This window comes from Perca fluviatilis, chromosome 7, assembly GCF_010015445.1.
Source record: "Perca fluviatilis chromosome 7, GENO_Pfluv_1.0, whole genome shotgun sequence".
In the NCBI taxonomy this organism is placed as follows: Eukaryota; Metazoa; Chordata; class Actinopteri; order Perciformes; family Percidae; genus Perca; species Perca fluviatilis.
In genome coordinates this window covers 16731528-16875706 of record NC_053118.1, presented here as the reverse complement: position 1 = coordinate 16875706, position 144179 = coordinate 16731528, and the positions used below count along the sequence as shown (strand labels likewise).

At 39.6% G+C, this 144179-nt stretch overlaps 5 protein-coding genes across 10 annotated transcripts in view; 1 reads left to right on the top strand and 4 right to left on the bottom strand.

The window, feature by feature from the left end:
* Positions 1-17684, bottom strand: part of sntb1 (syntrophin, basic 1) — a 39943-nt gene extending 22259 nt beyond the window's left edge. Inside the window, exons 1-2 of the mRNA XM_039805708.1 lie at positions 16869-17684; positions 5141-5378 (exon numbers count right to left, since the gene is read on the bottom strand). Coding sequence (XP_039661642.1) covers positions 5141-5378; positions 16869-17415 — 785 coding nt within the window. The 5' untranslated portion in view covers positions 17416-17684. The remainder of the gene's footprint in view (positions 1-5140; positions 5379-16868) is intronic.
* A 4157-nt stretch (positions 17685-21841) lies between these two features.
* On the top strand, positions 21842-23622 carry LOC120562164 (zinc-binding protein A33-like). Its single transcript, XM_039805706.1, has 2 exons — positions 21842-21924; positions 22095-23622. The coding sequence occupies exon 2, from the start codon at positions 22097-22099 to the stop codon at positions 23381-23383; it is 1287 nt and encodes a 428-aa protein (XP_039661640.1). The 5' UTR covers positions 21842-21924; positions 22095-22096; the 3' UTR covers positions 23384-23622.
* Positions 23623-25474: 1852 nt separating this feature from the next.
* On the bottom strand, positions 25475-29754 carry LOC120562165 (CCN family member 3-like). The gene is made up of 5 exons (XM_039805707.1): positions 29536-29754; positions 28753-28981; positions 28354-28608; positions 27701-27930; positions 25475-27036 (listed from the first exon to the last, which is right to left on the bottom strand). The coding sequence occupies exons 1-5, from the start codon at positions 29581-29583 to the stop codon at positions 26743-26745; spliced, it is 1056 nt and encodes a 351-aa protein (XP_039661641.1). The 5' UTR covers positions 29584-29754; the 3' UTR covers positions 25475-26742.
* A 14789-nt stretch (positions 29755-44543) lies between these two features.
* Positions 44544-59265, bottom strand: LOC120563118 (secretagogin-like). The gene is made up of 11 exons (XM_039807231.1): positions 59090-59265; positions 58766-58836; positions 56286-56378; positions 53191-53280; positions 49634-49690; positions 49270-49347; positions 48403-48458; positions 47946-47991; positions 47740-47799; positions 46461-46529; positions 44544-45241 (listed from the first exon to the last, which is right to left on the bottom strand). Exons 1-11 carry the CDS (start codon positions 59157-59159, stop codon positions 45110-45112), a joined length of 822 nt encoding a protein of 273 aa, XP_039663165.1. The 5' UTR covers positions 59160-59265; the 3' UTR covers positions 44544-45109.
* A 184-nt stretch (positions 59266-59449) lies between these two features.
* On the bottom strand, positions 59450-143075 carry LOC120562315 (F-actin-uncapping protein LRRC16A-like). 6 transcript variants are annotated; one of them, XM_039805984.1, is made up of 40 exons: positions 142566-143075; positions 137520-137617; positions 114857-114907; positions 108588-108647; positions 107180-107301; positions 105404-105501; positions 104973-105043; positions 104482-104555; positions 104170-104245; positions 96614-96702; positions 96105-96199; positions 95490-95576; positions 93865-93968; positions 92928-93005; positions 90608-90684; positions 89301-89405; positions 87759-87828; positions 86642-86653; positions 85773-85854; positions 85573-85672; positions 84715-84769; positions 79892-80064; positions 79487-79555; positions 74454-74547; positions 74190-74288; positions 73104-73232; positions 72829-72960; positions 72190-72365; positions 71319-71406; positions 70897-71037; positions 69948-69965; positions 69067-69133; positions 68626-68846; positions 68317-68426; positions 67947-68204; positions 67626-67839; positions 65006-65042; positions 64552-64740; positions 64254-64403; positions 59450-63126 (listed from the first exon to the last, which is right to left on the bottom strand). In XM_039805984.1, the coding sequence occupies exons 1-40, from the start codon at positions 142603-142605 to the stop codon at positions 62954-62956; spliced, it is 4182 nt and encodes a 1393-aa protein (XP_039661918.1). In that variant the 5' UTR covers positions 142606-143075; the 3' UTR covers positions 59450-62953. The 6 variants fall into 6 exon arrangements, with proteins under 6 accessions (XP_039661918.1, XP_039661912.1, XP_039661913.1 ...); XM_039805978.1 differs by having other exon boundaries at positions 64552-64818; positions 142566-143074; XM_039805979.1 differs by having other exon boundaries at positions 64552-64815; positions 142566-143074.
* Positions 143076-144179: the final 1104 nt, after the last annotated feature.

Below are 144179 nucleotides of genomic sequence, written 5' to 3'. Positions count from 1 at the left end.
AAGTCATAGTATAGTAAGTCGAAAAAAGTGATAAATAAATCATAGTATAGTATGTCAAAAAGTCATAGTATAGCATGTAAAAAAAAATTGATTAAAAGGTCATAGTATACCATTTCGAAAACAGTAATAAATAAGTCATTGTATAGCATGTAGAAAAAAGTGATAAAAAAGTCAAAGTATAGCATGTGGAAAATAGTCAAAGTATAGCATGTCAAAACAAATTATGAAAAAGTCATAGTATGTCCAAAAAAGTTATCAAAAAAGTCATAGTATAGCACTTCGAAAAAGTCATAGTATAGTATGTCGAAGAAAGTCATAAGAAAGTCATAGTATAGTATGGCGAAAAAGGTGATATAAAAAGTCATAGTATAGTATGTCAAGAAAGGTGATAAAAAAGTCATAATATAGCATGTCGGAAAAATTCATAGTATAGTATGTCGAAAAAAGTGCTAAAAAGTCATAGTATAGTACGTCGAAAAAAGTGATAGAAAGTCAAAGTATAGCATGTTCGAAAATAGTCATAGTATAGTATGTTGAAAAAAGTGATAAAAAAGTCATAGTATAGTATGTTGAAAAAAGTGATAAAAAGTCATAGTATAGTATGTTGAAAAAAGTGGTAAAAAAGTCATAGTATAGCATGTAACGTGTTTGGTTGTTCATTATCAAAATCGGTGTTGCCCGTTCACAAACTTGTCCTTTTTCATGAATATTTACCACCTCCATCAATTCCAAGTATTGCTTTTGGCTTGAAATTTTACATTTGCATTTGCATGAACTGGGGTAGACGCTCCATATTCATGCGCCATCTTGAAATACATTAGCCGGTAAGGGACATACAGGACATACTGCTCCGCCTTTCGCGTTTTCGCTGTCACATGATAAACTCACAGGTGCTGCTAATGGGTAACGTAGCTTCCTGGCCTTGGCAAGTTTGAAGAAGGAAACATGAAGGACGTATTCAAAATCCAAATTTTAGGAACAGGAGTCTTCTTCTTTGCCCAGAAAAAGAAAAAGAATATTGAAAAGAGCAAGAGACTGGCTTTTTGAAGCGTGAAGGCTACCGTAGCTGTAATATGTACTTTGAACTGCGTGGCGCGAGAGAGTTGAATGTGATAAATGATCTCAACGCTAGATGGGAGAAATTCCCACACATTGGACCTTTAAGAGATTAGTACTAGGATACCAAATTAAGAGTTTGTATCATTCAAGTTAAAAGGCCAATTTCCCTGCACTAGTATTGAGGTTATCTAACATAGTATGCAGGCATGCACTTGATCTAGGTGAGAATTGGAGAGAGAGTGTAAGTGCTAATCCTTTCAAAAAGCTTTCAACGTTAATCATGCTGTGAGGAACCGTGCTGGTTCTGTCAGGAGTCATCTCCTTCTTTTACACAGCCATACATGTTTTCTGTGGGTAACCAAGTCTCACACATTCACACGGCAGGTTTCCCAGTAATGACACAGATTGATAGTGAAAGAAAACAGAGATATATTTCATCCATTTAGAAGTTAAAGGTCCCATGGCATGAAAATTTCACTTTATGAGGTTTTTTAACATTAATATGCGTTCCCCCAGCCTGCCTATGGTCCCCAATTGACTTGAAATGGTGATTGGTGTAAACCGAGCCCTGGGTATCCTGCTCTGCCTTTGAGAAAATGAAAGCTCAGATGAGCCGTTCTGGAATCTTGCTTGTTATGAGATCATAACAAGCAAGGTTACCTTCCCTTTCTCTGCTTTGCCCGCCCAGAGAATTTGGCCAACCCATGGGAGAGAGACATCATGGCTTTCAAATGAGAAAAGTGGCAGTTGGTCAAGGACACACCCCCACCCTCCACCTTGCCCAGTCCTCTCTCCTCAATAGCTAGAGACACAAAAATGGCACATCCTAAGGAAAGCTCATTGTGGGACTGGCTCTAGTGGCTGTAATTCTGCACCAAGGCTGAATTTCGGGAAAGAGACTTCAGATATAGTATTAGGGGACCACTAAGGTCTATATAAAAGCATCCAAAGAGCACCATGTCATGGGACCTTTAATACCTTTTTTCCTCTTGTCTCTTTGCATCTCTCTCTTCTCCTTTGCTCATCTCATCCTTTTCTGTTTTTCTCAATTTTCTCCTCCATCCTTCCTCACTTCCTCTTATCCCGTCTCTCCACACCTTCTCATAACATTTTTATCCATGCTGTAAATGATAAGAGTGTAATAATATGATGTATGCAATCTTTCACCAAAGTCACAGGAAGTTATACTGTATACACTTGTCCTACAGTGTGTATGTTAGAGTAAGGTGGGGAAAATGCCTTCAGAGCGTTACAAAGTTTAGTTTTAAAATAAGGCAAATCAAGTCTTCTCTTCTCCGTACTCTACTCCTTCACCTCTACTTTCCTTGTCTTTTATGATCGTGCTCCGCCTTTCCTCATATCCTTCTCTCCTGTCTGTCCTCAAAAGCTTACACACAGTTTAAACAACATCTGCTGAAATGAAAAGAGAAACCCTCTGAGGGGATGCAACATTGAGTCTTGTATAAAAAGATAAGCCAGACTCGCCTGTCACTTAACATAAAGCCTCTTAAACCATTCCAGCTCCGAACCAAAAATAAGAAAAACAGGGAGTAGGTTTAATTTTGCCCTGTAATCTTTATCTGATTACATTATCTATGAACACGATGATACTGAGAAGCATCCAATTTTATGTGAGTTTCATGGCATAACAGGCTACATTTCAACTTGGGTGTCCTCTCCTCCCATTCAAACATTTACTAAACATTTACTGGTGAGTCAAAGGGGAATTTGCCCTGGCTGAGGATAAGGAAGGACATTCAAAAAAAAAAACATGCTGGTCAAGGTACATTTTGCCAGATCAAACCACAAAACACTGTTTATCTGTGGAAAGCAAAAACTCACCTTGCCACCAAAAACGTTATTGACCCCAATTCCTTTAAATGGCTGACCAATTAAGTCAAAGTTATGGCCATCAAAATGAATGTTCAACTACACTGTGCTCTTAAAAAAGGTTTAATACTTAAACCAAGATTTGTGCAAGTGCAACTGAAATTTTCTCCAAACAGTCTCTGAGCATTTTGAAATGTGGGATTTAATATCATTTTATATTTTTAAGGGGAACTCTGTTTATTCCCATTTTCCATTATCTATCCAAGAACAACTGGCTAACTACAGCATGAACTCCAACTACGTCCTCACTGATGTCTGCAAAAGCTTTGTATCTACGAAAAATTCTGTTGCACATTTTCTGTCAGATCAGTTTTGACAAGCTATTTCCACCAGGAAGCTTTCTGTTATTTTTCAAGTCAACAGAGTCATTTCCTAAAACACTACACTAAAGGGAGACTGATGTTGAAGATTGGGGGAGGAGCCAATAACCCCTTAAGGTGGGTCCTACTCTACCAGATCTTGACAGCCTGTTGAAATGTAGCTTTAAAGTAGTAGTTCAACATTTTAAGAAACCCATTCATTTTCCCTCTTTTAGAAAGTTAAATAAGAACAATACCACTCTCATGTCAAGTGTGGAGAGCTGAGAGGCAATTAGCATAGCTTAGCATAATAATTAGAAGAAAGGGGAACAGCTGACTCTGGACATATCCAGCAAGGAAAAGTGACAACTGCATTTCCATCTGTCAAAAATAATGTACTTTTTGTGAATCTTTGTATTTCATATTTTAAAGGAAATAAAAGTTTTATCACACAAGAGAGCCAGTCAACAGAGAATATCTGCTCCGCCGTGGATGGTGTTCTTATTTGTCATTTTGTTTGCAAGTATTTTTTCATTGATTGTTTGTGTGTGTGTGTGTGTGTTAGGATTTACATTTTACAGTTGCAGCGTTGAGCCGTCTAACAACGTCTATACAGACGGAGGGACTTTGAAGTGACTGCTCACTGTTAGGACTTGACTTTGATGGTGACTCCATCGTCTAAAGCTTTGAAGTTTAGTGAGATTCAACTATCTCACACTTCTAAAATCATACATTATGCAGAGAGGAACACACATGGATGGAGGGACGGAACGATAGAGAGACACTGAGAACTGTATAGAGAGAAAAAATAAATAAATTTAAGAGAGCCACAATAATGGGTAGAGGATGGAGATAGAAGAAGAGAATTGAGCTGAGATAGCTGGGCGAGAGAGCCAATGAATAAAAAGGGAGAGGACAGCGAGAAGACAAGAGAGGCAGAAATAAGTAAGAAAAAGACAAGCAGGAAGGGAAACAACATAGTTAGAAAGAAACTGAAATGTTCAAACAGTAAATCTCTCCTTGCCATCATGCTATTTGATTGGGCCATTGTCATAATACCAACCAATTCATTTGACGGCACCTCCTAACAGACCACCCCCCGCTGACTAAGAATTATCAAAGTGCCACTTCAAACGTCTGTCTTTAAGAAAAACGAAAAAAAAAAAGACTGAGACAACAGTATTGGGTTATGCCTTCAGGATTGCAGAAAAAGGCTACATACACCGGAATACTTTTCTATTTGCTCTCTGTCATACTGTTGGGTAAAGGAGCAGAGAAGAATTGATTAACCTTTGGGTCATTAAGGCTAATCTTTGGTTGTTTTAAAGTTGAACTTTGGAGCCTTTGCAAGTGTAATTTTTTTAGCTAAGCCTCTGAGCTAGTTTAGGCACTCAACTCGGGTTCGCCACTACCCTCACAAAACACACTACTCTCAATGCAACGTACAGCCAATGCACCCTTTTTCATAATGGCAGTGTACTTGAAGTCAAAGTGTAATACATACTGATTTCTTAGCAAAAATTATTTTTAATTTTAGTTTGCGAAGAGTTTTTAAAGAATAGGACCGGCAATATTCTGTAATAAAACCAACAACCTGTTACTCCGTTGTCAATACTTTTCATCCTGTATGTGGCTTTCAGCCTTTCCTACTGGAGATTCAATCTTTAAAAACAATTACACATGATTGAACAATGTGAGATGTGATAATAGAGACAGCAGCATTTCCAGAGAACTGTCTTCAGCTCAAGAATGAGGATACAGGCATTTGTATGTGTGTGTGTCTGTGTGTGTGTGTGTGTGTGTGTGTGTGTGTGTGTGTGTGTGTGTGTGTGTGTGTGTGTGTGTGTGTGTGTGTGTGTGTGTGTGTGTGTGTGTGTGTGTGTTTCACCTGCCTGTTCTCAGGGTCTGGTGTGGTCATGGCTCGGGTTACACAACACATCTTGAGGGGTATGCACCTCCTGTCGCCCTGCAGAGACAGGGAGGGCTGGGCAGGAGAGCTCGGAGGTTCAGATGAGGAGGTGATGGGAGGGCTGCCGAGACGGGGAGAATCAGGAGGAGGGGTTTCCCAGCCGATCTCAGACACAGGGGAGCCCTTTTTCACGTACGGTGTGGCCTCGCGCATGTACTTCACTGGGCAGAAAAGGAAGACAGAAATTTCCAGTATATAGTAAGACATGGTAAACACGGTCAAACTGGGACATGGCAGTAGCACATTTAGAGATTTAAATGTCCTGGAGATACCTTTGGTCAAGGTGGGGGGTTAATTTGAACGCATTAAAGGTCCCATGGCATGGATATTTCACTTTATGAGGTTTTTTAACATTAATGTGAGTTCCCCCAGCCTGCCTATGGTCCCCCAGTGGCTAGAAATGGCGATAGGTATAAATGAGCCCTGGGTATCCTGCTCTGCCTTTGAGAAAATTAAAGCTCAGATGGGCCGATCTGGAATCTTGCTCCTTATGAGGTCATAAGGAGCAAGGTTACCTCCCCTTTCTCTGCTTTGCCCGCCCAGAGAATTTGGCCCACCCATGAGAGAGAGACATCATGGCTTTCAAACTAGCAAAGTGGCAGTCCCACAGAGGTCATTTCAAATCTGAGTAGAATCTACTGTTCGATCTTGAATCATATTTTAATGTGGACCCCAATTATAATATCAGAGGCAACAAAAAACTGTTTAAAAAGGCTCAATTTATTGTAGGTAGTATGTCTCCGTTACAGGGCAGAGGAAGGATGTGATGATACCACAGATGATACACAGCAGAAACTGTTTAATTATTGTACCTTTGAGGCATTGGTAAGTATTACAGATCCTGTCATGTGGCAGCAGATAGAAAGATAACTCTCTGTAATATATCTGTGCATAAATGGTGCTTGAACTGAAGATGTGTGGGTAGTCTGGAAACTTGTCAATGTTACATTTCTTTGACTATGAGACTGCTCAGTTGCTGGTTCAGGTTTGCAAAGGGGGATTTTCTTTATAGTAGACCTTAGTCCATAAGTTACACATTAAAATAAATGTGTGTACAAATTGTGATTCTATAATTGAAGAGTATGCAAATAAAGCAGTGCATGCTTGTTGCACAGAGAGCAGGAAGCTCTGTTGATCAAATGATAACCTCCCAATGAGCTGGTACAGTAAGCCCTCTCTGCTGTCAATTTGAACTAACAGTCAAAATGCTGATAGTGAAAGTAGACTTGGGTTTACCTCTCAGTAAATTTCCTAAAATGTATGCTGTAATGTATTCATGCTGTTAATTGCACTGATGATTCACACATTGTCTCTGCTGCTATGGGCAGGCAGCATGAAAAGAGTTATGGTCTCGAAAACACTGATGCTACCCCCATAACCTCCAATATTTCCTTATAGGGCAGTCACAACTGACTCGAAGTAGAGGTGTCACGATTCTCCAAATTCACGATTTGATTTAACTTTCGATTTTAAGGTCAAAATCCAATTCAAACATTGTTTCAACAGGGACGGCACTTCCACAATAAGATACACTAGATGGCAGAAGGGTATTTTATAACAGTTTGAGTTTCTTAGAGTTTTACGAGGCGTAATTTAGTGCACGATTAGCTTGACAAGGTCCACATGAATGCACCATGGAGTCCCGTTGGAGCCCACATTCTTTACCTTGTTGGTTTACATAACTCACTCACAGGGAAGGGAACACAAAATTTTGTTACACCAGTGGCTTCAGAAAAGCAGGAGGATTTTCCAGTTCTGTTCTTTCTAGGTCATTTCTGACTCTGGCAGTGGCCATGGTGTCTGAAAAAGTCAAGCTGCAGGCTACCAGTAAGCTAACGTTACACTGTGTCTTTAGCTGCATGCCACCAGCCGGTAAGCTACGCTGTGTCTTTTGTATTTATTTTCATCGGGCGTGCGATTTTAAATTTAAAACTGAAATCGTAACAACCCTACTCAGAAGCCCCCGTTTTTAACCAGTAAAACAAAAAGCTTTACTTGTAAATGTCAAACTCAATTTTCTGACAGGACACATGTTTCAGTAAAGGACAAAAATAGAGAGGCAGAGATAAAGTGGATGCTCAGTACGCTTTCTATATCCTGAATGTTCTGAAACCTTGGTATGCCTTGGATGTTTAATTGGCATATCCCACTGTACTAGGCCGCGTATAATTGGCATATGGCTGTTGGCATTTGTAATCCAGCAAGTGAACTATTCTAGGAAGAAGCACTATGGACCCTTATGGGACTGCATAACAAGCCTAACCACCAACCTGTAGAGAAGAGATGACAGGCTGACACATAACACAGAGGAGGAGACGGGGGTGAGAGTGTCCTCAATGGACCGACAGTGACGACGTGATCCAATTGCACATTAGAATAACCCACAGTCTAATCAGATTAAAAGACTGACAAATCCATTTGTTAAAATGCATCATAAGAAGGTACAATACAAGTGAATTCAATGGACTGAAAAGATCAAATCTGGTGCAGTTGGATGATGACAGCCTAGTCTGGTTATGTTTGTTTAGAGCCGTGCATCTATGAGACCAAAGTGACACAAAGGCACATGTAGGATTTAAATTTAGAAAGGAAAAGGCAACAATGTTTTCAAATTTGAGATAGTCTTGTGACATACATAGATGCACACACTAACACACACTGTTGCCTCATCTTTTGTGATGCAAAGCATGATGAAGCTGCAAAGGAACACAAGCAAATACCTAAGATCCCCAAAAAGTGTGTGTGTGTGTGTGTGTGTTTGTGTGTCTGTGATATTCCGACATTGCTGCTGTTATTATTCTGTTATTAAACGCACTATTTAAGTTCATGACAGTGGCCAAGAGTAGCTAAATCACAAGAAATGAAACAATTTAAACAAAGTTGCTGTTAGGAATATAATTAATGCATGATACAACCTCATAAGTACAATACATCCATCTAGTGTTGTGGGGGTGGGGTGGGGGATTATAAATAAAAACCCTCCTATTAACCTCTTGCATCAACAATAAATCAGGCTCTAGACTTCACAGGGCTTCACTTAACACTTATTTAGAAGTGTGACATAGATAAACAGAATGGCAAGCAACAATGAAAACATTAGTGTCACACTTTTATTGATAACACTTTCTCTAACTAGTTGTTTAGGTCATTTATTTAAGCATAAATGCCACTCTCTACTTTATATCATTGTATATTGAATATCTGTAAACAGGCAGTTTGAAACGTCACCTCTGGCCCTGGATTATGTGATGGAAGCTTTTTTATATTTCAAATGATTAATCAATGAATTAACATCGGAATGATCGTTACTTGCATCCCTAGTGAGGACAAAGATAAGGGGACATTTTACTGAATTTTAATTAATTTGAAATGATACTAAAACTATGTAGCCAAACAGCTCAATCTTGGGTTTTTTACAGTCCACTTTCTGAACTTAAAAACAAATCATATGCAGCTATTACACAAACATAATGTTTAGTGGGTGATTTGTTTTCAGTTAACATTTACAATGACAGTAGGGTGGGAGGAAATGTAAACTCATAAACCCAGGTCTCTGTGCCCAGAAATAGAGCTGTAACTGTTTCCAGCAGAGGGGAAAATAAATGGGGTGGAGTCCATGTGATCATTACAGTAGAAGTGTGTAAATGTGTTCCCTTGGGTCGTGTTTCAATTCCATTACAACAGCAACACGGCCAACTCTGCACAATAACCTCAATAGCACGATAAGAACTTGGAGAGAATATAGCGCTGGTACTGCTTGGGCCGTTACATAAGTCAAACCAAACGATCCAAATGAGGGGCTGCCCTCCCCCATCTGTCTGATTTTAATTCCCAATTTTTCTGGCTCGGGCTTGAAACAAAGTGAGAGCATGCACATACAGACACAACTAAATATTTAGAAACAGTGGGTTGCTGTTTTAGTAGTCGTAATGTAGATGTCTGAATGGCAATGTATCACCACAGACAGCTGTTCAACTTGCCATAAAAAATGCCACTTCCATTGATGATATTTAAAAACCATGCACTTGTTTGAAAACTGTACTCAGTCCCATTTACAGTACACAGTACATTGTCCAAATAATGCAAGTGTTCAGTTGTGTTTACAACACAAATTCACAATGAAAACACACTTGTTCATTCGCATTCCTCAACGTGTGTTTGCGCAGCACCAACACACACACACACACACACACACACACACACACACACACACACACACACACACACACACACACACACACACACACACACACAAACACCACTCTATACTACAAGGTGTAATTACTATATCAGCGTCATTGTGTCTTTTTCACTCAATAGTCCTTAACAGTATTTAATGAGGTCTGAAGTCATTGGACTTTCTACCATATGCTTTAAATGGGGATTTGTATTTGGTGAGAAAATGTACCAAAGGGAACAAAAATACCTCCTCTAATTAAGCCTGTGGGAGATAAAGTAGACAGCTTAACATTAGTAGAAAGTGGAAAGAGAACAGAGCAGGGCAAAGAGGTAGAAAAGGAGAAAAAGGGTCCTCTGATAGCAGAATGAAGGCTTTTACTCCGTGTCGGCATTGAGCAGGTACCTGGATACTACTGCAGCACAAAGGGCCTTTATAAATCCACCCTCAAGGAATTTTTTGTAAGATTTGGACAAATTTTTCAAAGAGTTCAAATGAATAGTAACTAAGGTGAAGGACTTTTTATAAAAGGAATTTGACGAAGCAATTGCGTAGGCAGAATTACTCACTGACAACGAACTCTGAACATGATGTCAAACAGTTACTAACTCTCTGCAGGCTCCTAACTTCAGGTACTGTAAGTAGAGAAGAAGAAATGTGTTTACACAAAAAGGAGACATGGATCTAAAGAGATAGCAAAAGTGAGCTGAACCTGTAGATCAGAGAAAATGAATAGCCATAGGTTTTCTGTATGAAAACATCCTTATAAATTGTTTGACTGTAAATAGGGCTATAAGTATGTGAATGTTGAAATTTTAGTCACTTTGGTAGGTGAGTATACAAGTACAAAGAAACTGAACAGAAAGCTGAGCTCAAGAGCTTATTTGCAAAAAGTCAAATAAGAAGATGCAAATACTTGATGCCTACAACCACACAGTGTTCAGAAGGACACATTTTATGCGACATCTCCATTACACTAAACAATAACCTGATTATTAATGGCCCAAAATCTGCCTAATATGTTAAACTGCAGTCAGAAATACAACTAACATCCCACATATTCTCACATACTGCTGAGGCTGAGCTTTTTTTGTTTGTGTGATATTTTTAGGGCCGTAAATTACCTTATACTACATCAAACTTATTTAGCAGATGCTTTTGTCCGAATTGACTTACAATTGACTATCTGTGGTGAAAAAATTGGCTTGTTTACTATATTACGTGAATGCTGCCGTTACCATGAACATCCATCCCATTAAAACATGCTTTGCTTGATACTCTATATGAAAAAAGGAAAAAATAAGACAGAAAGCTTGACGGTAACTAAAGGTAAGTGCATCATCCTCATAACCAACATGTTACATATATTCTAATGTCCTGCTTATCCATATTTAAGCTTTACACAAATCTATCACAGCAATTCCTCAATGTTTGCTCACAAAAACCAAAATACCAAATTCCTAATGCCAAAAGGATAGCATACAATATCTTACTTGGCTTAAAAAAAGTGGAAAAAGTGAAAGGCAGGATACATTATTTTGTATCATCACCAATCTTTAAAACTAGTAAGCTGTGCGTTACATGTTCAATTATTTCCCAAAGCAACAGTAGTCAGTGTTTTATGTTTGCTGCAAAGACAAACTAAATCACCTGATTATTCATTTAAATTTTCTACGTAGATGCACTCCTCTACAAAATCATCCCAGTAGTCGAGAATGATTTATTATTTTTTATTACTCGTGTTTTTTCATATCGCAATATATATCGCAGGGGAAAAAAATATCGCAATGTAAGTTTGTAAGTATTGTGCAGGCCTACTTTAGGCTAAACATTTGAAATAATATAAACAACATGATATTCAAACTTTTGACTGCTTTCTTTAATAAATACATAACACAATACTTGTACTTTTACTTTCAGTACTTGAGTAGTACATTTTAAAATAAACTACTTGCAATACTTAAGTACAAAGAATTTTGAATACTTTAGTACTTCCACTTAAGTGAGGTGCTTAAAGAGCACTTCAACTTCTACTCAAGTCACTTTTTTGATAGAGCACTTGTACTTTTACTCAAGTCTGGGTCTCTAGTACTTTATACATGTCTGTAAATGACAACATAAACCACCATGATTGCTCAAAACCACAACCACAGAAAGAATGAACAGATGGTAGTTTTTACAGTAGGTTGTTGACTTGTCTAGAGTGACACGGAGTCAAAAGAAGTCAGTGAAGACAGCAAATAACAGACTAGTTATTTTGTGTCATTTTTGGTCATCCTGTTAAAATCTTTTTCAAATTTCCAATTTAAGCCCTAACGTGAAGTATTTAGCCACCGTAAAGTTCAGTTTTCTGACGACGATGGGCGAAAACTAGAATAAAAACAAACCCAATGCTTACACCTCGAGGGGGAAGGCGTTTTGTCTTTTTCAAACAAAGACAACAGGAAAAACAGATGAGCTTTAATGCTCAGCTTTTGTTTTGGCTGTTAAAACTTTCACAGAGGAATGAATGATTCAATCTATTGTCTTCACCACAACAATCACTACTGCAACGCTACAGTTATTATCATCATCCTCTCCCGCTCTGAGTCAGACTCCACAAAGCGGAGGAGATGATAGTTTCTCTAATGACATACACAAGCAGCTGGTAGACACATCGACTCTCTCTCTTTTTCTTAATCTCTCTCTCTCTCTCTCTCGTTCTCTCTCTCTCACACACACACACTTAGCACACTCAACCACATACAGCATACCATTGACTGTAGCATTGGTCTAGACTACACTGCTGACTTAACTTGATTGCACAGATATACACAAGCTCCTAGACACACATTCTGTATCACACTGCTGACAGCAGCACATATACACAGTATACCCATCCAGTCAGATGATGACAGGTATGGCTTGTTAGGGGATCGACAGAGGAGCTTACAAGACACTGACTCATTTCCTGTCTGCTGAAGTATGGCAGATGTTCTTTATTGTATTCTGGCTTTCAGTTCTTCATTTCTTCTTCCTTCATATTTAGGCTTTTTGGACTTGTTTTGATGCACGTCTACCTCTGTCCAATATTAAGAATGCATTGTTTAAAAAATGACAAAGATTTTTGATGGTAAATCCACCACTGTTTACACTGCAAATTGCATGTGTGCCGTGCAAGAGTGGAAAGCTTGACAGGCAACAACAACGCCAGGCAGAGCTTGTATTAACGTGTCAATTTCATTATCTCAAGGGTTGTGTTTGGCCAGTGGCAAAACATGAGAGGTTACTTTACATAAACTAGTAAAAACTATGAGGCTTAGATTCTCAAATACCATATTACTGTAGATACTTACACTTTTTGTTAAGCTTTAATGCATTCCTTGAGTATGCTAATACTGACATACCAAAAACATATTTACTACTCTACCCAGCAGGCTTTTGTCTGGCAACTTCCCACAAAGGGAGAAAGTTACACAACCTACATAAAATAGCTATCTACAGCATTACATGCTACTGAGACAACCTGGACTACTCTGAGGTCAGTGAAAATCAATTTAGCCTCTTGGGAAGGCTTTGTTCAGCCCACACGTGACTCGATGAATGATCACCTAGGTGCAATCAGCATAATACAAAAATGTTCTAAATAAATAATCTGACCTCTCCTTGTGTCCATCATCTATATCTTCTTCTGGCTCTAAAACACTCCATAATCTAAATTTTGAAATATTTTTTACATGTGAGACTATCCAGTTTTAATTATAAACACAAATAAATTGAGCTAAACAATTCTCCAAAGGTTTTGTTCTCCTCTCTTTTTAACTTTAACCAAATAGCTATTCGCACTGAGGGAAAAATAAACTTAACACCCCCATGATTGGACTGAATTTTCAATCATCATTGCATAAAACAGCAATACAAAGGGAAAACAAAACAGTGCAACGAGGACAGACCGGGGACAGCTGTGAACATTAAAAACGGTTATCCTTGCGTGACCGCCTCTTGCAGCCACAACTGACACCTGTAAAGTTCTCTTAGTCCTGCACCAGGGACTTATGAAGTTGTTTACCACAGGCAGGTAAAGGGGTCTCTCCTGCTAATGTTGCTATCCAGGGCATCTCACAGGTTCTCTATGGGGCACTGATATCGGGAGAGAAGGCAGGATCTGCTGACTAAGGTCACTATGTCTTTTGTGTCTTTTTGAGAGAGATGTTCAAATACTGCATACTTTCTCTCCACACACATATGGCTATTGGGCCTTTTTTTCACTAAAGACATTTTGACATGTCACAGTAGGAAAAGCACAGGCTGAATTCCACTCATTTGCTTCAGTTTCAGGGTTCTGTCGTGACTACTGGGACACTTGAATAGAACAGAGGCATCACTAATGTTTTAGTAACACCTTTTGTTTTTCCTACTATGACTATTCACTATGAGTGAAAGAGGCCAATTGCTGCTTGAAGATTGTCTGTTTCTAAGTAAGTGTATTGATGTATGTTTTTGTATTGTGTGGGTTGTTGTATGACAATTTCATTAATTTTTTGTGATAATATGATATTTTAAGCATTATGCTTCTGCCTGCTCCTTCTCGAACTCATCCTTTTTGTGTTCCTTGAGGGAATCGGATTGATTTGTATATGATTGTGTTTTATATTTGTGTTTTATTTTATTTTTTCTCTTTTAAAGTAGGTTGATTGTTTAATAACATAAAAGTTACTGTGACTCTCAAGTTGCAGTGCACTGTACAAGCTGTACACTATAGGGTTGAAAATTCTGTACAAGTACAAACTGGTAACTGTATTATGTATCGTTTAATTGAATTGAAGGCATTATTTGTGCATAACCAACTCTTCACTGGACTTCCATAATGGCACTGGCTGCAGTTGCTAGGAGCTTTGTGGCACAGCAGCAGAACCCTGATTTATCCCCAAAGGGAAATTCACTTTTGACTTGTCAGGCCACATGCTGAGCCACAGAAGGGCCAGCAAAGAGCCAGCGTCTTGCTCAGGGGACACGTTAACAAAGCGGATCCTCTCTGACATGGGGGCTTGAACCGTTGTCCCTCTTAGTTTTTGACCACTGGGTCAATCTGCTGCCCTTTTACGACTGCATCAGGCAGGAGTGAGTGGTCGCTGCCTATTTTAGCTGAATTTGTTCTCCATCTTCTTAATGAGTTTCCAAGATGGCTTGTCAGTGCTACAGTAAAATAAACAGATTACTAAGTGCCTGTACAAGCTCTGTTGCATACACACACACAAATGCAGTGCATCTCTACAGACATATACAGTATGTAAAGTCACACACACACACACACGCATGCACACACACAAACGCACACACCTCCCATGAGACATGTACTATCTCTCCAAACAATTGAATCCGATGATTCCTCCTGATCTCATGTAACACAGTCTTTTTCTCTCACATCTTATAAATGGCTTACACTCAGGAAAACTAAAGGGACTTAATCACCCATTTTAGGCATCTTTTAATCTAAAATTAAAGTTAACATGCACGGTTACACATTGAGCAACCCAAACCTCCATGAAATCGCTTGAAAATTCACTTGGTCACTTTGTACTATTCCTCTATGTTACACTGCTTTGCCAAATGCAAATGATATCTGTTAAATTGCAGTTATGGTGAGCTTCTGTCTCTCTGTTACCCTTAAGTTAACCCTCGCTGTCGTCGTTCTATCAGCCTCTTAGCCTCCCTCGTTAGCTTTCCTTCTGTTCAGTCTCTTTCTATCTCTCTCCCTCTTAGCACTTTCCCCATTAAATTCACATTTCAGCCCCCCCCCCCCTCTCCCCCATCTATTCCCCCCCTTCCTCCTTGCCTGCTCCCTTCCCTTTCTCCTTGTTTCTTATCTTGGTAAGTTTTCAGCTGGGATTTGCTTTTTCCTCTGCAGTAATAGCCCCTGTGTCCCTCTGGGAAGGTTCATGCTTGCATGTGTATACGAGTGAGAGAGACAATGTGCATGTGCGAAAGTGAGGTAGGAAGAGCGGGAGACACTTTGTTCTTACTATCTCAGGTCCAAGAGTCCTCACAGGAACAGAAAAGAAATAAAAAAATAAAAAGTGGGCACTTGTGTGCAACATTTTCCAGTGTGCGTGTGTATTTGAGCTTGCATACTTGTGTGTGTGTCTGTGTGTACATGTGAGTGTGTTAAGGGGGTAAAATTATGTTCTTGCTCCATAGTGGAATCTGGCTGCCATCAGGCTGAGGTGAAAGCAAAGTGTGTGTGTGTGTGTGTGTGTGTGTGTGTGTGTGTGTGTGTGTGTGTGTGTGTGTGTGTGCGTGCGTGCGTGCGTGCGTATGTGCATGCGTGCATGTGTGACTTTACATACTGTATATGTCTGTGTGTGTGAGACGCTTGAGAAAATGTAGAGCTGTATTTGTTGAGCGTGAGGGGGGAAAGAGGCATATGAGTTTGACCTTGCATGATTCTCCCTTGGCATCTCTGGTTGCATAATAATTGTTTCCTTAGGAATCTAAACTGTTCTTTTGTACAAAAGGATCGCCTGTTTCACAAAATAAATCTACTGTAGGGTGTCCTGCAAAGTTGCACTATGTACATGATTATGTAAATTGTCTTCCTCTCTTCTGCAGTAAATTAAATACATTTGCAGAGAATACTTTTTTTTCTTCAGCTTTTGTACCCTGGGAGACTGCTTGGTGACAAATTGTAAATTAACAGAAAAACAGATTTGATCAAATGAGATATGAATCATATAGGCAGGTGCAATACAAATATCATCCTTTCTTTCTCCGCACTTGTCATTAATCAGTGCCTCCTTTCTTGGAAAGTAAATCACATCTACAGCAGAGGCTTCAACAGTTAGAGCCCTGCAGCTTTTCATTCTCCTCTAATCAAGGAGTGATTTGCACCTGGGATGCTTAGTGAATACAATCAACTGGCAGGTAGAATAGAAAACTTGCAGTAATTTTCAGAACTTCGTGTCCTGAGGACCACCGACCTGATGGATGATGTGCATAAAACAGCCCAACGCCAGTCTAGGAAAAAGGAAGCTATGGGATAAGAAACGCTCAGACTTACATGGCATTTCTCCCTCCCTAAAGGATGAGGTCCCCATGCTATGCATGTTAAGGTTCAGAGTTCCCTCCGGGATCTTTGAGTATGGTTATATTGCGTCTCCATAAAAAATGAGGCTGAAAACAGAAGGACTTTGGCTAAACTGAGATCTAACACTTAAGTCCCCAGGTACAATCCCCTGTACAATCATTCACTAAAATATATAACTACACACACATAACGGTCACGTGGACTTCCTAAAATATAACCTTATTATTTGGGAGTTTATGAAATAAATTGGGGCATGCATGAAGTAGACTATAGTCTATTTCCAATTTATATAGGCTAAAAAAAAGTTTAGTTCCCTAACCCCCGGCCGCAACTCTCCTTCATTATTTGGGTCCCACATTGTTTCTGTCATCCTATCTCACACAGTATCTCAGTATCTCACAGCATGCCTACCTTCCAGTGTCACCTCCTTCCCGGCCCGTTTTAGCGCCTGCACAGCCTCGTCGTGGGTCGCGTCCCGCAAGTTCACGCCATTCACGGACAGGATGGCGTCCCCGACATACAGAGCCTGGGTCTGGTCCGCTGCGAGCCCCTGGAATATTTTACTGATGAGGATAGGCATTTTATTCTCCTTCCCACCTTTGATGCTGATCCCAAGTCCCCCGATCTCCTGCTTGGTCACCTTAACGCACCGCTTTCTGTTGGCGATCGCCTCGGGCACTCGCTCCGGGAGGTCCGTGAACGCGGTGCGCACAGTTTGGGGGCCGTTGTTGGAGTTGGTGTTGTTGTTGTCAAGGTAAGATCCGTTGGTAACGCCGTTGGAGTTGACATTGTCGTTCACGTTGTCGTTAACGCAGCTTTCCTCGCAACTTAACGTGAGCGCTTCCTCGTTCAAGCTGACCAAAACTTTGTGCCAACGCTCCCGCACCAAAACCTCCACAAATCCACTTTTTTGCACTCCGGAGGCACCTGAAACTCCACTCGCTATTACCACCGCCATCTTTGGAGCATTTCTTTAAAATTACATGTGGTTATGTCCCCAGCACGCTCTCACACATCAACTTCCACTCTGTCTCCCTCACACTCAGGCTGGACTTTGCCCCTCTCAAGTTTTCTGCGGGACTTGTCAAGCGTCCCGACCAACCAGCCCGAGCCCTTTCGGAGCAAGCAGCTCCCCGCTCCGCCTGCCAGGGATCCTGTCAGCTGGGTGGAGTTTGCTCAACCCGCCGTCAGCCGATCCCATCTCCAGACCCTACATACACTTAATGTGTTCATCATTTCCCCTGAACGTTGAGACGTGACAAGTGATGCATAGTTAAATCACAATCAACAAATTCACAATCTACAATAATACATTTATAATCTATAAATGTATTAATTGTACTCGTAGGTTAATAATATTACAATGATGCAAAAACCCTATTGTGATGTTAAAATATATAGACATTTAAAAGCAATTAACGTCTATTTCGTGAATAAAACCAGAATTGGGTTTTGTGAGTCATTAGGCCGCGTGGTGCTGAAGAAGTGACAAAAAACTGGACATTTTCATTACGGTAGCTGTTTTTAACATGCTTTTAAACAGGCGCATCTTCAATGTGACTAGAACCGAGTTTATAGTCTTCCAATTCCCAGTGAGACCCATGCAGTCTGCTGAACACGTTCACGTTGCAGACGTGAGACCGGTTACGCGCGTACAGGAATGCGCCTATGCCTGTTTTGATGTCTCAAAGAGATAGCGAGGGTTTTGTTACGAAGCTCTGACATGGGGAGCCCTCCTCTGAGCTTTTGCTTTCCGACTCTATCATTATTATTCTTCACATGCCCTGTCAATCCTGCAGGTTCGTGAGAGTTCAGATGAGTGAACTCAGGGTGCAACTCGTGTCAGGTTATCTCTACAATCAATGCTCTTGTTCTCATGTTGCTCATGTTTGACGAAGAGCAGGGTCCGAGCCCTGTCAGTGACTGGCAGGGATGCAGAAGAGGAGATGGAGACAAAAGCCATGATGCAGCTTCAGACATGATTACATCAGGGGGAAACAACCAAGGAGCTGCTGGGACTTCATTGAGAACTTTAAGTGCAGTTACAGCTTTTTGGATGTAACAACACTTGATTCTATAAATATGCATTTTCTATAAAACAGCCGTCACTAGCTATTAGTAATGCAGCCACTGACACCTACTGGTGGCATTTTAAATTTATGTCTGTAAGGTTAAACGTGTCAGTGAAACCACTTGGAACCCTCCAGCCCATTAAACAAAAAGATACACAAGGGTCATTTTTACCAATTACAATCAAAATAATAAACAGACTGCATTAAAATATCTTCATGCTGGGAGATTTTAATTTAGTTCTAGGCTATCAACCTTTGCACTCATATTTATGTATTGATGATGATTTGTTTCTTTTTTATTACTGTGTTATTTGACCCATTTTGCTGTGGGTGTTATTTTTGATACACAGACAGATGTCCTGCCTTGGTGCAATACAGATTATTCTATCATATTCTAGAAATGCAGCAGTAAGCTATCTTGTATCTTGAAAATTGAAAGTTATAGGCTATTAACACAAACAGACCATCTTAGCTTAATTCCCCCAAACATTTAGTTATTTATTTAAATGCACAATAATAAAGTCTTTTTTTATGAAGATGCTCAGGTTAAAGTATTAAATCGAACATTCAAACTTCACAAGTTTGAATTAAATGAATATGTTAAAATGAAATACATATATATATATATATATATATATACACACACATGTATGGTGATTATTAAAAAAAAGAAACTGAATTTCTATTTTTGGGAGTCCAAAATATATTATGAAGGAGGCATGAGAAACCAAGATGTGTATGAAGATGTATGTGCACATATGAGAAATAAGGGCATGATCTAATGATTTAATATTACATATTTCTGTGTCTATTATATTATATATATATATATATATATATATATATATATATATATATATATATATATATATATATATATTATAATTATTCAAATTGTGTAGTCACTGGAATGTGAGGCTGTATAATAAAGGAGCCAAGCTTCCTTACTTGCTTGCCTTCTGAGCTACATATATCATCACTACTGAACTGCACCAAAGAGGGGTTTATTTTGAGAAAGAGACTAAAACAGAAATACTAAGAATAATTTGGCTTAATGAGGTGTATGAGCAACACTTGATTTTTACTTTTATATGGAAATGAGCTATCAGAGGAAATGTACATTCTTTGTTGTGGCAAAGACCTTCAAAACAAACAAACAAACAAACAAACAAACAGATAACTCAATCTTATTAAAGGTGATGGGATTTAAAGGTTGTTAATTAATCTTTTTTTTAATCCTCGGTCAGCCTGAGCAGCATGTTAACTTGTTTTTTTCAATGTAACAGAGCAGCTGCAGAGAGAGTTATGCTTACACACAAGCACACAATCACACATGGGATTTATATTGTCGGTCTATGAACTGGCTAGTAATTAGGAGAGTGCCATGTTGAAGAGCACTGCAACCAATTTAGGAGATGCAAGTTTTTAGAGATAAAGCTGGAGAAATATTCCTATGACATGTTCTGCACCACTATATTATTTGTTCAATCAGGATTTATAGGTGCCCTGTAGAGTTTTAATAAACAAAAAAAAAACATTCAATGTTTCTCACCAAAATGCATTGCGTGTGTATCGCTGAGGTCTAATAAGCGTATTGAGTGCATTTCCATTCTCATAAGGATAAATTGCAAAGCTGATTATTTCTGCATGGTTTGCCCTCATGTTGATTTGCTTGCAGTCTTCACTTGCACTTTCACGTTCTGCTTTGTTGGCACAATGAAAACGCTTTTTGTGCCTTACTGCCACCAACTGTCAATCAGCAGAATAAATCTTTTTAAAACAACTCCAGCAACCTCCAGAGGCCAAGATCTGTATTGATACAAAATGTTTGTAAAGCACATACAGTTGATATCAACTGAGACAATACTGGAGGGGATAACACTGAATCGGGTTGATTATGAAAGATGTGTTGCAATGTATGTATACCATGTATGCAGCGCTGCTTTGTGCCTTACATACTAGAGTCGTGAAAGAATCATGTTAATATGATGCAGAAGAACTTTGAAAATCAAATCAAAATGTGTCCTCAAAAGGCAAAGACTAGACAGATGTTTTCTCAGAGCAACTGGGGAGCTGATGAGGGGACTGGGAGAAGGTGTGCACATACAGTAGGTGTGGAGGTCAGGTGGAGTGGAATGGTGGGCAACATGGTGGGGACTACATCAGGACAGAGAGGGAACAATAGGGAAAGCAAAGGGTGTGTTATTGGCAGACTGACAACAGGAAATGAATTATGCAAAGATGCATGGAATTTACAAGAGATACTACAATAGTTTCTTCCTCCTACACAAAAGAATGATTAACAATACTTGCACCATGTATTAGATTAGATTTTCACAGTAAAAGACAAATACCAGGACTTTAGGATTGGTTTGGCAGAGTGGTAACTGCTGTCCCAACAGCTGGTTACACAGGCCTTACAGACAGCATGCACATGAAAGAAAGGCCTTGGTGAAAACATCAGGGCACAGGAAGTGCTTTTTAGATAGAAGACTGCTGGCTGAGGGCAGGAGAGAAGATCCTTTTTTTTATTTTGCATACTTAGTTTAACATCTTTTGCAGGCCTTACACTTTTCAATATAATGTTAAATCACATTGTTACTAAAATACTGATGTGATTTATTACTGATACAGTAAAACAAATATAATCCACTTACTTTTTATGAATGCTGATTACAAGAACAAGCAATCAAAAAACAAACTTTACACAAGTAACTATAGGTGGTTAAATGTTATAGAAGTCAAATAAGAAGTGAATGAAATACAATGCATAGCATCAGCTTTATAATCCATATTAGGCAAATGCATGGCCAAAAGTAATCAGATTACATTATTGATTCATCAAGTAAAATTTGGAGTTAAATTTGCAGACACATACTTGCTTCTTTGCACTCTATCTTAAAGTGAAACCACCTAAATAAACAGCAGTTTTACAGAATAGAATATTTGTGGAGTGATTCATTTCATTTTCACTCCTTTCATGTTAACTCTTTAAGAGCAGAGACTAATAATTTCACACAAAATGACTTGATTCAGAGACAGATCTCCTTTTAGTGTTTGAGTTGGGCGCAGATGCTCGTTGTGGTTTGAGTTGGTGTTACTTTGGTTGAGTGGATCTGTTATTACACTGACACCAAAAACTTACAGTGACACCAAAAGTAGTAATAAAGCGTTCTTTATTGGCTTCATTAGCAGAAATGATGCTCAAAATCATATTCCATTTCATGTCATAAGGGGTTAATGTCATGCAGGAAGAGCAGATGGGTGGAGTATGAGCCAGGGCAGGAGGAGCACTATTGCATCATTTATAGAGAAATGAAACTTAACTGGTAAACAGATAAGTTCGCCCATTCGCATACAAAGACAGACAACAGCAGAGCAGAGCATCCAAGAAGGTGACGTTCAACTTCCCTGTTAAATACTTGATAATATTCTGATATTGTAGAGTATTTTTAGCTACGTGCAATGAATTTTGCACCTTTTGTTGACAAAATGGCTCACACCAGTAGCACTTAAGAGTAAAAAAGGGATGGTTCTTAGCTTTCAAACCTCTCCTCTCCTCTAGATATGGCCACGGCCTGCAGTTTCCTGTCTGAAGATCAGTTCCAGTGCTCCATCTGTCTGGATGTTTTCACCGAGCCTGTTTCAATTCCATGTGGACACAACTTCTGCAAGGCCTGTCTCACCAGGCACTGGGAGGGCAAAGAGCAGTGTCAGTGTCCACTGTGCAACGCGAAGTTCAACAAAGGGCTCAAACTTTGTGTCAACACTGTATTCAGGGAGGTGGTGGAGAATTTCAAGGAACACAATATGATAGCTAACATTTATTCCCCAGTCAAACCAGGACAGGTGCCATGTGACTGCTGCCTTGGCAACAAGTTCAAAGCCTCTAAAACCTGTTTGGTTTGCTTGGCCTCTTACTGTGAAATGCACCTAGAGCCTCATCTGAGAGTTCCAGCTTTAAAGAGACACAAACTGACTAATCCTGTGCATAACCTGGAGGACCAAATATGCAAGAAACACAACAGGATGTTGGAGCTCTTCTGCAGGAATGACCAGGCATGTGTTTGTGTCCTGTGTACAGAACATAGCTCTCATGATATGGTCCCTTTAGAGGAAGCATATGTCGACAAGAGGGTTCACATGGGGAAGCAAAAAACAGAAGTGCAGGAAATGAAACATAAGCGTGGAAAGAGGGCTCAGAAGACAAAAGTGACAGTGCAGACCAAGAGAAAAGGCAAATATGAAGTGATGGCAAACAATGTAGGCACGAATCAAATGCAAGCGTCTCTCATTTGGTGGATTCCACACCAATTCAACAGACATGGCTATTATCCAGGAAACAGGGTGTTTCCTGAAGGAAGATTCTACCGTGAGGTTCAGGCCGAAGGGAATACCGGCTTGGATATAGAAGAGTCGATGCATGGGATGAGGACATTTATACCTAACCCCAGGAATGAAAACTGGGTCATAAGGTTAGGAACTGCCACCAACTGCAATGCTCTACATGAGGTCCCAGTCCACCTCTTCTTGATTAGGAAACCTGAGAGAGTCGTTGTGTTTGTAGACTATGACGCTGGATTGGTGTCCTTTGTTGATGCAGACACTGCGACCCTGGTCTACTTTTTTACTGGCTGCAAATTCAACGAGAGAATGTACCTATTCTACAGCCACAGTCCTACAAAGAAAAACAGCTGGGCTAAGAGGCTACAAATGGGAGTTCAGAAGATAAAAGAATGGTCACAACTTCCAGATACCAAATTCTGCTTGCTTTGTATTGTCTTTGTCTTTGTATTAGTTGTTTGTATTAGTATTGCATTATCAGAACATGTTTTAAATCATGAAAAGAAATAGAAACATGTTCTTGCTACTGTGGTGAATGCACTTGCAGAGGCAGGGAGAGTTAAAACAACCATCTTCTTTCTCTCACTTATCCATGTGTAACAAAATGATTAAGGTTCACATACAGTGAGTCTGTAAATCACAATGAAGTTGTAAATAGGACTTTGTATGCTTGTTTTGTTATTTGGTGTTGAATTATCAGTATTTAATATAAAAAATAATTTACATAAAGTTTACATCTCTGTGAAACATGATGGTAGCATAATTTCTATAATGAATCAACCACTCTAAATATTTAGTGTATGCACAGTACCTCAGTATCAGTATGTGTACTCCACACAAAGTGTTGAATGGAGTGTGATTTCACATTCATGATCAGTGAAGATGGTGACATAGACTTTATTCAAATACACCACTAGAGGGAGCAATCTACCTACCGTTCATACAAACAGCAGCGCTTACTTCTTATTCAATTCCTACAGAGATTAATCTTGTTTATTGTTTCTGACTAAATACCTGCAAATTAACAACATGGTAAACATTAAACATCAATATGTTGGCATTGTGTAGTCAGGTAGCTTACAGCCTCACAGAAGTGTTCCATATCAGCATCTTAAAGCAACATTTTCAGACAGACAGATAGACAGACAGACAAGATAAAAAAAATACACTGTCGTCAAACCAAGCCACTCTGTATAGTCTGTTGTTCTTTGACAACCATACTGTTTGAGCAGTACTGAATCAAGACTTAAAAGGGGAAGGTCCAACACTCATTGATACACCTTCATGAAGTTTAACCAACAAAAAAATTTTGAATGACAAATGTCAGTGCATGTATTGTTTCATTTTGTATTAGTATATTATATTATTATAACATTTCCCTCAAAACCACAAATGTGGACCTCATGGTGGCACTAGAGGGAAAATCAGAGGATCACCAAAGCCATTAGGATTCATCAAATGAGGATCATCAATATCTACTGTATCCAAAATTATATGGCAATAACATCTAATAGTTGTTTAGATATAACCGTACAAACAAACAAACAAACAAACAAACAAACAAACAAACAAACAAACAAACAAACAGACAGACAGACAGACAGACAGACAGACAGACCCCCAGAGCCATGTCACTAGAATGGTTAATGAAAACAGACTAACAACAAATAACTCTTTTTGGTCCGTCTTTTCATGTTTTTAGTGTTTAGCTTGCTCTCACTGTGTAAAAGGAGAACACAACACCATAGCTACAACCAGATGTGTAGAACACAGTGTCAGTCCCCCACTGATCCAAGCTACTGATGAACCAAAGTTTCCACGTGTAGCTATTTTAGGAAGCAGTAGCAATCCCACAGGAGATAACAGGGTTTTCCACTGTGACCTTCCATTTGGGGTTCAGAGAGAGAGAGTTCAAAGGGGTCAGTGGCGCTCGGGGAGTTTGGTAACTTCTGGGTCCCATATGATAACATGAACATCCTGGACTGTTAAAGGGGAACCCACAGGAAGAGGTTTACACCAAATGCAAAAAGATGTGCATTCATTTCTAGGAAAAGAGAATATGGTACCATAGCTATGTAGGCTATGTGAGAAGAGAAATCAGTATTTAACTCTCATGTGGTTAAATCTATTTGGTAATCTTTTATATTATTTTACTTTTAAAATAGGTGTTAAGTCTCCAGTAGTGATACATGTAGAGCAGCCATATTGTTTGCATTAGGTAACACTTGACCTACATAACACATCCAAGATACAATTTTTAACATTACTGTGTGATGTAGGGCACTGACCTGCCACACATCAAACAACACGAGAAGCCAGTTGTAGGAGAAATGTTTTAGGCAACGCTTATTTAACATTTAGTCCTGACGACTACTTCCTCATTTATGCCTATCCATTCATAATGTATATTTCCCTGCTTCCCTCTATTATCCTCAGTTTAAAACCTTAGGGGCAATTCCTTCTTGATTGACTTAATCCAACCAAGTCAGCCCAAAGCTACCTCTCATTTAAACACATAACATAATCTCCTTTATCAGCACAATTAATTGCATTCGAGAAAAGAGTTTTGTGTTGAATATAATAAAGAGATTCAAACTTTGATACAAAAAAATACACATTTATGTTGAGTTTTGCATTATTATTTAGACAGCTACAACAAGCAGTGTGAAGTATAATTCAAGTAGTAAGCAAAACAATACCACATATCAACATATACAATTCATGTTTACATCGTTACCAATTAAAGCTGTGTATTTGATACACACTCAGTCAAACAAGCTATACAGCAAGTATTTACAAAACTTTTGTCATTATAAAAATAGCTGTTATGTGCACTACCTTCAACAAATAAAATCCCTTCTATACCTAAAAAAACAACAACATACATTTGCATTTATTGACGAGAACATAGACATTACACATTTTACAACGGGAGTTAGATTTCAGGCGGATGTTAGAAATGACACTAAGTCACTACAGTGACCTCTCTTTCATAGGTTGAGCCCTTGGTTTGGACCAGGTCAAAGCACACAGTCCAGTTATTTAAAAAATGTGTCCCATAGTTGAAACATGTCCATGGCAGTGCCACTAAAAGGTAACAGCTCACCCTATAATCCTTTCTTTCCCTCATGCTTCTCTTTCTTCTTTTTTTTTTATCAATGTGAAAGTAATGGGATTGCAGTATTCTTATTATAGTTTTTTTTCTAGATTAAGGTGTCAAAGTGTCAGAGTACAGTAGGTGTTTTAATTCATTCTGAAAGAGGACCTACTTGCTCCTTTACATTGCTGAAGCTTTTAAAAAACCCAACTGTGGTTTCTTGCTCTTTGTCTTGTTTCCTGATTGGCCGACCTGACTGTCAATCAAACAGTCCGGTTGGAAGGCTTCAAGCAACCATGACTATCCTGTATATCTGCACTACCCTGTAACTGTACACCTTCATACTATTTGACCTCTTGAAAAGAGGCTGTTTTATGTTGACCTTCACAATGTAAGAGCACCTACAGACAACTGTCCAACCGTCTGTTGTGAATGGTTGGATGGAGAGAATCAATATATCACAAGGTTTAAGTGCTTTGATTCTACTTAACATAGTGAAGATGACACTTATTTGTCCACAGGATGTTACAAAACTAAATCGCTCTCCAGGAGAGAGAGATAGAGAGCTATTTAGTTCTCTACGATCTCAACAAGAAAAGAGGATTCTCATTTTACGAATACAAGTATGATTCTGAACCATAATAAGCAGACATTATTTTCACTGTGGATATGTCGCAGACAGTCTTGTTTTAATCTAAAATTTTGAGTCAATGCAACTCATGTTTTTATGTTTTTTAAGTAAAGAGAATGCTCTTGGACCTCAAGAGTGACTTTATGACCTATAACCACTGTATCCCAGCTCTGATGGCTGCCACACAGCATTGTCTCGGGGGCAATGGCTGTGGCAGGCACAAGTCAGGATGGCCATGACTGGTTTCCTGGTGGTTTTACCGTTGGCACACTGGAACTCCACCACAGCAGTCTTGGTTCTGTGGGGGGTACAGCAGCGGCCGTCTGTGCAGGAGCCACAGTAGCGAGGCTTGTAGGCCTGGACGCTGGTGCAGTTCTTATAGGAGAGGTGGACGGTTGTGTCGCTCCTCACCATCCTCTGACACTTACTGCCTCGCTGCAGGGAGAAAAGAGACGTTCAAATGAATGAATGTCAACTAGCTCTCTTGAGAAAAGAATGTCATTCACTGGGATTTTTATGAGGGAAATTCCAGCTGGTTCTAAGCAAAATATGCAGTATGCAGTATTCTCATGCTGCTGGCATCTAATTAAGCTAAAGCAAATGTAGATCTCATAGATAACATGAAAAGAACATGACATTTGATTTCAGGGGGGATGCAGGGGATATTTAGAAGAGGTAAGATTTGTCCCCCTCAAAAAATATGAAAGACAGCTACTCCCCAAAAGAGGTCAAATTAACCATTCAGGGGTTTTAAAACATGTACGGAAAACAAGAACTGTGTCTACTTGTGCTACAGTGGAGGGTTAAAGAACACAACAGCAGCGTGACAAATAAAGATAGAATTATGTTGATTTAAAGTTTGGAGCTTCTGGCTTTAACAAGGCCTAATTCTCTAACAGATTTGTTGTTAAGATGTACATGATTCCTAAAAAACATCCCGAAACATGTGTGATGGTTTGAATACGCAAAATGCAGCAAATTAGGTGTTTGACGCTCAATATTTTATGGGGGAGGACCCCAAGACCCCACGGTTATAATGTGTCCCCCACTAATGTTGAAACCAAACCTACACGCTTGGAATATGGCATCCAAAAAGTACCTTCGGTGCAAGCTGTGTGAGCTGCGTCTGGTCCTGCTGGTCGTCACAGGGTCTGATCATACACAGTCGGCTCTGCTTCATCATCTCACACCGGCGATTCTTATTAGTGACCCTGGTGGACACCCCCATGCCGCAGGTTTGAGAGCAGGCGCCCCACTCTGTGGTCTGCTCAATGCAGTTCAGGCTAGGGTCCCAGTTGTCAAATCTCACTGTTTCCTCCTGACGATAGGCTGAGGGAACACACAGGTGGACAGTGGATTAGAGAAAGAAATCGACACATCATCTGGTACAAAAAAGTTCAAAAAGTAGACAAAGGTGTTTAGCTGAAAACTTGAAAGCGACCAATGAAAAAAATCATATAAACTATAGAAAACCTGCATCACATTTCTGTTTCACATTCCAGATTGAAGTGACAACACTGTCTCTTTCCTCTGTGTTTCCTCTTTCTTTCTTAGCCCTCACTCTATTTTCCTCTTTCCTTCCTTCCTTGGTTACTGCTCCCTTAGCCTGATCAGGTCAGATAAATGTACATAACCTTTAAACTTTGTGTCTCACACTGCAGTGATACTAACGTCAAAGGGTGATGGGTGATTGTATGCGTCTATCTGTAGCATATATTTCATCCCATCTCACTCTACTTCCAGACTACTCACCCGCCATGGCAAAGCCGCCCAGTGCACTGGCCTCGCCCTGGGGCTCACACACCCACTTCTCGCAGCACTCTCCAGGCACCAGGACCCTGCGTGGCATGGGGCAGTCCGGCCCGGGCAGCATCACATCCACGGTGCAGCGCGGCACACAGGCGATCTGCCCATCACGGCACATACACTGGTACTTACAGCTGGGAAAGAAGGTCTGGCCGTTCTGATAGACAGAACCGTCCAAAACACACACATCTCCTTCATGAGCTGGAGGAAAGAGACAAAACAGGAAAAAAGGCTTTAAGAGTGGTTTTATTTCTTCTTCTTTTTTAATTAAAACATCTCTCATTCAAAAGAAGTATAACTGATGTCATACTGGACATCCTGCATACAATGTCATTGCCCACTCACCGGCACAGATACCAGTCCTCTTGTGGACGTCAGCGGTGTATTCACATTGCAGCCCTTTGCGTGTGTCACAGGGATTCGCTTCAGAGCAGACCTGCCCTTTCTGACGGGCACACACCAGGCAGCAGGCGCAGTCATCCAGGATCAAAGGCACCCCAGGGAGACACATGGGGGGCTCCTTAGGGCACTGGCATCTCCGAGGACACACCTGTGACCAGACTTGAGTAAACACCTGGGAGAGAAAAAAGAATTGGTGTTTTACCTGTTGATGAAAGTCTTTTTCTCTCTAATCCAACCAAAGTGACAAGTTCTTGACAAATGGAATTTATTTATATACACTTTTAGACATTTTTGGCAAAAGTAAAAAACAAATCATCATACTAATTTTTACAAGGTACAAAAGCAAATTTTGTAGGGTAGTTTAAATTTACATATCTTGTGAAAAAGGAGGCATTTGCAGCGTATCAAACAATGACTTCAGTAAACTTTCACAACAGTTACTTGCTCACTTGGTGAAACTCATTTGTACTGTTGGTAAAAACTTTCATCAATTTAAACAAATTAAGATGCCATGTAATGCTTTGTAATTGCACTTAAATTGATCTGTGAAAATTACAGAAGTAGCAGTATCTTCTAATTATGAAATTATTGTCTGAAAAATAATCCAAGAACTTCCTAAGTGAAAAGATTTGTTTTTATAAAATAAAATATTGTCTTTAACTTAAACCTCTTCAGAGTATCTGGCGTCAAAATATAAAACACTATCTAAATGAAAACAGTGCCTACCTGTGCTGTAAAGAAGACAAAAAGAGCTCTCTGTGACAGATTGGTCATCTTCCTGTTAAGTAGAGCAGAATCAAAAATATCTGCAGTCTAAAAAGTGTTTAGTTGTCGTTATTGGAGCTGATTTGAGTCCTTTGGTTTGGGGTTGAATCGTCCCTCCTCTCTGGCTGTGGTGTAGCAGAAGGTTGTGATCTCTTTGTCGTTCTGGCTCAAGACTCGGGAGAGGAGGACCTTATATAGTGGAGCTGTCCTGCTGGCACCATGACAACAAACAGGAAGGAATGTCGGAGAGACCCAGAGTGCTGGAGGAAGATAGGAGTCACATTTTATTGTGAGATCCTGTCAAAGAGGATACCACAAACATACAGAGAGGTTCATTTAACATCCTGCAAAAAATACTTAAATATCATGGCATGGAGGTTCCCTTACTTTGGTCCTACTGACAGTGGGCGGTGACCCTTTGACCTCTCTCGACGAACCCTAATTAAGAGGTCACAGTGGAAAACCCTCTTATTCCCTGTAGGATTGCTACTGCTTCCTAAAATAGCTACACAGTGGAAACTTTGGTTCATGAGTAGCTTGGATCAGTTGGGGGGGACTGACACTGTGGTCGACACATCTGGTCAGAGATGTGATCCCTGAGCAGATGGTGGTGTGTGTGTGTGTGTGTGTGGGGGGGGGGGTGATACTGAGATGATCACTATTGTTATTATTATTATAATTTATATAGTTCAAGAAGTTATATTATCAGAATGATCATAAAAATACATGCAACAGCCTTAACCATTACATGTCTTTCTACTACATGGCTAAGCACTTACTGTATATAGATATTTAAGGTTATTTTGTTAGATTTTTTAAGGTGCATTTTTAGGTATTATAGGTACAAACATTGTTGATGTCCCTTCCTACCAGCTGATCAGGTTGAAGTTGGAAATTCCCACACAGTCTTAAGAAAAGGTTCAATTAGCCAAAATACACAAAGACACCTGTGTGGCTTTAGCAAGGATGTGCATGGCTCTTAAGAAAATATTACTGTACTGTAAGTTAGAAATCCAGAGCACTCTTTTGAATTTGAACAGAAACTCTGAAAGGTGTGTGTAAATCTAAAGTATTAAAAAATAGGATTACATAGAAATTCTTTTAGAGAGTAGGTAGGTATAAACTAATGTGTTGCTGCGGTTCAGTGTTAAACATGTTCTATTATTTATTATTCTTGACATGCACTATTTGGTTACACCCTCTACTACCATTTTATTTATTGCAGTATTTGTTGTCTGTTGCCATAGCAATGCCTTGCTCTCGGCAAAGTCAAAAATCTAAAATATGTGACCTAGAACAACCACATCTAGCCAGCTGTTTTGAATAACATTTGGTTCCTCCTAACATTCTTCCTTCATCAATGAAATATATCCCCTCCAAACACTCAAAGATGTCTCGGTCTGGACTTTGCTGTCCATCCACAGTCTTATCTATTGACTCCATCACCCAGTTAGTAAAAAAAAAAGAGAATGAAATTGAGGTTAATTTCTTTTTTTCTGAATGACTTGTAATTCCAGCAAACAGTGGATAGCTCTGTGCAAATTTCAATTCAGTGCTGTTCGAATGGTTTGCCAGAAGAAGTTAAAGAATGTCAAATTTCACAGGATGGTTGTGTTTGCTGACTCTGTGTGTATTTCTGCTCCTTTACTGCTTCTGCTTTGGTCTTTTTAAAGCAAATTCTAATCATGTTGTGCTGCTGAGGTGTGAGACAGAACAGGACATGGTGCTGTACCAAAGATGTTTTTAGCTGCTGCACCCACAATAAACTAAGGAAGGATCACATGATTGGTCAATTCAGTCTTTCCCTCACAAATGTTTTGTATTCGGAAATATGTTCGGTTCGTTTGATTGTAATCTCTCCAAAGAATGCTTTTCTTCTGTTTCTCTTAAGCCTTCTTCTACTTATTTAACTCTTCGGCATCCAAGGCTCTTTCTCTCAGTAAGGCCTGCATGGCCACTCACTGGCATCAGTCTCACCTCAAATTGCTCTTTTCATTGTTTTGCCATTCTTTATGCTTCCATACTTCTCACAGACACAGACACATACTGGAAGTTAGTGATGATTAAATTGGGAACATTTGCGAACAGCCTGAAATGCAAATACACATCTTGGAAAACGTAACACTGCAGGCTTATTTTCTTTGTGACCGCTTGGCACAGTATGGCAAAGTATGATATCTCCCAGGAATGAGGTGGGAAGTCTGCATACGCACATTTATGGTATCTGTGAAATATTTGCACTGTAGAGAGCGACATATGGAGAAGACAGACAGGGGGACAGATATGGAGGAATGAGAGGAAATCAGGCTGCTGGCCTGAAACAGAGAGAGATGGGGGAGGCAGAGAAGGAAGGATGGACAAAGTGACATGCAGTAGACACTGTAGCCTGTGCTGTATTTATTTCCTTGTCTGTTTCCTTTGTCCAGAGGGGGTCTGCGGTAGGACCAGTGGCTTTTGAGAATTTACACCTTATGTTATTATCACGTCTCATCTTTTGTTTACCCCCTAAATATCCTTCATTCTCCAGTGGGTCGGTACCACTTTAAATGGAGGTTTCACACAGTCTTTTCTATACAAAGACACAGTAAAAGCCTTCTACTAACAGTTGACTTGTTAGACTGCTAGCTGGTGTTGGACACTGCTGTAGGGCATCAAAACCTTTGGCCAAGTGGTCAGGCCACCACTGAGAGCTCACCATGATTCACTGAGAGTTTACACTGACAGTCCAACATCATTAATGTTTTTGTAACAGATGATACAGTAACATATGTGGTCAACAGTCTGTGTGGCGCAGTAGGTGGAGGATCTTCTCTGTCCCTTTCCTCATGACATCTTCTGTTCAGAGCGAGGAAATGAATGAGAGAAAATATATGAAACAAAAACATTACAGAGTGAAAGTTTTATTATATTCTGTTTACATTAAAGGTGTCTTTATGTTTTTAGTTTATGGTCAGAATTCTGCTTTCTTGATTAATAGTTTGGGATGCCCAAATCATTTTTGATGCACTGCAGGAGCATTAATATTCACTTTGGGGATTTTGGTAGGAAATATTGTTCCTGCCAGTCATTTTCTGTTGATTCCAGCATCTGGAGTCATATATTCATTCATGAATCTATGCTTGCAGACACAGTATTACTTCAGGAACAGATGAACTCAGAGGAAGCAAAACTATTCAGATTAAAGATATACAAAATCATATTACTGATTATTAAGTTATCCATTTATGATTAAAAAGGCCTGCCACAACAAAAATGTCAAGGAACATACTTACTTATGTGTCAGCAGGTGTAATGGGAAATGGACTATTAACATCACATCAGTCTGGTTGGTACAGCTGAAAAAGCTTAAGTTGAAATATTTTGACTTGGAATTCTTTCTTGGCTGAGAAGTCTTTGGCAGATTTTTGGTAATGTTCAGTGTAAGATGTGTTTTTTTAGTTCAATAAGTTATTCAATTATTATTGTTTTCTATTTACCCTAATCTTCTTCCTCAAAGGTTTGTAATTGTAATGTCTTACTCTAACTCTTTGGTTTGATAACTGTCTGTACAAACAAAAAGCATTCGGCACCTGAGAACCATCTGGGACGAGTCATATTTGGAACCAAACATTTATGAAGTGTAGTGCAAATATGGCAAGATGGCTGGATTCCCTGTAGGAGAATGATGTAATTAGAGGCACAGATTGCGGTTTGTAATAATTGTGTCAGACCATAACATACATGACATAACAGAAAAGCTGCTCATTTCCTGCATGACATCATATATTCTTTTGGTTTCATATAGAGTTCAGTTTGGGCAAACAATCTCTGTTGTATGTTTTTATGCAATGGTCTATTTAATTATTTGACATGTTTCTGTGATGTGTTTTTAAGTGCTTCTTCATCCTCTGCATTGTCTACGCTGCAGAACTAATGTGTCAAGTAAATCAAAGAGTTTAATCACCAGGGGTCGGAGTGTATTTGATCAGTGCTCTTCCAAAGGAAACCCAGACAAATAGCTTGAATAATTCCACATGGCTAAAATAGCATTTCCTTTGGTCCAAATATTATTATTTTTCAGATCATTAAACACTGGCTTCCAGTCTTTGGGCATGTAACTCCACAGCACACCATTTCTGTCTTACAGCGCATTTGATATCTACTGAAAGGAATTTTAATCACTGTTGGTCCTTCCGTGTTGTTAGACACAAAATGGAAATGTCAGCTTAATGGGATACACTATAACCAGTGAGTTAAAGCATTGCAGATGTTGCTCTAGGGAATAGTTTGGAGACAGTTTGTATTTGACAGGGAGTTCAGGCTGTGGTTCACAAAGAGTTGAAAAGTTCTGAAAAAAGTGGCTGGTATTCTCCCTGTAACCCATCTCCTTACCTTACCTTCTCCTGCGCACATCATCAGTTTACATTACTTCCTCCAAAGATTCACGGATGAAATTGAGTGCTCCTCATATTTTCAATTTGCTGTCAGGCAGCAAGTTTAACGGCTTGGGAGGCGCCCGCAAATCTCTCACCCAGGGTTTATTTGCTGCACGCCACTATACATGAGCTGAAACACCGGAATGGAGGCAGATGTGTCTTATGGTGGGTGGCTGTGGATGGATGCAATATGGAGCTTCCACTAATAAAACACGCACCATGGAAAAAACTCATTTCATGCGGATGTCAATGGCTTTATGTTCTGTCAGAGCAGACAGATCTGATGGAAACCTTGTGTTTAGAAGAGCAGGCAGTGAGTAGCTACTACCAAAGAATGACCAGAATTCCCTTCGTATGTCTTGTTTTGTTGTTATTTAGCAGGATATCTTCAGACACACTTGTTTGTGTAGATTTGGATCTACGTAGGTGTAATGCCAGAAATATCTAAAAGGATTTCGACAATACATTTTTCAACATTTCCTATATCTGCTCATGAACTACTTAATTAACTTAATGAATGAAGAAAACAATCAGCTATTATTATATCAGGTGATATTAGCTTACTGTAGATATATGGGTATATTCATGTCAGTGAAAGGTGGTGTCCTGAATGTGAGTGAGTGAGGTTGACAGTACTTTTCTTCAAAACCACCAGTGTGTGAAAGTTGGCCAGCTCTGCGCATTGTTGCTATTGAGATTGGTCTCCAAGCAAAATCATTATTAAAGTGTTCATATTATGCTCATTTTCAGGTTCATAATTGTATTAAGAGGTTGTACCAGAATAGGTTTATGTGGTTTAATTTTCAGAAAACACCATATATTTGTTGTACTGCACATTGCTGCAGCTCCTCTTTTCACCCTGTGTGTTGAGCTCTCCGTTTTAGCAATAGAGTGAGGCATCTCACTTCTGTACCATCTTTGTTGGGAGTCGCACATGCACAGTAAGGCGAGCATTATAACGTGTTACAAAGTGACGCACGTTTGTCACAGAAGTAAAGGCTGGACTACAACAGAGCTGTTTGGAGCAGTTTGTGAACAGTGTTTTCTGTTGGAGATGGTAAGTCCCTTTGGGGTGGATTTTGGGCTTTTTCACTTTGTAAACCTATAACGTGCACAAAAAGATACATAACACAATAAAGCAAAGGGGAAAAGCCAAAAAGCATAATATGAGCACTTTAAAGCTTTATTTCTCAATTGTCCAGTTTACTCATGACATTGTGCTGTATTATCTATGGAAACAGTTAACCAAGTCAGTAACACTTTAAAACAACTACACACTATGAAGCATAGCTACGCATCAGTAAATACTTAATTCATCATTTATAAAGCATTTTTCCTACATTATTAAACATTAGTATGTAATTCATAAACACAGTTATACATGTTTTATTCTTGATTTAAAAACCTCATCTATAATGTGTTTTATTAATGAACTTTCATACTTTATAAATGACGGATTTACCATTTCTAAATTGAGTATTACATCAATTACAAACCAGTTATTAAGGAGTTGTTACTGGTTCACAAGATAATTTAGAAAGTGCTTTTTAATCTCATTTATAAATTATTTGTGAGGCATAGTTCTCACTTTAGATGAGTTCACACAAATACTTAACTAACAATGAGTAACTACCTGAATTAATCATGAATTGCTGTATTAATAAGTGTTTATAAAACATATATTAACACACTAACTGACCACTAGTGCATGTCTAAATCATTATATGTGTAAATACATGCATACATGTACATCTAAATAGTATGGTAATCATTTACTTACACTTTCTTAATGATCTTGTGAAATGTAAATATCTGGTTTGTACTTTATGTTAAACCTAATTTAGAAATGGTGAAACCATCATTCATAAAGCATGAAAATACAATCATTAAACACATTATAGATATTAATCAAGAATAAAACATGTATAACTGGGTTTATGAATACCATATTAATGTGTAATAATGTTGAAACAATGATTTATAAATGATGAATTAACCCTGTTGAGTATTTTTGTCATTGTGTGCAGCCATGGACGGACAGTGATGTTTGTTTGAACTTCTTCTTGGTTGAAGAACCGAACACATGGCTGCCACTTGGGGGAGATCTTGTACAAAAACAAAAATATTCAAATTTATGGCCACATTTTTACAGGTATTATTTTTAGCAGTGCACAGAGAGCACAGGAAACAGAACAAACCCAGGGAGGTCTGACTGGAACGATGAAACAAATGTTTCATCCTGGAAGGAGGATCAGATCTCAGCTTGAACTTTTGGCCATTTGGCCATTAATCTAATGTTTATATCTAGATTAACGATGATCCCTGAGTTTGACTTGGCCTGTTAATTTAGTCATATAAGGCATTCACAGCTTTCATATAAATGTCATATTTGAGATGTGTTGCTATTTGCTTGTTTCAAATAAACTGAAGGCTTATTTGAAATTCTTGCCCAGCTTTCATAGCCAATATAAAAACTTGTAGCATAAAAAACATTTTCATCTGCCAGATGGTTTGAGTAATTGGCTTTGTGTCACATTCCACGTCTGCTTCCTGGTTTGTTTGGGGCAATGGTTGTAAATCGACAGTGTTTGTCAACCACATGAAAACGTCCAATTTGTATAGAGAGTGACGTAGTTAACAGACTTCAGAGGGTCACACTAAAAACAACATGACCACACATTTTGCATTATTTACCCAACACCATTCTATATACAGGTCCCTTTTACTCAGTTTACATGCTGTAAGTGTCAAAGTGCTGCGTGACGTACATGCACAGAAATACTGTTCAAAAGGAATTGTTAGCACACTTAGCCCTCACTCTCGCTCGCTTTCTTGGAGCAGAGTTTAACATTTTTCCTGCAAGATTTGGCTTTTCATCTATAAAAATAGTTCAAATTAAAAATATTGTACATTTTTAATTTCAGTTATTGTTTGCTGCTACAAAACATTTTAAACATACAAAATATGTCTGCAATCTCATGCTGTATCCTAATTTGTCAAACCTTTATCCACTAACAGCTGCCTCACTTCAGATCTATTATAATCCACAGCAAGAAAAGTGAATTTGGGGCATAAAAAAATGAAATATTGAAAGATCTCGTGAATTTTCATTTAATGTACTAAGTGTGTTGTTGAAAGAACATTGGTTGTAGAGTAAGCACTCAAAACCTTTCATTTATGTTATTTAACTTGAAATTTCTAGCACAAATTTCAATGAGTTAGTGTGCCTGACTGACCTTCTGTTAAAAAGGTTGTTGAGGTGCTCGGCTGAAACCATGACAACCATTGACCTGGCAGATCCATACATTGTGCGTGTTGGTAAAGGCAATGTTGGGGTTTCACCTAGGAGAGGGGCAGAAACGCAACCTTACATAAGGGCAGAGGGAGACTTTTAAGGGTTACAATTTACAACAGCTTTCTTATTTGTTGTTTACTTAGTGAGAATGCTCTGGAGCCAGAGAAGAAAAGAAGAAGAAAAAGAAAAGACATAGACAAGGAACAGGGGTCAGTGGTCTGTCCGTCTGAGGAGCCTGGTGCCTTGGCCTTTTATAAATGTAACTACTTATTGTTCTTAGTAAAGCACAGATGAGCACATACCAGCTTCATGCAGCAAAACAGCTATTCTTACACAATGGCTGGAAGTTTAAGTAATGGCTGTTTTGGGTCAGTACCAATGAGATGTGGTAGAAAAGAGTAGAAAAGTACGGTGGCCGACAGGGGCAAATGCCCTGCAACTTCAGGAAACACATGCAAATAGACAAAACACAAGCAAATTAAGAAAACAACTACATTAATTTGACAACACATGCTGTAGTACAATAAAAAAACACAACAATCATATAAAAAGCAGCTGATTTAAAAACGATGAAAAAAAAAACAAACCCGAAAAGAAGCGATGTAAAAAAAAAACAACTTCATTAATTTGACAACACATGCGCAGCATTCCCTCCACCCAACCAAACAAAAACGCGATGGAATAAAAAAAACGATGCAAAGAAAACAGCAAACCCGAAAACAAATGCAAAAGAAAAACGCTGCATCCAGATTTCACAACGGAAGTTCTCCAGACCTCTAGAGGGAACAGCTGATCAGCTGGATTTTCGACCCCTTTTCTGCCTTTTTATTAGAGTCGGGTATGGCTGCATAGTAAAAAGAGAACTCCTGTCTCATGTCCTTATTAATAACATAATATAATATTAGTAATATACAGTCTCTGCTCCCGTCTCAGCAGGGACGCTGGTGCCGTGCTCGAGCTTTCAAAATAAAAGCTCGCGTTTGGTCGGCTCGTCTTCCTTTGGTGTTTTGGATGTTTTTGAACTAAACAGTACGGCAATCATGCTAATGAATACAATAACTTTTTCAGGGATGTATTACTTACAACACAATGGAGCAAGCAAAGCAATTTTGTCTTTATGTGCAGGCGGGATTTAGGCTATTCAGTTTGATAAATCCCACGGTAAATTGGCTGGTTTACTAAACAGGGGGGGACTATTTTAAATAGTCTATTTTTTGTATTTCAAGAGCGTATTGCTCCACAATATGAATACAGATTGGTCACTTATTTTGTTGTATAATCACAATATTACACTAGCAGTGGAACAGCTGATTTTTTTGGGGGGGCTGGGGAAGAGCATACTTAGTCTATGAGAGAGAGAGAGAGAGAAGAGAGAGAGAGAGAGAGAGAGAGAGAGAGAGAGAGAGAGAGAGAGAGAGAGAGAGACGTTCAATCTCAGAACGGTGTGCAACGGTGAGATCATAGACTGTAAATATTTAGTCTATGTTTGAGATATGTTTTCTCTCGGTTGGTGGGTGTGTCTCGGCTCGGGTCACAGCTGATAGGCCTACTCAATTAGCAGAGTCTGTAAACGTGTCCGTAAACTCGTGGTAATAAAACATTTAAAACTGTTACAGTGTTTAACGTTGATGTTTGTTTAAGCCACATATGAAGAGGGTTTAATTTCCAGGTCCGAAAGCGCATCACTGAAGTGTAGACCTCCTCAAGTGTAATATTGTGATTATACAACAAAATAAGTGACCAATCTGTATTCATATTGTGGAGCAATACGCTCTTGAAATACAAAAAATAGACTATTTAAAATAGTCCCCCCCTGTTTAGTAAACCAGCCAATTTACCGTGGGATTTATCAAACTGAATAGCCTAAATCCCGCCTGCAAATAAAGACAAAATTGCTTTGCTTGCTCCATTGTGTTGTAAGTAATACATCCCTGAAAAAGTTATTGTATTCATTAGCATGATTGCCGTACTGTTTAGTTCAAAAACATCCAAAACACCAAAGGAAGACGAGCCGACCAAACGCGAGCTTTTATTTTGAAAGGTCGAAGCTCGAGCACGGCACCAGCGTCCCTGCTGAGACGGGAGCAGAGACTGTATATTACTAATATTATATTATGTTATTAATAAGGACATGAGACAGGAGTTCTCTTTTTACTATGCAGCCATACCCGACTCTAATAAAAAGGCAGAAAAGGGGTCGAAAATCCAGCTGATCAGCTGTTCCCTCTAGAGGTCTGGAGAACTTCCGTTGTGAAATCTGGATGCAGCGTTTTTCTTTTGCATTTGTTTTCCGGGTTTGTGTGCTTTTCTTTGCCATCGTTTTTATTCGCATCGCGTTTATGTATTTGGTTGTGTTGTGTATTTGCATCGCGTTTGCTGAATGCTGCGCATGTGTTGTCAAATTAATGAAGTTGTTTTTCTTTTTGCATCACTTCTTTTTTCGGGGTTTGCTTTTCTTTTTGCATCGTTTTTTAAATGCAGCGCGTTTTATATTTGGTTGTGTTGTGTGTATTTGCAGCGCGTTTGCTGAATGCTGCGCATGTGTTGTCAAATTAATGTAGTTGTTTTCTTAATTTGCTTGTGTTTTGTCTATTTGCATGTGTTTCCTGAAGTTGCAGGGCATTTGCCCCTGTCGGCCACCGTACAAAAACATCCAAAACACCAAAGGAAGACGAGCCGACCAAACGCGAGCTTTTATTTTGAAAGCTCGAGCACGGCACCAGCGTCCCTGCTGAGACGGGAGCAGAGACTGTATATTACTAATATTATATTATGTTATTAATAAGGACATGAGACAGGAGTTCTCTTTTTACTATGCAGCCATACCCGACTCTAATAAAAAGGCAGAAAAGGGGTCGAAAATCCAGCTGATCAGCTGTTCCCTCTAGAGGTCTGGAGAACTTCCGTTGTGAAATCTGGATGCAGCGTTTTTCTTTTGCATTTGTTTTCGGGGTTTGTGTGCTTTTCTTTTTGCATCGTTTTTTATTCGCATCGCGTTTATGTATTTGCATCGCGTTTGCTGAATGCTGCGCATGTGTTGTCAAATTAATGAAGTTGTTTTTCTTTTCGCATCGCTTCTTTTTTCGGGGTTTGCTTTTCTTTTTGCATCGTTTTTTAAATGCAGCGCGTTTTATATTTGGTTGTGTTGTGTGTATTTGCAGCGCGTCTGCTGAATGCTGCGCATGTGTTGTCAAATTAATGTAGTTGTTTTCTTAATTTGCTTGTGTTTTGTCTATTTGCATGTGTTTCCTGAAGTTGCAGGGCGTTTGCCCCTGTCGGCCACCGTAGAGAAAAGTGATTGTTAATACAAAATCATTTCAGAAACATGGAGCATTTTCTGGCGGGCTATCAACCATTCTGTCTAGTCAGCACTAATGGACAGGCAACGTATTGTTATAAGGAGTGGTTGTATCTTCTGGGGATAAAAGTGAACCTGTCCACTCTTAGTGAACAGGTAAAGGCAGCTATATTTTAATTACAGGTATGAGCACAACAAGTTAACACTCTGTTCAACTTCCTGTTAATTCCTGTAATTAGTAATGCTTTTTGGAGCAGCACGTGCAAAAAAAACATTCTTTAAATTCTTCTGCAGAGCCTTTTCAATATTACACAGTAGGGAAATACTTTACTACACATGAATGTTTTGATTGCTGACTCTTATTGTACATGCCATATTATTCATTTTAATCAAAATCAAGGGCCACAATTCCTCAGCATGACCACTAGAGGGCAGCATTAAGTAATGATGCTTTGTATGGAAGGGATGTTTTTTGCTCTCTCTCTCTCTCTCTCTCTCTCTCTCTCTCTCTCTCTCTCTCTCTCTCTCTCTCTCTCTCTCTCTCTCTCTCTCTCTCTCTCTCTCTCTCTCTCTCTCTCTCTCTGCCATTTATCAGCATTACATGTAGCACAATAATATAAGTAGCATATTGATTGCAAAACAAACCCTAAAAACACATAAGACACATACAGTACAGACTAGGGGTCAACAAATACTGTTTTTTTTTCAAGGCTGAACCTGATATTAGGATTAGTAGTTAATGAAACTGATAACCGATATTTGGAACCGATATGCATTTACAGTGAAAATCTTCTGTTACAAACTCCAACACAAAACTTTGTTTAAATGCTTTAAGCTAATTGCTTGCTTGATAATGTTTAAACATTATTCCACATAATACACAGTAAAAGAGAGTCAGATAGTGTTGTGGTCCGGACATTAAGCTGTACTCTCAGTAGTGTGTGAAACTGAAGCAGAGAGAAGTAGCGGAGCAAAAGTAGCGCACTTTTTAATTAATTAACTTTAGGTTGCCTAAATGTAGGCTAGGCTAAACATGAGCATATGCCCACAGATACACATGTGAAAATAAAATGAAAGCAATCCTACATATAGTACATACATACAGTAATCATTACTCTAAATATTTTATTCCTTCCGCCATCAGGTTACAGTATCAATAATTGTTGATTTAAGTCATACATTGTATACATCATTTGGAAGAATAAATTATCTTTATTTGAGAAACGCTCAAACTTGTGTAGTCAAATTTCACTATGACCTTAAAATTCTGGTTCTTGGGTTATACTGTATGCAAGCTGAACTACACAGCAAAATGACACTGATTGAACCAATCTACAGTGCAGTTACAGTATTAGTGTAATTAAATAGCATTCTTTGGACAACTTATCTTATAGAGAGAGGAATTAGAAATAGTATGCTATTACTTTATCACACATTTACATGAGCAGACAGATAGCATTTAAGTCATTGCTTACAGAATAACTCACCAGGAGCAAAGTCTGGCCTAAGTAAATTCCCCCATGCAGCTTTGATGTGTCTAAAAGCTAAGATTACAGTAACTTTTGTTGAACAGAGTAGAAATGGAAGAAGATATGTCTGTCACTTTTTACTTGTTAACATCTTGGTCTCTTAACTGGTTGTTGACATAAGTGTAGCTTTAATACAGTAACAAAGATGTGAGTGCAAAGATTTTGCAAACACAAGTTACAAATATCCTGGGGGCTAAGCACCCCCTGTCTTTAAATCCTAGTGAAGTCCCTGTTATCAGTTATCAGGCAAATAAAATGCTGATACAGATAATCTGCAAACGATAATCAGTCTATCCCTAGTACAGTCACAGAAAATGTAAGTAAATAATAGCCAAAACGTTTGCCTATATATAAATGACATGAGGACTAGGCCACATCACTACTGAATTGATGGAAACAATGATGTAGACTGGACATTACTTTACCAAGAAAAAACACAGATGGGTAAAACATTTTTTTGTGGGAAATTCCAGTAACATATTCCAGATTCAGTCTGAAGCACTGTCCAAAATGGAGCTTAATTCAAAAATAAATATAAAAGAACATAATACAATCAGAGAAAGCAACTCATCTCATCTTGCTTCCACTTTTTCCAACATAAATAAGTATTATTTTGCAACTGAAAGAAAATATATTATCTATTATGCCTTCATTAGAGTGCTTCAACTTTGCCTCAAATCTACTTTGATGATGAGAATGATCAGATATTATTTCGTTAAAATTCCCTGCTTCTGCACCACAATATCCGTTAAACTTCCAGTGTTAATGCAGCCTGTTATAAGGTGGGGAGTAAAGCTTTCAGCCTAAATGGGAAAGAGTTTGTTTTGCAGCAGCTGTGTAGCAGTCGCTCTGCCCACACAAAAACACACAATCACAAGCCCTTTACTGTTAACATCAATACACACACGCAGACACACTTACACACACAAATGTGTCTATTTACTTCAAACACACAAGTCTCTTCTTGTTTGTAGATGTGCCACACACACACACACACACACACACACACACACACACACACGCAGCTTTGTGGGGATTTGAAGGGCAATCAGGCGGTCTGAAGCTGAGCAAAGCTTTTAGGTCGGCACCATTAGCTCCCTTTTAGTGGCCGGAGGGGTTTCCATCTACTTAACCACACTGGTCAAACAAAGTCTTGTTGTTATAGTTATAGTTTTAAATATATATATATAGTGTTATGCTACTGCTAGCTTTCGCACCTGAAACGGAGCAGGTTTTAAAATTGCTTTTAGCCTCTTAACATGTTTGAGATGTGAACAAGTGCCTTGCCATGTGAACTGACTCCTTCTGAGTGAACACAGTGAATATGGCTGCAGTAGATGTGAAAGAAACGCATAAAAGTTGTGCTAATTCATACCTCTGTTTAGTTCTGGTGAGACGGCAAGAGTGCTTAGGGACTGTCTACAAACTACAACACCGAAAAGCGATACAAAATAATAATTAATTAAGCTAAGTTTGGATACACTACTTATTTAATTATTAAATTAATTAATATTTCTGTTGTATCTCTTTTCGGTGTTGTAGTTTGTAGACGGTCCCTAAGCACTCGTCTTACTGCCCAACACTGGAACTAAACAGAGGTATGTGCACTGGCTGAATTAGTACAACGTTTATGCATTTCTTTCACATCTACTGCAGCCATATTCACTGTGTTCACTCGGAAGGAATCAGTTCACATGGCAAGGCACTTGTAATGACATCTCTAACATGTTAAGAGGCTAAAAGCATGTTTAAAACCTGCCTCGTTTCAGCTGCCTTGGAGCAAAAGGTAGCAGTAGCATAACTCGGTGTAGGCAACACCGATTATTTTCGCTTTTCTTGCTACTGACAGCACTGCGTGACACCAAACAACATAGCTACGTGTTGAAATCGATCGGAATTCTCCTTTAAGGCCTTCGTTAACCTCTACGTCTCTAAAGCTAGATTGGTTTACAGAATATCTAACTTACATAATATGTAGAATATAGTAATAGTGTAGGCAAGTAATATAGTAATACTATATTAATAGTCATTGCATAAGGAATCTGAAATATGAGGAGTTATTCTATTATAGTTAATTCCTTGGACAGTGCAGTAGGTTGAAAATCAGTGAATGAAAGCTTTTTGAAAAAGCATTCAAAAGTCAATGGCTACGCAGCTTTTAATTTTGAATCACTAAAATAATTCTTCCAAATTTGGATAGCATTTCTGCCTTACAATAATGTAACAGCTTGTCAACACGTGTACACATAACCAAGGTTTATTGTAAAGAATGTTTTTGACACGTTTATAAATGAAGATTTTAAGAATAAAACTATTACTAACGTATGCATATAAGCTTAAATTGTACTGATAAGTTTAAGAGTTTAAATTGTATATATTTAAAAAGAGTTGTTACATTACAATAGCAAAAAAAGAACAGACAAATCCACATGCTCATTACTTCATCATTGCTTTATTCAACATACTGTACTACAGCCTTCTTTGGCAGAGAAACATGCAAATAGCCAAACGTCAGTAGTAGTCAGAAGTAGAATTGAATAGAAAGATATTCTCATTCAAATCAACGTAGCAGAATGGTCAGAGCGGCGGCCATTTTTATGTGTACTGCTCCACTGCAAAATAACTAGCAGGCTACTTTCTGCATAAACTTCTGTTTTATTCAATAGCCAACAAACTCCAGCACCAAACTAAAAGAAGAATATTACAATGAAAAACATTGTTTTCAAAAGCAAACAGAATGATTAATGTACCACAAATTCTACAACAAGCACAAGAAACACATTTCATGTCATTTCAAATCATAGATGATATAGTCATTTAATTATTTTTTTTATTACGCAGTATCAAATAGTGTTTCTATCATTTTCAGGATCAAATAACTTTATGAATACTGACCTCAAATAACCGAGTAATTAGACTGATCTGGATACATCACAACATTCTACCATTGATGACCATACAACGAATACAGGGTCAGTGTTTCAGAATACTATAATCTCTAATTAAGTTTATGTCTGACTCCCAGACACAGAGCCAGCTCATTTTTCTGGATCTTTCCGTCCTTGTTGACGTCACAGTGACGCAGCAGAATGCCTCGCAGCTTGTCCAGCTCAGGAATTGTGAGATTGGGCTGGAGAGGACAGAAGAGAGCGGAAGGGAGAGGCACAGTGGAAAAGCATTATAGCTAGAAATCAATACTATGCCAGGGTTCATAGATGGATGACCATCAAACTCAAATAACATCTGTTCCAAAGTATATCATCTCTTTGAGTTGACAGTTAGCTCAACACTATTTCCTCTTTAAAATACATTTTAATTATATCAAGAATTTTCAGTAACATGAATTCAGTTAAATTTTCAATTGTGGTGTGGCGCCACACAGATCTTCAAGCATTTATAATTCTCAATTTTTCAGTCACATATTTGGAGTTGATGTAGTTTTATAGTAGCCTGGCTCCGCCCTCCTACGTACTTCCGCTCTATTTTCATTTCCCTTCAGTACTCCGTCTGGGTTCGCGGTATATTCATGGGTTTTTCCGGCCAAATATTTGGCGGTCCAATCAGCGAACAGAGGGAGTGGCTGAGAACGACGACGTTGAGGACGTGTGTTAGAAAGATGCGAGCGAAGCCATTCGGTCCGTTGTGGCAATGCTGCCGAATATCCAGAAGTTAAAGCCTGAGCAAGAACAATCTTTGCTGAGTTTTGTTGGTGGCCATGATGTCGTGGTCCTCCTCCCCACAGGGTTAAGGAAAAGTTAGATTTTCCAGCGCACTCAGTTAGTGGTGAAGGAGTTGGCTAAGGCTAACGCTAGCGATGCTAATGCTAAATATAAGCAGATAGTTGTCCGTGGCTCTGGGCAGATCCAATAGTTTTAAACTTCAACAGAGTACCCGCCTTCAAGGAAGAACACTTGTCAATGGAGAGTGTCAGACTGTCTGTACAAATGAAATGTACGAGAGTCTGGTAGGACCAGGCTAGTTGTATAGTGTAGGGCTGCTACTATCAATTTGTTTAATTGTTGATTATTTTAATTGTTTGTGTATAAAATAAATGTCCATAATGATTTTCCAAAACCCAGAGTAGTGTCTTCAAAATTGTTTCACATGGGCATCAATCCAAAATTCCTTTTACTATGATAAATATCACAGAAAAGCAGTGAATCCTCACATTTGATAAGCTGATATTAAAGAGTGTGCGTATTAAATGATTAATTGTCTATCATTTCTACTGTTGAAGATGTGGTAGGCTCCATATATAGATCTACAACAAGTGTACATTTTTGGTAAACAACACTAATATCTGAATGTCAGACAGCATGTTTGCAACAACCAGCAGCATTGTGTCCTACCCTGACCAGCTCCATCATGTCTTTGACAAAGCCGTCCACCTCAGGACCCTCCAGCGCTCCTGTCTTACTCTGAACAGGGAAGAAAGAGACAGAAAAAGAGAGAATGAAAAGAATAAAAGACAGAAAGGAGGAGTGCAGATTACTTAATCTAATTCACCCACTCGCATTATTCAGTCATTCATTAGTCTTCCTTTTCTGGGCGTATTGCTTTGGTGGGCCTGGCATCCTGGAGTGTTTGCATGTTAATCATATAGCTGCTTACATTAAATTAATTTGAAATATAGACAAACTGCAGGGAGAATATGATGCATCTGACCGTCCTCACTGCAGTTATGCAAATGCTTTTGCTTGATAGCAGTTTCAAATGAGATAGCTCAAATATTCAACTTTGTGCCAGTTTTTCACTCTCCTACTCAGGATCAAGAGATGTTCTGTGAAACCCTGCTGCTATCATAAAACAGCTTTCACAAAACTTGAAAATGGTGCCAGTCGCTGTGCTGTTAATTTTAGAGCTAGAAAAAAGCAATCGAGGTGTGAAACATGAGTGACACTTCTAACAGAGGTTCTATGAACTCTAAAGGAGTGCAGACAGAATAAAAATGTTCCAACTGAGCCATTTGTTCATGTTCTACTTGTTAATAAAGACAAGCTCATACACATGATTTTACAGAATAAGGGAAGCTTATCAGTGAGTCATGATAGGAATAATTGACTCCTGTCTGGAGCTGTACTGTGAATGAGTCTGACAGAGTTAACTCATCATCCCAGAGAGTGACTTGACATTATAATGGGTGCTTTATTTTATTAGGTTTCATTACAGAGAAGGGAGCTAATTGGGTTCACTGTTGCTGTACCAAGTCCTATTCTGCACACAGACACACACATTATGCACATTTGAGTATTAGTGTTAACTGAGGATAGAAAAGGTTTAGTGCAGGAGATGTCTGCCTTGACTGGACAGCTGCCATCACAAGAATCAAGATTTACTTGTGCTATGGAGGAGTCCTTTGATAAGACAGTAATACCTGTAATACACCCCGCTATTGGGCAGCTTTAGTGGCACAGAGGGGGCTGCTGTGCCCATGGGTGCCTCTAAAGGAAGATGTTAAGGGCGATTTTTCGCTGCCCTCCTCCTCAACATAGAATTTCCTACAGGCTAGCTGACAATTCAAACCAGTAAATGTCATATTCTACCATAGTTTCCTGCAGGACAGGCCAGTATAAAATTATAAAATAGCAGTCATCCTCTGTGTCCCACCCACTGAGTTATTATACTTACAACATCATAATGGTTAAAGATCTTCTCAAAGTCTCTCTTTCTCTCCTCTTTACTGCAGGCCTGGGGAAATGAAGTGGTTTTTCAAAATAAAAAAATATGGGAGGAAAGAAATTAGATAAAATAACAGAACATAACTTCTCAAACTGTTGCAAAACGATTAACTCATGTTGTCATCTGCCATATATTAAAGAACGAGATACACTTACATCCATCTCGAACTTGAGCAGAAAATTCTCCTCTAAAGCCAAGATCCTGTTGAGGAAGGAATACATATTTTACAAGCGTTTTAGTTATTAAAGAGAAGTACAGTACGTTCCTCGTGGTGGAATTATCACCATTTATTTATCTCATTTTTTTTTTAAATAATCAACTGTCAAGAGTTTAGTAAATCCCTTTTCAGTGAATGTCAGCTCTCTCAGCTAGCTATCCCGAGGCATGCTGCTAGGTCTCTCCACCTCCACAAACCCTCATACATGCAAACTGGCTAACCAAAGCAGTAATTTTTTAGATGTTAATATTTGGCAAAATATGATCTAATCTCTCTTTTATGGCTATCCGACCATCTAGTGTGTGATGCAGCAGAAATACAATCACAGGTGACAGAGATCTTAACATTGCAGGGACTTTTAAGAACAAATCTTCTTCCTGCTCTTTGAAAAGTACCTGGCCATGTCGTTCAAATCCAAACAGCCATCCTTGTTTTTGTCAAAGATTTTCATCTGCAAGAAAAGGGAGTGTACTCAGAACCACGAAAAGAGCTTCAGAGACTATGAATCTCTCTATGTGTGCTGTTTCTGGTTATTTCCTCACACCACCTGTGACTCTAGAGCCGACTCATTCCATCTGACATTGAGTGTGAACCAATCTCCTACTAATTCAAATCTATCAAGTAGTAAGAATAAGCTATCTGAACTCTGGGTTTCAACAGAAGTAACACAAACTGCCTAGTGTGACACTCTCTTTTGACATCTGCAGCACACAAGATCCTCTGAAAACATTTCAGTTAGGCAGAATAGCGGATTGCAGCGGCCACTTAAATCTTTTCAGTCTCATGCTGTTTTTATTTGTAAAAATAAACATGTCAATTCATGTACAGTAACCTACACTTCCAAGCTACCTGGAAATAGCAGGATTTGTCTGTTTTAACCAGCTCCACACAACAACAGCAGAGTGATCAATGAATCCAGCTGCACACTAATGGCGCTTTTCCATTACATGGTACCTGCTCGACTCGCCTCGCCTTTTTTGGTTTTCCATTACGAAAAAAAGTACCTGGTACCTGCTAACAGATACTTTTTTTAGTACCACCTCAGTTGAGGTTCCAAGTGACCTGAGGCGAGCCAAAAAGGTGACGTGAAAACATGGAAAAGCGCCATAAGTAAAGAAAGGAAAAGGTTTAGCATTAACATATCTGTCTAACATGGACTGATTGCAAGTCAGCTCGCCACGATACCGGACTAAGAAACACCGATTCAAAAGGCTGCCTTTAACTGTTTTAGAGCTAGACAAAGTGGAGACTTGTATTACTACCATTGTGTCTGTATACTCCTCCAGCTTATCAGATGGCATTTCCTTTTGATGCTGTTGGAACAGATCTTTCAGGAAAGCCTAAGAGACAAAAGTTTGTTAATAATCTAACAACAAAACAATCAAATCCAGTGGGTGATACACAATTACACACAGTTCTCTAACACACGAAACAAAGGATACTTTGTTAGTGCACATTACATTATGTAGTGAGGAACAGGATTGACATTTCAGTGTACAGTATGAACAGGAAACTGAGGGCTGAGGGTTTCAGTCATTCTCTGCCAATGCCACTGTTGAAAGATGTTACTCTACAGAAAAGAGATGTGTCATTGCTTCTGCTGTGCGTTTGTGCAGACAACTTTACCTTGAGCTCCCGAGCTGATATGTAGCCGCTGCAGTCAACATCGTACTTCCTCCATATCTGCAGTGGGGAGGAAATGGCAATCAACAAATGCTTACATGCAATGTGGTTATGGCTGAATCTGAACTAGAAACATGAAACCATAAAAACTGTCAACTGCTGTGTTTTCATGTGTTGCTACCACTCCAATCATCTACTCGGTTGGCCTGTTACTGGTCGGTTTGGTTTTATCTGTATCTCTCTTTATTTAGGACAATGATAATGTGTTGCATCTTGCACCCGCTACAATCATTTTATTAGAATTGATCCATTGATCCATTTCCCGGTTGGTGTTACAGGCTCAGAATCAAAGAACTGCTAAAAATAAAGCTGAAGTTCTAAAGCGTTATTTAGCTTGAAAAATCAACAATTTGATACTCTGGTTCTCGGCATATTTTTAAGTTCTAATCATACAGTATATGGTTTAAGTCTATGCAGGGGCGGCAGGTGATGTAGGGTTTGGGCTTAAGCCTACCCAAATGCTCCATCCTGCAAATATGGACATGCAGCTATCCTTGGCACTGTATTGTGACAATCTGCAAGTTAATTCCCACACTACTCAAAGACATTAAATACACCCTCACTGCACAGAAGCAATCCCCACCCAAGTCTCGGTCATGGTTACACCAATACATGTAGATAAATCTGAACACTAAATCAAACCCACAACACTTAAACCCAGGTAACATACATGCACACCCAAAACATTAACAGAACATCATTAAAACATACTTCAACGAAGACAGGAACCGTTCAGAACCTTTGCAGTGCTTCAGCGCAGAGCACAACGGCGTCCTGTCGGCAGTTACAGTATTGTGCACACAACTACACTAAAGTTAAAGCGCACAAACCCCTGTGTATTCCCTGTATTACCCTACTGCTTTTGTCACTATGACCACCTTCTCCACCTTTAGCGTTTATTTACGTATTTTGAATGCGCCTCTGAAGCGCTTTGGCCGCTCTGCCTGTTCGTCCGTTTGGTTGTCATGGTAATCAAAGGCAGTGTCGGGAACTGGTCGGGAACATACACTGTTACAGCAAAGAACTTCTAATATATCAAGAAGTTCCACTCCCTTGTTACTTCCAGCTTCTGAACTGGTTGCAGTTCCACCAGAGTTTCATATAGGGGGCGCTCACAGGCCAGTGCTGAATGAATGGGACTCTATGGAGCTATACCCCTCAAAATCCACTTTTTTGTCTAGTAATTTGAATGTTCCATTCGAAAGGGGAGGCTAAGAAAATACACACTGCTGGGTGTTAGATTTTTTTAAAGTCGCTTTTTTGTTCTAAAAAGCCTTTTAAAATGTTAATGACGTCATACACATATACGGCCGGAGATACTGCTTTACGGCAAGCTCTGAGTCGCTTCGTTTTTTCTCTCGAGGCATCGACAACACAGCTAACAGCTGAGGCTCTCCCTGTTAATACACGTGCTAGAAAGAGGTTTGCTAATGTTTTAAAGACTACGCCGAAATATTTACTCTGACATTCAGGCTCTGCTTCGGATGCCGTCAAGCGGGATCTCCGATCGTAATCAGACCTTCACTGACCAATCAGCATTCATTAGCAGAATGCTAGCGTGTTATGGGCAACAACGACTCCCCCTGTAAGAAATCAAAAGGACAGAAGTACTCGTTCATTCAACTTTCGACCTATAACCCATGTTGAACTTGCAAAAACTACAATCAAATCTGAGGTTTCTCAACGACAATCGGGTGAAAGAGACACATTTAGCCGTCTAGCTCCATAGAGTCCCATTCATTTTGTACTAGACCGCAATCACCCCAGTGGAACTATGGTGGAACTGCAACCAAATTCGGTACAATGGGGCTGAATAGGGAGTGGAACGGCTTTCCGTAGACCGGCTTTGGTTACAGTCTATGCTCGGGAAGAGATATTTTTTTCCCCCACTATGGCCACGCCAAGACCCGCCCTTCAATAGCATTCGCACACTACTATTGGCCAGGCGTCCATGCTTCCATGTACAAGTCCTATTCCCTGACCAATCCCCTAACCTTAACCACTCAAGGTGAAATGCCTAACCCCAACCAATCGAGCTGCTTCGTAGGGCGGGTCTTGGCGTGGCCATAGTGGGTGTCAGTACCCGATCCGTTCCACCTGCACAATCCGTTCTGCGCATGTGCAAGATCACACGTATGCCATGACGTAGGCGCAGATGATAATGCTGCGTTCAAGCCACCTCGAAATAACAGGCACCGCCCCACTGGTTACGTTGTTTCTGCAGCTAGATTCAGTCTAAAATAACGTTAAGTTAAACTTAATGGGAAAAGCAAGCTACAGCTAAATTAAGACATTACAGTAATAACAATAAAGACAAGTATTGAGTGATTGTATTTTAAATGAGCACAAGTAAAGTAGAACTGACGTAACAGCTGTTATATATGTTAACGTTTATTTTCAAGTTTTATTTTGAGGGTCTTTTAAAGTTTACATGCTGTCTCAGCTAGCGGTTAGCCGAATTAGCTGTTAGCTAAACTAACGTTAGCTTAACTGTGGAGGCTAACGGCAGACCGCTGCAATCAGCTAGCGGTTAGCCAAATTAACCGTTAGCTAAACTAGTTAACGTTAGCTTCCCGGGGGAGGCTAACGGCAGACCGCTATAATCACCTAGCGGTCCGCCGAATTAGCTATTAGCTAACTAACGTTAGCTGGAGGCTAGCGTGCGCAACATCTTGCGCATGCGCAGAACGGATCGTGCAGGTGGAAGCGGTGCCGTTATTCCAAGGTGGTGGTGGAATGAACGCAGCATTATCATCTGCGCCTACGTCATGGCATACGTGTGATCTTGCACATGCGCAGAACGGATTGTGCAGGTGGAACGGATCGGGTACTGACAGTGGGATTCGTAATTTTGCTGTCGGGAAAGGGGAATGGGGGATTTGGTAGTGGACTAAAAAAAAAAAAAAAAAAAAAAAATCAGGCTACATAAAATATATTAATGACAATGTCGTAAATTATATTTGTCAACACTGAGCCTGCTACGCATGGAGATTAACCTCACAGAAAAAGTAAAAGCAGAAGAAATAATTGATGCTTACGATGCCAAAAAGAAGCAGTGCGGATCATATCCTAGTTAGCGGCAACAAGCGCGTCCTCAGAGCGGTTTTACCCAAGGATCATGTATATGCGGCTTAGGATATCCGAATCTACCTCCCTACCACATTGGCCTACCCAAACCTCCACCTCACCCGCCCCCTATGAGTCTACAGTATGTACACCAGGGGATAAGCAGTCCTGTAAAATAAATGTAGTGATGACATGCAACAATGGTCTCCAGTAAAACAATGAATGTTGCAGTCACTCCATGTATGTCTTGGACCACTGGCACATCAGGACACCTCTGTAATTTTTGTGGTTTTATTGCTACTGTATCATTTTTACTGGTCTAATAACCTTTTATTGACACATTGTAGCTGACATATTTCTAGTTGAAATTATTAGTAGATGTGGCTCGCCTCATGTCGTCTTGTCGCGTCCCTTGGTATAGTCACTGACCTTACCTTAATGAATTCAACACTGTTGTCCAGAGGAGCTTCTCTGCGGAAAACTAAGAGGAAGTTCTCATCTTCAGGGAGGATCATATTGGCCAACTGGAAAACAGGTCAGAGCAGAGAATAGTGATTGGATAATAATGTTATGAGGCTTTTCCAAGTAGTATTTTATTCTTGGAGAGAGTAACAATTACAACAACAATAAATAACTGTACTGTGATGGCCTAAGCCACACAGGTTAAACAGCCAGCAATGGTAATATGGTACACCATTTCACCCTATGCTTTGTAGTACACATTAATTCATTCAGTCACACTTTAAACAATTTCAACATTAAAACAAACCCATTACACTGTTTGGTTAATTAATAATCCACATTTATTTCCTGTAGCTTTATATGGTTTAAATGGAATACACTTTTCTACATTGAAAGGTTTTGTTATATTAATCATTTTGTTGTCTTTGTTACCATGCTGGTGGAGAGGTCCTTCCTGATGCAGAAAAGGCGTGGCCAAGGGTGAAGGACTGTTATATACTATGGCCTGCCAATTGGGCCGTACCATCAGATGCCATGCTGGAGGGGGATTTAGGTTTAGGTTGGGGTTTATTTGTATTAGTTTCAATTATGTCTATTTTAGTTTTTTAGTTTGGCTCAGTTAGTATATATGTTCCCTGTTGTCTCATTCTGAGAGGGAAGTTTTTGTTGTGCACAGGTATTTTTTTTTATAGTTATTTTTGGTTTAAGTTATATTGAGTTGACCTATTTTAGAGGTTTATATATTAAGTTCTTGGTCTTATATTGTTTTGTGCACTTTTTGGGTAAATAAAAACCCACTTTTTCCTAAACAAACTCCTGTTATCCTAATTGTCTTACTGCTTGGCCCCTGACATGTACATTCAAACTCAAGAACAATTTAATCCAATCTGGTCTGGTCTTGTAATTTTGATCAGATCAGGTGACAGTTTTTATTAGATCAATTTTCTACAGAAGAAAGGGATCCAATAAAACTTTTTACAGTGAGGTCCGTGGATTATCTTGATAAAATGGGACACTCTATGGAAAGAAGATTTTTATTTTGTGTTAAGGTGGCAGCAGAAGTTTCAGCCGCAGATATCTCACAACCTCTGCAAACTGGACCTATCTTCATGGCTAGATACGTAGTAGGAGGGACACATGAGAATTTATGTTGTATTGCCATTTGGATGACCGCCCCTACACCTGGCTCCTCTCCAGTTCATGTTGCTTCTCATTTTGTCTGTCCTTTTATAGTATCAGCCCCCCATTAGCAGATTAAACTGGCCCCCTTCATCGGTCTAATTATAATACAAGATGATACTGTGAACTTTTGCTTCACAAAGCTGAAGACCTGCTCACAGTCAGAACAAGCGCAATGCACCAACAGATGGATGCCAACTCCAAAAGAGCTGTTCAGAAAATAAATGGAATCAACAAACTTAAAAAAAAAAAAGTCTTGCCAATGCCGGATGTTTTCAGTCGTTTCAGATAATTGGATAACCCTTGTGTATACACAAAGTAGCATATACACAGTACCTACTGCAGTGTCAATACAATACTGTGAGACGGCATACACCAGCAGAGTGTAACTGTTCAGACTGTATAGAATTCTATGGATGGCAGTTAAAAGATGGATGACAGGTTGAAACCATAATTTCATCAAGTATCCAAACACTGAAGTGTCTTTGAGTAAAACAGAGCCGCTGCCAGATCCATGACTGTTGTGTTGTACAAAGTTTCAGGAGGGAAGGTTTCTAAATTTGGGATAATTACTATTAAAAATTCAAAAAAGTGCAATACATTCATGGTATCTTGCACAGTTGCTTACCCTGCAGTAATAGTAGTTTCTTTAATGTCATTTAGAATCATAGTGTTTCTATTATTTATTAAATCATATAACAACATACGTAAATGTCCCAATGACTTCCAAACAGTGAGGTATACAGAAATAACATTTGGAAAAAAGAGAGCACGGGTATCAAATCGGGAAAGAAAAAGTGGGATGGGTGCGTCCCTAGTCGGCAGGGCGTGTAGCTACTGTACAAAGAGGTTTGACCACACTGTTCCTGCATCAGCCACTGTAAATAATGTAATTGGCAAACACGTATTGATTTTTTTTACCCATCTTATGAGTAGAAGCCAAAGCCTTTGGCGTCTGTGGGTGCAATACATTAAGAGATTGGCCTAATGAGTGGGTTCACGTTTCTTTTTCATAATAAAAGAAAATGCACTTCATTCCTCTGATGAAGCACTGCTGCTGTGCCAAGAGCCCCATGCCTGCATCAATTACTCCGTGAGGAGACTAAGAAAGCAATCTCGAAAAATTATGGCTTTAAAGTTCTGGGAAAAAGCCGCAGCTTGTTAAATTGTCAGTCAAGTTTGATTTCATTTAATAAACTGACTCAATCAAAAAGTCATTTAAGAATAAAGCTTAATTCATTACAAGCAAGAGTCCTACTTGAAGACCAAAAGGATCATTAGATTATTTCCCATTTAGAAGAATCATTTTACCTGTTCAGATTAGATTTGTGATACCTTTATATAGTGTATATATACAGTATATATACACAGTAGATTGTTAGGTAATTAATTTAGGTAAATGGTTTAAGTGCTGCTCTCTTCTGGCTGTCTCTTCAGGATGGTCTCAGCATTCCCAGAAATTAGTTTGCTTTCTTCTTTATTATGGTACAAGCTGCATCATGCATTGATATCTTATAAAATAAGATAAGATGAAGAGGAGATGCAGTGGAAGATGAGGTAGGGGTAGTGGAGAAAGACAAAGGGCTGAGTGGATTAGATGAGTCAGACAGAAGGGACAGAGAAGAGGAAGAAGATTTAGAATAAAGAGGAAGTTAGAGTGAGATGGTTTTATTGTGCAGATAGTCACAGAGAGAAAGAGAGAGAGGTGGTGTTTGGGAGTTGGGTATATGTCGTTGAACTGCCTAATTTCATATGGCAGTCACTCTATGCACCATAAATATGAAGGAGAATGTCATAAATCAGTGATTACTCACTATTAAGTACCCTACATTTAGTATGAAGGAAATGAACAAGGCATTTTAGACACAGAAATTGTGTACTGTAGTACCTCTTCAATCTGTAGTTTCCCATCAGCAGTGACATCATAGGCGGACATAAACCTTTGCTTCAGTCTCTGGACTCTCTCTTCAGTCACTTTCTCCTGTAGAGACACAATAATGCAACATTGATTTTCTTGACCCAAAGCCACCATTTAACTGGACAGAGATATATGATGATCCAGTATTTGATGGTGCAAAATGAAATGCCATTTACAGTAAATTGTAATGAAAAAAACATTTTCTATTTTAAAGTTATTCTTTTAAATCACATTTGAGAAAAGAATATTAAAGGACAAACACTTAACTGGCTGTTAGTCAAAGTTATTTTAAGCAATGTCACCATGGATACTGCTTTGATAGCATACCATTTTTTTTCCTCTTAAGTTTTGCTTTCTTAAGGTCACTTACTCTACATGTCCTCTTTGGTCTACCTGGTCTTTCTAATACACAGAATAAAGAATGTGGGCATTATACCACAAACAGGACATCATCCAAGACAAGATGAGATATTTCTAATAATTTGCGATGCATTTGCAGTGTGTTAGTCCATTGACTTGACTACCTTTGGCTGCAGCAAGGATTTTACTGTGATACCTCCGTTAAATAAAATATATGAAACCTATCTAAACTTTCTCATCCATCTACACCACTGTGCTATAGATAATGAAGAGTCAGAAAGTACATTCACTCATGAAACGTGATGTACTTCAGGATATGGAGTATGAACGTCTTCTAGATAGATTATAACGAAGGATAAATTAAGAAAAAAAGACCGCTTGTTGCATGCTTATCTGAGTTAAGAATCACATTTATGTTTCCTGTGCAGACCAGTCTCTTTATCAGCCAGAGTTCAGACAAAAGCTTGAAGCAACTGAAGGTGAGAATATTTGAAGTTATTTTAATACATATTTAGCAGCTAGCAGTCCAGCATCTCTTTGAGAACACCCCGATCACTGTACTGTAACTATAGAAACCTGTTGATCAATGTTGCTGAAGTCTGAATCAACGTTTCATGCAGTGCAGAGCACAGTCTGCAGACTAGCAGGTGCTAAGTCCTGGCTCATTACAGGAAGACAACCAGTTATCTTCACCATCAGTTTTCTATCAGACACTGACTCATGTTTGGCACCAGTAATCTCCTGTTGCTAAGCAGAAGTTTTAAAAGCACATATTGATATTTGACTTGATGTACACTATTGACATTGTGTACACTGCATAACAAACTCATTTATTCAGGGATTATTGATATATTAAACAGTGTGTCACTTGCAAATTCATTAGGTTGCATATGAGCATTCATTGAAAATGTGTTAATTCATGTAGGAGAAATCTACCGAATATGTTGCACTAGAGGAAATGAAAATACAGATATACAAGATAGAAAGGCACCATGTAGTTAATGGCACCCAATGGCTGAATATAATATACTAATAGAATGACTGTGCCATTAGACATACACAACAGTACTTATCCTGGGGGCATTTATGATGGAAAGCAAACATGAGAGAGACAAAGTGCCGGTGGTCTGTTTGTTTTCGTACAACCCCATTAGTATGCGAGTACAATCACACACACGCAAACACACACATGTACTCATAGTTGTGTGCCCATTTGGTTTTCCATTATAACTGGTCAGGAACTTTTCCTTTGACAGTAACCAGAGCTCTTTTTACATCGTTACAGTCACCCCACCCATCCAGATAACTTTCCCAGAAGCTAATTCAAGATATAATGTTGACAAATGGTGTTTTACATTAAATAACCACAAAATGAATTACCATTGTATGCAGAACATTGAATTCAATGGCCAATTTCAAAATAAATTGTTACCTGTACTTGTAGAACATGTGCAATACAATACATAAGATAAACTAAGAAATAAAGCAACTATGCCTTAATTCCTGAGATCAACAGTAGGGCTGGGTGAAATGGCCAAAATCTTTTTTTCCTGAAATAGGTCAATATATATTTCGATCACAATAAAGCATGTTTTAATTCAATAAATAAATTGTCAATAAAATAGCCACATGATAAGACCTATTTTTTGTATACCACTGTGTGAAATAAATACTTAACAAATGTAAAGTATGGAGTATTTTCTTATTTTATTGTTAAGTGCAAAATTAACATAACCAGCAAGGATCAAAATGTACAGAACCGTCCAAATGACAGAAATATTGCCGTAATGCAGTTCAGCCGCTGGTTTTTCGACATAGCAATAGAAACAATATATAGAAACATTTATACAATAGACATTTTTATAGTATATCGCTTTGACGATATATATCTTCATATCGCCCAGCCCTAATGTACATTATTTACACTAAGTTATTCTATCATTATCATTGATGTGGCATATACGTAGATGACACAGTATAATACGCATTTGTCAATATCAGTTGGAATTGATGTTGCAGTATGTGCCTCTGTGTTTAAGCTGCTGTCATCACAAGTTATGGATAAATTCATCCAAACAAAGTTGACTTACCTGATGACCCAGTTTCTTCATCATGTGAACAAAAAAGTCATCAAGCTCTTTGCCCTCAATGTAGCCATTATCTGTCAAAGAAAAGTAATTTAGGGTATAAAGCCAGTGAATTATCCTTAAAATTCAAATATGACTAAGAACTTTCAATGCAGTCACTAGTAACTCTATCACTGCCAAATTATTTTCATATTTTGAGTTTTGACCCGTGTAAAGTCTGGCTGTGCACCTCTGGTCAACCCCTTACAGACCAATACTTATAATTAAATTATAACGTGCTGTAATTTTGTTTAGGTATATTTATGATGAAAAAAAAACTGTCCTCACCATCTGCATCGAAGTGTTGCCAGATTTCCAGGAAACCAGCTGCATCCAGGTTTTTAAAAGCAGTGTCCATTTTAAGAAAGACAGAGTCAACTTTAACACGTAAAAACAACAAGGACTGAGGTGACAAACTGTGTTGCACTGTTCAGTCTGCTTGGTTGACATATGCTCTTTCTGACTTAGTAAAAACCACACCTCCTCTGCAAGAGAGAGAGAGAGAGAGAGAGAGAGAGAGAGAGAGAGAGAGAGAGAGAGAGAGAGCATAATCTAGCATAGTATTTGCCATCTGGTGGCTGTAATGTTACATTGCAAAGTAGAACTAACAAAAGTAAAAAAAAAAAAAAAAAAGACAATGCAGAAATGTTGAAGCCTGCAAAATTGTTTTTAATCAATGTTAATATTTGCATGAAGAAATCCAACACCAGCAGAATGACTGGGGGACCATTTTGATCTATGACAAAATTGCACAAATAATGTATCAAGACAAAAACAAAACATGTCATTTGTATATGCATTTTTCTTCCAGTTGAAGAAAAACATTGTTTTGCATTATTTCTTTTTTTGAATCATGATGAAAATAACATTAAATTGATTACATGTAATAACAAATGAATACATACAAAGAATTAATTTCTACATTTATGAACACAATGTACATGTGAGAGGAAAAACAACAAAGGATCAAGACATCACCGGCCACTGTTTTTCATTCCAAATAAGTTACAAACAAACCCCTAGTATAGTAGTGTACTTAGTACCAAAACAATATAGGATTTGCTGTGTTCACATAGGCGTGTGAATGTTTCACAGTGTGTATAATACATGTGCGTATATTACACATACATATATATACACACACGCACACTCCTAGATGTAAGAAAGCACATATATACATACAGTACAACTCACAGCCACATCATGCAGTCACACACACACACATACACACACACACACAGAGTCTAGACTCAATGCTACTGGTTATTTTCACTTTCTTCACTCCGTGCACCAACAGAAATAAAGATGGATTCTCATTTTTCAGGGTTGAACAGATCAGCTGTTTCAGAAATCCCAACCAGAAAGCAAAAACAGAGAGAAGAAGGTATCCATAGGATTTCCTTGCATCATAAAAATGGCTAGAAATGTCAACGGAATACAGCACACAGCCACATGTGTTCGCTTTAAAGTAATGTTTTTTCTTTTTTTAGTGTCCTGGAACACCTTTCAAACAAAAGTGATGTTTGAGTTTTGGGGCTGAGACTGTAAATCGAAGCAGTTGTTCACATCAGAGACTATATTAACTATATACAGCAGGAACAGTGTTATTTGGGAACCATGATTAGTTACAAAGATGCAAAATCTTATCAGAATCCCACAAAAAGACATCGATAGACACCATAGGAAACGGTGCACCAGTAAGACCTTTGGCCCAGACTTGACTTGAGGTCTGGTGCATGTTTAAAATAAACACTGGAGCACACAACTAGATAGTCTAAAGTTAAAGTAATTCCACAGTGGTTAATTCTGATATAATGAAACATCAGTTGGATCTCACATATAGTTGTGCTGGGGGTACACTGCTGCGTTTCACATCATATAGGATGATGGCAGAGATAGGACAGATTCCCATGTTAATGCAATGAAAGCATTTTTGTCATCAGTTTGTATGACTGTTAAAAATACTGGCACAATATTAATTATAATTGGGTTTATTTTCCTTGAATGATGGTTGACGTGAGGCATTCATGTTTGTTTGCTTTTTTAGGGACACTTAAAAAAAATATCAAAGTTTCCCAGTCATAATTACAACTTGAATGTTGATAAACGTTAACTGGTAATTACTGTACAGTAACTCCAATATAACATGAGTGCAGCACAATCTAATGCAAAGGCTAAATGTCTGTCCCAACCTATATGATATCCAAAATTAGTAAAACTGCATGATTTTAAATCAAAGAAAACAATCCAGCGCTAAGGGGACACATTTTAGACAGAGATACAAGTTGTCCTTTTTTTTTTATTTATTATTATTTTTTTTTACTTAGGTTCATCTTGGGTACCTGTTTGATGACTGTGTAGCAGTGTAAAAAAGGCATTTCTTGCTCTTAAATGACAAGGATAAGAGGAATTGGCCTGAGACCTATGATGTTATTGTTTTTATGTAGCATTCAGATCCTGAAAATGCTACAAACAGAATAGCCAAGAGGTCTATGTGGTCAACATACAGCTCCCCCCAGTCGAGTGCACATTCACCTCAGACACTACATTATCAATTATTCTTTAAACAAATGCCAACTCTTAATAGGTTGTATTTCAAATAATTATCTTTGAAGAGAATGAAGTGAAAGTGAACTGAATTTAAAAGCCCTGAAGGTCAAGTCTGAAGTGTTTAAAGGCTGGAGTTCCCTCAGTGTCCCACTTTCACACAAAGATCAGACTGAAGAGGTTATCGTCAAAAATTGATCAAAAAAGCTACTGAAATGGGAAGCGACCGTCAGTGGCTTCCATGTTGCCTTCAAGCTGATTATGTATGAAAACCCTCTTTTTGAGTAAGTTCTTTGCTTTCACTGGACCATCAGCACACCGGGGCAATATTAATGCATATCAGTGTCTTATCGGAAGTGTGGAATCCATCTGTCTTTAAAAGCAATTCAGAGTGTGTATTGACTGTGACAAACACTGGCACACCACACAGTTTAGACAATATGTTTGACCAAAAGACATGTTTATGATGGCACTCTGTATTGCACTTTAATGACAGACACATACTGCCTTTCCTCATGAACTATGGAAAAAGGCGCAGTTTAAAGGTATCATAAAATAAATGTTTTTTTTTTTCCCACAGTGTCTAAACACAGAGAACAGTGTTAGTTAACAGTGCTGAAGCCTTATTGATTGGTTTTCAACAGTGAAGTTAAAGTGTACCACAGTCCTCTCAAAGCAACACTTCATATGGTCACTCCAACTCTCCCACACAAGACAAACAAGAGTTCAGTTGGGATGTTAGATAAGGTCTTTAACTAGTTCAGTTTCCTCTGAGTGACCAAGCTACATCAGATGTGTATTTGTGATTCATGGTGTGCTGAGAGTCTCAGCTGAACCTGTATTTACCTGAAAAAAAAAGATGAATTGCATAATGGATTCAGTCACCTCTGAAGTCCAAAGAAAGGTAACTTGCACATACTGAAAATAGCATATAGAAAAATCTATACAAATATATTGAAGGAACAAAATGCCATTGGGTCCTGGTCTGGTCGTATGTACAGTACAGTGATCCTGGTATTACTGTTACATGTGTTTGGTCCCTGGGAGACGAGCTACTGCAACAAATAGCAACAAGACTTTAGATTAGTAGTACACTCAGTTTCACAGTCTCTCTCTGTCTTTTGCACATAAAATCGGCTGGTTCCTGAAATCATCTCTTTTTTTTTTTAAGTGGTTTACAAACTCCATTCAGGTTTCTGTATTAATTGGCAGAATACGCTTGTTCACCCCAGGAACCATTTCCTCAATTCCATGAGATTTTTACCTGACAGCAGAGAGTAGGAATGAAAGGAGAAAAGGCTGTTTGTGAGAGAGAAGGAAGCTCTTAGGAGACTTTGCACAGTTTGGTTTACTAGGTGAAATGCGGCTGAAAAACTGAGGATTTATTCCCCCAAGTGTTAGTATCAATATTTTTCATCACAGATAACCAAACTAACTTGAACTTGAAACTCTGTATTACCTGATACAGCAGGTCCTCTTTGCGGTCAGACAGAACGTACAGGTACAACCTCTAATATAAATGAAAACATAGTGATTTTATTCCCCCTTAGTTGTTAACTAAAGTCAAGGTGTGAGCAACAGTTATTTGCTGTGAATTCTTCCTACTTAAATTAAAATAAAGTCCTTGTCTGCCTCCTCCACAGAGTCTGAGGACTTCTTGCGCACAGCCTTGTCAGGGTTTGGAGCTTGGCCCTTGGTCTTAAAGGAGCCATGGTCCTCAGAGTTGGTGCGGAGACGGCTGGGTCTCTGAACAGAGTCTGGCACAGACCCCGTCCTCACTGAAAACGAGAGAGAAGATAAAAATAACAGTAAGTGTTCACAATGCTTAGAGCAAAGGGAAGACAGGGAGAGAAAGAAGAAGAGGTGAGCAGGAAAGGGAAACTGAGGAAATGAGCAAACAAAACAAAACCAGGAAGTGATGTAAAGCACCTTAATCCCACCTTATATTTATATTACATTTCAGTTTATATTACACCTTATATTGATATTACCCAAGGCTGAATAACTACTCTGTATACCAGCAGTGTGTGTACATATCTCTTTTATACAAAACAGCCTGCTGACAAAAACGGCTCATTATTAAAACTGTAGCAGCAAAACAAATGTATAGAAACAAAGGATACTTCAAATATACAGCACCAACTTAAAAAAGAAATAATAATATAGAGCTAGGATGAATTCCTGAATTCCTAAATTACACAAAGCTGTGAATTTTGTGAATATGCAGATTGTTATCCCTGTGATTTACTCGTGGTCTGTGCAGAATATTTTCCTACTCTCTGCCCAATGCATGATGGGATAGATGAGAGTGAATACTTAAAAGGGATCCTGCTATGCATATAAAAAACAACACAGATTTAATTAAACTTCTATTGAGAAACAACAAAACAAAGAAACACACCAAGTAGCCAACGGTTTCAAAAGAAATTCTCATTTGTCCGTGAGCAGAAATTATGCTCATGAACATGAATCAGGTATGTGTACCTCTGACAGGCCCCAGAGGGTGTCACTGATAACATACAGTAAAAGAAAATATATATAAAAGGTAGGGGAGGGTTACCAAGGGAGACCAAAGGAGAGGATATCATATATAAAAACATCAGAGGGAAGGGAGTAAAGACAAACAGACAAAAATCACAAAGAAGCCAGGCTGTCTGTTACATAATAGATAACCGCTGTCAGATCTTGACAGTGACATCAAACATGTACCAGTCTATCTAGGGGAAATCTACTCTGGCCAAAGGACAGGATTCTGGTGAAGGAGAGAAAAAGGCAACTGCCAAAGTGTTTGTAAGAAGATTACTTTTTCCCTGCAGTTAAAAATCTATTCATGTATTAGCATTAATGCCATGGATAAGCTACATAAAGATTTAAAAAATGTTGATAGACAGGTTTTATGACCCACCATCCTGAGTGGTTTTGTTGGCAGAGCCTCCTGACTGCAGACCAGTCTGGCCCTCTTTGTCTTTCTCTGACACCGTCCTCTTCAGCGTGGGAGGAAGAACTGTGACCTTAGGGGACACACTGCCACTGCTGGGGGAATCTGAGCTCTCATCTGGCGGTAAAATTATCAGAAAACAAATACTATCAATTCAAACAAATATTGTCTTATCTGTCATACAATCTCACCGGAAGATAAAAACTGAATCAATGTAGCAACAATCTCCTCCACGTGGCAATCTTATCCAGTGCTCGGACTGTACCTATGCTCCTGCTGGTACTGCTGGTCCTTGGCTTCAGTGGGATAGTGGGTCGGGCGGCCAGAGCAGGCTTCGCTCCCTGTGGCACCGGTGGTTTGGGACTCACGGGTCCCCCAGGGGAACTTGAGGAGGATGTAGCCCTTAGACGAGGGGCTGGGTCAGGCTTAGTCTCGCCACGAGGAGGGGTCTTCTCTGGAGAACCAGATGAAGGGTCGGATTTATGAATTGAGCCACTAGGAGACCTACTTTCTGGAATGGTGGGCTTAGCTGCTGGCAGATGCAAAAATAAATAATTTTTTAAATCATGCACACAATGATTTTTAGGTACTGTATGGGTTTGAAACCAGACCCCAAAACAGGAACATGAAAATAATCCACTAAAACCAGCTGCAAATCTAAATTAATCATTAATAGTTAGCTTTTATCCATGTTTACCTCAACACATAAAACCACTTACCGGTTGCATTGCTGTCAGGCTTGTCAGGGCTGGAAGACTGGAGGAGAAACAAGGACAAAATATTGGATCACTACAGGAGTTCAGAACGGTAACATATTTTAATTTATATTTTATTTTAACTGATTACTCTAACCTAGAAATCTAGAGGCACCCTAGCGGCAGCAAATGTAATTTGCAGCCAGGGGGTCTAGCAACTCTCGGTTGGCTTGCGAGCTGGAAAAACCAAACTCTGGCCGGGCCAATCACATGGTGTATAGAGTCGGTGGGCGGGTTATGGCTGCTGCTGCTGGGAACTGCGGTCTTTCGAATCGGCTTTGGCCGCGACTCTGGAAGACTTGGAGTTAAGCTTTTCTTTGAGAAAAGAACAAAGAACGGCACTGAAGTCATTCTTAAAAAAGGAAGATGTGTTCGGAGTTTTGCTGACCAGATAAGGCTAAAGTTTAATCTATCAACTAGCTTCACTACCTTCTTCGTTGCTCTGGTTGGTTGTAGCGCTATCCTATTACGTGCAGAGGGAATTTGAAAAACAGTTTATCCTGTCCCTCAGATTGAGCCCTGTCAATGGTGAGTTCCCAGACCCAACATCTTGATCTGGGTCTGGCTTGTCAGGCTATGATTACTCAGTTTTATGACATAAAACCATAACATGAAATCTAGTATGTACCAATACTGTACAAAATGTTAATAAAACATTTTCTTCATATAACGCTTTAAAAAAAAGGTACTCAAAGGTTAAGACCACCTTTTTGAGTTTGGTATATTTACTACATTGCACTCAATTTAATATACAGTATATTTTTAGTTTGGAGAAGTGGAGTAGTGGAGAAGTGCAGTGCTGTGAAAGTGAATGTACATAGACCATTTAAACAGAAGGGGGCGCCTTTGTGTTAGAAAATGCTCAGGATACAGCTGACACACCCAAGCTTTGTATTACAGTAGGTAATCTCCTGAATAGCTCGCTCCATTTTACCTGCATACACACAAAGACACACATGCACAAAAGTACATGCGCATATGCACACACACCTGGAAGCCAGCCAGAACAAGCAGATGGCAGGAGAAGCTTTAGTGCCACTGATACAAGGTCAGAAAAACCACTAATGCTGCAAACACCATAAACCTCTTTCCACACACACACACACACACACACACACACACACACACACACACACACACACACACACACACACACACACACACACACACACACACACACACACACACACACACACACACACACACACACACACACACACACACACACACACACACACACACACAAGTTAGGGACAAATTATACATCTAGTGAACACACTTAAGGTGCCAACACCATCTCATATTTCAAAGAGACAATAGTATACAAAACATACAGTTATTGTCCTTATTAAACTCTTGGGTTATCTCACTAGTTCAGCTCCCACTGAAGAAGTGACTGTAGAAAATAGAGCACTTATACTTTAAGGCATCTTAGTGCATGTGGGAATTAAATAGGAATTAAATAGGTGAAATATTCCCACAACATTTATGTCCTGCTGTGAGTCATGACAGAGAATTTGCATATCCGCCTTCTTTCTTGTCTTCATTCTGTCCATTTGCTGTTCATTCCTCCATCTCTTCCACTCTGCACTTCCCTCCTCCTCCATTCCTTTCACCTTGTCATCTGGCAGTTTTTTGTGTGTTTTTATGTTAACATGTTGACAGGTGCAATGACTATGTTTGTTTGTGTTTGTGTGTGTGTGTGTGTGTGTGTGTGTGTGTGTGTGTGTGTGTGTGTGTGTGTAAATGCTTCTTATTTTGTGTTGTCCTAGCTGGAACCTGCAGTTAGTGAATGTTGAATAAAACAGCCTTGACAAGTGGAGACTGAACACCTTCAGGGCTTTGTCCCCAAAACAAAATCTAATGTTATACCATTATCATAAAACCTTCAAATCAATAAATGGCTTAAATGCAGCTTTAAAAAAATTTAGTTTTTATCTACTGTTTTACTAAAACACTGTTTTTACAGTCTCAGATCTGCAGATGGAAGTCTAGACTTGAGTCCAAAGGTAATCACTAAACCTTTGAATCTCTTTCAAGAAATGCAATGACTGAGCTTGAAATATTTTATTATCTTAACTTTTTTTTATTTTTTTATTTTACAGTCGGATTTTTCCATTTTATTGTGGTTTATTATTGTCACTTTGTTTTTGCTGGTCTTCTTGTTTGCTGTATTTGTTTCTGCATTTGTTCTTATTTCAAGATCCCCTTCTTCTGGAGCTTTCAACCAAATCACATGGATCAGCAGACTGAGTTTGCTTAGTTGCTATGATTCTGACCTAAAAGTTGATGTAAAGGACCACGTGATATGGTAAAAAGCTCCAATAGAAGCAAACAAGTCAACATTGAGTTGAATTTATTTTGTCAACTCCTCTCCGCAATGCTAAGCATGAACTATCAAGCTTACTTTGTAAAAAGTAAATTACGACCAAACACAAATATTACTGGTGCAGGATACACAGTTTTTAATGTGGGGAGTTAGCATCATCTTGTCCTTTGTGGTTCAAGTCCGGTACATCTGTCCCTTGCTTTTCCTTCTTTCTTTATAACTGCGGTGCTTACTTTTTAAATCACACCACCTCACCTTGTGTGCTCTCCTTTCCTGCTTTGCCTTCATCTCTGCCAGAAGGCCACTGCCCCCCATCATCTGCAACCCCGGGTACCGCCTGCCTCCCTGAGGACTTCCTCGGCCGTCTGAACTCTCCCAGGGCTCGTCTATAGAGTCTGGCGTCCTCAGCTCCTCTGAGCGGTCTGAGCTGCTGCTGTAGTCTGTGGGCTGCGAGCGGCTGGAGGCGTCTCTGCAGTGAAGACAGAAATTATTAGAAAATCAGGAATCGGGACCGGTACATTGAGACTGATGTAGTGGGTAATCGGTTGTTTTATAACAGAAAATATTCATCTATACCTGGACTTTGGCTCAGGCGCTGGGCTCTTTACTGCCACCTTTGGTGAGGAGGGCTCCTCAGGGATGGAAGCCGTCGTCGAGCCTACAGAGGCTGAGGATGGACCTGAAGCTGGAGGGGTTGCCTGGTTTTTCTCGGATTTATCTGATTTGTCAGATTTATCTGCTTTGTCGGATTTGGCAGAACGTTTGATGAGGTTAAGGAATCCTCCTTTACTCTTCTTCTTCTCTCCATCCTGAGATTCTGAACTCTTGGAACGTCTGATAAGAGAAAGAACAAGAGACAAAAATACTTAAGAAACTTAAGAGTACAATCTACTGCAAAAAAAGTGCAGGACAGTCATTTATGAGGAAAAATATAAATAAAGCATACTTGGAATCCATCTTGGTGACCTTTGTAGAGAAAAACTCGTCCACACCCTCATCCACCCTTCCCATCAGGCCATTCTGCTCCCCATCCTGAGATGGAGTACTGTTGATTTGCTGAAAGAGGAAGTTCAAGAATCTGATACCATGTCCGGAACATCTGACAAACAGTAGATCTACTGTCTCCGTGTATGGGAGTATTTGGTATATATCTTTTGTGTTAAATGTTATCTCGCAAGTAAATGAAAGTAAGCCTCTCCTGGAGTTACTAATGTCTTGAACATAACTTAAAAAATCCATGCAAAGCTTTACTCACAGGTATTTTGCTGGAATGTGTTTTCTTGTTCCGGCGGGGTCGCAGTTTGGTGAAGTGTTGCAGCTTTTTTTCCTCCTCAGATGGCAGCTCCACCATCACTCCTGGCGCTCGGTGCTCCAGTTTGGGCAGGACCTGAGATGGAGTAGCTGGAGTTTGAGATGAAGGGTCTTCCACATGGACAGGGACGTCTTCCAGGGCCTTGTCCAGGTCAAACTCCATCTCTGTAGATTGGACGGCCATTAGGTTTGTGATTAGATAAACATTAAATCAACATCAATATTAAGGATTTATTTAAAAGACCAAATATTGAATCATTAAAACTAGCCAGCCTAATCCATTAGCTTTTTATAGTATGAAGCAGAAAGATAATGTACTATTTGATTCTAATACAACTCAATGTCATATAAAATATATACAAAAAATATGTAATTAACTGCTTACCAAAGGCACGAGACACCGGCCGAAGCATTCTGCTGTGGATGCTCTTCCTCTTGGATTTAGGAGTCACCTGAAAAAGGATAATAATCAGACAAAATTTGTGGTAATTGTTAACAAAGATAAGCCATGTTCTTATCCTGGGAAACAATTAAACAAGCAATATTGTCAAAAATCATACAGTTTAGCTGACTCAGGCTGTTGGATCCTTGGTTTCCTATTCAGGATTCTGTTCACAGTTTATTTGTAACTACACTAGATTTGACAGTCTGCCAGCTTGCACTAAGACCAAACACCATCCTAATTAATCATAACAGTTAACAAACTGTAGAGGTTCTGCATTGGATATATCACACACGTCTTGTAATATTTTTTTCTTTGGGTTAAAATGTGTGCCATGATGACAGTGTAAGCTAGAATAAGACAAACATCTTGATCTACATATAGACAGGGCCTTCTTATGTTTAATCAAGGCACACTGGTGAATGAAATAGTTGTTTATTATGTATCCTAAAATGTAAAGTGAGAGAGGGAGAGTTAGGTCAACTATTGAGGTTATGAAAAACATACAACTTATTTCACTGTCTTCATACATTGGTAGAAAGTAAACAGTAACATGTGTTGCATATTATATTACATTTAGGTTATGATGATGACTGTGCATTGAGTGCAGAGGAGCAGTGCATTGTGGCTGGATGCATCCATACTGTAGTTTTTCTACACTCTTTATAATAAATCGCAGGGATCAAATATCTAAATACAGGAGACTCAATGTGCTGTAGTTGAAGCTACAGCACAGAGGACTGTGTAAAAGATTATTATAGCAGGCAAGCATAGTAAAAAAAAAAAAAAAAAAAAAAAAATTTTTAAAAAATTTAATTTATTATACTGGTGCAGCACAAAATCTCCATGGAGCAAAGGTGTAAAGAGAAGGAAGAACAGAGGAAAGGAGATTGAAGAGGAAGAAAGACAACACACAGTAAAGCCTAGTGAAGACAAAAATGAAAGAAATAGCTGGTTTCATGTAAAACAGGAGAAAGTAGAAGTAAATAGGATAGAGAGGGATATAAGATGAAAAGAGGGGTAAGACACCAGAGAAACAGACAGGACATGAACATGCAGCTTCCTGTTGACTGCAACCTGCATTTACTCTACATCACAACTAACATACATCGTCACAGCGATTGTTTCTACAACAAATCTAAAATGAAACGTTTTAAAAAGCAACCATTCCTCATCTCAACAACCATGGGATTTTCACAGAGGTTGAATAAACTTGAACAGTGGTGGATGGCAAGTAAACATTCATTTATTTCAAATGTTTCACTCTCCGTCAATGTCCTTCTCTCTTTCCATGTTCCTAGTCCTGGAGAGTATACTTCACTCATACACATATAAAGATTTATGACAAATGGTTTCCTATTGTCATTCTTCTATCACAGAATCAAATCTGACCCAATTCTTTTTTGGAAACGTGAAACTCTTGTCTTGCTAGACTCCAGCAAGTCTCCACACACATATCTGCCCTGATACAGAATATATAAGCCAACATGAATGGTCACTTATAAAAGCAGTAAGCATACTTTTTTGTTGTTGCAAAAAGGTCACTAATACCAAAATCAATTCTCAACTGTCTAAAGTAAATGCAGAGATGCCAATGTCAATCTTCCCAGTAAAAGGTAATATTAAGTCAGATGTAATTGCTTGTATTTGTGTCAACAACTAAATGTAACAGGTTGCATTTAATTATTTCAGTTTACTGAAAATCCAGTCACATGAAAAACACAAGAGAGCTAGATCATAATTCATGAAAAATCATGGACCACCCAAACCTACCATGCATGTCTCCAAATCCTCCAGCCTCTCAGCCTCAAGGAGCTCGGTCGATGCCCGTTTAGGAATCTTCTCCTCTGGGACGTCCAGATCCACCGACTCCTGCTGCACCAAGGGGCGACCTCGCCTCACCAGATGGTCTGCCTGGGAGGACGAGAGGAGAGGAAACCGGGAGCACAGGTGTTGTAGGAAGAAGATATGGGTGCAAGGAGGAGAAGAAAGAGGGAGAAGAGAAGATGTGGACAGGCAAGTGGAAAGAAAAGGTGAACAGAGAGAAAAGGTGGAATTCACAAAGAAAGGAGGATGAAAAGGGGTTTCAGAGATATTTACATATGTCACAACCAAAAAAAATTTGATTTTCAAATTAACAGCCAAAATGAATGTGTCAGTGAGCCAGTTGAGAGCTCTTATGACTTTAATCTTACCAGAGTGTGTTGCGAAGTGGAAAGAGCCTCCAAAATCTCATCAACAATGCGATCGGACAGAAAGGACGCTAGACTCAGCTTCACCTCACTGACAGAGGGAGAAAGAGAGTTGGTCAGGTAGCAAAGCAAGACAACCGAAACAAACATAACTACAGAAAGATCTCAGGGATTTGTCTGTGAAACACACACCACGCACACTAGGGATGTCACGAGAACCGGTACTTTGTTACCAACTCAGTACCAAAATTCTGAAAACGTGCCGGTACTCAGTAGGCTACCGTAGGTACCGGGGGATGCAATCCTTCCGGACCTGACGGGGGCAGTATATACGCCTAACGTTAAAAATGTTAGGCATCCTGACCAGCACGGAAAAACAGCGAATAGCCCCTCATCTCCCTGTACGGCTTGACCGCATTCAGCTTCTTGCTTTACCGTACATCTACAGCGGTGGCTTTCACGACTTCACCTGGAACTCCCAAACCGCAAGTGAGTCTATTTCTCTCTGCCGTTGTATCACAACCTAACTTGTGCTTTGATAGCGCTTGTTTTAACGGACCTCTGTAACATCAGTTAACTTTAACCAGCCTGGTTCTTTGTGAAAAACAACAACGGCAGAGAGAAACAGACTAACTGAACATGCTTGCTGTCTGGGAGTTCGAGGTGTACTCATGAAAGACGATTCTGTACGCTGGCTGTGTGGTGATGCCAGGCTTCAAAGCAACAAGCTGTGGGGTCCAGAAGACTGATGTTTTCGTTTTTGTAAATCACGCTCTCCTTGCCCCCACGCCATAACAGAAAGTTGAAACTAAAAGAAAACACTGAAAGAAGAGTGACATGACGCTGCCCCCCCACCCCCCACACCCACACCCACCTGATCTTGTTGATAATATCCACCCCAGACTGCTCCAGGAGGGTTTTGGTGACGAAGCTTTTGGGTACGACCATCTTGGCTGAACTGGCCTTCATTAGCTCTGGACGAAGACTACTCCTCTTCATCACATGGGGACACAGAGACTCTGCTGCATCCACCATCGATTCCAACAGAGTCTGAAAGGAAGGTAAGATAAGAGATGGATGGATATGAGCGAGTGTGTATATAGAGAGGGCTTTGATTAAAACAACTCCTGGCTGACAAAGTGAGTATACATCTTGATTTGATAACCCACCAGCAAATAACTTCAAACTTTTTTTTTATCTGAAATTGGTTGGTATGAAAAGCGCTCTATAAATAAAGATTATTATTATAATAAATCAAATAAAGTGTGTTGAAGTCTTTTCCTTAGATTCAGTGTTTTCTGTTCACTGCCTGTAGGTGGTGCCTATTTTCTAGTTTTCAGTCTATAAATTACAATTACAAACAGACGCTGTAAACCAAAAATACTGTGAAAATGATTTACTTTGACCGCTTGGAAGTATTATATTTGTTTTATTAAAGTATTCTTTTTTTGGTGGCTACAATTCATAGTTTACCTTACCATTTTTCTATCATCTCTGGAGTATAGGGCCCTACCTGTAGTTGTTGGTCCATGACAGTAGTCACCTCCCCAGCCATAGACTCCAGTTTCTCCTGGATGGGTCCCGCTGACGAGCTGTTCACCTCCTCTCTGGCAGCTGATCCTAGGTGGTAGAGGTTAGGGAGCAGCTGGGGAGACACAGAGAGAAGGACAAAGGATGGACTTAGGAATCAAAGAAAGGCTGTAGGAAACTGATCTTCAAATGATCTTCTACAGAAAACATTTCCATTCACATGCACCAGCGAGGCCGGTGTAATGTGTCTTTCCTCACCGTTTTAGAGTTCCTGGCATCTTTGATCAGGTTCTCTGCTGACCTGACGTCCTCCAAGATGGCGTCCGTCTCAGAGTTCCTCAGAGAGTTCAGGTGGTCCTGCACCTTCACACAAATCCTGTCAATCATCTGGAAGACATGAAACGTCCAATGCTTAATACATGTATTCGTTTTTCTGACTTAAATAAATAAAACCGATAAAAACTCTAGGGTTAAATGCTATATGAGTTCAATACCCAATATAAATATATAATCATTATTTTGTTTTGATCTGTGTGATGCTGATTTACCTAAACAGAAATAACTACAGTGGCTAGACACACTAGCCTGACAAGCCAGACCCACATCAAGATGTTGGGTCTGGGAACTCACCATTGACAGGGATCAATCCGAGGGATGGGATAAACGGTTGTCTTTCAAATTCCCTCTGCACGCAATAGAATAGGCTACAACCAGGCAGAGCAACGAAGAAGGTAGTGAAGCTAGTTGATAGATTAAACCTTTGCCGTATCTGGTCGGCAAAACTCTGAACACATCTTCCTTTTTTAAGAATGATTTCTGTGCCGTTATTTGTTCTTTTCTCAAAGAAAAGCTTAACTCCAAGTCTTCCAGAAGACCGCTGTTCCCAGCAGCAGCAGCCAAAAGCCCGCCCAACGACTCTATACACGATGCGATTGGCCTGACCAAAATTTGGTTTTTCCAGCTCGCAAGTCAATGGAGAGTGCCTAGACCCCCCTGGCTGCAAAATAAATTTGCTGCCACTAGGGTGCGTCTAGATTTCTAGGCTATAGACACACTGCTTAATGAAATATAGCTTTGTCTTCACAAAATATAAATGTAATCTACCAAAGGGAGAAGTGAGTGCAATCAAGACGAGCTTTAAAACCAAAACACTCTTGAGCGGCTTTACATAAAAAGTTAGTGTACAGTTAAGTAAGCGTACTTTTTTATTTTGTATCAAACAATACAGTCCTATCAACTTTATAAACAATTATAGATTAAGTGGTCACAAACGTATAGATTATAGTGTATATGAATTCAATAATTCAATCATGTACATGTGTTTGTATCAGTTTATTGACACACCTGTTGTGTGGTTGTGGTCACGATGCCCTGCTGCAGCCGATAGGCTTGTTCCTGTAGGTATTTTCTGGTTTCATGGTTCCTGTACAGATAATTCTCAATCTGGGGAGAAAACACAAAGCAACTGTCATGATGATATAAAACAACCGGCTATTCGGTTTGATTTTCCCTGAAGTTGTTGGATATAGGGCATTTTTCTACACTATAAAAATCCTGTAACGCTATTAAAAGGGCAGCTGGAGGAACCAATGAGAATTCTTAACATACCTTTAGCAAGGCGTCCTCTGTCTTCTCAGGGCTGGCCTTCAGAGCCTGGGAGGCATCGATGATGGGGATGGGCATGAAACGAATGGTGAAGTTCCTGATGGACACACAGTTAGTTCACATTACAGAGGAAGGGAAAGAGGCAAAGATGTGTGAAGAGATGCACAGATACAGACAGGTCTTCCAATAAACACGAAGGATAATAATGCATTTGAACACAAACATATAGTATAATGCAATATGATGCACAGTTCAGCATCTGCAATTTCACTCAGTAAATATATACAGTAGGGATATGCATCCACTTGTGGTATTTCTTGATACATTCATTTATAATTTAAGAATATCTGCATATTATTTTACAAGGTTAACTTGCTGTCATTAAGTGTATTGAAACATGACATATACAGTAATTATATGCCATGGTTCAATCAGCATATTGAGTGTGTGTGTGTGTGTGTGTGTGTGTGTGTGTGTGTGTGTGTGTGTGTGTGTGTGTGTGTGTGTGTGTGTGTGTGCGCGTGCGAGCAGGTGTGTGTGTGTGTGTGTGTGTGTGTGTGTGTGTGTGTGTGTGTGTGTGTGTGTGTGGAGACAGCATTATATGTGGCCCAGCCCCTCAACTGCTCTCACATTGGTCTATTACAGAGGAATTAATTGGCAGCATTAGAGAGGTTACTGATCTTGAAATAGGTCACCACACAGGATTAATATCCAATATTAAAATGGAGAAGAAGAAGGAATGACAGGAGGAAGAAATGAAGACAGTAGAATGGAAAGCAGAAGGCACAGAGAGATGAAAATGACGGCGTTTGGAGGCAAAGGAAAGGCAGGAGGGGGAGTCAGATGTTGTTGGTTTTGAACCTTAAAGGCAAAATGAGTTAAGCAAACCACGCCAGGCAACATGGTCCCAAAACTAATAAAGATTTGACTTCTGTGTGAACCCGTCTGCTCTCTTACCTCGCCTCTCGAACTCACAGACAAGGACATGGCCATGGCATGGCAAACCATTACATTCATCATTACCGATAAAGCTGCCGATTTCCTTCTCAATTCATTGATTGCATGCTTTATAATTTAAAATCTTCAAATAAAGTCTTCAAATCATTGTTTTGTCCAAATAACCCAAAGATATTCAGTTTACTATCACATAACAAAGAAAAGCAGCACAGACTCACAAAGGTTTAAACAAGAGAATAGCCGGCATGCTTACTCAAATACAATGATAAACGATTAATCAATCGACCAACTTGGACAACTCTTTTCCCTACTGATCCCAGTGCATGCATGTGGGATGCTGTCGCTTCATTTCTACACAGCTTTTATCATTTTTGATCTTATTTACATGATCAAGCTTTAAATTAGGTCCTTAATGCCCTTGAAATCTACAGTACTATATGTCTATGATAATCAAAAAGCATGTATACTGTATCTTTTGATGCTGTTAAAAACAGGAGACTTTGTATACTTTCTCTGTTCACTTGACATGCCTACTTGCACTTAATATTTTGCAGTATTGAAAGTCTGGGGAAACCTCTGAAGAATGTAATGTCGAGCATTATGAAAAGAAAAGACAAAAAATAGCACAAGAGACTTGAAAAAATTGAGTGAAGGGAGCATGCACACAGAAAATTGTTATTTCAATAATGCAATACAGAAACTCAGATGGGAAATGGGTAGATGTGCTGCCGGGAGAATATGATAAACAGAGAGAGAAGATGTGAGAGGTGGATGTACAGATGTGTCCCAGAAGAAAATTTGGTGAGATGCACATGTCATTTCCCACTCAGAGAGAATATTGAACATCCAGACAGTAGACAAAAATCTGATTTAATCAGTCTCGACTTGTACTTTCGGTCTCTCTTCCTTTCCCTTCCTCAGCATCTTTTTTCCCCCCCGCCATTGCTTCTTTGTTGCTGTATTCCCCGTGTTTGTCACTCTCTGGTTTCCTTCCTCTCATCCTCTCTCCTTCTCTTCCTGTCTAAACACACCTCAAGGTTTCCTCGTGCTCAGCACCAAGCCAAATTACATCTTGCCTGCAACAGCTAACCACACATGCATCCCTTCAGCAGCTTTCATGTATCTTAACAGTGTTTGTATACTGTTAGTATAAAGGTGTAAAAGTGCATAGTAGCATTTACAGACATTTTCATTTCGAACTGTAGCACACAAGCAGAAGGTCATCAGCATATATCACATATATCATATATATATCACATATATCATATATATATATATATCATATATATATATATATCATATATATCATATATATATATATATATATATATATATATATATATATATATATATATATATATATATATATATATATATATATATATACACAGTACACAGTTTATTTTCATGACTATTTACATTGTAGATTCTCACTGAAGGCATCAAAACTATGAATGAACACATATGGAATTATGTACTTACCAAAAAAGTGTGAAATAACTGAAAACATGTCTTATATTTTAGATTCTTCAAAGTAGCCACCCTTTGATTTTTTTATTAATAAGGGACAAAATTCCACTAATTAACCCTGACAAAGCACACCTGTGAAGTGAAAACCATTTCAGGTGACTACCTCATGAAGCTCATTGAGAGAACACCAAGGGTTTGCAGAGTTATCAAAAAAAGCAAAGGGTGGCTACTTTGAGGAATCTAAATGAAAGACATGTTTTCGATTTTCACCTTTTTGTTAAGTACATAATTCCATATGTGTTCATTCATAGTTTTGATGCCTTCAGTGAGAATCTACAATGTAAATAGTCATGAAAATAAAGAAACACATTGAATGAGAAGGTGTGTCCAAACTTTTGGCCTGTACTGTATGTATGTATATATATATATATGTATATGTATGTGTGTATGTATGTGTGTATGTATATATATATATATATACACACATATATACATATATATACACATATATACATATATATACACACATATATACATATATATATATACACACACACATATATATATATACATACATATACATATATATACACATATATACACACACACATATATATACACATATATACACACACACATATATATACACATATATACACACATATATATACACATATATACACACATATACACACACACATACATACACATATATATATATATATATATATATATATATATATATATATATATATATATATATATATATATATACTACACATATATATATATATATATATATATAGTGCCCTCGAAGTATTCGCCCCCTTGAACTTTTCGACCTTTTGCCACATTTCAGGCCTCAAACATAAAGATATAAAACTGTAATTTTTTGTGAAGAATCAACAACAAGTGGGACACAATCATGAAGTGGAACGAAATTTATTGGATATTTCAAACCTTTTAAACAAATAAAAAACTGAAATATTGGGCGCAAAAATTATTCAGCCCCCTTAAGTTAATACTTTGTAGCGCCACCTTTTGCTGCGATTACAGCTGTAAGTCGCTTGGGGTATGTCTCTATCAGTTTTGCACATCGAGAGACTGACATTTTTGCCCATTCCTCCTTGCAAACAGCTAGAGCGTCAGTGAGGTTGGATGGAGAGCGTTTGTGAACAGCAGTTTTCAGTTCTTTCCACAGATTCTCGATTGGATTCAGGTCTGGACTTTGACTTGGCCATTCTAACACCTGGATATGTTTATTTGTGAACCATTCCATTGTAGATTTTGCTTTATGTTTTGGATCATTGTCTTGTTGGAAGACAAATCCGTCCGCAGTCTCAGGTCTTTTGCAGACTCCATCAGGTTTTCTTCCAGAATGGTCCTGTATTTGGCTCCATCCATCTTCCCATCAATTTTAACCATCTTCCCCTGTCCCTGCTGAAGAAAAGCAGGCCCAAACCATGATGCTGCCACCACCATGTTTGACAGTGGGGATGGTGTGTTCAGTGTGATGAGCTGTGTTGCTTTTACGCCAAACATAACGTTTTGTATATTTGTTGCCAAAAAGTTCGATTTTGGTTTTATCTGACCACAGCACCTTCTTCCACATGTTTGGTGTGTCTCCCAGGTTTAAACGACCACTTTTATGGATATCTTTAAGAAATGGCTTTCTTCTTGCCACTCTTCCATAAAGGCCAGATTTGTGCAGTATACGACTGATTGTTGTCCTATGGACAGAGTCTCCCACCTCAGCTGTAGATCTCTGCAGTTCATCCAGAGTGATCATGGGCCTCTTGGCTGCATCTCTGATCAGTCTTCTCCTTGTATGAGCTGAAAGTTTAGAGGGACGGCCGGCTTCGTAGATTTGTAGTGGTCTGATACTCCTTCCATTTCAATATTATCGCTTGCACAGTGCTCCTTGGGATGTTTAAAGCTTGGGAAATCTTTTTGTATCCAAATCCGGCTATAAACTTCTCCACAACAGTATCTCGGACCTGCCTGGTGTGTTCCTGTTCTTCATGATGCTTCTCTGCGCTTTACACGGACCTCTGAGACTATCACGGAGCAGGTGCATTATACGTTGAGACTTGATTACACACAGCTGGATTCTATTTATCATCATTAGTCATTTAGGTCAACATTGGATCATTCAGAGATCCTCACTGAACTTCTGGAGAGAGTTTGCTGCACTGAAAGTAAAGGGGGCTGAATAATTTTGCACGCCCACTTTTTCAGTTTTTATTTGTTAAAAAGGGTTTGAAATAGCCAATGAATTTCGTTCCACTTCATAATTGGGACCCACTTGTTGTTGATTCTTCACAAAAAATTACAGTTTTATATCTTTATGTTTGAGGCCTGAAATGTGGCAAAAGGTCGAAACGTTCAAGGGGGGCGAATACTTTCGCAAGGCACTGTATATATATATACATATATATATATATATATATATATATATATATATATATATATATATATACATATACATATATATATATACATACATACATACATACACACACACACACACACACACACACACACACACACACAAACACACACACACACACACACTATCAGTATACACAGATACAGACAGAGCTACTTACTTCTCCAGAGCGGCTGCTACATCCTGAAGACCCTGAGGGCCGGTGTTGTTCTTATCCCAAAACACAGTCCTGCACAGACAAACACACATTGTGACACAAACAAATCTGGAACTAATGAATCCAGAGAGATGATCTACTAACAACCAAGAGGCACTATGAAACTGTGTTGTGTAAAATATTTCTTACAACAAGGTGCAGTCTTATGTAATTTCATCCAATGTTCCTCTTTGAGGTGAGTTTTCAAATTCAATTCCATAAGAAAGACATTTGCATGGGTTTCAGTGCATAAATGGTCAAATTTAGGCAGCTTTGTATAATGTAAGGTGTAAAAGTATGTGATTTATTGTTAATTATAAAAATAAATCATAATGTGACATAGCCTTTGACACCTGAACATGTGCTCACCTGAGTTTAGAGTTGATCTGTAGCGCCTTGGCCAACATCTTGGCTCCCATGTCCCCCATGGCGTTCCCGCTGATGTCTAACCTGGTTAGCGAGGAGTTGCTGCCGAGAGCGTTCAAAACGATGGTCAGATCACTCTTCAGTCTGGAGTCTGCTAGAGACAGAGAGGTGAGGGGCTGGGGGGTTGTGGGGCGGGGGGGTGTTTGGGGAGAAAGAAAGAAGTGTATTTAAGTGTGGGAGGTGGTGAAAAGAAAAAAGTGTTGAGAGAGGGTTAATATTACGAGAACAAGAGATTAAATACAATCGTATGATTGTTATATCTGATTTGTTTGTGACTGACACAAAAGCAGGACAATCTTTGGTTTATCTGCCGCCTGCAGGCTGTTCAATAGAATCAGACATGATGAACTGCCTTCCAGTTCTCTGTGTTTATTTAGTTTTGGCATCACCAGCAAGCAAGCATTGAAAAAGAGCTTTCTTGGCCCTTGTTGTATATCACTGCCAATGTTAATGTTGACATTGAGAGCATTAATATTCCTTTAACCACTGCCAGCTTGTTTTCCTGCCAAATTGACCTTGAATTTATTTATTGTCTACGGATGCTAGTTTTCCCCGTGTCTTCTATTTACTGTATGGGACTTATTTCCTCAGAATGTGAGCAAGCAGTCGGGCATGGCTGTCAGAGCTCACAGCAACTTTGACATCATTATTAACATTTCTGAAGCTTTTTAAAATCAATGAAAACATTAAAAAGCATCCCTTTTCCACATTCAAAGGCTGATAAGGATTCACTTACTGCCTACCATTTAAGTCAGACTAGTGTCAACACCAGGTAATAAATCTGGGTTATTTACTTATTTTTCAAAATGGCCTGTCGTCCAACTTATTTTTTTGCAAATATAACACTAATTATAAAACTATCTGTTCCTGCAGGGGCTGGTGGTGACTCAAAAGAGCAAACCCCAATTGAAACATTCATCAGAGGATCAAGTGGACTTGCAAAAGACTTCTCTAAAATGTCAGAGGTATTATCTTTCAAACCAAGGCATTCCACAAGGCAAAATGAAAAATGCAGTACTGGATCAAATGGATTATGTTGTGATGTGAGAGTGATATGAGGGCTTACAAATGTCCAACAGTGCCTGTCTGTTCACCAGATTTGCGCTAATCTATGATGTATGCCATTTACACAGCTGGAGACTCCTGGGGGCCGTTTTCACAAGAACAGTACACAGATGCAAAAGCATACAGCACTGTAAGAAGCAAGTCCCTGTAAGGTCTGAATGATGTGCGAGTTCCTCTCTAATGAAGCTGCTGCCTTTAAAGGAGACTGATAAAGTTAAGGGTATTTTATAGGCAGATTCTTTTGGACAGCAATGTATAGTATGAGTGATGGAATAGTATCAACAGGGTTATAAAAGGCAGAAAATTACTTTTTTATGTCTTGTCTGAGGATGCAGAAATAATTATTTACTGCCTGCATGTGCTCCTGTGTGGCACTGAGCAGACATTGAACATGCAAATTAAATAGGTACATGTTTATGGACGAGAAGCCACAGTAGCTTATTCTTACTCTAGTGACGTGAAGTAAAAAACAAGATTCCATCACTAGGGTTTCTATAAGCTAAATAATAAAAATAAAAACCTGGAGTAAAAATGTCCTACTGTAGCAGAAATCCAGTGCACCAATACCATCGGGTTGTAGCAAGAAATGTAGAAGAAGGGAAGTATACAATGGTAACATCTGTATGTTGTGCTGACAAATGTAATTGTAAGTCCTGTCCCTTCCAATGGCTAAGACTTTCAGGGCCTCGGATTCTCAGCCTTTATTAATACTCAAATTGTGAAATCATTACCCTGTGTACGCATACAAGCATTGTTTAATAAAACCAAGAAAATGAGAAATTGTAACCCAAGATGTGCAAATAAAAGTGACCTTATACTGAAGAAGTAAATTTGAAATGTCCGCAGCTCAAGGCCAGATAAGCGGCGCGGACTCCACCGCTTGCTGCGACCGCTCTATGATCCTCGTTACTCGCTTTAGGTGCAAGTTTTAAGAGTTATAAAAGGGTTACGCAGCAGTCAAGGGAATCAGATTAGAAAAAGAGCTTTAATGTGCACGAAAGAAAATCAACACACAAGAAAGCCTGAGCAAGTACCGGTAAGCTTGCTAAAGATTCCTTTGTCTAACTCCACTTTCTATTGTCCAAAAAGAGAGATCCTCCCCCTGAAAAATGCTCCAATGATCACTCTCAGAACATGCGTGTAAAGCTTCAATTGGCTACTTTTTAGGCCTAAGACCACCTCTTCCTGGGGATTTTTCACTAGATGAAGTCATTTAGCTGATCTTGCATTTTGAATGTTTACGCTTAAGGCGTTTTTGGTATAAACTTTTCACCAGATGGACTATCCGCAACTAGCGCGACTGCTTCAGTGGTATATCATCGTGCCTATTAGCGACTGTATAACGGCAGACCATCTGTGGATTGTCAGCAGCTACACAGCTACTGAAGACTGCACGAGGGGGAAGAGTCTTTGTGTAGCACTGAGGAAGGCAGCCGCTGGAACCAGTAAGACAGAGAAAGTCTGTGACTCCCATCAGGCAGACACATTGACATCTCCTATCTATATCACATTAATACACGTTGTATTTGTCCCCATAATTCAATTAAAAACCTGATTTATCATATTTTACCAATACAATACCAGAGACAAATTAATCTATTTAATGAATGTCCGAAAAGACATGTCTCCTGCATCCCTTTTCTTACTGCCATAACAAACCAAAACAATTATCAGCATGGTATGATAATTACTACTAAGAAGCTTTGGTCTGTGGTTTTGCATGTGCTGTAGTTTGTATAAGGAATGAATATACAAGGAATACATTTGCTGTCAATGGTGGCAGATTTGCTGATAAAAAAAGTCTAATCTGATGTTTTATTTTGATCTAAGGTTCTTGTTCTATAAAAGATTTCTGCAATTTGTTTTTAATTTGTGAGGTTTTCTTTCTGTGGATTAAGGGAATAGTTCAGCATTTTGGGGAAAGACAGCAGCCGATTATCTTAGCTTAGCATAATAAAAACAAAACAAGGAAACCGCTCACCTTGCTATGTCCAATTGTAATTAAGCGGCCTCACAGTATCTTTTAAGTGTGAAACTAGTGTGAATAATTGTTCCCAGTCTCATCCTCACCATGCGGTTTACAGGTAACCAGCTGAGCAGAAAGATACTATAGTTCAAGACAGTCCAGGTGTTGGAAGGCAGATTCAGTTCCCTTTGGTCAGAGCCAGGCTAGCTGTTTACATTGTTGTCCAGTCATCACTAAGCTCTTTCTGCACAAATATAAGAGTGATATCAATATTTTCTGAAACACGGTGTATCCGTTTATATTCAGGCAGCCGTGCGGTATCTGAGATCTGTCTGTCTGGACTCAGGCCAGGACACAGAAACACAACAGGGTGCTGCCTGGAGTTGTTGGTTTGTGTGTTATAATTATTCTGTGTTCCTTGTTATACACAGGCGAAAGAGGAAAAATGTGCTGCTGAACGAAATTTGTTATCACTACAGGCCTTCACTTATCTGTGTTTGCACGTCAGCTCTGGTTGAAAGATACCCAAGAGAGTGGTTACACACTTGTCTCTCTCCAACACACACGTAGAGAGACAGGATAAAATGTGCATACTCTAAACACACAACGTGTGGCGCACACAACATGCAAGTGCACACATTACATCCTTGATCCATAGAAATCCATGCACCACAGCTACTTTCATCAACAAACCCTTCTATGAGATCATCTCTTATGTAAGCTACAAAAGAACTATATTATCTGCCATTTTTACTTCCTACCTTTTTTTTATTCCTTATTATCCACCTCTAATGAACATCCTCTGACCTACAACCCTTAACCTCTGCATATCACTTTTTCAATACCCATCCATTAAGTTTCTCCCTCCTTTCCTTCTCTTTCTGATCCCACCTGCACAGCCAGATAACCAGCTCATTCACACAGAGAGAGAGAGAGAGAGAGAGAGAGAGACTGGTCCAGCACAGAGTGGCTCAAAAGGACCATCAATCTAGCACATTCGCCTCTGTGGTAGACAAAAAAAGGGCAGACACCGGGGCAAAATCTGTTACAGCTCCCATGATGGAGAGAGAGAGATAAAAAAAAATAATGAGTGTGATGGATTGAGAGACAGAAAGTAGGGGGGCAGCTAGAAGCTGGAGAAGATGCCTTTATTTCATGCAAGAAAGAAAACTATAGCTTCCCCTTCCCTGTAATATCTAGATAATTCCCCCTTCAGAAATCCAGTGGATGGAGGGAGTGTAGAGGCTAAGCTATCATCTCTGGTTCATTTATACATTCTGAATTGAGATGGTGGTAATTGCAGATATGTTGACAGTGATATGTAAAGTAAAAAAAGTCTTGTCAGTTTTTGTCAGTTTTAAATGCTTGGATCATAATCCTGTGAGACGTTTCCATGATGTACTGTACTTGTAATGCTGTAGTAATGTATGCACCAGACCCTTTATATGAGTGAAACAGCATGCATATTTCAGTACAGCTCTCACAAACCACATGGTTTCAGTTTAATGTGACACTTTATTGATCACTGTAGGGTAATTATATTCACACCACCCTGCGCAGGAGAGGTCAGAGGTCAGCTGTAGAGCAGCTGGTGGAGATTCAGTGATTTGCTTTAGCTGGATGCTGGCTGATAACAGGATTTGAAACTGAAGCATCTGTTTGGAGGACTGTCCCCATCACCATTTATCTCTTGTCCCTCACAAAAGCCAGACAGAGAAGGAAATTAAAAACTCACCGACTCCTCTTCCTGAATCATGTGGACCAGGCTGTCCAACACTGGAGCAAGGTTTCTAAGTTAGGCAGAAGAAAGACAGGAAGAACATTTGAGGAAAATATAGGACAATCTTTTAAAAAACTGCATTGCACAGATTTTTCTGTATACTCAAGTATAGAAAAATCTACAGAATATACTCTTTCTAGATTATTCTGTGCAATTCCATCTTGAATACAACATGTTGTAGATCTCTGGTCATCTTGATCCCCTCACTATGTACTTTGACTAAGTATATAGTGGACAACAACAGTTCTCAGGGAGGAAGATAGAGATCAGTGCCATGTGGCATTTGTAAGATCAAACCCTGCCATCTATTTGACTCTATTGATTTCACGTTGGTTTGTAAATGGCATCTGACGGAGCAGTCTGTGGTCACCCACAACATACACACTAAAGCACAACCAAACCAAACCCAAACCGGGCCTAACCCCTAAGATTTAGGTTAGCCCTGTACTGTACATGTCAGTTGTGCACAGTACAGGAGGAGCCCTGTACTGTATTATTATTATTTTTTACAATGTCTTTATTGATTTTTCATTGCACTCATAAGTAGTACATTACAACTTTTGTTTAACAAGTCCCCCCCTCCCATCACATCTCTTGTACTATAAGAGCTATAAAAAAACAAATTATATGACAGTATCATACAGAATGTACAGAACAATGGTATCTTTAGCAAAGTTATGATATGCATCAATACAAAAAATAAATGCAGGTTGCACCTTTGCTATCACCCTCCAAGAGATGCCTCAGTTCTTTCCCCTTCTGGGGTACACACTTGCTTAAATTTTAGGTATCCTGTCTGTACTGTATTCTTACTTGGACTTGATGTTGTTGAAGTTCTTGCCCAGAGACAGGTGTCTGATGGATCGGTTCTTGGCCAACCACACCAGCAGGGTGGACAGGTCTGAGTCCAGGCCTGGAGGCAGAGAAAATGGTTAGAAAAAAATAAGGTTAACTGGTAACTTTATTTATTTATTTAACATGAGGTTAGGATTGAAAAGTTCAAGTTATCTCACCGTTGTCAGAGATGTCTAGGCTGGAGATGTTTGGGATCTCTGCAATGCAACCTTCAAGGATCTGAGAACCTCCTGATCGCAACTGGGAAGACAGGGGGGCAGATTTGAAACACACAGGCACAGATCCACACACACACACACACACACACACACACACACACACACACACACTCAAACATAAACACATGCAAGACACACACACACAAACACACAAAGTAGGTGTGACACATTGTAAAATATGGTCTGTTCATCTAATAACAGTACAGGTAACTAGAACTTGTTACACTTTGAATACATGACTCCTTAATTGGAATAAGACAGCTGTTAATTGCAATAATTAAACCTATATTTAAAAAAGGTTCTGATTTGCTAAATGTCAACAGGCAAGGTTACGATTGTTCAGTGGAGCCTGCTAAGTCCTGGCCAATGGGATGAGGATCCTGGGAATCACACCAGTTGATAAAATGTAAAACTAATTACTTTATCAGTGTTTTTTTCCACCATGACTGCAAAATGTCACAGTGCTTTCACAAAGGCTTGCACTGTGGAAATGTTTAAACAAATACTGTGAAAACAACAAAGCAAGTGGTTTGATACAAAAACATCTGCATAGGTGAAACAAGCATTCGGTTTCAAAGCACAGACGACTAATCGATGACTAACTTAAAATGACTAACATGGTGATGGAAAATGACCATACAGTCAATGAAAATGAAAATACAACTTCAAACACCACGTCATCCAGAATAGTAATATGGACCCCCGGGAAGAATAAGATCAGCAGAAAATAAAGCATCTGCCAAAACAGACGTGCAAATAAAAAATGGAATGAGATGTTAATTATTAAGAATGAGCACATTGGTACTTACACAATGGCCAAGCTTACAGAAGCATTAGGGGGAGAGAACAGCAACTCAGAGCCAAGCCAACAATTACCAGCAACAAAAAACACAGATGCTTAATGATCATACTTCTGTCTTCACCAATGACACACACACACACACAGTTGCACAAACACACTCAACAAGAGTCATATACACAGTCCTTATTTTGCATTCTGTCAGCCCACTCAAAGCGCAGTTTTGGGATGCCGCCACCAAACGGTTCATTAAGACCTCGAAAAGGATGGAACATATCATTTCCCCCGCAGCTTCAGTTGGGGAAGACTTGTATGGGAATCTACAATTGGATTTCCTGTGTAATTTTCATTCATGTGTTATCTTTAGCAATCCCATTGAATCTGCAGCAAGCTGTCTTTTTCTATTCGAGCAGGGGAGTAGATGAAGGCGAGGAGCCGGTGCGTGTGGGTGGGTGAGAGTTGTGATGAAACAATTAGGGACGGAAACTAAGCCCCCTTCCTCCCACTCTGTTCATCTCTTCCCCTCCACCCCTGCCTGCTTTCTGCCAAGTATGCCATTATACAGCCTCTTAACAGTTTCACTGGCCTGTCAAATGGTTTTGGAGTGGATCCTATAAAGCTGATTGCACTGGATGGGTGTTCCTAACTATTAAAAACCTCACTCTCCAAACTTGAGCTGACAACGGCACTTACACAAATGCTGCTGCTAATATGAGTCACAGAAAGGAATAAAGGAATACAATTAAGAAAACAAAACCAATGCCAAAAAAATCCACCGGTTGCAGTCTTTTGATAAACACACAGCATTGTGCTTTAACTGTGTTCCCTACTTACTTAGCATATTTACCAGCATTATCATGAGCATCCCTGTGCCTATGCAGTTAATGTAACTGCAGCTGTGGGATCTAGTTCTACTCTCCTCTGCAAAAACACTGTTGTCAGTGCATTTGGTTATACATTTAAAACTCTTTATTCATCTGTAATGAATGTTAGGTGCTTCAGCTCTATGCTACATTAAGATTTGATTTCAGTGCAGCCACGAGGAAATGATCCCTAACGAGCCATGCACAAATTAACAAATTGTAGAAGACTTTAAATGAAATGATTTATGAGGGGAAATGACTTACCTCACAGCAGCTGAGGTCGAGAGACACCTCCTTCAGATTGAGATTACTGGCCAGGCCAAGCAGGAGAGCTCTAAAAGAATGTGCACACAAAAAACAAAAATGAAGTTAAAAAATAAAAATTAAAGAATAAAATAATTAAATCATTTTAAAAAGGTATTGGGAGATAGATTTTGATTCCTGAAAGTGTTTCATTGTGTAACTAAATGTTAGTAGACTGGGCATTCATCCAGGCTTCCCTACACGGGTTATATATTTTGTTCAATTTGTCTCCATTTGTTTTTTTCCACTGTCAAGATCCAAACTTTAAAGGGGTGATAGAATGATTATATAGGGTATTTCACACTGTTCCTTAAGGTCTCCAAATAGGGTATGTAACATTGATTGGGCTGAAAATGGCCCAGGTGCTGTTCTATGCACCCTAATGCAAACCTTTGAAATAGCCCTAGAATGAAACGAGAGGTTTTCTCCCTTTTATGGTATGCTCATGAATATTTAGATGAGCTGCGCGCTGATTGGTTGGTTTACAATGAGCGAAGCTGGAGACATAAGGTGTTGAACCGTATATGTTTGAGTCTCAATCAGAGGAAGACTCTGATGTAGAGTAGCAACCAGTCGACATAGATTGGAAATGACTACTTCAGAGTGGTAAGTTTTGTCATTTAGCATTTACTTGCACCACAACCACGACCAGCAGCTCGCGGTGCTCTGTACCCAGCTCACAGTCACCTTTTCTGAGGTAACTAGACCACCAACCACCACTGACCTGACAGAGCTCCACGACCGGCAGCTCATGGTGCTCTGTAACCAGTGCACAGTCACCTATGCTGGGGTAACTGAATCACCAACTACCGCTTACCTGGAGCACCACGACCAGCAGCTTGCGATGAAATGTGAAAAGTGTCAGCATTCCCTGTACAGCCTGGAACACTGCATTTACGACCGTGGTTCATTTACAATATCTTTGAAAAACTTCCAAACTTTCTTCTTTGTAATTCCCGTGAAAGTACACAGAGCAGCGCACATCTAAACTAGTGTCTGAGATCTACGCTCGATAAGGTACAATAAGGTACAGCCACCGAGTTGATGTCAACTATTAGCTTTGTTGGGAATCACCCGTTTTCAGCGGCAGTTTCAAATTGTGAGATCTGCATAGGAAAGGGATGTCAATGGGACTTTGAGGTTCTATGTATGCCCATTTTACCTATTGAACTTCGTTATTCAACTATGACAAGGTAAACTCGGTTTTGTATTCTATCACCCCTTTAAATATAAATAATACAACTTTTAGTAAAAAAAACATTAAACTGCAGTGCCCCAGTTAGGGCAGATAGAGCTGCAGCAGCTGTCCTCTAATGCAGCTCCTCACTGTGATATAGGCAGACAAGACAAGTTTGTTCTGACTGTAACTTAAAGTCAAAAAATGTAAAGCTTTAAATTGTGATACAGGTAATAAAGGAAGAGGAGAAACAAAATGTACAGTCACAGAGAATGTGGGGCAGAAGCTCCTCAGACACATTAAATGTGAATGAATTGTTCTCTCACTTGAGGGCCTCTGGTGGCAGCTTGGTCCCTGACACGTTGATGGAGCTCAGAGACATGGCACTGCTGAAGAAGTGCTTAAACGACGGAGGCACCTCTTTGCCTTTCCTACAGAAACAAAAAGACAGCAGGACATAAAATAATGCCGGACAGATACACTAATGACTTGACACTTTCAAGCTCTTTTGATCCAACACCATATACAGCTCAATGATGTCCTGAGTTCAGGCCAGCATTAAGCTTTTAGTAGTCTTGCCATATCCTAAAAGCCTGTGACCCAGTTTAGTTGTTATCTCTTCTTGAAGAAACCGTTTCAGCTTCAAGTCTCCATTCCCTTTATTTCCTTCCACTTCAACTGCAAAAACAAAAGTTGATAGTGCAGTTGCGGTTTTAGCGCCAACCTTCTGAAATCATCTTCCCCAATTATCAGATTTGCTGAAACTTCTGACTCTTTTTAGCAGCTTTTAAAAACCCATTCTCTCATTGTGCTGTGTTTTTATTTTAAAATATTTGTGTGTAATTGTGAAACACTTAGTAACTGTGTGTTTTAAAAAGTGCTATATAAACGAAGCTTTCCTTACTTACTACACTTATGTTCTCTCCTCCTCTCCCCATGCCTCCTCCTCTCTCTCACCTTTCCTCTGCTAATCTTCCCTCTCACCCCCCCCCCCACACACCCCACCACCATCATCATCATCTGCTGCCCTCTCCCCTTGATGAGGTCCTCAACTCCCCTAGAGGCACACTGCAACGAGATAATAAAGAGAACAAAAACTCCACCCACCTCCCATCTGTTACACATTCACACACATATGCAGGCACTCAAATTTGAACACACTCAAATCATGCACATTTACAAACCCGATCGAATCATGTTCCAACCAAATGTAATCATGGCTGTAATGGCACTTTGTAACCAGCAGGTGTCGCACATCAACATACAGACAGAGTTTTTGGCTAAAAGCAGCTACTGTAACAAGTCATTTCAGGTCAAATCTGCCTCTTAGGGCAAAACGACACTTTGATGTAGACAGTACCATATTAAGATGGGAAGGAGACCCACAAAAAAGCCTCAGTGGGGTTATGGGGCCATTTTCCAGTGTGTACATGATGGATGACAACGTACATGACATCCCAGACCGGTTTTATATATGCAACTCAATATCGACATTGCATTAAGGGCCCGATTTTGCAGAAATATGCAGGTGGCAGTTGGGGATGCCTTTGGATGTCATCTCAACCTTCAAGCTACAGCATCAAATTAATTTATTTTCCTCTTTCACTGTTGGCACCACCCAGATGGCTCTTACCTGTGAGGGAAGATGCTCTTCGACACGTTAAGAACAGAGAGGTATTCGACCGAGCCTCGCAGCAGAGCTGAGCAAACCTGGAAGACACACAATATATCACCATAACATCTGAGCTGAAGTATTATTAGGGGTCCAAGCCCGAGTGGGCTGGGAACCGCGGTAGCAAAGCTACGCGGTTCACACAGCAGGGCTGTGGAACCCTATTGTTTTTCTAAGGATTATTATTTTCCATCATCATCATCATCATTATTCTTCTCCGCCTAAAACTCCCACTACAGCCTAAACCGTACATGGTGAGGGGGTGCCATTTTCAGGACTGGTCCAAAACTCCGCAAGGACCTCAGGCACAACAATTGACCCACTTCCACCACTAGGTGGCGCTTTAGCAGAAAAAATGCGTTTAGCTCTATAACTCCTACACCAGACATTCAAAAACCATATATCCACGCGTTCCCTGGATCCAACTGAATCGCCTGATATAGACCACGCCCATTTCCGCCTAGACTTTTATGCGTGAAAAAGCGTGATTTATCAAAAACCTACTTTTTCGATCTCCTCCTAGACCGTGTGAGCGATCTGCACAAAACTTGGCACGTAGCATCTCCAGAACGACCTGACAAAATTTATCAAAAGAATTTTTATAGGATAACATTTTGCATATTACGCACAAACACATTTGTGTAGCTAACTATGAGAACACTAACTTTGCCATATCTCAGCCAAAATAACTGCTATCAAAGCAAAACTTTAGATTCTTGTTTGCCATAACCCTCTGGAGGTGGCCAACACATTTTTGTTGTTATGAGGTCATAACAAGCAAGGTTACCTCCCCTTTCTCTGCTTTGCCTGCCCAGAGAATTTGGCCAACCCATGGGAGAGAGACATCATGGCTTTCAAACGAGAAAAGTGGCAGTTGGTCAAGGACACACCCCCACCCTCCACCTTGCCCCGCCCTCTCTCCTCTTCAATAGCTAGAGACACAAAAATGGCACATACTAAGGAAAGCTCATTGTGGGACTGGCTCTAGTGGCTGTAATTCTGCACCAAGGCTGAATTTCAGGAAAGAGACCTCAGATATAGTATTAGGGGACCACTAAGGTCTATATAAAAGCATCCAAAGAGCACCATGTCATGGGACCTTTAATGGGATATTTGCAACGGCAACGTACTGCAGACCTTGCGGCTCACGCCCTCGATATTTTCCGACGTTTGCCTCCCCACCATCACGCTTTGGGTCCCGCTTTCCCTTGCTCTCCGGGTCGTTGGGGGCGACTTTTATCGGGGGCGACTGGCGTCGGAAGCCTTGGACCCCGTCATAACTGCTTGCAGTTCTAGTTTAATTTGTTATGCTTTATTTGGAAACGTGCATTAATAATCATGAGTTTGAACATGGCACCTTCCAACCCTCACTCTTCTTGCCATTTTGTGTATGACTCTTATTAAAGAGAGAAGAAGAAAGCATTGCATCTGTGTTGTGTGTTTAGAAGTGTATACATGTATTTATATGTGGCAGTACGTGTGAGAGACAAAATATGATTTAGGAGCTAATCAATGTGTTCAGTGACAGGCTGACAGCTGGCTACATCTCAGACTAATCAATAAGCTGTATTTGGCTCTCAGACCCACATCAATACATCACATACGGTATTCAGATCGCTTCACAAGCAGCAGACCGCAACACAGATTGAGTGGGTGTGTACAATTGGATTGGACATTCCCTGCAACACCGATATCAATGGCTGGCACTTCATCTTACAATACAGCATAATGACGGACCACTCCGTTTGTTTACAGAAAGTAAATATCTTATTCTGTAGGGCCTGTTTTGTTAAAAATGTGTTATGCATTATTATCAATCAATCAATCAAAATGTATTTGTATAGCGCTTTACAACAACCAGCAGGTATCCAAAGTGCTTCACATCAGGAACTAAGAATAGAACAACATATCTTGCAATAAGAAGAATGAAACGTAAAAAACAGTAAAATCATAAAAGGTTACATAGAAACAGGAAGAGGAAATTGTCACACCACTATTGCGTATTAAAGCCATTCTAATCAGGTAGGTTTTGAGTCTAGACCTGAAAAGAGCAACATCTGTAATTGTGCGAATATCAGGGGGTAACTTGTTCCAGAGTCTCGGGCAGCAACCGCAAAAGCCTGATCACCCCATCGTTTGTATCTTGACCTTGGGACTTCTAAAACCAGTTGGTTAGAAGACCGCGGAGACCGGCTGTGCTTACGCAGGGTTAAAAGGGTTTTTCTTTACTCGATTATCTTTTACTAAGCAGGGTATCATATCCATGTGCCTCCTGACTCACCTGGTCCAATGAGCAGTCGGTGTTGGAGAGGTCAAGGTTTGCCAGGCTGTTGCGTTGACCCAGGAAGTGGTAGAAATGCTAAATGTAAAGCAAAACATGACACACATTGTCATAAAAGAGAAGATGAGGCCTTATCTTCTGGAGAATATGTTAGCAGATTGATGTCTTGTTGACCATTGGTGAGACATGCTTTCTCCTGCCAAATGCATGCAGCTTTTGTGAACTTCAATGAGGGTCTTTTATTTCATATTTTCTCTTTTATTATCCCACTATTACTTTCCTGCTCCAATTCATAGTTTTCCGTCATTTCTGATTTCAAACTTTCTTATGTTTCTTGGCAAGATGCAGGTCCTGGGGTCTCGCCGTCCCCATGAGGCTGTCAAGCAACCGGCGGGGACTTGAGTGAATAAGTTAACTTTAGAGGCTACTGTAGCTGTTTCAAGTCCTAGTGCTAAGCTAAGCTAACCAGCTGCTAGCACTAGCTTCATATTTACTGTACAGACATGAGAGTGGTATTGGCCGTCTCATGTAACTCTTGGCAAAAAAAAAAGAAGGGGTTAAGCGTGTTTTCCAAAATGTCTGACTATTCCTTTAAAACCATCTTACGTCTAAATCTTCAGTCACTGCAGCATTTTGGGACAACAGATGATACTAACCTCTGTGTCTGTATGTATCATGATTTTGTCCAGCTATAAATACAGTATTTCACTGAAATGTGTGTGATTGTAACCCCGCAGTAGAGTTTCTCTCATATCTCCGTGTCCGTGCTCTAAACAGATGTTGAATTTCCTGAGTCAATGCCTCATGTCAATCATGAGAGTGACATGCTAACTGATTGATAACGGTCTGAAAATGCCTCCGCACAACTGCAGCACTGCCCTGTTTCAATCAATTAAGTGTTGTTGCTACTAGCTCTTAAATGGATTAGTGTTAGTACCTGCATGTCGTCTCCTCGGAAGACATTCCCTGAGAGGTCCAGATGGACCAGGCTGCTGGAGATGGACGGGTTGGCACTCAATGACTGACAAAGGCTGTTCACCCCTACAACACACACACACACACACACACACACACACACACACACACACACACACACACACACACACACACACACACACAGTCAGCATTATCACAACACTCAAATCTTCACTTGATGTTTTGACAGCATATTGAAGGAAATAGCAGAGGAAATGAGCAGTGGGTGAAAACAGGAAAGAAAGAGATCAGAATGTAGAGTAAATGCATAGAAGGTCATGGTTGTGTAAATGTAATGCTACGTCGGTGACACACTATGTTATGGACGAGGCATTCTTATTTTTATTATGCCACAAGAAAATATAAAAAAATAAAGTGATTAAAATAATTATCGAAAGATAAAGCTCATGAAGTACTGCTCTAGTTCATATGATTCGAGAGACAGGAAATGTGTATGTATTTGGATGCATGGATTTCTACTGCAGTGTGCGCGTGATATCGACATTTTCTGCGTACAACCAGTGATTCGTATCACGTCTATCACATGACTGACACGCTGAACTAGCAGTAAATCAAGGTGTGACTGTCAAGTAAATGACTTGACAAAGCTAGACAGCTGAGAAGAGTGACAGTGACATTTATTTTCAAGATGTTTACAATTGATTCAAATGTTTCAACATATTCAAGTTACATTCAACTGGAATTACAATTCTAAAGATCAAATGATGGATCTGCTTTAGCTTCATCAAACCAGAACAGTGATAGAAAAGATAAAAATGCCCTCAATCCTCTACATTTGCTTTGAGCATTGGGGGCTTGTGGGGTTCGGATTATGCATTGGGCCTTAGGCTAGACGAGCAGGGCTCAGTTTAAGCAGTGCAGCCCTCTCACTAACCCTACACTGTGAAATATGATAGCTCTTTATTGATTGCCTGAGAGCAGAGCATGTTTACCGGGGGTCCCTGAAGACAGAGCCTGGTGCGTTTACTTTGGGTGAGAACCAAGTAGACATTTCACCTCCAAGTGATTGTTAACAGCGGCTACATTTAATCTAGAAATTATGACAAGAACGGCTACAAATCCCCAGCAGTTTTTTTGAAGAAAAGCAATCAGCCCCTTCATAGCATTTCATTAAAGGCCATTACTGCAGAAGAATTTTTCCATTGTGCCAAGACGTTAAAGCTCTACTGACTAAAGGAAAGTGGTCCAGTAAGCAGGATGTATGCAAATAAAAACATGCATACACTATACAGATGTAAAGAGCACACTGACACATTACAAATACATATTTTTCTTCCTCTCCCTCTCTTTCTCACAATAAAAATTCTCTCTCTAAATAGTGCAATAATTAAGTGTCATTAGCAACACAGCCATAGGTGTGATCAGATTAGTGGAAGATGTGGATTGCAACTGATGGGGAGCCCATAAAATTAAATTTAAACTGTGAATCCATCTGATGACAACGCAATATATGTATTATTATTTTTTTGTATTTTAATCATTCCAACCAACTCCATTTCAAAATTGCACATTATTTAATTTATCATCCACCGGATTTAGGAACTATATACAAAGCCAGCCACATACCTTTGGGTGATAGTGAGGTTTTGGAGAAGTTTAAATGCTTGAGCCCCATATGAAGTTTGGCAAACTGAGCACCTAGGGAGGAGATACCTGCAGCCACGGAGAGGAAACAGCAAAGCAAGACATAGAGCCAAAATGTCAAAAACAAATAAGGTATCGTTTTTGAGATAAAACACATTCAACATATCCTTGTGGCGAATTTTGTATAAGAACAAATAAGCCAGAGATCAGTAAACCCCAGAAATGTGTTGTATGTTTACATGCAACTGGCTGCATATTTGGTGGAATGTATCCTGGATAGATAGACTGATCGGCCTAAGGATAGAGATGATGAAATATTAAACCTGTTGCACTCACTGCACTGTAACAATGGAACCTTAACTGTCAATATTATCATACTCTATATAACTTTATATATTATGTGGTGTATACAATGTATGAATGTCGCACATTTAAGATTTGACAAGTGCAATCTGAATGTTTTCAATATTTCACTTTGGTGGGAGAGTTACCTTCCATACCTGATATAGAAGAGCTGTTTAGAAAGAACAAAGTACAGCAGAGAGTATAACAGACCAGAGATGAGTACATTAGACTACATTAGAGCAGATATCCTACCTCTGTCCTCCAGTGGGTTGTTGGCAAGATTAATGGTGGTGAGTCCTGAGCTGGGGTTGTGGGCCAAGGCAGCAGCTAGCTTCTGGGCAAAATCCCTGTTGAGTGTGAAAGGGCGCTCCGTTATGTGTGTGTGACCAATGCACGTGTGCAACCTATCAAAAAGCTTTGGTAAAAAAATATCTTTTTCTTGCAATGGCAGAACAGCAGAGCAGAATAGAAGTGCAGTATTGCATTTTAATAAAGTTATGGGACTTGTAACAGACTTCTTTTTAAAAGGGCAAACATTCATGCAACAGGGTCAAAGCTCTAAAAAACTTGGATCCAACATTTCTCACACACACACACAGAGTTTGATTTCTGCTAAAAATGTGTAGTCTCCTTTGATTACACTTGAGTAATTTTCTCACACTTGACCAAGTTCTGTCAGTAGTAGTCTTTATTCATTAACTCATAATGAAGTAACATGTAAAATTGGTGGGGTGCCCCTTTAATAGATTGCATAATCTCACGTTTTGAGTCCTGCGTTGTCCAGAACCAACTCTTCCAGTCGACTTGAGCGAGACACTACCCGAAGAATCTGCTCGCACACATCTGCAGACTGAAGACACACATGTACAGACACATCGCAGTGAGTATAATTTAAACAAGACTGAAAAAACATCTGTAAATGTACGTGTTAGTGCTCGATAAAACAGCGATAGTAAGTTATATGAAAAGTGAGAAATATAATGTTACATATTATGAGTCTCATGCTCACAGCAGTACAGTAGATCTTAGCTCACTGATCCGTTACTCAAAAACATAAAAAATATACTAATTAACTGATCCAGCTCCGAGGCTTAAAGGGGTGATAGAATGCAAAACCAATTTTACCTTGTCAAAGTTGAATAATGACAGTTTAGGGGGTAACTATACATAGAACCTCTAAATCCCATTGACACTTCTTTTCTCTGCAAATCTCACTATTTGAAACTGCCTCTGAAAACGGGCAAATCTCAACAAGCCCCATAGTTGACGTCAACTATTGCGGCTCCTCCTCATTTGGCTCTAGTCTCTCTCCTTGTCATGCCCCAACATTTACATAGGCTACACAACTGACCTGAGATCAGTTAGTCTTCTGACTCTAGGTCGTGCAGATCTCAGAAATTATACAGTATTTCATCTGTTGTTCATCTGCTATTTTACCATTCAATTCACTTCTGAGACTTTTTTATGTGAGAAATCAACAATGTAGAGGTCAAATATGGGCCGTTATACAAAAATGTATGTCTAATTGCAAATTTTGTCCGACTGTGTGTCGGGGTTCAGCTGCCGGTGATGCCTGTGTTGCTGCCTCGCCGCCTGGCCTGCCTTCCTTCACAGACCCCGGCCTGCTGTGAGCTCGATTGAGCTCCGTCAAGGCTGGCAGCCCACGGAACTTCATACCCGCGCAAAGTCACTGCTTTGTGGGTGAATGACTACTAAACGCTGCTGCCCTGACAGAGCTCCAGGGCCTGCAGTTCCCTTCTTCCTAATGCCAGGTGTGTGTGAGTGAGAGCGCGGTCAGCGAGCTTGTTACGCCAGCAATCTGTTACCACAGGTTCCAGTTAATCTTTTAATGTGTTGAGTTATTTAAACAAAAGATTGGGGAAATAAACGCCGCTTGTCCGCGAGTCTCATCGATAGAGCCTGCGGCTGGATGTAGCTCTATCAACGAGAGCTAGCTAGCCTCCTCTTAGAATTCGTCTGGAATTCACAAAAATTCATTAACTTGAAATCTGACACCATTGTTAGCTTTATAAAACCCTTAGGTAGATGTTGTATACGTGGCGTGACGAAATTCAAACTGTAAATATACTCGAATTACGCCGAAAATGAAGCTAACTATCCATGATTTTTAGCTACATAGCTAGTTAGGATTGAAGGGACAGCCGTAGCTAACGAAACACCTAGCTAGTCTCCACAAATATTCATTAACTTGAAATCGGACACCGTTGTTAGCTTTATAAGACATTTAGTTATGTTGTATAAGTGGCGTGACGAAATTCAAACTGTAAATACACTCGAATTACGCCAAAAATGAAGCTAACTATCCGTGATTTGTAGCTACATATAGCTAGAATTGAAGGGACAGCCGCAGCTAACGAAACACCTAGCTAGTCTACACAAATATTCATTAACTTGAAATCGGACACGTTGTTAGCTTTATAAGACATTTAGTTAGATGTTGTATAAGTGGCGTGACATGTGTGTAACATGTGGTAAGAGATTGCTGGTGTAACAAGCTCGCTGACCGCGCTCTCACTCTCACACAACAGGCCATTTAGCTAGCAGGAAGAGGGGAGTTGAAGGCCCTGGAGCTCTGTCAGGGCAGCAGCGTTTGGTAGTCCCTGCTGTGGGCTGCCAGCCGTGACAGAGCTCCAAGTACCTCATAGAAGGCCGGGGTCTGTGAAGGAAGGCAGGCCGGGCGGCGAGGCAGCACCAGCGGGCGGCGAGGCAGCACCGGCGGCTGAACTCCGACACAAAGTCTTACCAAATTTGCAATTATCCATCAATATTCGTAAAACGGCCCATATTTGAGCTTTATATAGTTGATTTCTCACTTAAAAAAGTCTCAGAAGTGAATTTAATAACGAAATAGCCCGATAAACAATGTATAACTTTGCAGTGTCTGAAATATGAGACCTGCTGTCCAGTCTCCCATGTTTGTATGTAGTTTGCTCAAACCAATCAGCGCGTAGCTCATTCGGAATATTCATGAGCATACCATATTTGGAAGAAAAGCTCTTGTTCCAAATAGAGCCATATTCACAGGGTAGTTAAGGGCCTAATAAAATAGCATTCGGGCAATTTTCAGCCCAACCAATGTTACATACCCCATTAGGAGACCTTAAGGAACAGTGTAAAATACCCTATATAATCATTCTATCACCCCTTTAAAATAGACTTATCAAGCAAAGCTTGGAGAAGAATAACACAGACATCTTTGGGGCACATGATTCCAGCAAGTGTTCTTGTGCAAAATTCTGCGAAGCTACTCTGGAAAGTTGTTCATTTATGCCGATTAAAGCTGCACTGCAGAACGTAAAAAAAAACAGCATACTAGTAAATTCTGTCTCTTCTGCTTAAAAACCATTAATGCGTAACAAGGAGAGACTGGGGACAGCAGACTTTAGACACTTCAGAGGAAGAAAAGTTTTCTCGCTTCTGTGGTCTTCACATTGCAGGATAGAGAGTCGGGGGAGCAAAGGCACTCATATATATATATAGACGTAATTAAAAATTCAACAGTTGGACGTCCGTGCCCTACCTAGATGTTCACTGAAACAGTTCCCTGTGTGCTGTGTCATACTCAAACATGTAGACAAACACAAATCCTGTTTCTTACTGCAGTAATTCAACATTTTCTACACTAATTATCTGCATTGATTCGTAACACAAACATTTTCCATCATAGAAACACAACTTTATTGGACCATTGTTGGTTGTTATTCATGATAATTGACATTCATGCTATAAGGGCCTGCTTTTCTCAGCCAGCAGCAACAGTGTGGCCAAAACACTGGTGACTTTGTCCCACACTGTTATCTACAGTGAGGGGGAGAGAACAAGGGGAGGGAAGGAGAGAGGGGTAATGGAGAGACAACGAGACTGTTGTTCACATGTTTACTCTGTGAAACTGAGTATTACAGAAGAGGAATAAGAATGATAGAGGGCAGCGAAAGGATGACACAATACAGAAAAAGGAGATATGAGGGTAGTGAGGGATGAAATCGAGAAGAGGAGGAGGAGCGAGGAGACGGTCATAGCATACTGTAGCAGAGAGAGAGGGAGCATACAAAGGAGGCTGTATTTTCACAATAAAACTGTTGGGGACAGCACAGTGACACTGTCAGCATGTGCACTGCACCATTTACCATCTATTAAATAAGAGCCTTGTCATGCTGTGCTGCTCTGACCCTACGTTCTGCTCAAATACATCACACACAGTCACACATGTGCACGCAAACACACGCTGTGTGATCATGAAGTAATCAGGGGGGCAAGTCCTCTTATCGCTGCCGTCCTCTCCTCTTCTTCTCCTCCTTTCTCATTTTTGGCTCAGCATCTTGATTAGACAACAAGACAAACAGCCTGATTGAACTGAGGATGAGCAGCATTATCCCTCGCAGTGATAGCCGGCTGTTTGTGTGTGTGTGTGTGTGAGAGAAAGAGAGAGAGAGTGTTTGTGTGTGTGTGTGTGTGTGTGTGTGTGTGTGTGTGTGTGTGTGTGTGTGTGTTGTATTATCCAGCCCACTGATTCCTTCTCTGTTTGACTGAGAGGCATGTGTGTTTAATGTATCTCCCTCCCTCTCACTTTTGTCTTTTTCTTCCTGCTTTATGATCCACAGACATTTCTATTAGATACTCCTAATGCAACTGTACACAGTCGCACAGATACAATAGTTCAGGCTCAGTGTTGCCCTTGAGTTGAGCTTTCACATGCCAATAGATTTGGCAGGAACACCAACTGACCTTCTGGTAGAAAGTAAAGGCTTCATTCTTTAAATCGGATCTCTCTTTCCTGATACCTTCTGACTCATTTCCTTATTTATCAGGCATCTTACCCATTCACTCTGTCCAATGACCTCTCCCACTGGCCTTTATGTTTCTGTCTCACTGCCCTGTTTGCGGTCATCACTCTCTCTTCCCTTTTTACATCTCGTTCTACTGTAAGTTGTTACTGTTTCCATTGGCACAGGATCAAAAATAACTCACAATCACAATCCAAAGCACATCCTTTCACCCCTTGATTCTCCATTATCATTGTATAAACATTCACACAGATAAAACAATGGGAGAATAAGACTGAAGTTTCCTAAAAAAAAAAAAAAAACACCCAAAGGAGTTTTTGCTGCATTAAACAGTGACCAAATACGCACACAAAATCTGCATCACAGTCCAAAACACAAGAAGTGGTATCTATGCGAACATCACCAAAAGAACATTTGAATAAACATGCACTGTAACCTTCCCAACACAGAAGCATTAGGGTCCATTATAATACACACTAATCTGGGATAGAAAGGACACACGATGCACATGTGCCTGTGTGAGTATTTGAGCCTAAATATGCACATGGCAAAGTGAGGTGCAGGATTTTAAAATTCAATACAAAAGGAATTGTCTGTGACGGAGGCGTGAGATAATTGTTTGGACTGAGGAAGCTGCGTGTGGTAATTGGTGAGACTGAGCGAAGCCTTGAGAGGGAGAGTTTGTAATGGAGTGCTGCAGGGGGTCAACAGCCTGAGACATTGAGCCCCTTTGTCTCGTTAGGATTATGAGTCTTATCACACAAGAACATTGGACTGATCCTCAGTCAAAAGACAGGAGGGGAAGATGGAGGGAACAAAGGGGGAACATTTCTGTATAGGCAGATACAGATAAATAGTTAGTCAAAGGTAGAGTGAGAGACATGTAGTGTAGTAATTGCAGACACAGAGTGGATATATATTTTTCTTTATATAGGAAGAGACAGACATAACAGGGATATGAGGATGATAAGTATTAATAATAGGCAAATTGTGAAATATAGGCAGCTTTTCGACCAACTTGTAACAGGATCCATCAGCCAACCAAGTTTCACTAAAACTAGATTTAGAAATGTTGACCTTTAATTACATGCCACTTTTAAACGGCCATAACGCAATAATTAAATTCAAACTTTTGCTTTTCGTTGGAGTTGGGAGTACAGTATGCCAATTAGCCTGTTATGCAGTAACCCTCTCATTCAACTATCAAAACTATCTTTAGACATGCTAGCAGTGTGGCTCTATGGATGGCAATGTCAGCCTGTTGGTTGGTCAATCTGTAAGTCCATCCCAGTCTGCCACTTTGGTCCAGGCTCAAAACTTTTATTTGTCTGGTACTTTGGTTCAATAAATACCAGCAAAACTAATTACATTCCTATTATCCTCAGCTGTACTTTCGGTTTAGTGATAATTAGAAAATGTTAGCATGCAAACATGCTGAACTAAGATGATGGAAAATTATCTACTTGCACCATAGTCTGCTGTGCATTAAGTGATTGCTCTGCTGATACGGTAGATCTCAGACCTTCTGACAGACACAGAGCCCCGTTTGGGTCTCTGGTCTCTGAATGAGACAAATAGTTTAGCTAGAGAAGTGGCTGTACGCTGCTATACATCGGAGGTGGAAACCTGAAACTACTGCTCCAGAAATACATGGAGCACAAACGCCACACATCTACCGCAGCATGTCCACAGCTGAGCGCATCCATAAACCTGAAGCTGCGCTGCATTTTACAGAGAGAGTGGACACTAAGTGACGCACAGGTCTGCTTCAGAGCTCCGTGTGTTTTGAGTCTGAACCGTAGACTGGAAACGTCACGTCACAGGAACTTCAAACTAAATCATTAGTATTGCTAAAGAATTTCTAATATAGGAAGAAGTTCCACTCCCTTGTTACTTCCGGCTTCTGAACTGGTTGCAGTTCCACCAGAGTTCCATATAGGGGGCGCTCACAGGCCAGTGCTGAATGAATGGGACTCTATGGAGCTATACCCCTCAAAATCCACTTTTCTCAGGATATCATTTTTTGTCTAGTAATTTGAATGTTGCATTTGAAAGGGGAGGCAAAGAAAATACACTGCTGGGTGTTAGATTTTTTAAAGTCGCTTTTTTGTTCTAAAAAGCCTTTTAAAATGTCAATGACGTCATACACATATACGGCCAGAGATACTGCTTTACGGCAAGCTCTGAGTCGCTTCCTTTTTTCTCTCGAGGCATCGACAACACAGCTAACAGGTTCGGCTCTCCCTGTCATTACACATGCTAGAAAGAGGTTTGCTAATGTTTTAAAGACCACGCCGAAATATTCACTCTGACATTCGGGTTCTGCTTTGGATGCCGCTTTGGATCTCCGATCGTAATCAGACCTTCACTGACCATTCAGCATTCATTAGCAGAATGCTAGCTTGTTATGGGCAACAACGACTCACCCTGTAAGAAATCAAAAGGACATAAGTACTCCTTCATTCAACTTTCGACCTATAACCCATGTTGAACTTGCAAAAACTACAATCAAATCTGAGGTTTCTCAACAACAATCGGGCAAAGAGACACATTTAGCCGTCTAGCTCCATAGAGTCCCATTCATTTTGCACTGGACCGCGATCACCCCCAGTGGAACTCTGGTGGAACTGCAACCAAATTCGGTACAATGGGGCTGAATGGGGAGTGGAACGGCTTTCCGTAGACCGGCTTTGGTATTGCGCTCCTAAACTTTGTGTTGATGGCATCAATGTATTAGACTGATTTGGCTATGACTCCTCCGAAAACTTCACCCGGCTTTCATAGCTTTCCTCACGTAGAGACGGTTGCTAGGCGATAGCAACAAATACAGCATGGTCGGACCCCGCATGTAGCTGCCCGTTCTATTCGCTTCGGAATAAACTGGACAAAGTTACATTCGGGGCTACACTCAAAACATTTGGGGCTGAAGCCTCGGCAAAATCATCTGACACCGCTCCTGGCGTAAACCGGGACATTTTAGCGTCCCGACAGGCTTTTGTCGGGACTCGGAACAAGTAATTCAAAATCGGGACTGTCCCAGTCAAACCGGGACGCCTGGTCACCCTAGTCTGTAGCCTTTTTGTCTTGTTTACACACTGATTCCCTACATTTTGGACAAATCTGCTGGTGTCTGTGATAGTTTATCAATTGAGATATGGTATTTGACAGATGAACGGACAGAGACCCACAGGCCTCATCCTACTTTTTATAGCACGGGGGAAAAAACAAACAAATACATTAACAGACAGAACAGAAACCTCAGTGCAGTAGTAGTGCAATAAGGAAGTGAGAAGTAGGACCTTTACAAATGTAAGAGGAATAGAGAACAAACTGACAGGCAGGTACACAGGGAGACCACTTAACTCTGAGATGGGATTATATCTGCATTATTTAGCAATTTTTTGGCAGCACACTAACACTGTGATAATGTTTATTCAACATAGTGATGCACAAACCAAGCAGACATGATTAGTGAGCAAATGGTGTGGATCTTGAGAAAAAGGGGTACTAACCAGTTTATAGTCCTTACTGGAGAGCTTGGTGAACCACTGGTTAAACTCCAGGACTGCTATTATAGCCACCATATCCCTGAGGAGGAGCAGACAGGGAGGAAAGAAAAGGTCATAGCTCCTACTGTTCTTCATCAGTACCACCTTAATTTAGTGATGACTTCAGCAAATTTCTACATGAAAAATAAATCATGCCAAACCTGCAATACCTCTTAACTTTTATTCCAACAAATGTTTTTAGCTACATGGCCACATTTGTTCCACTTTGCTAAGGTTATATTTTATACTCTATTACTTTTGTGTGCCAACACTCACCTATTCTCCAGATGGCTGAAGTCCTGCAGGTTGAGTTCTCTGGTGTCTTGTGTCAAATAGATGGTGTCTACATCCTGGAAAGTAAACAATTAACCAAATTGAGTGTTAACAAACTGTCAACAAAAATGTTAAATGTTTTCATGTTATCATATCATGTTATCAAAAAAACACAACTGTTCTTGCTTGTTTCTATATAAATCTATATGACTTAAATGCACAGAGCAGATGAAACGTTTACAGTAAACTAATTAGTTTAGTAATTAGAGTTATTTGGATAATTGGATGATATTTTAGACAAGAAAGAGCAAAAGCATTAAAAAAGAGAAATATAAAGACACAAGTGAAACTGGTAAAATATTCATACACTGTTGTGGCTATCCTATGTATCAAATGGCTTTATGCTGTTTTATGTCACCCAGCCACTGAAGCACATTTTAACCAGGATGTGTCAATGCTGTGCCAATGCACAAAAGAATGTAAATAATACTGACCCACTGCACCTCTTCTTTGTAAGGCAGCCCCAACCAGTCACAAACACATCTGTACATCTGAGAAAACCCACCTAGAGATTGAGAGAGAGGGAGAGAGAGAGAGAGAGAGAGAGAGAGAGAGAGAGAGAGAGAGAGAGAGAGAGAGAGAGAGAGAGAAAAAAAAAAAGAAAAAAAAAGAGAAAAAGAGAGAGAGAGAGAGAGAAACAACCAAAGGTTGTGGGCTGCAGATTGTGCAAAAATGCATGTAATTTGAAATTGCAATCAATTTTTTATCAGGAATGATAATTGCTTCTTTAATCCACCCATGTAAAACTATACCGTAAACTCACTGTATAACTGACTATACCAACCCCACGCACACACGTCATATATCATTTCAGGAATGGCATAAAGTAGCACACAGTAATTATGGTAGATTTATAGATTCCTACCACAGGGTCCAGGCTCAGCAGGCTTGTTGTTCTCCCACAGAGTCTGCAGAGAGGTTAGCCTGTCTGGAGGCTCCATGCAGAGCTTCTTCATCACTTTACTGAGAAGACAGATTAAAACATAATTTAGTCATCTCATTTCTACATTTCCCAAACATTGTAGCTGGTGAAATGTTCAAAAGCCTATAATCGTTTAAAAAAAATTCTAAAACAAGCAGCTCCAGGCTACTTTCTTACTGCCTTACCTGTTGATGGACAGTTGTAAAGCAGGAAGTTGCTGAGTAGCTACTGATGAGTACTACAATAGTAATTCAATTCAACCCACAATTATGAATTAATGTAAAACAAAAGAATTAAAGCAATGCAGCCTTAAAACGGCTGAGCTCAAACATACAAACATCAGCCTCTCTGTCAAGTCAATGATGTTTTCCTGTTTACAAGATGACGTTATAAATGTTTATGGTTTTACATCTGTGATCATTTCTGCATTTATATTCATGCTTCCTGTTCTCAACCAAAAATATGGTAACGCTTCTATTAAGGTACACGTATTCACCATTAACTAGTTGCTTATCAGCATGCATATTAGTAGCATACTTGCTTTTTATTAGTCATAATAAAGTGAGATATTTTGACACGTATTAACCCACACAGGTTCCCTATTCTAAAGTTAACTCCTCTTTACACTTACGGTGTCTGAAATGTTGGTTTTGACATTGGCGGTCATGAGATCAAATTGTGTCATAAATGTTTCCATTGCCTCCAACGACATTGTTACCATTTGGAGTTTTTATTAAGATGTCATTAAATGTTTAAAGGACAGGCAATACAGTACCAAGGTAAATTATGGAGTGATGGACAGATAGCTTTACTTGTTGCCAAAGTACCTGCTAACTGGCTAACAGCAGCTACAGTTAGCAGTAGTTAGCGGTTAGTTTAGCTACAAATAACGTTAAAGCTACTGTATCGGTCTATCACTCTGTAAATCCCCTTGGTACTGTATTCCCTGTTGTCACACTGGCCTCAAAACATTTATGACATCTTAATGAAAAGTCCAAATGACACCACTGTAGTTGAGGTAGTTAAGGTGGTGAAGAGGAGGCAACTTTAAAATAGAACCTGTGTAGGTTAATACGTGTCAAACTACTAGTGAATTAGTTATGAGCAAGATCTTACAACCTACTTACTTACTTACTTACTTACTTACTTACTTACGTACTATCAATAAGCAGTAATTTGTAGGTTATTGAGAAAAAAACTCTTAGTTAATAGCCCAGTAGTTTTAGAATATGGTCATGCAGAATAAGGTATTAATACAGCAGGCCTAAGTGCTTTGGAATGACTAATAAAGAGCAGCAACTAGTTGATGGTGAATATCTGTGTACTTTAATATACTAAGAATAGCGTAAGCTTTACCAAACACTTTTTTGGGACATTAAATACAGTATAGGCTACTGTTGCTGTGACTCAACCACAGCAACTTCTAAAGATCAAGCCAAAGTGTGTGTCTGGTTAAACTCTGGGTGCTGGTAACATTTTTCACTTATTCTTTTAAAGACTAATAAATACATAGGCTACACTATAACATGCAAAATCAAAATGCATATGCAGACATAAAACGCAGCAGGAATTGATAATAGAAAATACTGTGAGATGAATCTTTATTAGGATTGATTCAAATCTCTTAACATGACTGGTACATTTAAAAGAATCCACAAAATAAAAACACATAAATTGTTATGTTGCCCACAATCACAAACACGTAGAGGTGGAACTCACCTAGGTGGTAGACCGGGACATATCCTTAGCAGACAGTTTCCTATGTGAGCGACCACATCATTGACCTCCTCTGTAGAGAGCAGCTTCAGGGAGAAGGAGCCACGCTCGTACTCTATGAACAGCTAAAAGGACACATTGTTATTTAGTGATGCACAACAGCATGCGTGGCCTCACCTAATCCTGCTTCAACCACAGTTATTCTTATTAAGATGAAGAAAAAAAATAAAACAGTTAGTCACCAGTCATTCTTTACTCTATTCCATCCACTGAGTCAGTCTGGCTTTGAAAAATAAAATCTACCGTATAAGAATAGTTTATTGGCAGTGAATGGATTAAAGATTAAAGCTTTATAGGTCTATATTTGTACGTTTTTATTTGTACGTTTTTATCTGACTCCATTATGTTCCATTTCATATTCCACTTTCTGCCCGTCTACTCCACTGAATCTACCCAGCAATAATATAATTTACAATAATGACACCAACACATCCATCTACCTATACCACATCTGCGTCCACATCTTTGTCCTAAGTAAAAGTAAAGATTTAATAAGATTTACCAACACTGGCTAACCACTTCAGCACTCACCGCAATTATGCAAATGCTGATGTAAAGCGATACATGCCTCCTCTATAGGCCAAAATTAACATAATCCTTGCTGATACTTATTAAACATGGGAGACCATCCGTCAAGATATTCTAAATATTAGGGATGACATCTCTGGAGATGAGCGGTAGAGAGGTTCAGCTGCAGGGACAGTGTGGTTAGTGACGGATTATCATATTTTGTATGTAGATCCTGCTGACTGACAGCTGGCCAGCATTGGTCAAAAAGCCAAATGAAAGCTCTTCCCAGATGGGAAACATCATGTGGCTGTTGGTAAAGTACATTTTGAAGGAAAAGTTTGACATTTTGAAAAAAATACAATGATCTTTCTTGCTGAGAGATAAGTGAGAAGATTGATACCACTCCTAAGTTGTCCTAAGTGGGTAGCTGGAGTTAGCTGGTGGTTAGCTTAGCATAAAGGCTAGGAATAGGGGCAAACCGCTAACCTGGATTTGTCCACCGTTAACAAATATGCCAACCAACACATGTAAACTTATTAACAAAAACATTATCTCTTTAATCTGCAAACTAATGAAAATGTCAAGATGCTAATTTATGGTTAAAGACAGCTGCTAAAACCCAGAAACGAGCCGTTTCACCTGTTTCCAGTCTTTATGCTAAGCTACGCTAATTTCATCCTGGCTCTACATACTTAATGCAGAGACATGAGAGTGGTATACATTTTTGTCTAACTCTCGGCAAGAAAGCAAGTACGTGTATTCTCCAAAATGTGGAACTATTCCTTTAATATTTTGTGCACTCAGAGTGAGCTGGACACTGTTCTGGTGATAGGTACTGTACCTGTGTAGGCTTGTTACAAGCAATCCCCTGGATCTCCAGATAATTAAAGGAGTGTTCCACCTAAAAAAATAAATTAAAAAAAAGCAGGTGAATCTCCATAAAAATACTTCTACGGTGTCCGATATAGGCAGACAGCTATATTCAAGGACTATCTGCGCTACGGTTTATTACAGGACATAAACTATGTTACCACACACTTTCTAAACTACTTTGAAAAATTGGCTGCTACAAACAATATTGAGAAAGGTACATTTTTAGACGAATCATGATGATAGTCTACTAAACATTTTTTAAACATAATTATCAGAGAAAGGAAAGCGGAGATTATATTCAAGTGTGCATGTGAGTGCAAGTATTTTAATGAATGAATGTGCAAATGTGGCATCCATGTTCTTGTGTGAGAGCATACAGTATGTATACTGTATACCATTTCTGTATCTGTGAGAGCAATTGTGCCTAATAATAACAACAACAGTCTACAGTAGTGTAGTGACTGTCTGAGGAAAGTTACTACAATTAATAGGTAGGGATGCAGTCATTTCTTTTTCCTTCATACTTCACTGACTCACACATTTACATGTTTTTTTTCTGGGCCGCATTAGACTCATTTGTAGGTTCAAATGAAAACTTTTGATGAAAAAATTGGGGGAGGGGGGGATGAGATACAGTTCACGGTTTATTTTTGTGCTCATTTACAGGTTTTATTTTTATTTTAAGCATTTACACACTTCCTGAATTGTATGAGTTGAGAAGGAGTTGATTTCAGCTTTGACAGAAAATGTAAAGTGAATTGAAAAAGGCCTCCTCCTCATTTCTCTATTCACATCCAAAAGACAAGCTTTTCAAAACGAGTCCGGCTAAAGACAACCAGAACAGTCTTACATCCACATTTTCTATTTCTGTTTCAAGAGAACATTTTAGGATAAAGAAAACAAAGAAAAGGCAGCAGCCTGCCTTTCCATACCTAAAAAGGACAGGAAAGATTCTCCTTTAATGTGAGAGGGGGGAACCTATGAATACAAATGGCTACTACTGTGTATGGAGCACACAGTTTTCCTGCACTCCCTCTCACTTTCTCTCAAACACAGACATACATACAGTACAGTGCCTGAGGGCAGGCCAGGGAGCGAGGCCAGACTATTCCAGGTGGGGTCTGTGTTCCTGAGGCTTGGCTCAGAGATGAGAGAGGGAGAGGATAAGCAGACTGTCTGTCTACTGTCTGACTACAGTATGCAGTGTGTGTTTATTTCAGCGCCGCCTGTAGTTACTCACTCATGTTCAGTGTACAATCCCGGAAAATCATTCCTCATGTAAACATGCACACACATTTGCCATCATTTCAATTTCATATTTTGATTGTGTGGAATGATTATTTAAAAAGTAAATGAGTCTAATAGACAATAACACAGTGGAGAAGAAACTCAAAGATCAGTCAGATAAAACAAAGAAACAGACAGAATGAGCTATTAGCGAGGACAGAGGCACATGACAACAGTGGAACTAGGTAAGATTTTGTATTGTGATTGTAAAGCTAGACTACGTGACTGCTGAAAGATAATTATTCTTCGAAAAGAAAAGTAGACATTATAAACAATAACACCCAACTTGCTTCATTCAACACAGTCAGGGGTTTTAGCTTTTACAGCCTTACTTGATTTGGTATGACGATAGCTTACAGTATGGTGGCTAATGTTAGCCAACTTTAGGTAGATACTACTGTATAATACAAAATCATTTCGCTGACTAAATGACTTCTCTATATTTGATTGAGTGCTACTGTTACTCTACATTTTAGCATTCACCGTTATCTCTTTTCTTTGTCAATGTGCAAACACCTAGGTCTGGTACAGTACTATAATACTAGTACAAGTAGTACAGCAGTATATATTGTGTTGATTTGCAACATATTTGCTGGATGTTACAATGTGCAATAAACAGTGTCCAAACCTAACTTAAATGGGATCAATCAGTTCATTTCATACAGCCAGTAAATGGCATAGCATTCAGAATTTTGCACTAGCCAATGATAAGTGAGCGTGCTGATAAATATGAGCTTTAGCCAATGGCAATACCTCATGCTGGGAAGTGTAGGGAGGAACCACATGACAGAGTGACTGCATCGTTCACTCATTCGTTTACTGACCGTCTGTTACTTTAACCACTCTCCACTTTTCTTTTTGCTGTATTTTCAAGGAGAAACTCAACTTTTAATGTGTTCATGCAGAGCATGGTATTATGTTGGTTTTAAGATTAGAGATTGTGAACAATAGGATTCTGTTGCAGTGAGCAGCAGCATACAAGGAAAATGTAGATGTTAGGATTTTTAAACATGTCTGTAAGCGAGACTTAATGTCAGACAGCTACATGGTTATGTTAACGTCAGGTTTCTATAAGATAGTTTGCTTTATGTTATGTCTGGATAACTAAAAAATTAAGGATGTATACTTAGTCTGATGTTTTGTTTCATAAACTCCAATACTTCTGAGCAAAGAGAGATAAAGACAGTGTACAGGTGTGTGAAATAAACAGCAACAAGAGGCTATAGAAAAAAAGAGGCCAAAGGGAGGGAGCAATGAATGGAAGTGTGTTTGTGTGTGAGAGAGCATGTTTGGGAGGAGACACTGACAGACTGTAAGGCCCTGCAGCTTCTCAAGAGGAGCCAAACCATCAATTGGAGGCATACACAAAGAAAAACCCACTGAGAAGTACCTGAGAGAGCTAGAGGGATTTCAACTACTACTGAGAGAAGAAAGATACACAGTAAAGTGTTTAACTGGGGGTCTACTGCTACTGCGAAACATTTACTTTAATATTAAGGCCTTGGGCTCAGAAGAGCATTATCTCCTCCTACCGATTGTTCTCTTGTGTGTTTAAGGTGCATCTCTGGGATTCCAGATAGAGATGCATGTTAAATATGATAAATCAAACACAGCGCCTACAATACATTCAGATGGCCAGAAGCATACATCAACACCCAACACTGCCTCAGCTTTGAGTCAACAAAAACATATTTTAGCAGAAAAGATAATCTACAGGGGATGTAAACAGTCAATAGCGCATGTGTTGGAACGGTGAGCAGAGGCTAATCTTCATTTGCAGTTGACTCATCTCCACTGTAATATAGATTTCACATCAACAAAATCAATACAAAGAGAAAGACTAACAGTCAGCAGGGTCTCGCATCATCCAATGGACTGTTGCCGGCGGGTGAGGAGCGCCAGTCGCTGGCAGCATGGAGGGGCGCTGTTCATCTGCATGTATGCCTATTGCCTGCGCTGCAGTGAAATAGCCTCAGGTTTAAAAGTTTCCATATAATCAGAGCACTCGCATAAGAACATAGCAGAGTCTACATATTTTTAGGAACTTCATCAAACACAAAAAGCGCCGCACCTACACATGCACCCCCTGGCACACACACAACAAACAGCACTACCCATCTGAGAATAGAAACTAACAATAGTTCATGTTGATGCATAACGAATAATGTTGGATTACTATTCCTTATTGGATGGCTGAATTTTGGGGTATTGCATTATGTACTTAAAGTCAACAACAGCGAAGCATTCGAATACCGATTTGGACGTGATTACCATGGCAACGATCAAAGCATTCAGGTCAGCCCTAAAAAACATTGAGAGATTTATTATTCCATTATCGAAAACCGATTCATCTCTTAAAACATGAATCAAGCAAAAATGGCAAACTGGTTCCAGCTTCTCATATGACGGGATTACTGCATTTTATTTATTTATTTTTTTACATCTTTGTAAATTAAAGATCTTTCAGTTTGGGGATTTTTGGATGCAGAAAAGCTATTTCAATCATCGTTTTTGGTTCTGGGAATTTGTGATGGGCTATTAAAAAATATTAAACTATTAAAAAATACCTGCAGATTAATTGATAATGAAAATAATCCTTAGTTGCAGAGAGTTCCTTGAGAGAAAACCAAACATTGATTACTTTTAAGATAAAATCTATTAGATTAAATAGGATTTAAGACATTGTAGGTTATTCCTGATGACCTTTGGCACAATGGTGAGTGGAGGAAGAAAAACAGATAAAAGGGAGAGACAGGGATGAAGAAAGAAGGAAGTAATCCGGATTGTTGGAAATGAAGGAGAGGATGAGAGTGAGAAAGCTGAACAAATGGCTTAAAGGAAAGAAGGAGAGGAGAGCAGAGCGTGATCTGTGGTTGTAATCTGGCTGAGCAGAGACAGAGGAGAAGGGGATAGAGGTTTTCTGAAAGCCAACAGAGGAGGGATTCTGCTTCCGGTGTGGAAAAACAAGACCACGACAAGACAGACAGACCTACTTCATGCTTCATCACCTATGTCTAAAATAATACACCTTACAAGAGTCTCATGCTTCCACAAAATCAAATTCACAAGATGCACCCTCAGAAAGTTCCAGAACTTCTCTGGAAAGTTGCAGCAAGACGCCACGTCTTGATTAAAACATGAGTTAAGTACAACAAGAGTAGCATCTAAAGTAGGGAAGAGAACATACAACGGAGAGGTCTAGAGGTATAGAAAAGAAAACCAAGAAAAAGACAGATTGGAAACAAAGAGACAAAGACAGACTGAGACATACAGTAGAAGCGAGGAGGGTTTTGAGGGGGGTTTATTCTTCATAAAGCAGGTGTCTTATCCCTCCAGGTCAGAATAGAGCACACAGTTAGAAAACAGATGCAGAGCAGCTACATAAACAGATCCTTAACCTGTAGCTCATAACACTGGAAACATATGACGTCATGTGAAACAGGACCAGTTTGAACGCTCTTTATGGCCTCTTGTAACCCCAGTAAACCAATGAATCAGTTTTCAAGCAACCAATCAATCACCTAAACTGTCCCTGGAGGCATCTTATTGACTGGAAAGCATACAGCCATTTGAAGGGCAACTGTAAATGGTTTCCTGGACCTGGTACAAGAGATGATGTTATGTTATCTTGTTATTCAGGGAAACTACTGGGAAGTTACTTCTTTCCTACCACATGAATCATAGGTCCAGATACTGCAGGAAAAACACTGGTTTCCATTTACATTTTACTGTACAATTATTGGCTTTATCAATCTGTGCTTTGGCTTGTGTGTGTAGTCGGACGATGGGATGTTGTGACGTTTTTTAACAACTGCTGCTGAACACACCTGTTCAAAGTCAAGAATGAATTTTGAAACTGAACTTTTAAGTCCTTAAAATGCTCAGAAAAAAAGTGTATTTGAATATGTGCATTTGCATGGCAACTGGGCAACATCTATGCTGATGAAGATCATGCAATATGATCAAACCCTCTTATACAGCTACAGAAAGGTGTTTGAGGTGAGACCGGTCTGTCAGCTGCTTTTTCAAAACACAAAAATGTACTTTGAAACTCTTAAAGCAAAGTGATTTGTAAACTAACCACTCCGAAACATACATATACAGAGACGCCTACAAATAGGCATTTCTTTATGCACATGCTTTGAGAACTCCCCAGTTTTATATCCACTTATCAAAGTTCAGGAACTAGTCCAGTCCTAAACTGGGCCTGTGTATAAATGCTAGCAGGCCAGACCCGAACAGTGGGTCGCAACACAGAAGCTTACGTCTGATGTTTAATATTGGCGGTGACGATAGTAATAGTAATAGTAATAGTAATAGTTGAACTGGTGCTGCAGCTGCTGCAATGCTGTTTTCATGTGGCAGAGGTGACAATGATGCTGGTAAAGATGACAGATGTTTCATTGCTGGTGATGGTGCTAACAGTTGCCATCTGCGCTGCATTATGGCACTGCTGTTCCAAGTTAAAAAGAAACAGGCATTTCAACCAACTGTATAACTTCAATAGAACCAGGCACACACAGAGCCACTACTTTAGCCTTAATCCACTCTACTCTACAGTACATACACACAAACCAACTGGGATAGCAAAAGTGCTGAGTTCAGTAAATTTCTCAAAGAGGGCACAAAAATGTATATTGTTGTTAATCAGTGAAACCTTATTAAACCTAAACAATATGAGGATCAAACACATTCTGCCATGTTTTTAGTGTGACAACCATTTTTTGTAAATCTACTGGTTTTTGGACAGAATGAGGAGATGACAGGTCTTCAACATAATGGTGGCGTGTGTTGGGGTTGCAGTACGTTTTCTGAAGTAATTTCTGACATTGTAATAGCAAAGAAATATTTTGCAATATTTGCTAACCTAATAGATTTAAAAGTGGTATAATGGTTTTCATTGTCGTTTTTGGAAAACATGTTAAATTCCATCGTAGCGGCTGCTCTTACCTTGGTGGGAATGCGTGCAGTCAGCAGGTAGGCCCGGTGAGACGCAAGTGCCTGAGAGAGAGAGAGAGAGAGAGAGAGAGAGAGAGAGAGAGAGAGAGAGAGAGAGAGAGAGAGAGAATTAGTATTTGGCTGTAAATATACACTCTGACCCACAAGAACAAGGGAATTATTACATTATTACATATTACTTATTACATTATTTATTTTATTGGCGCACCTCCGGTCTGCTGTGTGAGGTTATTATAGGTCAGTGTGTGTTCCTTTTTTGTTTCTGCCTGCTGAGGAAGCTGGACAGTGTCTGGCAGCTATTTACAGCACATGGCGAGGACTAAGCTTGTGAAAGAAAGAAAATGTCAGTGCTCCATACATTGAACAATCCAAACCAATGAGTCTGTTGTAGTCTTTTATCATATTACATGGGTGCACATTGTCAAAAATGTTGTGGTCAAAGTTTTGGTGTACCAAAGTGGATTATCATAGGACACCATAAAAGAATTTAACAGAGGAAAGAAGGTCAACACAATGAAAAACTCCATCTTATGGAAATTGATGTGATGAAGTTGAAATTGTGTTAAAGTCATGTGTAGCAACGTTACCTAAGGCTTTTATATTAGCCATAATGATACCAACTGTACAGAGTGTGCTGTCTTTACCTTCATGTGCCACCACACTGGATTTTCTTCTGTCAAATAAAATCACAACACAACCAAGGCTGACCTTTAAAACAATGAAACTGTCATCTACCTTCTTGACAAAAAACACCCTGATTGGTAAGCAAAGGCATATACAATGGGGCGCCATCATCATAGCTGAAACCTCATGACCGTCGTAACAAACAAATCCCCTTTGTCTTTCTGTTCACTCTGCACTGACAGCATGCTGGAATAAAACTGTAATGTCACAAACTGCCTAAACACCACCTTTACGGCTCCAAAGATAAGCAGTGTAGGCGTGTTGGTTTTCAATTTTACAACATAAATATGAAGGGTATCGGACCCAAAGGAAGAGATGCCAGTGGATCAAAGGGAACAGAAGGATAAAATGAAGAAAAAAGAAGCTGCGTTTAGAGTAGATGAAACATGCAAAACGGGACGTGTAATGGCAAGGAAGCAACTAAGAAACTGAAAGCAGGGAGACGTGAGGGAGCAGAAAGATCGATGAGAGGTGAGAGAAAATTGAAGAGAAGTTTTTGAAAGCAGAAAAGAAAATAAAAGTAAAACAAAGGAGGGAAGGGGAGAGCACAGCAGGAAAAACAAGACCCAGACAAGCAAAGACTGGCAGGGAGGGAAAGGAAGAAGAACAAGAGGTGAAAAGAAAGAAGTCTTTAAACTGTCACAATCTTTTTGAAAGATGTGAAAAGGTGTGTCCCACCCCCCTTGTGGCTCAGCTCCACAGGCAGGCTCTGTGTGGTTTGATATGATGGAGACAGACAGGCAGGACTGCGTGGCCAAAGATAACCTCTCCTAAAGAGCACCAGTCACCACTACTACCATCAACTCCCTTCTCTTTGGCTTGGTCTCATTTCTGTAGCAGCACCTTGTTTACATACTATGTGCATGCAGATATGCTGGTGATGGAATTGCATAGTTTCATTTTAAGGTCGTATTTTATTCAGTTTGGCCATCACTTTGTACCAGTTGATGTCATCAGAGTTATTTTGGACCAATACTAGAGGCTGAAAGTCAGGATATCTCAACCTCTGTTGCACAGATTTTGACCTTTATGTTTTATTGTCTCTCGTGACTCCACCAACTTTATGAAAGTGCAACAATGAAAATTGCTGTTGTGGCCCTTTAAAAGCTGTATTATCATCATCTGACTTCCCAGGACGTGGGCTGTCAGTAAGCACGTTATCATAACTAGGCTCAGTACAAACCTATGAAAATAATGTTGGAAAATAAGTTCCTAAACTGGAATTATTATATACAGAGCAACAGCAGAACAGTGGTCAGTATAGTAAAATATGGACTTCTGCATTCTGTATGATCTCAGAAGTGATGCAATTTGTGGACATTTTTATTTTCCATAGAGGGAAGCCCTGGTTGTGGGTTTGTGTCTGACAGCATAACATTGTGATTTTATCAAAAGAATGCTACACATCAGTGGGTTTCTAGGAGCTGAATAGCTACAGCTGCAGTCACAAACAGTAATGACCAAGAACCTGCTGACTGAGTGGAGGGGAGGCACCAACTGAACCCTGAGGCTTCATCTTTTCAGTCCAGTCTAGAGAGGGTTGTAAATCCTACAATACTTAGATAATCAACCAATGCATTGAAGGACACTTGTATGACTTCCTGACAAAACACATGCAGTGCACTTTATAACTAGTTTAAGCAGTTTTGAACATACACTGATTCATGATGGATTTTTTTGGTTAGTCATCCTCCCAACCTCCTCCTGTCAATGCATGACTGCCCCACTGCACTCTACAGGCTCTCTCCATCTGTTCTTTTGAGTGGACAAAGCAATAACACCCCCCTGTTTTATGAACCCCTCCTCTCTGTAACTGCCCTCCTACCTCTCTCGCTCTCTAAAATGGACTTAAAGCCTTGAGCCTTCCCATCAGCCAATGATTGCACAGCGACCACCATCCCGCCTTCAGCTCCACTCAACCAACCAGATGGCAGCAGCACTGGAGCATGTCTACAAGACCAGAGAGAGCATCTGCTATATTCTCTCTCTCTCTCTCTCGCAAAGCACCATTTGTGTCATTGACCACACACACACACACACACACACACACACACACACACACACAACACACACACACACACACACACACACACACACACACACACACACACACACACACACACACACACACACACACACACACACACACACACACACACACACACACACACACACACACACACACACACACACACACACACACACACGGTATTACCATTCCCAGATTATCCTTTTTCTGCCAAACCCCACTTACGCCCCCCTCCAATTTGACCCAACTCATACACACATTTTGTTACTATGGCAACAGCTAGTCCATACTGCACACACACATTTGTGAATACATATCACACACAGTGATAGACACTCGATCACACACGAAAGAAGCACGCTGCATTGCCAAGTCTTGCTTGAGAATGTCAATGAGTTTTCACCCCCCCCCAAAAAAAAAAAGGCTTCACGCTGGCCTAACAGTTAGGCTGAATCTCTGTAGGAACCGAAGCAACACAGAGCAGGGTTTCATCTGCAGTCATTCAGCTGTGGTAGCACTCAGCCACAGGAAATCTACCCACATATCTACCCACCAAAAATGCTTTTATTCATCCATCATGTCTTGGGGTGCATTTACACTTTAATATATCTATCTATGACACTATTTCACATCTATTTGTTTGGGTGAAAGTAGTCTATATCCACGATGTTCCACTTCCAGAATTGCTCCGTTCCCACCCGAAATTCTGCCAGATTTCACTTTTAACGGCCGGATGTCCGTTACCTTCCGCATTCTTTGAGCTGGCATTTTAAACTCCGATGGATTTATGAGGACTATGGTTAACTTCTCCTCAGATCTCTGCAGGTTAAATCCAGACAGCTAGCTAGACTATCTGTCTAATCTGAGTTTTGAATGCACCAAAACAAGTTCCTTCCCGAGTCTATTTTGCAACAGTACCGTGGCTCTGCCCGGTGATTAGCGCCGCCCGTGACAATTGTGATTGGTTTAAAGAAATGACAATAAACCAGAGCATGTTACTCTCCCATCCAGGAATGCTGTGTGGACTAGCCAGACCCTCCTCCACAGCCCTGTGGAGGAAGGTCTTGCAAAGCGAGACTAGGGTGTGAGCAATTATCTTTAAAACATCATCAAAAATGCTACAAACGCCTCAAATGTTTGACCACCCTGAGTTATGCTTGATTTATCTTGCTGGAAATTTAATTTAACAACTAATAAACAAGTTCCTCAATCAGGTAAACTCCTTCTTTCTTGTGTACTTGTAACCTTCTGGATTGTCTTTTATGCGGTCTTTGAAGAAATAGTTTGACGTTATAAGAAATGCACTTTTTTTGCTGATATTAAAACAGAAATATTAATACGACTCTCATATATGTTAGTCACATATGAAGCTACAGTCAGGAAATTATATCTTGGCTTAGCATAAAGAATGGAAACAAGGGGAAACAGCTAGCCTGGCTCTGTCCAAAGGTAACTCTCTAAAGCTCACTAATTATCTAACTATTATCATTTGTTTAATCAGTACAAAAACTAAACTGTAAAAATGACAAATTGTAGTGTTATGAGGCATTATGTGCTGGACCCTTGAACAGAGCAAGGCTAGCATTTTCCTCCTGCTCTCAGTCTTCATGCTGAACTAAGCTAACCGTACATGGCTGTAGCTTCATAATTAAAGGACAGAAATGGGAGTGGTTTCAACCATCATCTCTTCTAATTCTTGGCAAGAAAGTGAATAAGCGCAGTTCTAAAAATGTCCACCTATTTCTTTAAGCTGTAATATATTTGAACAACAAAGATATAGCTTGAATACGTACAAAAAGGACAAGACTTGCTGGTGAAACGAGTGCGTGATTTCCTGTATTAATTAATTAATCACTAGACCGTTTGTAGCAGACCGTTCATCTGCTGCATCACCAATATAAATAGCATAGTGGGATACAAACCAGCCACAATTACATTCATCCCCACACTCCGCTGCTGACACAGACTCTTTATTGCATAACTAATGTCAGCATGTCCTGCATGTGCATGCAAGTAACATTAATGAGTCATGATATGCTGGCTGCAAACAAGCGGTCAACGCGTCACAGTAGGATGAGTACTTTTAAGGCTATGCAGAAAAAGAGAGACAGAAATAGAAAGAAAGAAAGAAAGAAAGAGACAGAGAGAGATCAGCCATTGAGACAAGCAGAGTGGACACCAGAGAGACCGAGCGTGAGAGAAGAGGTGGCTGAAGGGCAAAGTGAAATGACTTAATAGATTCTAAGTGGTGTTTTGCTGATAAGGAGCCAAGATTTAAATCCAATCAGTGGGGAAGATATTTAATGAAGGGAAGTGTTTAAAAGCTGTTTCATCTCTGTTAAAACCAAAGCTGCTCGGACGACCCCATCTTAACTTTAAATACACTGAAATCAAATCAGCTCACCATGGATCCAATGCAGTGCACTTCTCTCCTCTTATCCTGCACTTCTTCACTTTTTCCCTCCCACTCCTTCATCTCTTAAGGTCCTCATCCTCCTTTATGCTCGCTTTTCTGTATTTTTAACAATGGCCTAAATGCATACTTACTCTATATGATTACAAAAGGTTAAAAAAGGGCCATGATGTCTCTATGTGAGACTTTATGCTGTGGAATGTATGAATATTGGATAATCGAACCATCACTGCTCAGAAAAATCCATTCTGTGAAAGAAGAAAAATGTTCAGTATTTTTTTCTTCCCCTGCATTCTTGCTCTTTGTCTTCCTTATCTCAAATTAGATGCCATGTGGACTGAACCATGAAGAAATGCATGCTGGACATGAGACACAGTAATCATAGATGATGCTAACAGATTGTAAAGTGTAGCCTGAAATACTTTTCTATCATTTCTTTCTTGTAGTGTTTCCTTCCGTACCATCTTCCTGTTTTCTTGTTCATACAGTACATATTATTATGTGTGTTGCATGTGCTTGTTTGTGTGGTGCGTGGGTGAATGTATTCAAAAGAGGAGGCATGTATGAATCCTGAGACAATGAAGCAGAACAAACACACACACAAACACACACACACACACACACACACACACCGTCCCGCTTTTATCTTTGAATAATTAGGGATGGTGTAACTCAGTGTAAGGGAGGAGCAAGACTCTCGAGGCTGCTGCTCAACAGGCTAACATACAGCAGCAATTACACAGGGAAGAAATACTGTACAGTACCATTTTCAAGGTAGGGGTCTTCACAAGTCCATGCAGTTGATGTGAGATTTATGCTTATCAGACATATTTGGGTGTTGCGAGAGTAAATATTTTAAGGATGAGGACTAACTGGTTGGTTTGGCAAATGTATGTCTGGTTAACCACCTCACCCCCATTAAGGAGAAGTGCACAGATGCTTCCCTGAGCTGTTCTATGGGATTTTTCCATTCATTCTTTATATCAATATTATTATATTGCCATTCTTTTCAACTATGGTTGCTTGTTGCTGTTCTCTCTCTACAATGCTCTGTTAAGGTCACATTTAAGATCGGGACTAATTATCCTAAGGTCTCCTTCAGATCGGGTCTCTCTCCTTTTTGTAAATTAATTATTTTGTGTCGCGTTCGGGTTGGTTTTCCGTTTCCGAGTCTGTCCCCAGGTTTCAATTTCCAATTAGGTCCAACATTTTGAACCCATGAAGACTTCTACTGCAAAGTAGGGTAAAAACTAGAGACTTTTCTTGAGAAGCCATTTACAGTATTTAGCTATTAAAGTTTATGTATGCAGTAGTACCGTATTTAAGTAAATCTTTTTTCCAGATATCATCAACTCCTGACAGGTTAGTTTGACATCAAAATAATCTTGTAATAATACAGTTTTAATTAACCTTTAGCAGTCTCTGAACTGTACCTTACACATAGCCATCAAATCTGTCAAAACATGGGGGTGCCCCAGTAGGGTGTGCGCATAGGGCTGGGCAATATATAATCGATATTATATCGATATCGTGATATGAGACTAGATATCGTCTTAGATTTTGGATATCGTAATATCGTAAATGGCCTAAGTGTTCTCTTTTCCTGGTTTTAAAGGCTCCATTACAGTAAAGTGATGTCATATTCCGTGTTACCAGACTACTCTAGCTGTTCTAACATTTTTTTACTCAGACATTATATCTACATTACTGAAGATTACATATCTTAAATCTCATTGTGAAGATATTTAGTTAAAGCACCAATTGTCAACCCTATAATATCGCCACAATATCGACATTGAGGTATTAGGACAAGAATATCGCGATATCTGATTTTCTGATCGCCCAGCCCTATGTGCGCACCATGTATCAAGGCTGAGTCCTCACCGCAGCGGCCCGGGTTTGATTCCAGCCGGGGTTCTTTCCTGCATGCCATCCCCTCTCTCTCTCCTGCCCTTCTTGTCTCTCTCAAAGCTATCACTATCCAATAAAGCAGAAATGCTGGGGGACAAAAATCTGTCAAAACATCCCAAGAACAACCCTGAGCAAAATTTTACTGTTAATCCCTTCAGCTGCAGAGGAAGCACAATCTCCTGTTTTCCTGCCATACGTCTGCAATGGGAACTGGCTCAGAAGCCAAAGATAACCATTTATATTAGTTGATAGAGAGGAAAACTGAAAAAATAACCTCAATCGGGCTGACAAATCATGGTGGGATCTGCTCTGAGGCCAAATGAACTTAATCTGGTTCCAGAAAAAAAGCTTCCTTACCGCTCTAAACTCAGGCAGAGAAATCATTTGTTTTACAATACATCGATTCTCTGCTGCCAAGACAAGATGCTGACAGTGCAGCGGAGGTCTAGTCTTGTAATGTCTGCAGACTCACACTGCGCCAAACCACGAGCACAATGTGAGTATGTTGTACTCTTTCATAGTACAGCATGGTTCAGGCATAGAACAGCTAACACGATGTACAGTCTGGTCTCTTTCAGCAGTCTCAGACAAGACAAAAATCATGATATAATTGTGTGGACCCTTCTACAAGACAGCATCACACAAACACAAAAGCCATCAGCAGCATCCTTAAATGGCAAGTAAAGACATCACCTTAGTCTCAAATGTTTATAGAATGGTTTATAGGATTTTTTGGACGATTACAACACACTACAAACAAGAAATAAAAATCGCCCATTGCTCAGGCAGCAGAAATGCTTAATAATTCAAATTTTTTTCTAGGAAAGAGTCAGATAGCCAAGCTGCAAATTACTTTGCCAGGACGCTTCTCTCTTTTTTTTTTTTTTTTTAAATAGATATCCCATTTTGGAGCAAACCACTCTCAGCAGTGTAAATCCTCCCCACAGTGCAAAATCAGCCAAGGAAAGAATTAAGAGAGAGACATCAATTTTCTTTTATTACTGCCCTGCTCATCATTACCGGTATGTGTTTTACTGCTGAGGATAGGAGCGTGGCGGGGAACAAAGGCAGCTAACAGTGGTACTACCCGAACATATTTGATTGGCTAGTCTCATCAGACCACAGCTGCAACGAGCTGAGGCATGAATAAATGTGGTGTCTGATTATGTTATATTATATGCTTTACTTCCAATTTATATTGCTACTCTTGCTTGTTTTGTTTGCAGTTAGAATACAAAGTGTCAGCGAACATGCACTGCACAATGTGTTGAATAATAAATGAGAGATATATAATGTACGTTTGATGATGTAAATTGATGGAAACACATTTAAGGCAATAAAATTCAGTCGCTGACTGTCTTCTGTTCTGAGTGAAAACAAAATGCTTTTACTGAATTAGACAAAATCAATAACAGTAATTCAATGCATGTTGCCATATCTCTGCATGCTGCCTGTGTATCAGTGCCTCACTAACAAGCTTCAGTTAACCTCCCAAATGTGTTACAATACAATACAACTGAGGCTGACCAAGCATTAAAAAAGGGCTGGGCAGAGGGAGTAAATGATTGTGCTTTCAGATTAGGGTTATAGCCCAGGTTGGCAAGACACCCATTTAAAACTGGGTAAATATCAGGGTTTTTACAAACTGGACTCTGGTGCGAGTGATAGGGTGGGTACCTCTGACAACAGTGTGAGCCTGCAGGGCGTCCTCTGAGAACCCTGTGTGTGTTTAGGTTACAGAGATAAGGAGTAATCACAACGGTTCATTCATTCATCAGAATGCCAGCCAGACACAATGGGGAGGTGTGTGTGTGTGTGTGTGTGTGTGTGTGTGTGTGTGTGTGTGTGTGTAGCTATGTGATGGTGAGCCAAGCTTTCTGGGTAAATAGGATATTGCTGTAGACCACAGGGATGAAAGAGTGAGACAAAACAGAGAGAAAGGAACATTATTATTTTTTACAAGTCAAGTAACAAAAGGAACCAAACAAACAAAGGAAGTGGAAAACCTCCTTAAAGTGAAGTGCATTGCTTTGTCAAGGAGAGAGATGTACATAGGTAAGACAGAGGAAAAGCGAGAGGAAAAGAAGAAGAAAGGAATGACAGAGACAAAGGCAGGCAGAGCAGGGAGAGGGGAGGAGGGAGGGGGATTTTGAATTGGGCTGGAGTTGGCATTACCCGTGGTTTCCCTCTGGAGTGTGTATATAACATCAGTCGGCACTAAAGCACACACAAACACAGTGCTGAACACGGATTTCAATGGTAAAAACACAATTAGTGTGGTGGTTTAGATAATGATGATCAGATTGATATAATTAAAGTGAAAGTGATCAAAAGGAGATGTAGATTATGTAAAACCAACGCCGGGTTGGACTCTAAAGGGACGCTATGCATTTCAGAGTAATTAGAAAACAGAAGACCTGATAATGAAGAAAGTATCTTTAATTGGGTGGATGTTGCTTAATGGGAAAAACTGATTATTTTAGGTAAAAAAAAAAAAAATACATTTCTCCCAACTTAAGCACAGAATGTGACATATCTAAGTACTGTGACAATCACTGAGGCTATACTTTAAATAAGCCCTAAATAAGATTTGAAAAATAGGAGAGGAAGGCACTGCTACTGTGCAAGTTTCACCCATTTAAGCAAAACAGTGTTTAGTATTATATTCATGGGGTCAGGGTCACAAAACATCAATACCCAATTCAACATATTGCTGATCCATCCAAAACCACACACATGATGAGCACACCCACACAGGGAAACATGCAAACACATAATTGCACACAAAGACCCAGTGACCAGGGAGGGTAAAAGGATGGATATTTCCTTTACAATGTATGTTATACGGGATTTGAACCCACTATAAGCTATTAATTCATATATATTCACTTAAAACATTTAAATGACATTTTAAATATCAAAGGCAATAAAATAGAACACTGGAGGGTAGAAGGTAAGCAGTTAGCAGAACGATAAAATCCAGTAATGCAACATCAACTGTAAGGACACCATGAAAACCAACCATGCGGCAAAAGCATATGAGAGCACTGGTAGAGAAGTCACTGCAGATGTTCTGCTGAAAGATAGCTGCATGTGTGCTGGCAAATGTCTGTGACTGAGTCCTTAAAGGCAGAGACAAAATGTCTAATATACACATGCTTCCACCATCCTCTGATCTGTATTGATCTGCTTTTTAAACTGACGGTCTGAATAATGCTCAAGATTAAAATATGGGTTTAAAGACTCATCATACAGGCAACCAAAATGACAAAAAAGCCTCTCTGGAGGAGATTAACTATGCAGGTTGTCTTTATTTTTATCACTCAGGCTTCAGTGCTTTGACAGAAAACATCACATTGATTAGGCCGGATTGTTGTTGTGGTTGTTTACTATGACATAGTGCACAAATGTCATCATCATTCAATCAATGCTGACTGTTGTCTGTGACCTACAAACGCCATTTAATTACATCCAACAAGAGCAGACAGACACTGTACCAACCAGGCCACTGCACTTTAACACCAAACAGCCACTTTACCCACAGTATGGTCAAATAGTACTCACAAGGGACAGGATCAGTCAGACCAGTTTAGCATGTTGGAAACAATGTTCAGATTTAGAGCAAAATTCAAACTAGGCCATTAATGGCTGTCATCAAAATAGGAAAAGATCTCCATGATGTAACAAACATTACTTGCCACATTTGATCCTGTGGTTGAAACCAGACATTGGATGTCGGTACTATGAGATTATAAACCCCAAACCTATCAAGCCAAGGACCTGAGGCAAGGTGAATTATATTACTAAAACTGTCTGAGTGACAATGACCCTGACCTATGAGATAATGAAGATGAATGACTGTGGGAGGGGCTTGCGTGAAGCCAGGATATGTGTCTGGTTAATATCTCTCTAGGGAGGCTTTAGTAGGGCATTGTGGACTAGACACATTTTAAGCTTCGTTATTAAAAAATCCCCTAGTCAGCTTTGTGGAGAGCAATACAACACAGAGTGAGACTGACTAGGGCTGGGGGTAAACGATTATTTATTAAACGATTAATCGGGCGATTATTTTAGCGATTAGTCGACCAATCTAACGACTAATTGGACGACTAATTGGACGATTAATTTAACGATTCTTTTTCTGTTGCTCGATTAATAAAAACCATAATGTATCTCAAATAAATACCCAAAAAATCTTAATAATATACTTTATTAAACAGTTTTGCACAGCAAAAAATCTTCTGCTTTACAGAAAATTAAATAAATACAATTATTTTACTGTTATACAAAATGAAAGGCCAGCTTGTTTACTCTTTTACAGTACAGACATAACTCTCTCATAACTCTAAAAAATGAATAAGTTGTAGTGCAAGAAAACACCATGCAGTGCACAGTATAGACATTCCTGAGAGTGTTTAACACAATATAAAATTAGGTTTTCAGTTTTACAGTCCCAACATAAATCTCTCCTGTACAAAGCTTCTGCAATCTGCTTGCTACAGTTAGCTAGATCTAGCAGCTGTACACTTTGGTGGTGCTAGGCTAACAAACGCATCCTAGCTCTCTGTGTGTTCGTGCTAGGTTAGATGCAAAAATTTGACATCGACGCATCGCTACAGGCCTAAGACTGACAGATACTCCGCTTATAACAGTGAGACTATAGGAACATATAGAACAGACAATAGGACATTATGAGCATATTCAACCTTAATCTGAGAACAGCCACACTGAGAAGGTTTTCTCTCTCTCTCTCTCTCTCTCTCTCTCTCTCTCTCTCACACACATTATGGACAAGGAGTTACATTATGCATACACACCACTAACTAATGTTAGTGCATATGTTGGTGTGCTAAATAATGAAAAAGGCATAATAGATTATTGTAAAATCCTATGTGGATTTAGGTGAGACTTTTATTTTGAAAAAGATAGAAGGCACTCTTTGTATACCTGACAATACCTGTGTTATGCTATTCATATTAATTTCCCTTTGATTTTTTTTTCAGCTGGGTCGAACATTGGGAGAGTTAGCGTGAGTAGCGTTATCAGCTAAATATCTTGGCCGAGGGGCTAATGGACCCAGGTTTGTATCTGTAAATGACCCACTAATATGCCGAAATGATACCAAACTTCTACCCTAGTACAAATAGGTTATGCATTCATAAAGCTATGGATTGGAAAATTTGTAAGTACACCAGAAGTTTATGTAAAATACTCTTGCCTGATGGCTTTGCTCTCTGCTGTTGTTGTTGCTGCTGCCGGCGAGTAAGGCGAATTAGCGAGGCCGTCTACAAATTAACCGCAAAAGAGATACAACAAAAATATTTATTAATTTAACTTTTTTTAAAGTAAGTGCTGTAGTATAACTCGCAGGAGACAAGTTATAATTGAGGTAAGTTTGGACACATTACCTTATTTAATCATTAAATTAATAAATAGTTTTTGTTGTATCCCTTTCGGTGTTGTAATTGTAGAACACTCCACTAGCAGCAGCAGCAGCAGAAGCAGAGAGGAGAAGCCAACAGGCAAGTGTTATTTACATAAACCTTTTGTTTCTATAATTTTCAATCAACCGTTTTATGAGTGCATAACCTATTTGTACTAGTGTATAAGTTTGGTAGCATATTCTGGCACTAGGTCGTTGCGCTAACCTATTCAGGCTATTCAGCTGATATACTCATTACTTTCCAATGTTCAACCAAGCTGAAAAAAGCTTCGATATGAGTTTGAAAAGGACCCTAGGGTGAAATTACTCCGAACCATCACTTTAAGTGTTGTTAATATACTGTTATAGAAATAATCTTTTCGTTCTGGACTTTCACTGGGAAGGTATTTTAAAGGCTCTGTACTCTATATACTCAAAAGAAAAAACACAGGCTGGGATTAGAGGATGGATACCCGAACCGGGTTCAGACAGATATTTAGAAATGATGTTTGGGTTGGGGTCGGGCTCGGTCACATCAGCGCGGTAAGGCATTGAACATTTTAAATTTAAAAAAGCTTATTATTTAGTTGCGCCTGTGTTAACGTGCGCTTGTTGCCCAGTGTGCACTGATGCACTAATCTGTTGACATTTCCGAATGCCTTCCTACAGTTGCTCAATAAAAGCGGGCTTTCCCCACACACAAACAAATGTATGTGTCATTAGTATGAGAGAAAAACTAGATTTTAACGGTGTCGGGCTCGGGTCGGGCTCGGACATAAATGTTTTTGTCAGGCTCGAGCCTGGTTCGGTTACTGCTCTATCGGACGTGGGCCGGGCTCCGACAGAAAAATTTGGCCCGATCCGCACTCTACCTGGATTGCCCCCACACGGCTCTCAGAGATAATATTTGATATTCGGTCGCGGTGCTGTTGACATTACACTTCCTCGGAGACGAGCAGGCACAACGGTGGTTTAGTGCCCTGATGACTGACTGAGGTTGTAAGGAAAGGCAACTTTATTTCTGTAGCACCTTTCAGCAACAAGGCAATTCAAAGTGCTTTACATGAAACATTAAAGAGCAATTAAAAATGGTCATGATGGAAAAATAAAAATAATACAAATACAATAATAAAAAAATATATTTATATTTTTTTACTGACATGACAGCGATGGGTCTGTCAGTTTACCTTCTATGTTGCATCTTCAAAAGTGACACTGAATTTGAAACAGCACATTGTAATTTCTGCATCTATTATCAAAGTATTTATTAGTAATACAGTGGAAATTAGTAGAAATATGAATATTTCGTTGATAATATGTTGATTTATGGTGTGTGCCCCTACATTTTCTGGTTGTGCCCCTAACATTTTCAGTTGGGGGCCACTGTGCTCCTAGTGAAAAAAAAGTTAGTCTGGAGCCCTGCCAAGGCGTGCCTCAAGGCTCGGTGCTTGGACCCATGCTCTTCACCATCTACATGCTCCCCCTTAGTCAGTTTCCACTCCTACGCCAATGATACACAGCTCTATAACAGCACCAAACCATCCACTCAGCCCCCCTCTCCCTGGTCAACTGTCTGCATGACATCGAAGTCTGGATGTCAACCAACCTACTCAAACTGAACAGCAATAAAAACAGAGCTCTTGGTTGTGGCCTCCAAGGCGCTACTCCAGAAGGTTGGAGATCTCATCCTTGATGTTGATGGGTGCACTATCTGCCCATCCTCTGAGGTCCGCAAACTTGATGTAATCCTGGACTCCACCCTCTCTTTCCATACTCACATCAAATCCATCACCAAATCAGCCTTTTATAATCTCAAAAACATCTCCAGACTTCGGCCATCAGTCTCTGACTCTGTGGCAGAAACCCTCATTCATGCTTTCATAACCCACGTTTGGACTACTGCAATGGAGTCCTGTCTGGGGTCCCCAGCAAAATCCTAGACAGGCTGCAGTATGTCCAAAACTCTGCCGCCAGGGTCCCCACCCACACAAAGACGTGACAGCACATCACCACAACCCTCATTCACCTTCACTGGCACCCAATTAACTCCTGCATCACATATAAAATCCTCCTTCTCACCTACAAATCCCTCCATGCCCTGGCCCCACAGTACCTCTCTGACCTCCTCCATCCATACACCCCGAAACCTGCGGTCCTCAGACACTGGCCTGCTCTCCATTCTCCACACCAGACTCTGTACCTTCGGAGACAGAGCCTTTAGTGTTGCAGCCCCATCCTTCTGGAACACACACACACACACACCAACACACAACACCCACACCCAACACACACAACACACACCTCCTAATTAACCGGCTCACTTTAGCTGAGTCTGTCCCAGCACTTTACAGAAGCCAAACCACTCAGAAAGAGATTGAAAATATGGTGTGGATGCTCAGTGTGCTGGCTGCATCTGCATTCAGCCTACTCTGAAAGACAGCTCCTGGTTGAATTGGTCACAGTATGACACAGCAAATCAGCCTCACATTGACAGGAATCATGGTGTTTATAAGATCTTTTATCCTATTTAAATGCAATGAGATAACACATTGTTATCTCAGAAGTAGATAAGTACTCACTAATCCCTAATGGGATTATTTCAGACTGACAACACTAAATGTTTAAATATATCCATATTTTCATCTGTGTGAGGGAGGAAACAAGCCACCCTTGATGTGTCACAGCTGGACTGAACTATACTTGACACTGTCGCCTCCCAGCAAAAAGGTGGATTCAATCCTCACCAGGGCCAACTGGGACCTTTCTGTGTTGCGGTTTGTATGTTTCTCCTCGCACGCAGAAAGTAAGGGGAATTGGAAATTCTAAGTTGATCATAGGCGTTACCAGAGGTGTCATGTAACAAAGTACAAATACTTTGTTACCTTACTTAAGTAGAAATTTTGGGTATCTATACTTTACTGGAGTAATTATTTTACAGCAGACTTTTTACTTCTACTCCTTACATTTTAACGCAATTATCTGTACTTTCTACTCCTTACATTTTAAAAATAGCCTCGTTACTCCTTTTTTAGTTTGGCTTGTTTTCATTCCGGCTCGTCATCGTTAAAAAAATAAATTAAAAAAAACAAAAAAAAACAAAAAACTATCAAGATAAATCGCGCTATCCGGATACAGTGAATGTGATTGTGGTTGGATGAGAAGTATAAACATATACCATTCCGACACCCTATTGGTTTGTACGCAACCCATCGCACCTGCACAGACCCGGTGTTAATACGGCACCGGTGCCTTAACGACCGTTATATACCGGACCGAATAGCAACGCGGATTTCGGTGCCTTATTTAGGGGCAACTTAAATGCCTACGCTTCTCACTGATGCTCCGAAAACGTTAGCCTACCGTTAGCTAGCAATGGGAGTAAACACGGTTAAAATGCTGACAGCTAAACGGTGTAAAAGTGTGTCTGTATTGTAGGATTGTAACACCCGACTGTAGCTGCCAGGGTAGTGCACTATAGGCCCCTGTGGGTCGGGCTAAGCTTTTGTCCTGAAATGGCTTTTTTTTTTTCTTACATTACATTTACTTTTATACTTTAAGTATTTTTGAAACCAGTACTTTTACACTTTTACTTGAGTAAAACGCTTGAGTTGATATTTCAACTTCTACAGAAGTCTTTTCAAACCCTAGTATCTATACTTCTACTTGAGTAATGAATGTGAATACTTTTGACACCTCTGGCCGTTACTGTCTTTGAAAGGAAAGTGGGTAACTTAATGAGTGGTCCAAAAATTACATCCAAATGCACTTCAACAAAATTCTTAGTATTGGATCTTTTGATCAGCAGGGAAATGGTGACCTGTTTGACACATTTCTTCTGCCTGGTTAGCTCTGAATGTCAGCCCAATTATGTTAATAATCACCACAGCATTGTATGATAGAAAGCACAGAGAACCTTCAAGCAGAGTTAACTACTGAATAGACACAATGATTATGTGCCAAACAACATCATAACTGTTTAAACTTTGGCTGTATGTTACAAAATGATTCCAAACCTTAAAGCAAAACTAAAAGGGAAGCCCCTGTGAGGTCACTGTGGTTTTTGTCAGACTGCCATGACCACAAATCCCAAAATACAAAAACCCACTGCATGACTTGGAGAGAAAAAAGAACCATGACATGGCCTAATACTTTAAAGGCACAGAAGAGAGAAACAAAATGATGTCATTGCTGTCATATCATTATTAAAACACCAATCTATCTCCCTCTTCAATGATTATTTTCCAGCACTTCACTCACATCATTATTCTGTGATCACAGGAAAATACATAGCAACCAACCAACCAGAGCTAACAATACTTAAAATGTAAACTTTGCAATAATTCCAAGCTATTTAAAAAACTTTTCCGTAGAGAAAGTAGGCACACTATAAAAAAACCTCCAACAGCCTACAGCAACGACGGGGATACCATAGTCTGTTATCAAAGGGAATTTAAAATGTGGAGGATACTTGCTCTGCAGCCTTCAAGGAAGTGGTTTTAACACCACTAACAAGAAACCCATGCAGGTTCCCATGAGAGGACAATACAGGTGATCATCAGGGAGTACAGAACTGGGTCACTTCCATTTTCTCACTGCCCATAATGACAGACTTCCAGGTTAATGTAAAGGAGAGAAGGACAAGTTGGACAACATTCTAGGCTTTGGGCTGTTCAGATGTGAGCACGGCTTCTTAAACATTTTCTACCTTGGGATTACATTACAGTACATTTAGTATCACTGAGGTGACTAGAATTAGCAAGCCATATTAGTGTGCTTAACAAACACACAATACTTGTACAATGCTGCAATGAATTTGCAATAAAATACAATTACTAAGGCTTAATTCTTCTTTCGTAACAGCTTGGTTCCTATCATTTTGTTAGACTTGGAAACGGCTTGGACTTTAGACTGTTTGTTGGCCTACGATTTAATTATTCTTCTGTAAAACTGTCTAAGATCCCATTTTCGTCTAAGCTGTCATCAGCAGAGTCATGTTAGGACGTGCTGGAAGTTTGAGGAATCTGACAAAAACAGAAGGGTCACTACAGTTACAGTTTAAAAAAAATCCATACTGCAAACTTTTTTATATATATACACACACACACAGTAGGGGTGTAAAGATTCACCGGTACAAACCGGTATCCAGTTGTATTATCACAGATACGACTACATCGATACACAGACCCCTGCATCAGTCTAAATGGACCAAGATTCGGCCAGAGGCAAATGTGTGAAATGATTAGGGGTGATTTGTGCAAATGTGTGGTCAAGACAATCAAAGTCAAAATCAAGGCAAACTGAGGGAGAGAAGTGAAGTACAGTAAAGTACAGTGTGGATGGAATGAAGAAAAGACTTCCTGTGGTTTAAAAGTCGAAGCCACATTTCAGGACAAGTAAACATAAATATAAAGAAATTCTATGATGCTGAGAAGCACTATTTCTCACGATTAGTGACATGCAGTTTCTTTGTAAACAGGTACCTTAACAAGATTAGAACTGGGACCATGCTTTATCTGTGATACAGAAAATCCCCAAGGACCTAGTTTTGTGTGACACAAGACGATTGTATGACAGATTCTATTATCTGCAGTGTAACATAAACATGTGATATAAAGTCAAGTTTCCTGTTGTCAACCTGAACAGAAAAACAGTGTCATCTTAGGTGTGCTAAAGTGGTGGGACCCACAAAATGGTGTGAATGCTGACATCCTGGAGTCAGATATTGGCTCGACCCTCTCCATCATCTTGAAAGTAAAGTACAAAAATAAGGTTAAAATCTATGCTACTCTAGATCTAATTGTGTTGATGTGTAGCAGCTTTGTGCTAGGTTAGGCCACTCCCATATACAAAGCAAACAATGAGATGCAATAAAGCAGTTAACTAACGGTGACAGTCTCTGGCTAGGACAAACACACATACACACATACACCCGTACACGTCCCTTTATTCACACCAGGAGATAAAGAGGAAGTTTGACACCACGCCAACCCTCCAGTGTTGTAGCTTTAAATGGGAGCCAAGGATCTGTGAATGAGTAACACTAAATGCTAAATGAGTTATGGCAGGGCAACAGAACAGAAAGCATTATGATCTCTAGGTCAGAAAAAAATTTCAAAATCAATCAATCAGTCAAGCTTTCATAATATAGGTTCATATTGAATGATTTTACATAGCAGCGCCATTAGCAATCCTATGCCTCTGTATACACTTTTATTGTGACACTAAGTTGTGTTAAAATCTTTTAAATGTTTGCTGGGTTGGCACTATTCTTACCAGCATCACACTATGTCACGGTTGATGAATGTCGGTCACACTACAAAAGCTTTAAAGTACACAGCTGTTTTTCTTAAATTCTTCTCTTTTCCCCCCTCCATCCCGTCTGCCCTGTACAGTACATTGCATTGCCCATTTTCCTCTCTCCACCCTTCTCCCATCCTCTCTCCCCTCGCCTCTTCCTCAGGGTGTGTTTGATGGACTGATGTAATTATCTCTACCTCCTTCAGCCCTCCGTCTTCAAAGGAGGAAGATGACTGTATCTATCAAGCTTTAGTGTGCTTAAGAGATGCCTCGGGCACTGTAGTGCTCTACTCCCAGTCTGAGCAAAGCTCCGCGGTAAAAAGGGGGAAAGCCTTGTGTTTATTGATAGACGAGCAAATTGATAGAGGAAATAACCATATTCTTGCCTTGATTATCAGTGTAGTTACACTGTAGATAGATGCCCTGTATTTTCTGAAGTAAATCAAACTATCTACTGTATATGGCTGCAGTAAGCTGAACAAGGGAATTTCAATAAATGTCAATGAAAACATCAAATCTGGACTGTAAATCACAATAAGAGTTAGATCGGTTCTGTGTTTGACATTTGAGGGGATTTATACTTATTTTCATACAACTTATGTATCAGGCAGCTAAATGTGTAATACTGGTAGACACATGCTCAATATTTATTGTATAGTCGTTTAAAATCTCTAACATGCACTGTCATTGGTAGAATATATATAAGAATAAAACATGTACACTGTCTTTAAAGTGATATCTGTGTGATTTTAACTAACTTTAATTACTTTTTAGGGGGACTATGTAACATTAATTTAGGGACTACAGATTTATTTATTTTTTAAAAGCCTCCTGCACATTTACAGCAACGTTTATTTATAGGCACTGTCCCTGCTAAATAAACCAATAAAGTATCTGAGCTAATGTAACATAATTATTATTTCTCTAATTTTAATACATCTGTGATCACTGTAAAAATAGATTACATAAAATAAACTGAAGCTGAAACTGAGTGTCTCAAGTTATCATGTTGGTATATACATTTAAAATCTTAGAGGTACTCCTGCAATTTAGAATTGTATTTCTATGAAGTTGAAGGACTTGCGACTTTTGCGACAGATTTGAAATAAACAACAAGATTACATAACAGTTTTCACAGGCTGACCACCCCCGTGACGAGTAAAGTGGTCTTCATGTGTAAGAATCGGTAGAGTGGTCCTTTAACATTTTGCTGCATCATGCTTGTACACGTCTCAGAAACACTTAAGACTGGGTTTCACTTCACAGACAATATTTATTTGATTACAACATCTGATCTCAAAAACAATCTGTAAATATATTGTTCTTTCGTCATCTCTAACATTAGATATAAAACTCACATGACATGTTTGATTTCTCTCTGAGCCACTTCCTGTATAATCGGTCTCTCAAACTGTGTTTTTCTGCAGACCAACAAACAGTGGTTTATTTGTTCAGTCGGGTCAAGCAGAGCGTTGATACAAACTCACAGAGTCATTGTCATGCTCTGCGTCTGGATGAAATACCAGAACCACTCCACTGGAATTCCTCACTTCCCAGTACTGACTCCCACTTCTTTGCATTGTTGTGTGTGTGTGTGTGTGTGTGTGTGTGTGTGTGTGTGTGTGTGTGTGTGTGTGTGTGTGTGTGTGTGTGTGTGTGTGTGTGTGTGTTCGCACTATAGCCTCTGTTTCCAGCTCCCACATAATGACATTGCTGTCATCACCACGTCAAGAAAATTAGCCCCAATCCAAGCACTTGACTGGACTAGATTTTTTTTTTTTTTTATGTACAATCAAGGACACCACAAATCAGTATGGACGACTCTCAAAGTTCTTAAAAGGGAACTTATTCTTAACGTTATGGCTGGTCTGGCTATGGGTCATATAGTATACAAGGAAAATACAATATACTGGCAAGTTGCCCAGAGGTACATCCCTACTCAGTTAGCTACAATAGCTAATCCAAGGGGCTACTTTCTGTTGACTTCCGATTGGATCTAGAGACAAGAGTTTGAAAAGATTTATGTAGAATTCAAGTTGATTTAGAAAGCTTTAGGGAGCTTGCACTGCTTCCACTATTATAGGTTGTTTTAGGTGTTTTAAAAGGGTTAGTTGGGATTCACCAAAGTCACAAAATAACACAAACTAACCAATCGAGGCAGCGGTAAACCAGCAACTCCCAGGTTCTGCGTAAAATGTATGATTATGTCAAAGGAGTCTAGATGTAATATTAAATCCTAAAGCAGACAACCCGGCTGTGCAGGTCCATTCACAGAGCTTTTCAAAGTTTCTCTTCAACCTAATTTATTTGTCTATTCCACACAGAGCTGTATAACTAAAAGCTTTTCATTCCTCTGAGTGTTGTAGAACTAAAAGGCTCCTGCCTTTTCCAGCCAGAACATATTAAATGTTGTGCTGATTCATTCACAGCAACTAAGGCTATTGTGATTCAACCATCAAACTTTATAGACCCTGCTCGGACACTCTTTTCAGACAAAACTTTTCTGTCTAATTATCTGCAGCTTTTTATCCGGTTTAAGCCGAGAAAGGGGCCCCAAATGCATTTTAAATGATCTACCAGGTATTAATTATTTAGCATTCAGTGGATTTACTGCTCCGTGGCCAGAAGTTAAGGGTATGAGGTGCTATTTCCACCTGGCCAGTAGACACACTGAGGGCTGATGTGGATTCAAAGTCAGAGGTGTGACTGGATGAATGAATTACCTCAGTAGTGGGCCAATGTGTTTAACTTTAGCTGCTGCTTTTATTGTTTCAGGATGATTTTTCGTTGAAGCTAAATTAAGATTTAAGGGGAGGCACGCAGGGAGAGATGTGAGGCAGATACTGCATGAAATAAAAAGGGACAGGTTTATTCCAGTATTCTAAAAACAACAGGAAGTTAGTTATTGTAGTTTGGCCTGAAGTAGCAGTGGCACACAGTTCATGCAGGCAATGACGGTACTTTAAAACCTTGGCGCCCGATTGCCGCAATTTGCTTTAAAGTCATACTCTCTCTTGGAGTCATAACTCAGTCAAATTTTGAAAACACAAACATATTTTTAGATTTAGGGTGACTTACACTTTCCAAGGCTATTATTATCTCTGATATCCATTGCGATACAACATCCAAAAGTCTGTTTAGAAATCACAGAAAAAGGATGCTCCTTAATGTATTACTTAGTACATTGCAAATAGGAACTGCTAATAGCTAATTCAGCCAACTTTTAATGGTACCAATTTAATGTAAATAAATGTAGGCCCAAAAAACAGGGCAAAGTTACTAAAACCATGGCTCACATGGTCTACATTTGAGCCCGATTGATCAAACTGCAATAAATTAGTCATTCAAATCTTGTGCAACACTTTCTTGCAAAATGAGTCTTAAAACTTTGGCACACATATACCCCTGAGAGAAAATCACACGACCCAGATACTAAGTATACTGGCAATCTTTTACAAAACCTTCTTATAAATAAAAAAAATCAAGTGCTAGACTCTCCTTAAAGTGAATGTGACTGGCGGGACTGATAGATAACAATGCATTTTGAAACCATTTCGGAATTTTCCCATTAGGACATCACTATAATGCCCAGTCCTCAGACTAAATGAGACAGGAGATGTTCAGGGTGATGTTAATACTTTTTCTTACAATCTCTCTAACTTTGATTTGCAGTATATTACCCTAAAAAAGTAGAACTGAACTTGAAAGAATGATGAAGTGATGCTCATTGAGACGGATTAAATAATGAATGTCTTTCAAGTGCTGAAAACAAGAGAGGGAAAAGCATGGAGGTTTTGATGTTCTTAAATGGAAATTGTACATTTCAAGAGCAGAGAAAAACGTGGGAGAAAAACCCCTTAATGAAGAAGTGGCTTGAAAGCAGCAAGAGTTGACTCACCAAGACTCTGTTCTCCGTCTTGTCTCCTTTGATCTCCAGTTTGACTCGCCTCCTCAGCGACAGTTTCACCTTCCTCCCCACTGCATCCCTCACACTCTCTGCACAGAGAAGATGAGAGAGGAGATAAAATGAGGAGAGACTTAAACTTGGAAATATCTGCATTAGGGCTGGGCAATATATCGATATTATATCAATATCGTGATATGAGACTAGATATCGTCTTAGATTTTGGATATCCTCATATTGTGATATGACATAAGTGTTGTCTTTTACTGATTTTAAAGGCTGCAATACAGTAAAGTGATGTACTTTTCTGAACTTACCAGACTATTCTAGCTGTTCTATTATTTGCATTTTCCCCACTTAGACATTATGTCCACATTGCTAATGATTTTTTATCTATAATCTAAGTGTGAAGATATTTTTTTTTAAAGCACCAATTGTCAACCATATAATATCGTCGCAATATCGATATCGAGGTATTTGGTCAAGAATATCGTGATATCTGATTTTCTCCCTATCGCCCAGCCCTAATTTGCATATCTGTGCATTGAATTAGAAGAAGACGAAAATAGCTGCCAAGTGGTTTATTATGCATCACAAAAGGGAACCCTTTGATTTGTAGGCTCTTTCCCACAACGTCTTAACACAGAGCCAATCTGAATCAAAAGCTCAAGTTGAGTCAGAATTTCAACATTTTGACTTCCACAGCTCAGCTGAGATCAGTGCATTTCTACCACAGGGGAAACTCTTCTTCATATCCACTGATTAGAAAGGTGGAGGGTGGGGGTGTGGCCTTGACCAACTGCCACTTTCACAAATTCTCTGGGCGGGCAAAGCAAAGAAAGGGGAGGTAACCTTGCTCCTTATGACCTCATAAGGAGCAAGATTCCAGATCGGCCCATCTGAGCTTTCATTTTCTCAAAGGCAGAGCAGGATACCCAGGGCTCGGTTTACACCTATCACAATTTCTAGACAAAGGGGGGACCATAGGCAGGCTGGGGGAACTCATATTAATGTTAAAAAACCTCATAAAGTGAAATGTACATGCCATGGGACCTTTAACTTTAGCATGCTAACAAGTTTACAAAAACAATGCTAACATGCTTATGTTTAGCAAGCATACTGTTCACCATGTTCACTGTCTATATAGTGTGTTAGCATGCTATAATTTGCACTACATTTGCAGTACTAAACACAAAAAGTGCAACTGAGGCTGGTGGGAATATCAGTTTTGCAGGCATTTGGTCATGAAATGAGTTATTGGATGAAAATAATATTTTTGTTAATCTATAGGCTAAGTATATCTACACTCAAATACCCAGTACAAACGCAAACATACACACAGAGCAATATGCTAAGTTTGTGTTGCGCTGTTCAGATTGATTGTTCACACCCAGTGGAACCTTCCATAGCCAGGAAACTGATTTAGAGAGCAGAACTGGGTCAGCTGCCTCTCCACGCTCCTCACTCACCCACCAAACAGCGGCTGATACAGTATAGCACACTGCGCACATGTGTCTGAGACAGAGAGGGATTCTGTGTGTACATCTGCGCTGGCAGGCATGCATGTATCCTCGCCTACAGGCTTCCACAAACCATCATCAGATCAAAGTGAAACTAATAATTAGGCAAAGTGGTTCATCTGCCAGCTTTTCTGAATAAACTCTGTGAACCCATTCCTACTGCAGCATTTCTAAAACTGTAGCTGCATACACCCAATAAGTCACATATTTCTAGTGGGTTTCTACACAAAATGAAATCTAGTATTTTTAATGAGCCTGGGCAGTTTTTGGTCCCAGACAAAAAAAAAAGCCCCTGACAGACTCTCGTATATCATTTTTTTACTAATTCAATTTTTCCTGCTAATTCATTAAAACTGTGACAGGAGTGGAAATTGTACTAGCCAGCTGCCCGGTGGTTCAAATTAGGCAGTTAAGGCATGTGCACTTGGTCACACTGGGATGAATTTCAGTAGGGACTCATGTGGAAGGTGGGGAAATGGGGGGCCTATGGCCTTGTCAAAAGCTCAAACAAACAATTCACAAGCCCATAAAGGCAGTCTCCCATTTATTGACCTTCAGCCAATCCAGATCGGTGTGTTGATGATGTAGCTTTTATCTTTCACTCTAGAGATTTGCTTATAGCAAACATTTTGGAGGTGTTAAGGATAATAGAAATACCATGCAAAGTATTAGTAGTTGTAAACTATGAGATGGGTCAAACTTATATTACAAATAGAGGTGAAGATAAACCAGGAAAATGTATTTATTCATAATGAAACAAGTTTATTGGAAAGTTATTTATGTTGCCTCATCTATCAACATTTCTCTGTGTGTATGCAAAGAAATCAAGAAAGAATTTAAACACTTTGATAGAAAAAAAAAACATTCTAGGTTCTTGCATTTAAAACTATAGTGCATAGTTTCTGCCGCCCCCATGAGGAATTCTACGTAACGACAACAAAACTGTTAGCGCGTCCACATGATACAAGCCTTCCGTGACCACGCACCATTAGCTTTGTAGCAACTCATTTGGCAATGGCTTGAATGTAACGGACGTTCGTTAATATCAAGAAGTTACGCACTAAAGCTTTAACGCCAGCTAACATATTCTTGTTATTTTGTTGTTCTGATGACAAGCACCGAAAGGATCACAGAGATGAAGACCAAATTGTTCACTAGTATCAGCTGGGCTTTGCTCTGCTCTTCCTCCTCAATCTGACATTTCCTCAAAGCTCTCCCTCATAAACAGAAACTAGTTTACAGACAAACAGATAGGGGAAAGGCATGTAAGCATAGGGGAAAGGCATGTAAGCATCCTTAGCATACCGAGAGAACTCTTCAATGTTTAGACAGTACAACACAGCGCACCTGTTTTGACACAACATGACACCACTAACTGCTCAAAGATACAGCTTTAAATGCCTGTGAACTCTGATGGGTCATTCATTGCCTTATCACTTAAAAGGAAAATGTTTCCTTTGTCCATTAAGTGTTTGAGTACATCTCAGTAAAATATCTTCTTAGCACACAAACACAGTTTCTGAATGTGTGCACCCCACTGCTCCATGTTAGTTTATTGACATTTTCTGCAACTCAGTCTATAGTATTTCCATCTGCAGCATCATGATGAAATTCCTTATATGTGCTGGAAGCCAAGAGTGATCTTGTATGATACTGAATCACCAGCACCAGTGAATGTTTCAAACAATGGCTGGTTATATACTCATCCAGACAACACCACATGTCATGTAATACACGATCATGACAAGTGTGCAGTGTTGGGAAAATTAGACAGCTAGAATCAGGAAAATCCTTAAAGCGAGGGATGATGATAGAGAACTTACTGACTCTATGCTTGAGTGGATGTTAGACAATAAGAGAATCTGTTTCTAGTCCTGGAAAAAGTCAAAAAACAAATGCTGTGTGAGTGTCCCAGATAAACAGGGTTTTAGTATGTCAGCAGGCAAACCATGTTGTTTGAACTGGTATTATAGAAACTGGAAGCATTGTTATTGAGTTTCCCCCTGGGGCTTGTGATTACCTGAATGGTCTTTACAGAGCTATAAAAAAGAGAAGATGTGCACATCCAAAATACTTTCCAAATAACTGAGGAGAACAAGCAATTTCTGTGACCTTAACCTCTAAAACAGCATTGACCCACTGGTGGGTCGGTCATTTTAAAGTCCACATCCCAAAATGTCAAATAATACAGAAAATGTTATTTTTTAGGAAAATGTGTATACAATTATGAGTAAGACATGGAGAATATATCCAGCTGATACAGCATATGAGATTGTGAGGCAGAGATGAATAGGAGTATTTGAACAACCTTAAAGCTACTTAAGGTTTACACTGTATATTAACAGGTTAAAGAAAATACTATTCTACACACACTTTAACATCAAGGGGCTAAAATTCCCACAAGGAACATACTTTTATCCTCTAGCTTCTCTTCCTTTTTAACTATTGTAGGAGCTTAAACAACAGGCCTGATAACATAGAAACAATTGTATGATAGTTGTGTAAAAGTACAAGGGTATAAATGATAACACAAAGCGAATGACTGGCTGTAAAATGCTGTGACTCAGTGAATGAATGGATGCCTGACTAAGTGACTGCATGACCCAGCATTTTCCTTTAAGCCTCGTCTACGTTCTGCACTATTTATGTCTCTTTAAGAAATAAATGGAGCCAAAAGAACATTGTAGGCTTGCGAGTGTCCACAAGAGATGGATAGGGAGAAAGAGCTTGAGCTTGTCCAACATTGCACTGAGGTGTCAAAACCTGAGCTACTTTGCCAAACAAAGAGACCCTAAGCTGGAGCCAAACAGCCTGCATGACTCTTCATCCACAATCAGTACAACAAAATCATAAGAAACATGGCAGACTTTAGCCAAGAGGACAGACCAACTGAGGATATGTTAAAACTCCAGGCGAAAGATGTGAGAGTGGACCAAGGTTACTGTGGGGGAAACCCTGTATGTTATGTGGGTTGAGAGAATGGTCACTCATATCTTAACTATCTAGCTTTTCTTCCAAAAATAGGTTGTAGTCCAGTGCTTGGCACCTTTATCTACAGCAGTGGTCCATGTATACACAGCTTAAAGCTTTACTTCATGCATGTAGCCTATAGTCTCATTTAAGGGGAGAGATCACAAACAGCTATAAAATACTAATACTGTTACCTAATATTGTATAAAGTAAAGTCTGTGTTAGACCGTTTAGTAATCCCACTGTATACTTTGTTAAGGAATAGCCTACTAATCATTACAATTACAATTTCACAACAAAACTGTCCCTGTTTATGGATATGGGTTGGATACTATCAACACTACAGGAGATACTAGCATTACTATTGTGTCTCAGCCACAATAAGTATGGCCGTAATATATGAATGGAATGTATTTTAGTCTATCAGTTCAATAAGGACATTACAAAAGTCACCGAGGAGCACATGCACACTGTGAGTTGGGAATGTGATAGAAGCAGTAGCAGCGATTGTTTCAGGCTGCACACATGGCTACAAATTATATTATCTTACCCAGGAGCTCTTTGGGGACCTCTGACACTTCTTCGCTCATTTTACTGAAGATAATATCCGAAACAACGAGAAGAGTTCAGTCAACAAACCGAGAAGCCTCAAATTATGAGGAAACAAGGAGCACGAGAGAGAAGTGTCAGGTGGTGCCGCCGCCGCCGGTGCGTTTCTCCCGGTTACATGCTCCTCTCCTCCTCTCGCGGTGTCCGGACAATGTATCCGCGTTTATCTGGGCGCATCTCTTTTTTTTTTGTTTAAACAGGGTTTAGAGGTTGTATGCTGGAGGAAAAAAAGGAAAAACACTCGCTAAAGCCGCCTTAAAATCATGTTGAAACCCAGCAGATTCTGCGCTCCAGGGAGATGAGAAGACAACCGCTCGCGCACACCGTCGCTGGCCGTGGCCCTACCGTAAAGCTCTCGGTAATACAGTAGTCTTGCAGCCAATAGTGGAAACCGGGGCCCCTCCCCGCTCGGTGATGCGGCAGCCCACGAGCCGATGCGATGCCGGGACGGTATGGCGTGGCAGCAGGGGGCGGTGGTGGTGGTGTCAGCCAGATATTAATGAGCAGGCTACAATAGTGGTTCCCAACCTGAGAACTAGGGACCTCTAGTGGTCTCACCCGTACAATCCCATGCTGCAGCACAGGAGGGGGCTACATGATTCTACCAGTCCCAATGGATAATATCCATAACATGGGAGATTAATGCAGGCCTACTTTAACTAGCCTATAATCACGTCAATATTTGACATCAATAATAACAACAATTGAAAATACCAGAAACTGCACAGCTGTACAAATAATGGGAATACTTAGCCTATGCATTGTAACAATAGGAGAATAAAAATGCCCTCTTTAAATGTTGTGCTCTATTTTAAAATGCTTTAAATTGAGACAATCTACAAGCCGAATTTTCTCATGTCACTTTGTAAGCTGTTTGATCTAGGCTACATGCGCCCATACATCTGTCAGTTGAAGCTATAAGTGATGTAAAAAATTATACAAGAACTCCACCTGCTGGATTCTTGTCCTTTGTGCATTTTATTCACAGTATTGACTGACCGCATGTATGTAATACGCTTCGTCCCTTTATTGCATTTGGAACACAAAATAAAAATGATGAATGGAAATTGTATTACAGTAAGTAAGTAAGTAAAGTTTACTTATATGTCACTTATTACAATAGACACGCATCATGAATTTCCTGAATGTTAAAATGAAATATTATAATTATTACTACTTGCTATTTTATTCTTTCTGCATTATATTTTATCTTCCATAGTTATTTGGCCAAGTGGCGACTGTAATGAAATTTCATAGAATTATTAAATATTTCATATTTCTTTGAGTTTTAACAATTTATTAAATCATTTCACAGTTTATTGTTTCATTTAAAGATTTCACTTTATTCATTTTCATGATTAATATTTAAAAATGTCTTATGTATTTATTTAACATGGACCCTTCCCTAAAGAGCTTTTCTCTCTGTCTAGGTTTGATATTATTCATGACTAGAAAGGCTTGCACTCCTCTCCCCTTAAAGCACCGTACACCTGTGTTCTTTACAACTGGATCAGTGAAGCATCAGCTTTCTCCTGTACTGCATGCAAGTCGAGGC

Excerpts from the sequence above, each read along its gene's own strand:
- LOC120562164 (XM_039805706.1), top strand. The coding sequence starts at position 22,097 with ATGGCCACGGCCTGCAGTTTCCTGTCTGAAGATCAGTTCCAGTGCTCC.
- LOC120562165 (XM_039805707.1), bottom strand. The coding sequence starts at position 29,583 with ATGACCAATCTGTCACAGAGAGCTCTTTTTGTCTTCTTTACAGCACAG. Across the intron at positions 28,982-29,535 it reads TTGTCTTCTTTACAGCACAG|GTGTTTACTCAAGTCTGGTC; the intron begins GTAGGCACTGTT and ends TTTCTCTCCCAG. Across the intron at positions 28,609-28,752 it reads GAGGACTGGTATCTGTGCCG|CTCATGAAGGAGATGTGTGT; the intron begins GTGAGTGGGCAA and ends TCTTTCCTCCAG.
- LOC120563118 (XM_039807231.1), bottom strand. The coding sequence starts at position 59,159 with ATGGACACTGCTTTTAAAAACCTGGATGCAGCTGGTTTCCTGGAAATC. Across the intron at positions 47,992-48,402 it reads GATTTGAACGACATGGCCAG|GATCTTGGCTTTAGAGGAGA; the intron begins GTACTTTTCAAA and ends CTTCCTCAACAG. Across the intron at positions 46,530-47,739 it reads TCTTTAACCATTATGATGTT|AGTAAGACAGGAGCGCTGGA; the intron begins GTAAGTATAATA and ends TTCCCTGTTCAG.
- LOC120562315 (XM_039805978.1), bottom strand. The coding sequence starts at position 142,605 with ATGAGCGAAGAAGTGTCAGAGGTCCCCAAAGAGCTCCTGG. Across the intron at positions 108,648-114,856 it reads CTGCACGCATTCCCACCAAG|GTGGAACACTCCTTTAATTA; the intron begins GTAAGAGCAGCC and ends TTATTTTTTTAG. Across the intron at positions 68,205-68,316 it reads GTCACCAAGATGGATTCCAA|ACGTTCCAAGAGTTCAGAAT; the intron begins GTATGCTTTATT and ends TTCTCTTATCAG.